We start from the raw sequence: 141510 nt of genomic DNA, 5'->3' as shown, positions 1-141510 counted from the left end.
TTTGTGGATATTGTTCTTCTGAACTTGGGAAGGTGGCAAAGGAAGGAATGGGGTAGGTTGAACGTTAGCCAGGTGGTACTGGTGGACCCCAGGCTCAGATGGCAGCCCTTTGCAGTTGTATGTATCCCTTGCTGTGTGGCAATCCCTCAACCATTCCAAAGGAAGGGGCTCTGGAATAATGGGTCCCAGTAATGTGTCATAGTCTGGGGCTGGGGGGGGATTACCATGTTTACCAAATGTTTGGCAATAAAATTGATGTATGATGATAATTTTTGAAATTTTATTTTAAGACTTGACTAAAATGACAAAATGTTTTTAAATTCACATCTCTTTCTTGGGGAAAAGAGGGTGTGCTGCTGTCTTGGTTAGACTCAAATGCTTTGGTAACATCTTTAGCAGAACCAAGTAGAAGAAGGTGTGGGAGAACCACTGTTCTGGGGTGCTCTGGTAATGCAGGATGTGGTACCTGGCAGGAATTCTGAGATATGCAGCCATCTCTGCTATGGCCCCATGGGCATGAGGAAGAGGGTCTGGGACAAGCCCAACCCAGGAGAGCGCTGATGGGCTCACTGTGGGAACCGATGTTGGACCAGGAAGGAGAGAGGTGGGTGTGCATTAGCATTGCTTCATCCTCAACAAATGACATTCTCTGATGAGGCACAGAAAATGCCCCCGTCTCCTTCCCTGCCCCCCAACCCTGCACACAGTTGCATGGAGGTTAGCTGCAGGACTGGATCTGCAGAAGTCCATTCCCCACTCTGGATGTACATCAATGCACAGAGGTGCTGAACAGGCCTCCTGGCCCATGCTGGCCCACACTGTGCATCGGGAAGTGAGGACCACAGCTGAGGCGAGCTGCTAGGAGCTCTCCTGCATTTGTCACCTTTCTTCTGCCCTTGGATACCCTAGAGGGAGGCCCCAGTGGACCTTAGAGGCCTCCTGAGCCTTCATCAAAATCATAGAGTAGGCAGAGCATGCCTCCCAAGAACATCTGCTTGTTTGAAGAGAACCCACAGGGCGAGCAAAACACATAGCCAAAGGAAAAAATTTGCTAATGTGATTGCAGGGGTAATGATAGCTAACGCATGCTAAGCACTTATACTGGGCAGCTGACTGTTTTTTGGTTTTGGTTTTGGGTTTTTTTTTAAGCACTTAATCCTCACAAGGGCTTTAGGAGGAAAGTACATTAATATTCCCATTTTACAAATGAGAAAACTGAGGCACCGAGTTTAAGTGACTTGCCCAAGGTCACACAGCTAGTGCTGGGCAGAACTGGGCTCGGGGAATTGAGTTTCAGTGGGCTTAACTTCAGCTGATACACATGTCACTTACTAGACCAGCCCTTCCTGACTCTTGAGATTCACAGCAAAAGGATATTAGGAGTGGAGCAGTTTATTGTTTGATCCAGGCTCAGCCAAAAGCTCTGGCCTTACGTTTCGTAGTCTGCCTCGGTTGCCATATGTGGGTCAAGAATTCTGCCTGGGCTCCTACTTCCTGCAGCCACTAAAATAAGTGGAAACAAATGACAGGGAGGGAGGAAAGTGAGCTTCATTGGGAAAGGAAAGGGCTGATTTATGAAGGGTCATTAAAATAAGTAAGAGCATCATTATGTCCAAGAAAGGAGAAAATGCAGTGAGAGTGGAGGAAAAAAGGAAGGGAATCAAAAAAGAGAGAGGCTGGGGCATACTAGGAAGAAGCCAGAGACAAAAATTCAGCTAGGATCTATATCTTGTGAGTCTGAGCACAGCTAAATAAGTCAGTGCCTCAACAGAGGAGCAACAGGCCCACCACTGGAGCCGCCTTAAGGCAACTGAAGCAAGACTCAAGGAGGAGAAAGGAGACAGCAGGTGCCTTAGACACTGATAGTTGCTGTAGGTCCCAGTTCAAAATTGTTCGTAGTCTAGATGTGTCAGATCTACAAAGATAAGGCTAGGCAAGCCATCTCTAAAGGGCTTTCCAAAAGTCGCCAAACTTCTAGCAAAAAGAAAGTACAAGCGATGAAAACATACATCATTTCTTGTGCTGGTGATTAAGCCAGTTAAGAAATCCTTGGAATCCATTCGAAGGTACTTTTGAGATACCCCTTCTCTATGCGGGCCCAGAACAGATATAGTTTCTACCTCAAGTAGCAGAAAAAGTAAACAAAGCTCAAGGCAAAGACAGTATGCTTTGTAACGCTGAGGACACGATAGGTAGCAGTATTTGGAAGGTGAAGAATTGAAACGTACACAGAGCACTAGAATGCAGAATGATTTAGAAGGCAATAGATCATATTTATTAGGCAAGAGAAAATCCATTATTGATTTTCTTTAATGTTCTTATCATCTAATCCCAATGAAAGATGCCAGATTGCCCTGAAGCTTTCAGTTTGGCTGAACAATATGAAACCATTGATATTCAACTGTTTTTTGCCCTGCGAAGCAGCGAACAGCGGGATGACTTGTGCCCTAAATGGGCTGTCTGAAGCTCCTACCAGACTGGAGGTGGGGGCTGTGGGTGTGGGTAGAGGCCCAGATGGCTGGGGCATCCAGGTCTCACGCAGAGAGAGACGTCCCTTAAGGAGCTGGCACAGGCAGGTCAAAGGCAGCCTGCTGGCCTGCATAGGCAAAGGGCAGCTTCTCTGCCTGCAGGAAGCGTAAATTTACATCAGCACGTCTAAATGGGAACCCATTTGGTCTCTCCCCACAGATTGGGCTGCACGGCCCTTCATTTTCTTAAAATCTGCAAACGTTTCTGCAGAGGCTGTGGTCTCCTGGCTGACTGCACGCTCCCAGGAGTCCTACAGGGAGCAAGTTGATCAGCACACTGCTGCCTGCCCAGAATACCAAACAGCACACAGCAGTGCAGGCTCCCAGTCCTCTGCTGCAGCCGACTACCCTGGCACAAGCTCCACCCTCCAAGAGCCCTTTCTCTCCCTCCATTGTCGCTTTTCTACAAGCCCACTTGTTTCCAGGTGGCAGGAATACGTCTGCAATCCAGCAATATATTTCTAAGACCTTCTCCATGACAACGCAGGGCCGTGAGCAGACTGCCAGATCTGAGCAGCCAGAGAACTGCCCTGGGGGCAACAGCATAAAGACAGCACGGGGCAGCTGGGGATGCTAGAAGTCTGCCTTAGCTGTGTTGCAGTTTGGGGTTAACACTCCCCATCTTCTGGGGAAGCAGTGAGCCCGTGTCTCCAGAGGCCCAGCAATGATCATTCATAAACCCTGATGTTAGCACAGAAGCCAAATAGTTCAGGGAAGCTTGGACGTCTTTTCTTCTTGAAAGATCTTTGCAGCAGAACAAGAAGAGAGAAATGCAGCAAAGAAGGACCTGGGTTTTTTTAATGGGCTGCCAGTGTTTTGTGATTGTACAAATTCTTTATATACCTCAAGTGCCATCCAGATGGTATGTCTCACAGATGTCGCCTCCCCACACCTGCCCAAATCACCCCTAGCCCCAGACAATCTCACAGTGGACAGAGCCTAAGAACCAGAATCTCTACTTGCCCTCCCCAGTATTGAATGACATTAACCTTGGGGCAGAATGCCAGGCACAGCAGAGATGGCTCCTCGAGACCCAGCATCCACAAAGAAGCTTCCTAGGAGCTTGTTGTTGGGAGTATGGAGGTCATCAAACAAGGGAGAAAGCCAGAGGAGCAAGGGAGGGACATATCTGTGAGTTGGAAACAGGGGTGAAGACAGAAGCCAAACCAGATGGCACTGATTCTCCTTTTTACAAAATTATGCAGTGGTGAAAACTGTAGTCAGACAACCTGGCTTTCAGATCACCTTGAGCAAATTATATAATTTCCCTGAGCCTCAGTTTCCTCATCTGTAAAGTAGAGACAGTAATGGTACCTACCTCACAGGTGGTCGTAAGAACTAAATGAGATAAAAAGTGAAGAGAGAAGAGCACAGTGCCTGGCACGTTATATGAGTGCAATAAATAGCTTTTATGATTAATCTCATCATTATTTTTTTTAAGTAGGAGCTTCTAAAAGATGAGCTCTGTTGAAACAGAGGTAACCATGAGCTGAACTATTTCTCTTAACCTCACTCTCAGGGAGAAAGTGCTAGAAGGGATACAGAGAGACTGGCTGGAGGTGTCCATGTTCAACCCAAATTGTCTACCCTAACAGCCCATTAGGGTGGGATCATGGACCCTCAACTAACTTCCTGAGGTTTCTCCCCCAAAGCTCAATTAAGGCAGTTCTCTTGCCAATTCACAGACAAAATTAAGTCAAAGCATAAAACTGCTTTAATTTTAGATTCCCACCCCCACCGTGAGGTTTTTCTTAAGACTTTGGTGTGTGCTTCTGGATATCTAAACTAGAATGTAGAGTAAAATGGCAACCATTTATAACCAACGTATAGTGAGTATTTTTTTTCTTTTATGGTATGCAGGCCTCTCACTGTTGTGGCCTCTCCCATTGCGGAGCACAGGCTCCGGATGCGCAGGCTCAGCGGCCATGGCACACGGGCCCAGCCGCTCCGCGGCATGTGGGATCCTCCCGGACCGGGGCACGAACCCGTGTCCCCTGCATCGGCAGGTGGACTCTCAACCACTGCGCCACCAGGGAAGCCGGTGAGTATTTTTAAATTTAGGACCACAAAGATTCATGACTTCCACATGATTTGTCACCTGAACATATTTAGGTAAGGTGAACATGAACTTTGGAACAGTGACCTTGCATCAACATTAGCTTATGTGAACTAATCCCAGACCCTAGGGGATTCCCCTGCTTGATGACTTATTTGAGGGTGGCCTCCCCTCCGACCCCTCCTCACCCTGTGCTCCACTAGGGAGGAAATCTGAGCATGGCCCATCAGGGGCTGAGCCCTAGGAAGCTCAGCCCTTTGAATCCCTCCACAAACATGTGCGATTCTGGCTCAAACACCAGGAACAATTAAACCACCATCATCTCCTTGTCATGGTCAAGGACAAGTCTGAGACAAATGTGGGGTCTGAATGCCCCGCTCTGAGGCAGTACTCCCCTTCTTCTCAAAAGCTCTTTTTTAGGCTAAAAAGAGTTTGCTCTGGGGAAAACTCAACCCCTTAAAGACTCGCTTATACCCCAGGCTGGGGCTCACTAGACCCACGGAGCCGTCAGGAAAGCTGACATTATTTCTGAGCCTCCTGGGCTGCAGGATCACAATAGTGCATGTTTGGAAGTTTGGGAATGTGAATGATGCTGTGCGTCTGGTCCCCAAAGCCAAGGCTGATGGACAGTGAGGCAGGCCAACTGTGCTCTTCCGAACGCTCAGGTCGCAATTAAAGCCGCTGTCCACGCAAAGCACCCCAAAGAAAGTCTGGCAAAAGAGAAGGAAGCACTAATAAAAAGCAGCAGGATGGGGCTTCCCCGGTGGCGCAGTGGCTGAGAGTCCGCCTGCCGATGCAGGGGACATGGGTTCGTGACACGGTCAGGGAAGATCCCATGTGCCGCAGAGCGGCTGGGCCCGTGAGCCATGGCCGCTGAGCCTGCGCATCCAGAGCCTGTGCTCCACAACAGGAGAGGCCACAACAGCGAGAGGCTCGTGTACCGCAAAAAAAAAAAAAAAAAAAAAAAAAAAAAAAAAAAAAAAAGCAGCATCTAACTGCTGCCAAGACTAGTGCTCTCGGGAACTGTCTTCAAGGAAATGCTGGTGGGAGGCCAGAGCCCCAGCTTTCAGAGTCAGCCTCCAAGGCCTTGGTCCATTGGATGGTGCATAGTTCCCTCCATACAGTGACCAGAGAAATCCACCAGGGCTGCCCTGCCCCAGATTTGTAAACAGACCTCCATGGCTGTCTATCAATTGAAAACAAATTACAAAAGAGCTTACATACCTTTTCCAATTAAATTTGATGTATGGACTTTTCCCCTTTTTACCAAGAGACTATTTTTGCCCAGGTTTTCAAGGCAAAAATAATCTAGTGAGACCTAATCAAAATACTCCTAGGTCTCACATTAGGGTGGAGCTTTCCTGATAACAGGGGTCTTATGGTAATGTACCCCATGGACTGGGGTCCAGCACTGGGCTGCACTTAGCCCATAGTTAACAAGCTCCCTGGGGAGCACTTCTCTCCGGAGCCTAGACTGGCTGACTGGAGGTGGAAGAAAGCTCTGGGTGTGTTTGGAGGAAGGGAGAGAAGAGTGGAGATTGTTTTTCAGGTTTTGCTTGGGATTAAGCAGTGGACGTGTTTAAGATCCCTTTAGGCAAGAACCAAGGCAGTGTGCAAGTGAGTGGCTCTACCATGGATCTGATCAACATTCACTTAATTCTGACTGTATTCCAGATCCTGAGAACAGAGGGCAGGTGAGAGCGTGGTCCCTGCCTTACAGCTCTGCCAGTCAGGTAGGGCTGCAAACAAGCCAATAAGTTTTTACAAGACCCTGTGAGGTGTATGCTCCAGTGAGGACACGGGTGAGAGCTCACAGGAAGTGCTGGTCCTGGGAGCAACAGAGACAGCTTCCTAGAGAAGTGATGTCTAAGCTGAGACTGGAGGGATGAGTAGAAGGCTGAGAAGAGGCTTGTTTTTCTCTTGCATGATATTCCATAGGCAGGCAGATGGTCCAGACTGGGTAGACAGCCCACAGCACGAGGTCGTCCAGGGCCTGGCTTCCTTCTATCTTACTTTGTCATCTTCTATGGCATTTTCCTCGCTTGCATAATCAAAGCTAACTCACCAACACTGCTTCCATATTCCAGGGAAAGAGAGAACGTGGAAGACAAACAATTTCCTCTTGTGGGAGTTGCATGCGTCACATTTGCTTCCATCTCACTGGCCAGAAATTAGTCATATGGTCACTTTTTGGCTACAAAAGAGGCTGGAGAATATAATCTCTGGCTAATTTGCCATGTCTCAAGCTAAAACTAAGAGGGAAAAAGGGGAGAATGGACACGAGTGGACAATTAGAAGTCTTTGTCACAGTGGGAGAGAGAATGGTCTATGCATGTTTGCCCTTGTCAAGGGCAAGAGGTAAAAGAGAGTACAGTGGACTTGGGGAGGAATGTGCCATACACTATACTAAGTACATTATCTACATGATTTCATTTAAACCTCATAATCCTACAAATAAAAAGTTTACCATTTTAATTTTAAAGAAGAGGAAAGTGAAGGTCAGAGAGGTTGGGTGATTTTCCCAAGGTCACACAGCTGTACAGGTGAAGCCAAGATATTGATCTAGGTCCACCCAGCTCCAGACCTGCTGGTCTCTCCATGAGGCTACAGTGCCTCTCTGTGAAGCCACTTGGCAGGTAGAGGAGGCTATGGGAGACTCCAGGAGTCACTGGCTGAATGAATGGTGCCAGTGGTGGGGCACTGCAAGGAATGAGTGAAGACTAGGAGGCAGGGAGGGGACTGGCAACAGTCAGCAAGTGAATCCAGGAAGGCACATCTGATAAAGCCAACTGTGTCTGAGTCTAAGAGAATCAGTGTTTAGATTCTGCTTTGAGATCAAGTTATCCCTAGTAGTTGAATTCTAGAATCTCAAGGCACTCAGATATAAGGATCTTGTTCCTCAAACTGATCAACAGGATAGTTTTGAATGATCATCCACAGACGGCTAGTCCTACCCCACTCAAAGCAGGAGCCCCTCCTACAGCATGCCTGGTGGTTGTTCATCATTGGCACCTCAAACACTTTCAGTGCAGGGGAGCTCACCACCTCCAGCCAGTGTCTCTGTCAGAAAACTCTGGGTACCCTGATCCCCTTCTGAATGGTCCAGCTGAGGGGGAGATGGATTCTACACAGCTGTAGAGGTTGGGTGAGGCCCAGCTATCTGCTGGTGCATTTAATCCATCAATCCACTGATTGAAGAGTTCAGGGAGTCCAAGGCCAAAGTTATGTGAATCTCTACACAAGACATTTCTCTTCACTATGCTTGTCCTAGGGCCTTAGGAGACAGAGACCCTGGACTATCTGATTTGATGGCTTTTCTGACCTCCATGAATGTTAGGCATGTTCATTAATCCTTTTACCCGTAGCCTCACAATCACAACCTTGAAGAAAAATCACTTTGAAATTTGCAACAGATTTGGCCTATGAATAATTCAGCATGGCTCTCGACTCAGGGGAAGTATTCAGTTTCTGAAGCTTCTTAACCTACAGGAGACAGTAGATAGGATGCTGCAGGGATGCATCTGCTTAGATTTGAGTGAATGGATGGGAGGAAGGATGGAGGGAAGGAAGGATAAAAGGAAGGAGGACAGGGAGGGTGGGAGGGAGTGAAGGGGGAAGGGAAGTCAGGTATAAAACAAATTTCCTTCTTCAAGCAGTCTTAGAGTCTCCCAAGGACTTCAGCTCATGTTGGGGAGCAGGCACTGGGGGAAGAATTGTGGTCAGGCTGTGGTGCCAGGCCAACCTGCCTCGAGAGCAGCTACAGGAGAGCAGCCATTGAGTGTGGAGCTTGTCCACCATGGAACCAAACTTGAACCCAGGTAGGAACCCGGCACCAGCATGCAGAGCTCCTCCCTGGAATGCCAAAGCCTGTGGGACCATCCCCCATACTCCTATTTTGTCTTGGCTTTGTCTCCAGACTAGAAGAGATAGAAGGAAAGAGATGGGGACTTGGCTGAGTTTCAGCCCCGGTTCTACTTTTCATGGCAGTGGGACCTCAGGCGGGTCACTACTGTGTGCTGTCATCAGGGTAACTTTATCTGGCTAAGGATGACCGTATCTGGCCAGAGACCCTCCCACTTCCATCACAGGTGTGGTCTCAGCTTACTATCTTGGAATTCTTTTGCTTTTTAAATAAATGCATTTTTTGTTTGTTTGTTTGCGGTACATGGGCCCCTCACTGTTGTGGCCTCTCCCATTGCGTTGCACAGGCTCCGGACGCACAGGCTCAGCGGCCATGGCTCACGGGCCCAGCTGCTCCGTGGCATGTGGGATCTTCCCGGACCAGGGCACGAACCCGTGTCCCCTGCATCAGCAGGCGGACTCTCAACCACTGCGCCACCAGGGAAGCCCAATAAATGCATTTTTTACTGTTCACCTCCCACTCCAAGGAGGTGAAGTGGATAGAATTTTTTTTTTAAATGCTATCCTATCACAGGTCAAACAAATGCAAACTCTTTACTACTGAAGCTCATTTGCCCTGGTGGACCAGGTTGCCCCATGTAAGGGACTCCCTAATGCAGGCTGAGGGCTCACTTAAGAAGCCTATTTTTTTCTCCTGTATCCCCAAACTACTTAACACTCCCATAGAAAGGAAAGGTGAGTCCCAGGAAAAGCATGCCAAGGAAAAGTGAGCAAGAATTTCTGTCCAAGATCCAGACAGAGCAGGTCCAATCCACACACCTCAGGCTCACTCAGGGAGGGAAGTCCCCAGGCATGGAGAAGAGCCCAAGGAGACATCCTTCCCCATCTTGTGGGCCTAGAGTGATGTCTCCTTCCCCAGGCCCTGGATCACCCCTGATATCATCCTGTTCCTTGGGGATGGGAGGAGAGGGTGGGCAGGGCTAAGAAGAGTGAGATTTCAAGCTTCTCTTGAAGCCAGCAGTCTCTGATCTCTGTTTCTTCATCTTTAAAATGGAAATTGTAGGGCTTCCCTGGTGGCACAGTGGTTGAGAGTCCGCCTGCCGATGCAGGGGACACGGGTTCGTGCCCCGGTCCGGGAGGATCCCACATGCCGCGGAGTGGCTGGGCCCGTGAGCCATGGCCACTGAGCCTGCGTGTCTGGAGCCTGTGCTCCGCAACGGGAGAGGCCACAACAGTGAGAGGCCCACGTACCGCAAAAAAAAAAAAAAAAAGGAAATTGTAAAAGCACCAGCCCTGTTTCTTCATGGGCTGAGGCAATGGAGGGGAAGGTATCAATAGTGAGAAGCCTCACAATACTGGCTCTCATTGTGGGGCTGCCGGTCCCCATTTCAGGAAGCCCTCGCTGGACTGGAGATAGACAACAAGCATACTCTGGCTGCAGCAGGTTCCTTGGAGGGACGCACACTGTGTATGAAATATAGTCCCTGCCTGCAAGTTGCCTAAATGCTTGTCGGGAACAGAACATACTCCTGCAATACCCTGAGGAACCACCCTGCGATGGTAGACCACGTGGTGCAGGTTCTTTGCTGCCGATTGATGGTTGTATGAGTTAGCATGCTTGTTCTAGCACCTGAGTCCCATGGCCTCCCTCCAATCGGGCTCCTGGCATCCTCCACACCTTGGTGGAGTCACCAGGATTCCCAGCCTGGTCCTTTACTCAGTAGTTCCAAAACCCTTTCAGACACTAATGCACCCTGGGAAAGAGGTTCACGTCAGCCTGGTCCAGATGTCAGTGCATTGTTTACAATGGAAAAGCAACCCCGCATTTGCACAGAGCCCACATCCTTCCGAGAAGGCATACATCCACGTAAGGGACCCAGCGAGAGACCGGAAATTTTCCTCATAAAAAGAGTGAAACCAGAGGGTACTGGGCAGCCTCATGAGGCGTCATCTATTACTCCATCACAGTCGCATGGTGACTGCATCCTACGCCCTTCTCATCCACTGTCTCTTTCTCGCTGGGTGTCTTGGGAAGCCTCACTCTCCCAACAGTCCATTGCCTCTTTTTTTTCTGGCCTCCATGAACCGTTCTGCCAAGAAAATAAGTTAAATCACAGTTTATCTGGCGCTGTTCGCACATTGGACATGGACCTCCTTAGTAAGACTCACGGTGAACCAAACCTCCAAGAACTGCCCCACCCTCCCAGGCTGCCAGCCCCAGGGAACAGCAGTTCCTTCTGTGATTGGCCGCACTGCAGCACTGCAGTCACTGTCTGAAGGACCAACTCTATTTTTTTTTTTTTTAAAGGGCTCACTGGGTGGGGATGCACCTCTGATTGTCTCAGCTCTTGTAACTCTTTTTTTTTTTTTTTGAAGATGTTGGGGGTAGGAGTTTATTTATTTATTTATTTATTTATGGCTGTGTTGGGTCTTCATTTCTGTGCGAGGGCTTTCTCTAGTTGTGGCAATCGGGAGCCACTCTTCACCGCGGCGCGCGGGCCTCTCACTATCGTGGCCTCTCTTGTTGCGGAGCACAGGCTCCAGACACGCAGGCTCAGTAGTTGTGGCTCACGGGCCTAGTTGCTCCGTGGCATGTGGGATCCTCCCAGACCAGGGCTCGAACCCGTGTCCCCTGCATTAGCAGGCAGATTCTCAACCACTGCGCCACCAGGGAAGCCCCCCAACTCTATTTTTCAGGAGAGACTTCATCCCCACAGCCAAGGAACTTAGTAGCAAACAATCTCTTAGGCCCTGATTCTCAACATTTTTAATCTCATAGTCCACAAAGATTCAAGCAAGCTTTACTACTATCTGTGGTTTGAAGGACAAAATGATGGATGATGACAATGACAATGACAATGTTTAAATTCTATTAGAATATTGGGTGTATTTTCAAACTCTGCTGCCCCCAGTCCACATGCTGAGGTTCCCTTCTACCCCCACACATTGTTGTAAATTAGTGTTTGGGGGTCACCTCTTCAAATGGACCTTCTCACTTGTGCTGCAGGAATGAATTCTACAAGCGTTGGGAGTGCCAGGCTCTATGCTGGTATCGCCAGCCTGTTTGTGGGTGGACGGGGGGCGGGGAGAGGCAGAGATTCAGATGGAATAGCACAAAATTCAATAGTGGAAGAGTGTTGGTGTCTTTTTTCTCTGTGTTGGAGTTCTGAGAGTGGATCTGGGGGTGCGGTGTGTCATCTCACGGAATGTAGGAAGATCTTTTCAGCTGTAGAAGGAAGGATAAGGACCCTCTGCAGGGAGCCGAGAGAATACTGGAGAAGGCTGTCTGGTGCACCTGGCTGGACCGGGCGGTGCCGCGAACAGAGAGGTAAGGGTTGGGTGGGGTGACCCAAGACAAATAAAAACCCCTCTCCTCGGTTCCTTTCACACCGTTGAAAAGGTGACTCAACCTGGCCACTCCTGGGCTCCGCCTCTACAGTCTATGCAAAGAGAGGCTTTCCCCCAGTTTCCTGTGGAGGACCTAATGGTCTCTTTCCTGCGGTGCTGGGAGGGCAGGTGGAGCATCTCTGAGAGTTCTCTCATTATTAATTATCCCATGAAGCCTCCAAGGCTTTGTCTCTGCTGTGAGTGAGAAAAATGAGCCGTGAGCATCCCCAACGCTGTGTGAGTCATGGGGAAGAGTGCGGCTATTTTCCCATGGGTTGTTTTTCTGGGTGGAGCCACACTCCTGTACCAGTGTGCACTGTGGGGAGCGGGGAAGGCTGACTGCCGCTCATCTGGCCCGAGTAGGTGAGAAGATAAGGTCCTCAGGTGCCACAGCAGTAGCCACGGGGAGGAGAGAAGCCAGGGAGCGGGGTTGGGTGAGGCTGCCAAGGGGGCGCACAGGGAGGGGCAGTGGCAGCAACGCCCCTCATGGAGTGGATCAAAATGGGGCACGGTGGTAGGAGACCCTCCCAGGTGTTCCTTCTTCTCCTGGAGGCTGGAAATCAGTGGAGGATCAAAGTAAAAACTTTCAACTCTCATCTCAGATTTTCATGCATTTTTTTTAAGGTTGGAGATTTGCAAGCATTGAAAAACTCTAGGCCATGGCATAATAATCTTAGAGGATAGGCTGGGATGCAACCTTGTAAGGAGGTTAACACTGGTGAGATTGGGAACCTTTCCCTGGGAACCTACAGGAAGTGGTCTCTAGTTCTCTGTCTCCCCTTTGTCCTCTCCTGGAATGCTGGTTCTGAGCATATCAGCCTTGTTCTCAGTCTTTCTGGCAGGTTCCTCCTCTTGTTGGGGTGCCCCAGGGTCAAACCTTTGTCCTGACCTTCACTCACTCCCTTGATGATCTCACCTAGTTTCACGGTTTTAAATACCATCAGGATGGGCTGACTCCCAAATTTATGTCTCCATCCCAGCCTCTCTCCCAATACCAGGCTTAAATATCCAATTACCTTCCTGATACATCCACTTGGATATCTAGCAGACATCTCACATTCAATATATCTAACATGGGAACACCTGATCCTTTCCCCTAAACCTCCTCTACCTGCAGCCTTCCACATCTTAACTAATGGTGACTCCATTCTTCCCACTGCCCAAGCCAAAATCTTGGCGTCATCTTGACTCCTTTTCCTTTCCCACTCCATATCCAATTTGTTAGGAAATCCTGTGGATTTTCCCTTCCAAATAGATACAGAATCTGACCGCTTCTCACTGCCTCCATTCTCATCATCCTGGTCCAAGCCACTGTCATTCCTTATCTGGATTTCTGTAAGCGCATCCTAACAGGTCTTCCTGTTTCTACATGGTCTAGTCTCAATACAGTACCGCGTGGTCATTTAAAACGTAAGTCTGATCATGCCGCCCCTCAGCTCAACCTCCTGAGATGGCTCCCATCTCTCTCCCAGGAAAAGCCAAAGTTCTCACATGGTGCACAAGGCCCTGCATGATCTGGTCCTGTCACTCCTCTAACTTCACCTCCTACTGCTACTGTCCCCTTGCTCACCCCACTCTGTCCACACTGGCCTCCTTGCGATTTCTCTAACACCTGGACACATTCCCACCCCAGGCTCTTTGCAACAGCCATTCTGTTGCCTGGAATGCTTCCCCCAAGATATTCCAATTCCCTCACCACCTTCAATCCCATCTCCAAATTTCGCCTTCTCAGTAAGGCTTGTTTTGGACTGAACTGTGTCCCCCACCCTGCCCCTGAATTCATATGTTGAAGCCTTAACCCCCAATGTGATGGTATTTAGAGATAAAGCCTAAAAAACAGGCAATAAAGATTAAGTGACATGATGAGGGTGGGGCCTTAATCCAATAGGGCTGGTGTCCTTTTAAAAAGAGGAAGAGACACCAGAGCTCTCTTTCCTTGCACACACAAAGAGGTCACGTAAGCACACAGAGAGATGGCGGCCACCTACAAGGAGAAAGAAGAGGCCTCAGAATGAAACCTAACTTGCCTGCACCTTGATCATGGACTTCCCAGGGTCCGGAGCTGTGAGAAATAAATTTCTGTTGTTTAAGCCACCTGATCTGTGGCATTCTGTTATGGCAGCCCTAGCAGACTGACCCTGTTTCTCTATTACTATTGCAGGCTGCCCACCCTTCCCTCCTGGGGCTCCCAAACTCCCTTACCTTGTTCTACTTGTCCCATTTACCATAGCCCTTAGTGCCTTTTAATAAATTATATAACTTATTTTTTTCTTATATTTACTGTTTACTCTCTGTCTCCCCTGCTAGAGCATAAGCTCCACGAGGGCAGGAATTTTTGTCTGTTTGGTTTACCAGTGTATCCAAGTGTCTGGAACAGTGCCTAGTGAAACCGAAACTGTACAACTCAGATTGCACAGATTGGACTTGAACCCATGGCAGGAACTCGGACCCAGCCAAAACCCAGATTGGGACTTGAACCCATGGTCTTCTAAGGAATTTTTTTATATATATATAAATTTATTTATTTATTACTTTTGGCTGTGTTAGGTCTTCGTTGCTGTGCGCGGGCTTTCTCTAGTTGCGGCGAGCGGGGGCTACTCTTGTTGTGGTGCGCGGGCTTCTCATCGCGGTGGCTTCTCTTGTTGCGGAGCACAGGCTCTAGGTGTGCAGGCTTCAGTAGTTGTGGCACGCGGGCTTCAGCAGTTGTGGCTCGTGGGCTCTAGAGTGCAGGATCAGTAGTTGTGGCGCACGGGCTTAGTTGCTCCATGGCATGTGGGATCTTCCCGGACCAGGGCTCCAACCCGTGTCCCCTGCACTGGCAGGCAGATTCTTAACCACTGTGCCACCAGGGAAGCCCAACCCATGGTCTTTTAACTGAGATTATACACCTGGTCTCAGGACTTAATGAAGCTCAGGTTCTTGATGTCTCATCACAGAAAGAATTCAGTGAGAGACAAAGTGCTAAGTAAGAAGTGGATTTATTTAGAGAGAAACACACTCCACAGACAGAGTGTGGGCCATCTCAGAAGGTGAGAGCGGCACCTGGGTGTGGGGTTGTCAGTTTTTATAGGGGCGGGTAATTTCATAGGCTAATGAGTGGGAGGAATATCCCAGCTATTTCGGGGAAGGGGTGGGGATTTCCAAGAATTGGGCCATCGCCCACATTTTGACCTTTAGCAGTCAGCCTTGGAACTGTCATGGCACCTGTGGGTGTGTCATTTAGCTTGCTCAAGGTCTAGTAGAAGTCGATCATCCACCATCTTGGGCCTAGTTGGTTCTAACCAGTTTATGTCATGTCCTCAGGCTAGGTCATTCGTTTAAAGGTTGTGCCCTGCCCCCTTCCCTCCTGTATCACTAGTGCATAAGGGATATTCACCAAGTCTTGTCAAATGAAGGGATGAGTCACCCTTTTTGAAGGTGCAAAAGAAACCAAGGAACCAAGGAGAGGGTTTTTTATGTATCTTGGGTTTGCTTGTCTCTAAAGGGAAAGCAGCCCAACCTGGCCGGGGTGGGGTGCAGGGCGGGGGGGGCGTGGAGGGGGGGGCACGTGCGCAGATGTGCTGGGCAGGTGTGGCTGTGGCCTCCAGCACCCAGAGAGACAAATGAGGCTCAGAAGGCTCAAGCACGGCCACTTGGCTGGTGCTCTCCTAGACTGAGAGTCATGCAGATGGGAGGAGCTGTCACCCACTTTGTTTAAAGAAGGAGCCAACATTCTCCAGTGGAAGCAGGAAGACAGTCCAAGCACACAGCATGTGCAAAGGCACCAAGGCATGAAGCCATCTGGGAATACAGATTTGCAAGGAGTGTGAGTGGAAGAGAGTGAAAGCAAAGCAGAGAGTCCAGGGAAGACGAGGTCATGAGGACAAGGAATGTCAGGTTCAGGCACTTGAGCTTTATTCTGTCAGCAATCAGGGACCACTATAGGACTTAAGGCAGAGAAGCAGCCTGATGGGATTTACTTGCTAGAAAGATCACTTGGGTAATAGCTTGACTGCACTGCACTCCCTGTGTGCAGAACACGAGTCTTTGTTAACCGATAACAGGCAAAGCTACCGCCAAGCCTCCCTTGCAACCTCAGGGAGGGAAACCTAAACCCCACTCCAACCCCCTCTACTCAGAGTGAGACAACCCAAATAGCTGGGCTCTGTCTTTCTTTGGCTCTTAGCAAGAGAGGGACTTATCTATAGGCAAATACCATTCAAAACACTCCAGTCTCAGTCTTTTCCTTAAAACACTCCCATCAGGCTGTTGCCATGACAACCATTGCTGACCCAGCCTTCAGGAAGCTATTGGAGTCCCGAGAGGATGTGGTCCTGCTGCTGCCGTGGCTCATCAATTCCTCAACAATGCTCGCCCAGTGATGCAACAGTCCCGCTGGCTACAGTTCACACACACACCCACAGCCCTCCCACTCCTCTGCATCTGTCCTGTGCACATATTCTTCCCACTCACCTCTGTACTGGTGGATTTCCTGACCAATCACAGATCCAATTCTCCCCACCTACAGCAATGATTCAGCCAAGAGGTGGGCATATGACCTGCATTGCAAGACCAATTCATTCCTTGGGGTGAGTACAGGGAACCTCAAAAAAGGAGCTCCCCTTCCTCTAGGGTGCCAAGCTGGGGCTGGCAGCAGCCATGCCCTCTCCCAGATGTTGCAGCGGGAAAGCGAAGTCAACACACAAATAGAAGCAAAGATAAGCAGAAAAGAGAACCAACATCCCCGTGGCAGAGTCTCCAGTTCTAGGCCCTAAGCCCTGGTTCCTGTCACTCATGCTTTGATTGAGTCCTTCCCAGCCTCCAAAGCCAATATGTTCTGTCACAGGAACCAGAATTTTCCCGGACGGGTCCTCCCTCTTTCCAAGTGAATTCTTCTCAGTCACCACCCATCCACCTCTTTCCCCATTCTGAAGAAACCCCCTCCCTCTCTGTGCCTTCATTTGCATAGCTCTACAGTGGAGACAATTCATCTTGTTCCCAACCTCCCTTCATTCTAAGAACTGTTAACGGAACAAGAGGAGACAGAAAAGGCTTGGAAGGCTCGGAAACTCAGGAATATGTCACAGGATTCAGGAAATGACAGAAATGGTTCATGCTGAAGAGAGGTGGAGAGACAGAAACGGCCCAAGCCTGCCAAGCTGGCCTGAGCGGGGTGACAAAACTGTGGGCCCGGCACTGGGCGTGTGGGCTGCTCCTGGCATCCCAGCCACTGCCAGGCTGCTGCCCGCAAAGAAGGCATCCTGTTGCCACACAGGGTGAGAGGACAGCACGGCCTGCAGCTTTCCTCACCTTCCCAAGGATGTCCTGCTAACATTAGGCTTCAGTTCCTCAGCCCTGACCCAGAGGCTTTACCCTGAATACCAAAGGGAACAAGTTCCTCTGTGTGTGTGAGAGTGTGTGAAGGACAGTGAGAGACTTTCAAACAAGCAGCATAGAAATGCTGAATCCGAGGCAGAGAGCATGAGCAAGACCATCACGATTCACTCAAGCAGCGTTCACGTGGTCCCTCCTAAGTGCGGAGGTGGACCTCTCACCTCAACACAATACCTGTTTGCAAAGGTTTACAGTTCCCAAAGGTCTCCCTTACTTCAGCTCTCTGGATCCTCTGAACAACCTCTGAGGTAGTAAGGGCAGACATTACAGCTACAGTTACTAGTGAGGAACGTACACTGACAACGGAGGAATCCAGCGCCTAGAAACGTTAAGTAATTTGCCCAAGTCACACAACTTATAATTGGTGAAACCTCAACTCTGCCACGGGACTCCATTGGTCTGTTCTACATCCTGGAAGCTGGAGCCCTGTGTCCCGAGACACTAGCGTATACGTCACTGAGCAAGCGAAACTTTCCCCTCCAGCCCTCTGGGCAGGCAGAGTGGTGGTATGGGCAGTGCTAAGTGACGGGGCTTCACAGACATGCCAGAAAAACATCTGCCCCAAAATAGCTCAAGTAGAGATCCATGGTTTAGGGTAAGCACCACAGCCTCCATTAACCCCATCAGCTTATAGCTGGTTACCCATGGGGCTAATATTCTGAGTCATGGACCCCTTCCTCTTTGAAAATGGGTCTGATATTCAGGACCAGCATCCCCAGACAGAATGTGGTAGGATTAGCGGTTGGTGTTTTGTTTTGTCTCCTTTGGGGAGGCTCTGAGCTGCTGGGACTTTCCCTGACCTCCACAATGTCGCTTACAGTGAGGGGTACCGACCGCTGGCTGCTCATCGGCATCCACATTCACCTTTTTCCCGGTGCTCAGCCAGGCTACGTTTCCCAGACTCCCCTGCAGGGGAATGTAGCCATGTGATAGTTTCAGCCAATTAAATGAGGACAGAGGTGCTCTGAGCCATTTCCAGGCCCAATGAAAAGGCGTTAGGAATGGCTGGAGACTATGACACCAGGGTAACTTTGGAAGCCTTGGGTTGATAGTGAAAAATTGGCTGCTATGCGGTTTCCTGAGTGACATATATAGCAGTCTCCACAGTCAACCTGCACAAACAACCAGGCTTTGTCTCTTGTTCGCTGTCATCTCCCCAGCACCAGAGCAGGGCTTGGCACATAGTACGTATCATCCAACATAAGACATCATTAGATATAGGGCACACCATTATTCTATGTACCACTAAGAAATAAAGGGTGGGGACTTCCCTAGTGGTGCAGTGGGTAAGAATCCACCTGCTAATGCAGGGGACACGAATTTGATCCCTGGTCTGGGAAGATCCCATGTGCTACCGAGCAACTAAGCCCGTGTGCCACAACTACTGAGCCCACGTGCCTAGAGCCCGTGCTCCACAACAAGAGAAACCACCGCAACGAGAAGCCCGCACACCGTAACAAAGAGTAGCCCCTGCTCACTGCTGCAACTAGAGAACGCCCGCGCACAGCAACGAAGACCCAATGCAGCCAAAAATAAATAAATAAATAAATAAATAAAAGAAATAAAGGGTGTTGTCAAACTATGACACTATACTTGCACTTGGAATTTTTTAAATTAAATTTATTTATTTGGTTGCACGGGTCTTAGTTGTGACATGCAAACTCTTAGTTGCAGCACGTATGTGGGATCTAGTTCCCTGACCAGGGATGGAACCCAGGCCCCCTGCGTGAGGAGCGTGGAGTCTTAACCACTGCGCCACCAGGGAAGTCCCCCAGAATTTTTATTTTACACTTATTGAAAGAGCTTTTTTAGATTTGGTTAGTCATAGGTTTTCATCAGATATCACTCTTGTGCATAATAAAATGGGAAATAGAAGTGAAATAAGTGAGCTAAGGCATTTCTAGAACTTCTCATCCCAAATCTGACTCCTCTCTCTTTGACTAAGAGTGACAATGACCACATTTTTTTCACACAATGCCATCTTCTGAAGCATCAAGAGTGTCAGTGATGCAGCATTTCTCAGAAGAATCCGTAGGGCTTCCCTGGTGGTGCAGTGGTTGAGAGTCCGCCTGCCGATGCAGGGGACATGGGTTTGTGCCCCGGTCCGGGAAGATCCCACATGCCGCGCAGTGGCTGGGCCTGTGAGCCATGGCTGCTGAGCCTGCGCATCTGGAGCCTGGGCTCCGCAATGGGAGAGGCCACAACAGTGAGAGGCCTGCGTACCACAAAAAAAAAAAAAAAAAAGAATCCGTAAAAGAAGTGTCATAGGTGCTGGGCTCTTAAGCAGGTTTTACAGTTGTGTGGATCAGCTCTATCTCAAGCACTGCCAAACAAGTCTGATTCACCAGCCCCCCGGCAACCATCTGATTCTTATCTGTTAAGTGCACCTACATGAGTATTTCGGGATTTTTTTTTCACCAAACTGTTGATGCGCATTCAGCACATTTTGATGCTGGGACTTCTGATGCCTGCAAAGGCAAGGACACCCTCATCAAGACTGCTGTACGGCCAGCAGCAATCAAAAGCTGCCATCGAATTAAGATACATCCCAATTTCAGAGATTTTGAGTTGGGGTGAGTGTGTCATAGAATTATAAGAATATGATTGTAGACTCTCAATAAATATTTGTTGAATGAATGAGTAGATGAATTCTAGTAGATGACTGAAAAAATGCCTTGACTTTCTTAGGAAAAGGTCTTCAGACTTTGGGATCACACAACAAGTCTGATAAAGCTAAGGTGATTATCCTCCTTTTTTGCAAATAACAGAAAACCCAAGCAAAATGACCTAAACTAAAGGAAAGATACATCAGCTCACATAACAAGGAGTCCTGAAATAGGCAGATCTAGTGTCAGTTAACTCAGCGACAACTCAGCAGGGACCAAGGCTCCTTGCCATCTTTCCGCTCAGTTACCCTAGGCACGCTGGCTTGGGCCTCAGGTCAGCTACCCCCACGGTCACAAGTTGGCTGCCTTAGTTCTAGGTGTCATATCCAGACATGAAATGTCCAGTGGAGGAAAAGGGACTGTATCTTCATTATGACTCTCTTTGAAAGTGAGAAAACCTGTCCCCCAGCAGACTTCTCATCTCATTGGTCAGCCTGGCCCACACCTAAAGCAGTCTCCAGCAGAGAAGTGGGGTCACCAGAATTCAAGAAGGATGTTTTTAAATTTTTTTAATTTTATGATGGAGTATAGTTGATCAACAATGTCATGTTAGTTTCAGGTGAACAGCAAAGTGATTCAGTTATACATATACAAGTATCTATTCCTTTTTCAAATTCTTTTCCCATTTAGGTTATTACAGAATATTGATCAGAGTTCCCTGTGCTATGCAGTAGGTCCTTGTTGGCTATCTTTCTTTTTTTTTAATAAATTTATTTATTTATTTTTGGCTGCTTTGGGTCTTCGTTGCTGCGCGCCTGCTTTCTCTAGCTGCGGTGAGCGGGGGCTACTCTTCGTTGCGGTGCGTGGGCTTCTCATTGCGGTGGCTTCTCTTGTTGTGGAGCACAGACTTTAGGCACGTGGGCTTCAGTAGTAGCTCTCAGGCTTAGCTGCTCCACGGCATATGGGATCTTCCCGGACCAGGGCTTGAACCCGTGTCCCCTGCATTGGCAGGCGGATTCTTAACCACTGCACCACCAGGGAAGTCCCAGATATCTATTTTGAATATAGCAATGTGTACATGTCAATCCCAAACTCTAAATCTATCCCTCTCCCACAAGAAGGATTTTGAGAGCATCTAATTTCACATCCTCATTTAATCAAGGGGAGGTCAGATGGCTTGCCCCTCTCTCAGGATTAATCACTGGCTTTACAGGAACACAGGGGCCTCTAGATTCCCAGCCCAGGGCCTTCCCATTGGCTGCTTACTCCCACCCTGAGAGGATTCTTCTGTTCCGGAGGACACTGGGCTGGGGAGGGGGAAGGGCAAAGGAAGGTGAGGGTCAGGAGACTGCTAGCCTGGAAGTGGTTGGAGACAGCAACAAAAGGCCTTGTTGCTTTGCAAAGCCCTTAGGATGAGAAGCTCTGACCCTCAGGACCTCCTATACTGGACTAGCCAGACTTTCAGAAAGGAAGAGTTCTAGGGAGACTGTCAGTTCCCAAGCCCCTGAATCAATCCCTTAAGAACCCTTGATAGAAAATATCTGTGTGGAGACTCTGGGCCTGGAACATAGAGGAGCTCAGTATATTTGTTGAAGGAAGGAAGGGAGGGAGGAAGCTCACTGAAAATAATTTACATGTAACAATTTACACATAATATTTTACATACTAATATTCCACATTAATATTTACATATGCTGGAAAGAACACTGGCCATGAACTCAGATACCTGAAACTCCACTTAGAAGCTGTGTGACCTCGGGGATCATTTTTCTGTAAATCAAGGAGAGGGATGTTGTGAGGACAAAAAAGAGAAATCAGTGTGAAAGTGCATGGTTCACAATAGACCGAATACATGTTGGCTGTAGCAGAGACTTTTGTTTCATGTCTCAAAGGGGAGAACAGCTGGGAGACGCACACCAATAATGCGGAACCTCGGCCTTGTCACAAAGCCCTCCCTTTTCTTTGAGAGCCTCAGTTCACTTTCCCACTGGAATCTGCTGGCCCAGCTCAGAGCATGCTGCCATCTGCTGGGGAGAATGAGGAGGTGAACACCAAAGCATCCCTTGACACGAAGCCACCACAAGGAGCAACCTGGAAAAAGGGAAGCATAGGGACCCAACTTCTGCTCAGCTGTGACTCTCTTACCCTTTAAGAAGGGCAGGGCCCTCACCCCTGGACAGCAATTTATAAGAAAAATAAGATGTCTACCCATTTTTCTTTTTAAAAGTAAGTGATAGGATATTATTCAACCTTAAAAGGGAAGAAAATTCCTACACATGCTACAACATGGATGAATCTTGAGGACATTATGCTAAGTGAAATCAGCCATCACAAAAAAGACAAATATTGTACGATTTGACTTACACGAGGTAACTAAAGTCGTCACATTCATAGAAACAGGAAGTAGAATGGTGGTTACCAGAGGCCGGTGGGGAGGGGAAATGGAGAGTTGTTTAATGGGTGTAGAGGACTTCCCTGGTGGTCCAGTGATTAAGACTCCAGGCTTCTGCTGCGGGGGGCACAGGTTCGATCCCTGGTCAGGGAACTAAGATCCCACATACTGCATGGCACAGCCAAAAAAAATGTTCATTGCAGCTCTGTTTACAATAGCCCGGAGGTGGAAACAACCTAAGTGTCCAACATCGGATGAATGGATAAAGAAGATGTGGCACATATATACAATGGAATATTACTCAGCCATAAAAAGAAACGAAACTGAGCTATTTGTAATGAGGTGGATGGACCTAGAGTCTGTCATACAGAGTGAAGTAAGTCAGAAAGAGAAAGACAGATATCGTATGCTAACACATATATATGGAATTTAAGGAAAAAAAATGTCATGAAGAACCTAGGAGTAAGACAGGAATAAAGACACAGACCTACTAGAGAATGGACTTGAGGATATGGGGAGGGGGAAGGGTAAGCTGTGACAAAGCGAGAGATTGGCATGGACATATATACACTACCAAACGTAAGGTAGATAGCTAGTGGGAAGCAGCCACATAGCACAGGGAGATCAGCTCGGTGCTTTGTGACCGCCTGGAGGCGTGGGATAGGGAGGGTGGGAGGGAGATGCAAGAGGGAGGGGATATGGGGATATATGTATATGTATAGCTGATTAGCTTTGTTATAAAGCAGAAACTAACACACCATCGTAAAGCAATTATACTCCAATAAAGATGTAAAAAAAAAAAGAATGAAAGAAAAGGGGGTGTAGAGTTTCAGTTTTGCAAGATGAAGAGTTCTGGAGATTCGTTGTACAACAATGTGAATATACTTAACACTATTGAACTATACACTTAAAATGGTTAAAATAGTAACTTATATATATATATATATATACATGCTTTTTAATTAATGAATTTATTTTTGGCTGCATGTGTCTTCGTTGCTGCGTGCGGGCTTCTCATTGCAGTGGCTTCTCTTGTTGCGGAGCAAGGGCTGTAGGCGCACAGGCTTCAGTAGTTGTGGCTCACGGGCTCTAGAGTGCAGGCTCAGTAGTTGTGGCGCACGGGCTTAGTTGCTCCACGGCATGTGGGATCTTCCCAGACCAGGGATCGAACCCGTGTTCCCTGCACTGGGAGGCAGATTCTTAATCACTGCGCCACTAAGGAAGTCCCCAAAATGGAAACTTTTACGTTATGTATATTTTACCACAATTAAAAAAAAACAGTAAGTGACAGGGATAATAAGCCCATAGTAGGTGCTTGACTTCATGCAATAGAATCATAATAAATATTTGTTGAAGGAAGATGGGAAGAAGTGATGCCGACAGGTGATATCAGATGCCAGGGTGAACATGAGAATGGACATCTTCCCTTTCCCAGAACAGCCTTCCAAGTGACCTTCTCCTTGGGGTGATAAATCAGTTATCCTTCCTGCTCTCATCTCAACCCTAAACTTTCCTCTTCTCATCCCTTCTGACAAGAGCATGGCTCCAAGTTCAACCTAAGCTGGAACGTCATCCCTGAGAAATGTATCTTCCTGGTCAGTGCTGTCGGTGGCAGCCATGTCTTTGTTGATTCCATGGCTGCGAGTTCTCAGATCATAGAACTTAAAAACTGCAAGGGCACTGAGCAGCCTCGTGGGATTTAAGAGATTTATGTCCTATCTAATAAAAATATATAAGTAAAAAAAACATTTAAAACAGTGGCTTGGGCTTCCCTGGTGGCGCAGTGGTTGAGAGTCTGCCTGCCGATGCAGGGGACACGGGTTCGTGCCCCGGTCCAGGATGATCACACATGCCGCGGAGCGGCTGGGCCCGTGAGCCGTGGCCGCTGAGCCTGCGCGTCCGGAGCAACGGGAGAGGCCACAACAGTGAGAGGCCCGCGTACTGCAAACAAAAAACAAAAAACAAACAAAGAAACAAACAAAAAAACCCAGTGGCTTATCAAAAGCTCCAGAACAGGAAGCAGTGAGACAACACTAACCAGCCCCACCCCCTGGGGAGCAGCAGGCAGAGTGTGGGACATGTTCCTCCCCTCAGCGCCTTGTGATGGGGTCACTGCTCTGCAAGAGGAAAGGCTCTCCTGTGGTCAGTGTCACTCCAAGGCGCATCGGTCCTAGTTTTTGCCAGGATAACAGGGCAGGTTGAGTCTGTTCATAGCAGGACTCTTGGCCCAGAGGTAGGTGTCAGATCCTCCAGGGCAAGCAAGGCAGAGAACCTGAGCCCCAAACGCACTGGCTGGCTCTGCAACTGCCCAGACAGCTCCTGGAGCCCCTGTGGCCGAGCACTGGCCTTTGAGCAGCCCTGACTCACAGCAACTTCGCTGCCTGATTGTCAAGGGTCGCACAGAGGGAAAGCCAAAGGACACACAGAATGCTGGACTGCATTGAAACATTTGGTAGCAGTTGCAGGTAGAATTCATCACAAGGGGATGGAGTTTATTAAGACCCTCCCGCCCCCAGGATTTCTGGGCTTGGAGTGCTTCCTGAACTTCCCCTGAACAAATTTAACCGAGCGGGATGGAGAGGGAAGCTCATTTCTGGGCCAGAGGAGTTGGTAGCAATGAGTGGAAGCCCAAGTCTAGGGACGAGAAGGGGAGATGGGATGTGCAAAGAGTCAGGAGGACCAAACCTGGGGCGCTACACCGCACCCATCCACAGCCACGTGGATGTTTGAACAACCAGTTTCTCCCAGTTGCTTTGGATGTCTGGGACCACTCCGGACCTCTATTTCTAAGTGGCAAGAACAAAAGGATACCACTGTACCCTTTCCCAAAGCCTTGCAAAGGACACCCCTTCACCTCTGCTCCCAGGTGTGGGATGAGATAAGAGAAGTCAGCATCTTTCCCCCCCAAGAGTCAAAGCCATAGGGTTTCTGATCTTGGAGAGCCCTTGCTGCATCCTGGGGGTCTGAGTGGCTTCATCCTGGCTTAACGCAGAAGTACAAGGGTCCCCAGGGACTGCTGGCCTTTATCCGAGGCCTCCTTTGTTTGATGGGTTTAATAACTACCTTCCAATTAGACCAAATCTGACGCACCCTGGGCTCGAGCAAGTTTCAGTTTCACCTTCATCATTCACTGTAGGCTCCAAATCTCACGTGGATGGTACCCAAGCACCCACAGGCTGCCCAGGTCATGCTGGGCTGGGTGAGATAGGATGGATGGGAGCAAGAATCACATCCCTCCAGAGACAAATATAGGCAGTGGATCCTTCCCAGGGGCTGGGACCTGGAGAGTAGATCAGAACACAAGTGTTTTACACTTTACAGATCTCTTGCCTCACCCATTAACATTTCACTGGAGAAAAGCACTAAAGCTAAGATGACCATGGAAATACCATCCAAACTGGGACCCTTGTAATAGCAAAAAGGGGAGTCATTAATAATTCTGCTGGGAAACAACATATAAAGGGCTACGATATAGATCATCCATTCCCCAGTGAAGGAACAGATCAAATAGGAGGAGAACCCAGTCATCAGCATTTCTCTCCCTCCCTCATGTGATTACAAAACAAAAGCATAAACCTCTCCTCATCAGAGCCGGTAGAACTGTCAGTTTCCAATAGGGACACTAGAACTAGCAAGCCATCAAACTAGGTACCCTTTGCCTGCCTGAGGCTATTCCCGTGGGAGCAGTCAGCTCTGTCCCTTTTGGTCCGTGCTCAGATCAGAAGAAAATCTGGCTGGTAGTCCTTGTTACAAGGGGACAGCCAGGACCTCAGGGCGGGAACACAGATTTTTCAGTTAATTATTAAGAAGCCACTGCCTGGAGGTGCAGCGATGGGGAGTACTTCCTCATAGGCAGGGAAACGTGTGTGCAAATGAGCACAAGCAGGCAATTCCCTAATTCCACATTCAGCCTGCAGGGGGCAACATCTCTCTAGCAATGACCACAGTGCAAGCGACGCTGCAGGAAACACTTTTAATCGGCCAAGGAATAGGGTTTTGTTTCTGTAAAAAATCAGATCCATATATTTCCAGTAAGTAATTTTCACCCCTACATATTTTCACATAGAGATGTTACTCTTTTTCTATTTACAGTGCTAGGTACAGAGTAAGTTTTTAACAAAATTAATACTTATGGATTGATCAGTTGGTTGAAGATAACACAGGCTTGCCTGAGGCGTGGAAAGTACAGGGTGAGATAGGAGGAAAGAAATTAGAGACTGGCGAATGTGCATGAGAAAGCACTTTCCTCTCTGGTTAATAGCTTGCCCAGGCCAGGAAGTGCTTTTGAAAATTTCGGAAAGATCTCTCTCCAAGAACAAACCATTATTAATTTAATTCTTTAGAAACAGAAAATAAAATAGTAATCTTGGTTTCTAAAGCTTCCTCATTTTAAAGTCCATCCTACATACATGTTAGATCAATGAGTTCCAGGTTTATGCAGGTTTCTACACGTTTAAAGCTTTTACATTTAGACTCATGCCTTTCAGATGCATTGATTCTGAAGCACCTCCACCCCTATTCCCACCTAGGCTCGTAAGAGACTGGCTGAGGTCATCCAAGTCCACCCACCGCTGAGAAGGGACTGATGAGGTTCATTTCACCAGGCAGTCCTGACCGCAGAGCAGGGCAGCCTGCCTGGCCTTGGCTGGCCCAGCCGTAGACACGCCCATGTTTTGAGTCAGTAACATTCCTTTTCCCACAGAACAGGCTGCAGGCCCCTGCCCTGCAGCCATCTGTCCACCTCTCAGACTGGGCTCCACTGTCCAAGCAGCAGAGAATCAGCACCTTTAATACGACCCGTGCCCCTGAGCACCCTGACCCCAGGGAGACGCCTTTACTGGAGAGACCAACAGACTCAGGCAGTTTCGGAGGGAAGGCCTGGAGGGAGAGGAGCCAGACAGACAGTCTGTCCATGGGTGAGGGACACACAGTCCTTAGCACCCTGGAGGGCAGTGCCTCCCACAAAAGCTGCGAACAGATGTTTCAGCTTCGCCTCTGATGACCCTGGGCCAATGAATGGCTCCCCCATCTTCCAGGGCTCGTGGTCACATTGTTTCACTGGGTAAAGCCTCTGCAGGAGAGGAGGCAGCAAGGTGACCGAAGGAGGGGCAGCTGGGAGGGAGACCTCTGGGGTCCCCTAGCCCAGCAGGGCCGAGGCAGCCAGAGGGAGCAGCCTCCCTGCCTGGCCAGGAGTCGATAATGCAGGAGTCGGCTGCCTTCTTCCACTCCCTGACTTGCTGCCTGTTCTCTGGCAGAGACCTCAGTTTCGCTGCTGGCCACAGCTCCCTCCCGCCCAGGGCCCTCGGTACACGCACAGGAGGAATGTCAGGGCCACATCTCCCCAGGAGGGCGCGGAGGCTGCAGGTGGGCGAGTCCCCCTGAGGAGGTCAGGGAGCAGGTGGCCCCACAGCCAGGGCCCGGCCCCAGGAACGGTGTGTCTGGCGAGGGTGGTAGGCCACCGGCCCAGAAGCGGCTGTGCCAGCTCCCTTTCTTCCTGCCCCGCGGTGTGGTCAAAGAGGGGCCTTGACCGAGGGACGCCTGTGGATCTCAGAAGCAAAGAGGGTTGGGAAGCCCTGGGAAGCAAGGGTCAAGGTGGGGAGGGCGGCAGAGCCACGGAGAAGTACAGCAGGCACGGCAGAAGGTGGTGGTGGGCCCCGCCCAGCCCACTCCCCGGCCAGAGAAGTCTCTCGGTGCCGCCAGGCCCCATCCTTGCTTCACCATGACAACCAGGCGGCACCCAGCTTGGCCTGACCTGACGCAAGGGTAGGGTCTGGGGTGAGGGTGAGGGAGGTGGCGCCCCTGTCCTTTGCGGGTGAGGCTGGCCCCCACGTGGAGCGCTGGCAGAGAGGAGCCGCGTGGAGTCGGGCCTCCTCCTCCCCCTCCCTCCTGCCCCCAGTGAGGAAGGACCTGGGCGGCGGGGAGGGGCGCCCATCACTTTCCCGCCGGCGGAAGCGCAGAGGGGGCTCCAGGCTGGGTCGCCATGATGTGGTAGATGGATTCGCGGAAGCGCTGGTCCCGGCTGAGCCGCTTGGCCACCTCCTTCAGCTCCTCCATGTTGTTGGCTTCCAGCTGGGAGGTCATGAAGGACTGGGACGGCTTCACTGGGGATACGGTGGCCCCACGGGGCGGCCGTGAACAGCCCTCCCTCCACTGGGGCACAGCCCTGGCCCCAACCCCAGCTCCCCTCCCTCGCACCCCATCCTCCAGCCCCTCCGGGTCCATGGGCTTCCATGACCCTGGGAGAAGCCCAAGGCTGGGGGAGCCGGGCTCGGGCCACACTCAGGGCTGGGCCAGCCCCTCTCCCTCCCCGGCCTGCCCTCTTCCTGCCTGGTCACCGACAGCCCGGGACCGCCCCACCCCCCAGGGCCCGGGGAAAGCCACACCCACCGTCATTCCAGGAGGTGCTGGACCTGCGCCGGTGGAAGCGGCAGCTCTTGATGCGGCGAGTGGCCGCCTTGTGGAGGTACACGGAGTTCTTCATGATGACCGGCATCTTGGCCTCCAGCTCCGCATTCCGGATGCACTCTTCAAAGAACCCTGCGGCCGCAGTTCCACTGCACCCTCCCCTCCTGCCCGCCCCTCCCCTCCCCAGGATCCTGGTGGGGTGGAGAGGGAAATACGTTGACCCCCATCCCTTGGGAGACCTGAGTCACCTGCCAAAGGGGGCAGAACTTCAGGCTTTCCCCCCACCCCGGATCCAAGAGCCAAAGGCAGCCACGCCCAGGAGGTGCCCATCAACACCTATGGGTCACCTAGTGCACACCAGGCCTGAGTGGCGCTCCGGCCCCAGGCCGGGCTCCGCAGGGCCTGGACGGCTGGGCAGAGCTCGAGGGCTGGGCTGGCGGTGGGGGCAGGGCTTACTCTTCAGGTGGCTCACGTCAGCCCGCATCCTCTCCTCTTTCTGCTTGTTCCGCACCTTGGAGTTGAGCCCCTGTTCCAGGCTCCGCAAGGCCCCCTCTGCCTCCCGCAGACGCCTCTCCAGGTCCATGCGGACCTTCACCTCAGCCTGAGGGGGAGAGGCAAAGAGAGGGAAATGGGTCCTGGAGGGGCAGCTACCATCCCTTGGAGGCCTTGCCTGATCACCCCTGGCTCAGCGGGCTTTCTCGCCTCCAGACTGGGATGGAAGTTACTGCATCCTGCTTCTTGTCTTACGCCCTCCACCCGATGGCCGGGACTCAGCCCCTGCACGGGACAGGTGTCTCCAATGATGCCCCGCCGCAGGTCAGGCGCAGGTCAGGCTTGTGGTGGCCGCACTGCCTGCACCTGGCTGGTCAGATTGGCAGGGCTCATTCAGGAAGTTGCCCGGTGAGGGCAGGGATGTGAGGGAAGGGTCTCCAGGTGAGGGAAGTAAGCCTCCAGGTGAGGGGAGGGCTCCGAGCACCACGCGCCCCCAGCGGCCCAGCACCTTGAGCTCGCGCTCAGCCTGCAGCTTCTCCGCCGTCAGCTCCTGCAGCGAGTTCTGCAGCGCCTGGGACTGGCTGGAATAGAACTCCCGCTCCTCTTCCAGGGCCCGCGAGCGTTCCTCGTTCTCCTTCATCCTGCCCCGGGAAGAGGTGCTCACTCAGGGCCCACTCACCAACGGGGCTTCCAGTGGGAGGGCGGCCCCTCGTAGGGACCTGGCTGGAGAAAGCCTGAGACCCTGCTTTGTGAGCCCCAGAACTGGCTGGGTCCTGTCTCCCAGGTGGTGATGGGGGTAATGTGGTCAGTGAGGGGAGTCCTGGGTCCATGTCTTGCTAGTTCTGTGAGCTCGGGGAGGTCCTCCAACCCCTCCAAGGCTCAGTTTCCTCATCTGTAAAAAGGGGCTGAGAGGTGGCCTCCCTGGTGGCGCAGTGATTGGGGGTCCGCCTGCCAGTGCAGGGGACGTGGGTTCCTGCCCCGGTCCGGGAAGATCCCACATGCCGCGGAGCGGCTGAGCCCGTGAGCCATGGCCGCTGGGCCTGCGCGTCCGGAGCCTGTGCTCCACAACGGGAGAGGCCACAGCAGTGAGAGGCCCGTGTACCGCAAGGGGAAGGAAAGGAAAGAAGGAAAAAGGAAAAAAGAGGGGGAAAAAAAGGGAAAGAAGAAGAAAGAAAAAAAGGGGGGGGCTGAGAGGACTTGCCCAGCCTGTCACAGAGCTCTGTTAGACAGGCCTAATGACTGTCTGTATGGGTCACACCATTGCAAGAGGCAATTATCAAGTCTGCTTAGGATAGTGAAAGATTGCTTCCCATTTGCCTGGTGGGGAAACTGAGTCCTAGCCAAAAGGAAGTGAGTGACCCATTTGATCGAGGACAACTAGAACCCAAGAGCCCAGGTGTCCAGTTCACGGAGAGTTACCTCTATGGACTCAGGGGTTTAGGGCTCCCTCACCGCTTCTCCGCCAGGAGCTTCTCCTCTAAGAGCTGCTGCATCTTCTCCTCTATCTGCCTCAGGTTGCTATGGAGACCCCCACTGGGAGGGGGCTGCTCGCTCTGATTGGCCAGTGTCTGCAGCTGGTTCTCATTCTCCTCCAGCATTTCCAGGGTTTTCTTCTTCTCTATGGAGAGTTCCTGGCATGGAGGGAGGGAAGAAGAGAAAGAGGCTAAGTCAGGTTCTCCGCCATGGCTGCCCTCACCTGGATTTCAATTCCGGGAAGTGAGGCCCTCCTCACTCAGTCCTCTGAGGGACACCTGAAATGTCTTCATTCTTCCCTGAGGTAAAAGGCCAGCGAGAATCTCCTTCCTCCCACTGAGGCAAGGCTACTCCTCCATCGAGGAAGTCAGGGAGGAGCCCAGCTCGTGGCACTGGACGTGGACGGGCCACCTACTACAATGGGGACCCAAGGCTCAAGGGCATCATGAGCTTCTAGGGTCCTTGTTCCTCCAGGAACAAGTGAGGGAGTGTGCTGGGCTTGTGTGAAGAACACCCAACAAGAACCAGCCCAAGAGCAGACTTAGACATTCTCCCCACTTATCAGACTGGGATCTTGCACTACTCAGAAATTCTGGAGTTGAAACTACCCATGAGAACGACCTCCTGTGGTAAGACAGGGAAAGATAAACAAAGAAAGGCACCACAAAGCCGCAGTCAGTCAAGGGGGAATAGAAACCTTGCAATCTGCAAGGCAGTTCATGAATCTGGTAACCATCACGGATCTCCCACGACATGCCAGGCTCACTCGAGGTGCTGGGCTTGGAGAGAACTTAAGATGCAATCTAGTGAAGCTCACTGTTTGGAAAACACAACCTCATGTGTCAAGTGCATGAACAGATGTACAAAGTGCCGTGGGGACCCAGAGCTCAGAGCAAATCCCTCCTTCGAAGAGTCAGGGAAGCTTGACTACGGTGATATTTGAGCTGAGCTTTAGAAGGATGAAAGTGTTCTCTAGGCAGAGAAGAGGTAAGAGCACGTTCTGGGGGGAAGGAGCAGCGTGGGCAAAGGTGTGGGGGATGGAGGTCACGGCTTCCTCGGGGCACATGTGTTCAGTGGTTTGAAGCAGACGTGGGGATGTCATTGTGCCGGGTGTGGAGGGACAGCAGAGGGAGAGGAGACAGGAGGGTAGCAGAGGCTGGGGCCAGAGTGTGCACCTGGACGCCCTGCTAAAGAGTTGGCACCTTGTCCTTGACACATGCCCCCTCCTCCTCCTCCCTCGCTGTTTCTGTATCAAGTGGAGGTGATCTGGCAGTGGATTTCCCCTCATGCTCAATTTCACCGGGGAACAGCTAAGTGAATGAGCCGCAAGAAGGAAGTGGTGGGTGGCCGTGCAGCCCACCCTAATCGATCCTCCATCGAGTATAAAAATATAAGCACTGGGGCTTCCCTGGTGGTGCAGTGGTTGAGAGTCCACCTGCCGATGCAGGGGACACGGGTTCGTGCCCCGGTCCGGGAAGATCTCACATGCCGCGGAGCGGCTGGGCCCGTGAGCCATGGCTGCTGAGCCTGCGCGTCCGGAGCCTGTGCTCCGCAACGGGAGAGGCCACAGCAGTGAGAGGCCCGCGTACAGAAAAAAAAAAAAAAAAAAAAAAAAAAATATATATATATATATATATATATATATATATATATATATATATATATATATATATATATATATATAGCACTGAAGAAGGTGGACTTCCTAAGGCCACGGTCATAGCCAGGGCAAACTTGAATTTGCCCTTCTGGGTCCTGCTTTGAGCCTCAAGTGTCAGCTGGGGTTCCCAATGGTCCACAGAGAAGAAACCCTTTAGATCAGCTCCCCTTTGTGGCCCGTTTCCCTTGCAGATAACTCTCTGGGGCAACACTGTTGGAAAAAACTGTATCACGTGGCCCAACCATGGCTCCCTCCAGGCAGCCAGCCCGCCAGTGGCCCCTCACCTCCAGCATCTGCTGTAAGGACTCCGTGAGGTGCCTCAGCTCCTTTTTCTCTTGCTCCACACCCCTGAGGCATCTTGCAGTCAGTTCTAGCTCCCTGCAGGGACAGAGGGCTGGGTATGGCAGTGCCCACCCCTCCCAGGCCCCTTTGTGGCTTCTGCTTCACAGAAGCCTATACGGCTTCCCTATACAGCTCAGAGGGCTCTTTGGAAGGCCAGCCCCTCACATGGCTGGGTGCTGCCAGCAGCTGGAGGAGCCCAGGGCTGAACGGAGGAGATCCCGGCCAAGCGGGGCTGAAGTCACTTGCTCCAGGTGTACATGAATCTGTCAAAATAAATCCAGGGCCACCCCAAGGGCAAAGAGGGGTACTGGAGAAACAAAGGCCTCACCCTGTCTTCCCTGGACAGCCCTTGCTACAATCTGCTCACTCTGACATGGGACATGGCTGAGGCCCTTCTCTGGGGTGACAAACTCCTTGCTGCTGTCTTAACAAGCCTGGGTCCCCTTGGGCCTTTACACCCGTTTTCCCTTCCTCCTGCTTGTGATGCCTTTTCCTTCTCCTACCCATTTTCCAACCCCTACCACCCTTCAAGGTCCAGCACAATCTAACCTCTGTTGAAGCCCACAGGGATCACACATATATCTTAATTTCTATAAAACAGGGGCCTGTGCTATGCCCTTGAGCACCTGTTTGTACATTATTGTAAACATTGTTGATGTCTCCTGGGTGTGAGTCTGGTTTTCCCAACCAGATCCTCAAGGGAGAGAGGGCTTATCTTCCATTCCAGGGTCTGGCACAATTCTGGAAGTGAGCAGGTGCTTGGCTATTGGTTGATGAGAGTCTCTGAGCTTCTCCCTCCCCAAAACACATGTCTAATAACTTTCTTTTTTTTTTTTTTTTTTGTGGTACGCGGGCCTCTCACTGTTGTGGCCTCTCCCGTTGCGGAGCACAGGCTCCAGACGCGCAGGTTCAGTGGCCATGGCTCACGGGCCCAGCCGCTCCGCGGCATGTGGGATCTTCCCGAACCGGGGCACGAACCCGCGTCCGCTGCATCGGCAGGCAGACTCTCAACCACTGCGCCACCAGGGAAGCCCCTAATGACTTTCTTTTATAAAGTTGTTTCAAGAACACTCTTTCTGGGCTATCACTGATAATCAGTAGTGATGATGGTGCTGGTGATGATGATGATGGCGATGATGATGGTGATGGTGACAACAACCAGCACCATCAACAGTAACCAGAGCAGTTGTCTCCAAATTCACGGAGAGGCTACATAGAATGACTTGGAGGGACTTCCCTGGTGACGCAGTGGTTAAGAATGCGCCTGTCAATGCAGGGGACACGGGTTTGATCCCTGGTCCGGGAAGACCCCACATGCCGTGGAGCACCTAAGCCCGTGTTCCTCCACAAGAGAAGCCACCGCAATGAGAAGCCCGTGCACCGCAATGAAGAGTAGCCTCCCCTCGCCACAACTAGAGAAAGCCCGCAAGCAGCAATGAATAACCAACGCAGAAAAAAAAAAAAGGAAAAGAAAAAGTAATGACCTGGAGAACTTTAAAGTACAGTAAGTCCCCTACACACGAACCTTCAAGTTGCAAACTTTCAAAGATGTGAACATGCATTCGCATGTCCAATCACATAAGTTAGTTTACGTGTCTGGTGTATATTGTCACGTGCGTGCATCCTCTACAAATGGTTGTGCTTTTGTGTACTTTACTGTACAGTACTGTATAGAGTACAGAGTACAGTATCTTTATCTCAAGCCCAGGAAAGAGCTACTACCCACACATCACTGGATCGTTTTTTCAAGAGGGTAGATAGAACTGAATCCAGCAAGGAACCAGAACCTGTGCCATCAACGTCAGGCGTGAGTGAAATTGCAGCTTGTCTCCTATTGCTGACGATCCTTCAGCTCTACCATCTCCCACCTCCTCTCCCTCCTCCAGTCAGTAACTCTTCGTGCCTGTTCACTCGATGCCAGCCCCTGCATGCCAGCTGTTGTACTGTACTACTGTACTTTTCAAGGTACTATGCTGTAAGACTGAAAAAGTTTTCTTTATTTTTTGTGTTTGTTTTTTATGTATTATTTGTGTGAAAAGTATCATAAACCTATTACAGTACAGTACTATACAGCCGATTGGGTCAGTTGGGGACCTAGGCTAAATCTGTTGGACTTACAAATTGGACTTAGGAACAAGCTCTTGGAACGGAACTCGTTCATGTGTAGGGGACTTACTGTATAGATTTCTGGGTCCTACTTTCAGCAGATTCTAATCCTCTTAGATGATTATAATATGCAACTGGGTTTGCAAACCATACACAGACTAAAGATCCCAAGGGACAGACATCATTAGCCAGAATGTGAAGAGACTGTGCAGGAAAGACAGGGAATGTTGGGGATTTTGGCCAAGGGCACCTCCAGACCAGCCTGACCTGTCTGCCCCGGGTAAGGGAGGTTTGCCCGAGGCAGGAGGGGGTCGTTGCTCATGGGGATTTCTGATTGCACCTGCCCATGCCTCATGCTCCAGGGTGCAGAAGTGGCCCATCGGTGTGGGGTCTGCAGCTTTTTCTGGGCACGCCCCAAGGCCCAGAGCATTGGGAGGACAGATCCAAACCAAGTCATCAAGCAGTGAGGATCTCCTGGGGGGAGGCCTCTCCAGCCTAACGGGAAACATGGGTCCTATGTGTCCTAGCCTGGGTGCACCTTGTCCCCGCCCCCTGCCTCCAGGCACGACCACCACCTCTTTTTTTGTGTGTGTGTGGTACACGGGCCTCTCACTGTTCTGGCCTCTCCCGTTGCAGAGCACAGGCTCCGGACGTGCAGGCTCAGCGGCCATGGCTCACAGGCCCAGCCGCTCCGCGGCATGTGGGATCTTCCCGGACCGGGGCACGAACCCGTGTCCCCTGCATCGGCAGGCTGACTCTCAACCACTGCGCCACCAGGGAAGCCCCACCACCACCTCTTGATCTGCTCCTGTTCCATCTTCAGCTCCTGTACCACCTCCTCAAACTGCTGCTTCTCGGCCTCCAGCACCTGATTCAGGCGCTCAAGCTCCTAAAGAGAATCAGAGAGGAAGAAAAGAGTCACAGGCAGCAAAGGGCTCCTGAGGTCAGGAAGCCCCCCTATAACCCAGGGTACCCTCTGGGGTTCAGCACAGTCTGCACCAGACTTGGAACTAAGCCCTGAGGAGCCCTGGTCCCGTTCAGTGACACACAGTCTCAACGAAACCGAGATCTGTGATGAACTGGGCTCACTTAAAACACACTTAGAATATATAGACATACGTGTGTGTGTGTGTATAGAAATGAATTACTTTGCTGTACACCTGAAACTAACACAACATTGTAAATCAACCATACTACAATAAAAATTTCAAAAATAAATAAATAAAAAATAAAACAAAACAAGAACACACTTAGCATGCTGAGCTAGGGTTTAGAAAGGATCCCAACATCATTTCCTGCGACAGGATGTGATGATAATTCTAGATGTCTGCTCCACTGGGCAACTCCAGTCACTCACACCCTAAGGCGTGTTGGCTGGCCCCCAAGCCCTGGAGGGAAACGTGTGTGTGTATATTTCCATTAAAGATCCCTGGAGTGGCATCTGTTAGAAGCAGCAAAGGAAAGCTATTCCCAATCCTAAAGTCAGAGAGTAAAGCCTTTTTCCTCAAGGCATCCGGGAAACAATGAGCACAGGTGGCTGCAGCCTCCCCTGGACTCACCCCCAAGGGAACAGTATAGCCAGAAAGCCCAGGACAAGCTGGCCCAGGGAACCAGACCAGTCCCTTCAGGATTGCCGGCAAGCTCAAGTGTTTTCCCAGCAAGCAGGTGCCCCCAAGGGGTTCCGTTTTCCTGGGGTTCAGTGGCAGGTGGTATTGAGGGGTGCACTTCAAACGAAGGGTGGTTAGAAGCATTTTGTGACAACTGTTTCGTTCTTCCACATTTTACGCTGTGGGAGGATATTATTTCTAGATCCACTTTCTCTCTCATCTTCTAGCTCCAAATTACACCCTCATTCTTCACCCAGGGGCTTTGTTCTCAAGGATAATGGAAACCCCACCAGGGAGTGGGGCTGCCTGTAGGGAGAAGTTGCCCTTGGCTTTGAGGAGAATCAGAGAAGGAATAAAACCCGAAGAAAAGGGAAGAGTCCGATTAGTGACCCTGAGGTCACTAAAACTACTGTTTTCAAAGAATGTTCAATGACATGGAAAACTGCTGAAGGTACAGTGTTAATGAAGGTAAAATGAAAGGTATCATGAAAAAGGCCATAAAACTGAATATCTGATGTGATCCTATTATGTTTAAGATATATATAAGAATTTTATATAGGAAAAAAGACCAAGGAAAAACACCAAGAAGTTGACAGTAGGGGCTTCCCTGGTGGTGCAGTGGTTAGGAATCCACCTGTCAATGCAGGGGACACAGGTTTGAGCCCTGGTCCAGGAAGATCGCACATGCTGCGGAGCAACTAAGCCCGTGTGCCACAACTATTGAGCCTGCGCTCTGGAGCCCGCGAGCCACAACTACTGAGCCTGCGCTCTAGAGCCCACGAGCCACAACTACTGAGCCTGCGCTCTGGAGCCCACGAGCCACAACTACTGAAGCCCGCAGGCCTAGAGCCCGTGCTCCGCAACAAGAGAAGCCACCACAGTGAGAAGCCCGCGCACCGCAACAAAGAGCAGCCCCCGCTCGACGCAACTAGAGAAAGCCCGTGTGCAGCAACGAAGACCCAACACAGCCAAAACTAAATAAATAAAATAAATTTAAAAAAAAGTTGACAGTAATTACCGATCAGTTGTGGGGTTAAGGATAAAATATGTTTTCTTCTTCATGTTTTCCAAATTTTCTACAAAGAGCACGATTTCTACCATTAGGGGTTAAAGTTCTATATTAAAAAGGAAAAAGAAAGAAAATCTCCTTCCTGGTTGCTCCCTTCCTTTCCACCTTCCATTTCATCTGGATGATTCTTAAATGAAGCTGATGCCCAGGTGGAGCCTAAGAATGCTGACTGGAGTGGAACACACAACCTGTAAAGCTGAAGCAGCCAGAACTTTCTGTTCATGCAGCCCAAGACAGCATAAGTGTTTGAGGCACCGCTGCCATGACTGAGGTCAGCTAAGAACCCCTGCAGCTGAAGACTTTCTCCACCACATCATGCTTGTGCTTCTGACTCTTGCACCTGACTTAAGTTGCCAAAATATGAGGTTGGAAAGAAGGCACTAGACGGCAAATTCCAGCTCCATGGAAGGAAGAGCTTCCAAATAGTGGAGCATTAATGCAAAGGATACCTCCGGAGGTAGTGAGCTGCCCATGCCAGAATCAGCATCAGCATCCACCAGGGAGGTCGGCAGAGAGCCTCACCTTGAAAGGGGCCGTCCTTTCCAGCTCCGAGAGTCTGAGTTCTGACTGGGAGCACCCCGCATGGCAGGAACCCTGCCTGACTTGGCCCTGGGCATTTCTGATTTCCCATGTGCCTGCCCACATGCAAGGCTGAGCTCTCACAGTTCAATCAGAAAAGGGAATGTAGGCAGGCTGCCCTCCTCCAGGGGATAAGAGTGATGATAAGGGAGCCAGGGACACCTGAGGGACCTGCACCCAAGGAACGGCATTGTCTTCTGACCCCAGGGCAGAAGAGCCTAGGATGGCTCCCTTTGAACTCTCAGCTCGTACCCCAAGAGCTCCCCGCCCTTTCTGCCAAGTGGAGGATGTCAGAGCTGCACCATCACACAATGCATATCTGCACAGGCCTTACCGGTCCGCAAAGCGCTCCCTGGCTTATATTTCACTGAGCCCCTCAGCAACCTGGGAGCTAGCCAGGCACAGCCATTGCTCTTACTGGAGCATCACAGAGCCGAATTTGTCCAAGGTCACACAGTCAGTGATAGACTGGTACCAGACCCTGAGTCTCCTTTTAAACCAGACTGCCTCTTGGAGACCAGAGAATCTTCAACTTCTCACTGGGCCATTGAACCAAATGCCTTTCTAAGTGGCCCAAGCAAGGTACTCCCAGACCATCTCTGTGACCTGGAGTGGAGATGGGAAAGCTGAAGGGGGCAGGTGGATCCATAATATAGATGAACAAGTTAAGGAAGGAAAACCCTTGACAGAATGACTCAGTGAGTTCTATTCCCAATCTAGAGCACACAGCTGACACTGGAATGAGAACCTGAGCACATCCTCTCCCTCCTGCCAGCCCAGAGCAGCCTTCACCAAGGTGGACCCAAGCTGGACCCAAGTGAGTCTTGCTCACATTTTGTACCCCAAACCCAGGAAGTTCACAGCTGGCAGGTCTCCTTCCTTCAGCATGCTATGACTTTAAGCAATGTCTGTGAGCAGTGGGTCTCTGCTGGCCTCATTTCCTGGCTAAAGACCTAGATAGAGTGTCTAAATTTTCCTCGGGCTGACTGCCGTCCCAGATTTAGTCTCTCTGATGGATAAGTCTGTCTCTCTCTGCCAGCGGCTGTGTCTGTCACTCCATCCCATCCCCTGGCTTCCTAAATTACCTGCTTTTAAGTTGCTGACAATCCACCAGAAGTCTCACTTTTCAAAATGTACAGAACTGTATGAAGATAATGCCAACATTCTAATGTGGGAAGAACCCAGATGACAGCCCGGACCCAGAGGCCCACACACCGCTGGGGGGGAGAAGGCTCAAAGCCGTCGTGATGCCAATCCTCAGATCCATGCAATCCTAATACAAATCCTCAACAGATTTTCTTTTCTGTTTGTTTGGGTTTGGGTTTTTTGTTTGTATGTTTGTTTTTGTAATTGACAAAATGATACTGAAGTCCAGCTGGAAGAAAAATTGGGCAAGAATATCTGATACATTTTTGGAAGAAGAAAAAGGAGGGTGGATTGTCCTACTGGATTAAAATCAAGATGTAATGTAAAATTATAAGAATCAAAAATATTCATTCATCGAGTCATTCTACAACATTTATCATGTACCCATCCTGGGCCAGGTGTGCTCTGCCAGGCCCCGGGAGAGTTTGGGGTGCTACAGAGCCATGATGCTTCTTGACTGTCGGGCCCGTTTCCGAGCCCAGTGACGGGGGGTTTGGAAAGGGTGAGGAGTTTGGAAGAGTCAAGTCAGAGAGGCAGGCACTGAGCCCAGGCTGATGGGCCAAGCCCTGGACTTGCCTGGGAGAGACAAGGAACAGGCACCAGGCAAAGAGAAGTGGACCAAATCAGGCCCTTCCTCTGCAGGCACCTCAGGGTATGCCACTCTGGGGCTTGGGGCTCAGGCAGTTCAAGTGCAGGATGGGCTAATTAATGATCGTAACACTAACAAACGTAGATGTTCATTAAGCACATACTATGTGCTAAGCGCTTTCTATGTAACACCTCACGGAATCCTCAAAACATCCCTGATAAGATGGGTTCTATTATTATCCCCGTTTTTCACATGAGACTATTAATGTTCAGAGAGGTTAGGTAACTTGCCCAAGGTCACACAGCCAGAAGCAGTGAAGGTCCAATCCAGACACAGGCAGCCTGACTCCAAGTCAGCATCGCTAACCACTACCCTACCCTGCCCTTCAGGGGTGGTCATGATTTCTCAGAACAGGCAAGGCCCAGTGCTGCATGGAGATCCCAAACGGCATGGACTTCAGCTGCCCCCGTCTTCAAATGAGGCAAGGGTCTCCTTCATACCACAGCCTGCCCCCAGCCAATGCTTGGCCTCCTTAGAACTTGTATGTTGACATTTAGAGGATGAAGGAACCTCTGATATCATCCAACCCAACCACCTTTATGGTGCCAGAAGCCCCGCTATGGATGAGAAAGGCCACCGCAGCCTCCTGTGAATATCACCAGTGACAAGCAGCTCATGACCTCCTGACACAGCTTATAAAATTTTTGAATGGCTCTTTCTCTAGAAAGTGATCACCCACCCTTTTTATTTTCCTCCCCCGGGACTGGCAAGGAGAAATACACTTCTTGCCAAGAAGCAACAGCAAGTCCCAAGCACTGTCATCTCATTGGCCTCCCTGCTCTGCCCGTCTGATTTCCCAGCAAGTTGTCTGGGTGCCCATCTCCCCTACACCACTCCCTCATGCCAGGAACACAAGTCGTCAGTACACTGTGGCTGTGAAAGGGCCCACCGAGCGGGAGGCGGCGGGGAGCAGCCTCGATGTGCCCCTACCTCTCTCTGCTCCCTCTGAAGGCAGAGTTCTTCAGTCTCTTCCATCAGTTTGTCTGCCAAAGCAAGCACACACACTGTCACGAAAAGCTCACTCCAGATCCAGTCCTGAGGGGTCAGTGCCTGCGATCACCTCCATCACCCCCAGCTCCTCCCAAGGAAGAGGTCGGCACTGCCGTGCCCAGGCCAGACAGAGGGGGTGGGGCAGCTCCTGGGGATGGAAGCTCCATGCTGGCCCAAGCTGCTACACTCCTTTCCCGGCACTGTCCCTGCTTTGTGCATTCATAAGACAATGGCAGCTCATCTTTGGAAGCTCAGGTGGATCTCTGCACCCCGGGGGTGCTGTTAGCCTCTGTGCTGGTGTCTGGCTAGTGAGGCAGGGCAGGTCCTGGGGGCAGAGGGTGTCTGGAGCAGGCAGAGGGGAACCAGTGCTGGGGCCCCACTTGTCTAAGCAGGGGAGAGGGTCCCAGGCAAAGGACCGACCTCCCAGGCTCACCTTCTTCTTTCTCAAACAGAGCATGCCTACCAGCCAGTCAGGAACACAGGGGCCTAGAACCTTAAAGTGGGCTGGGGGTCAGAACTGGGACCAAGTCCAGACCTTTGGGGCCCTGGGCAGGATAACATCAATTCCATTAGTGGGACCCTTACTGCATGCCTGACACAAGGGCTTCCAGGCATTTTCTTATTTAATCTGATCCTCACACCACCTCTAAAAGCTAGGAACAAAAATGTCTCCATTTAAAAAAAAAAAAGTCTCCATTTTAAGGATGAGGAAACTGAAACTTAAGCTGAGCTGCCTAAAGATACACACAGCTGATGGATAAATGACAAAGCTGGGTCCAGAGGCCAGGCCCCTAACCACCAGACTCTCCTGCCTCCTGTCATGCTGGCCCAGAGGACATGTATCACGTCATAGAGCCCTCCAGGCTCCGAGCCAGTCTCTGGCTCCTCATAGCCTGCTAAGCCCCACCCAAGACACGCTCTCTCCATCCTGCATCAAGCCCTGGGCTGCAGCCCCCGGCCCTGAAGTGCTACCGTCAGGGAGCCTCAGTTTCCAGCCCATCCCTCAGCCAACCTAAATACTCCTGCTTCTCCTTGGCCAGCTGCAGCCCCTGGGCCTCTAGGCTTTTGATCATGGCTTCTCCCAGCTGGGCATTCTTCCAAGTCCTGGGGAGGGAGGGCAGATGGGACAGGAGAGAAGAGGAAGAAACACAGAATCGTTAAAACAGAAGGGTGGAGGAGAAAGAGAGTGTGCATGGTGTGTACTCGCCATTCTTTCTCCTCCAGAATCCCAGCTCGCATTCACCTCGGCACCTGCGGCTCTGGGCACGCCACCAGCATTGATCAGTTACAGTCCCCGGAGGCTGGCCCAGGCTGCAAAGTGGGCCACCGTGGGCTGGGCCAACAGAACTTTGGGAGCAGGGAAGAGATTGCTTCCTGGGCTGCTTTCTACACCATTGAATGCCTACCACCTGGCACAAGGCCTGGCACGGGGCAGGCACTCAGCATTATTTGTGGAACTAAAAGCACGACCCAGCATGAAATAGGCAGGTGCTGGGACAGGGGTTTGTGCGCAAATGGATAACGCTGGGCTGGAGGTTTCTGTGATCTGGACTCTGATGTACAAAGCACCAGCTCTGGTCTGAGCTAGGGTTAATTATGGGCCTGGGGAGATGAGACGGGTGTCGGGAGGCAGCCAAATCCTCCTAGTGATGCTGGGTTTGCTCCTGAGAGTTGGAGACAAACGGTGCCCACATCTGCCACCTGTGACGCTAGACAAGCAAACTCACTTTGCTCAAAGCTTACTTAGGAGACCCCCCAAAGATGCTCGAAACCTGGTCTGTCTCCTCTCCCCACAATAACCAGCTCCCACAGCCCTGTCCTCCCCACCCTGCCCTCTGCTAGGGTGCTCAGTGCCCACCGGGATCCCAGCAGAGAGGCAGGGAGATCAGGGTCGGCACAGCCCACACACTTTCCCCTTCTGGACCCTCAGGCTGACCCCTCCTGCCCGTGCACACTTACACCTTCCCAGACTCCTGCAGCATCTCTAGCCACTGGGTCTGCTCAAACTCCGACTCGGCAGCCAGCAAGATGTTCCCCTGCCAGGAAGAGGAGCCATGGTTGTGCCTGAGAGGAGGCCACCTTGAGGACCATGGAGGCCACGGCCAGGCCTCTGCAGGCCCTGATCTGCTCTCCCATCCGACATCCCCAAGTCACTGACACTCTTCCCAGGCCAGCCCACTGGAGGGGTTGCCCCTAGGGAGCCCGGGGTCCCAGAGAAGCTGCTCTGCCCTTGCTGAGCCCAGGCCAAGGGGAGAGCCTTACTCACGTGGAAATCCTGGTGGGAGATTTTCATGGCGTAGGGCATGCTGGGCTCTTCCTTAGCCTCCACCAGGCAGCCCCCCAGAGGGATGACACCCTGAGAAAGAATCAGAAGAGGCACCCACACCCCCACACCCCCGCCCAGCCCAGGTCACTCAAGGCCTCTGGGATCCCTCAGCCACAGTCAGGTGTTGCCCAGGGCCCGAGAGGAAGTCAGACCAGAACTTTCCCAGAAGGGGCACTGGAGGGCGGGGACCCAGGCCAGGAGGGGGCCAGGGTGGCTTGTGCCCCCAGAAGGACTTGTTTTCCAGATGCCCTGTTAGACCAGAGCAGGACAACAGATGGTACCCTACCCCTCAGGGGATACCAGCCCCCGTTGTCCCCACTGGGCCCTCCCCCGCTGTGGCCCTGGGGAGAGGGCTCCTCACCTTAGGATGTATATTGAAGTATTTGTTGGTTTCAAAGCTCTTTTTTTCACTCTCAGAGTAGTAAAGAAGAAAGCTCTCTTTGATGATGAAAAACCTATAGCAGGTGGTGGGGAAGGAGGGGCAACCAGGAGAGAAGGGGTGAGGTTTCTCGGGACGACAAGAGTGACCTTGAGGGGCCCACGCTCCCATGGGGAGCCCCTGGGGACACCAGCTCAGACTCATCCTCACCAACTCATGTGCCACATCCGGGCAAAGGCCTCAGCTGGTCAGTCACCCACCATCAGGCAGCCCAACACTTGCACCAGTGGAAGTGGGCACAAGAGGCCTTCAGTGGCTTCCACAACTGGCTCCTCCAGCCCCGAGCCGCCACACAGGGGGTATCTGTGGTCCTTCCCCTCAGGTACCTTCAGCCCCGTGAGCCATCATCTTGGTCCCTTAGGGTCTATCCCAGGAGAGGCAGAAGGAGGGCAAGAAGACACAGGATCCCAAGGTGGGTCTTTTGACAAGTGGTCCTGAAGACTGGCAATCAAATGGGGTGTGGGTACCAGGCTGGTGAGGCCAGGCCTGCCGCCTACATGTGACACCTGCATTGCCTCTGGGCTTAGTTGCTCCACAGCCTCCTTCTGGGATGTGGGTCTAACTTAGGATCTCTGGGCCCTTGGTGCTTTCTGACTTTGATGCCCACAGGTGGAGCACTGGACCCACCCTAGGGACTCTCACAGACCTCGTGCTTGGAGCTGACTAGGATAAGACACCAGGTGCCCTCCAGGGGAAGATCCAATTGGAGCTGAGAGCCCCAAGGCTCTGGGACACTCAGAGTGGCTGGCTTCTTCCTCCCAGGGCCCCTGCTAATGTCACTGTTGGAGCCATGGGACTTAGGGGAGCCAGAAACAGCGCTCAGATGAGCTCATGACAGCCAACAGCGCGACTCTCCCCGGCTCTGTGTTCAGTGACACTGTATTGGTAGCTGATATCAGTCATACTGTATTTACACCATGAAAATCATCAAATGCTACAAATCAGTGCTGCACACCCCCGCCCCAAGAGAGCCAGTTGTTAAATATTTATCAGCACAGCACTGGTTGGACACACCCTCTTGGGAGGGGCTTGAAAAGTTGCTGGCGAATCTCTGAAGGTGCCACCAGCCCTGAGACCCTTCCTGAGGCCACGGCTACAGCGGGAGGGTCGCTGGCATGGCTGACAGCTGCCGTCTCACCTCCCCTAGGGAAGGAGCTCAGCTCTGTCCTCTGCTGTGCGCCTTACCCCAACCACGTTCTTTATCTGCACCGACCCTCTCTGCCCAGCCAGATACTGAGGGGAGCTGCGGACCTCAGAGGTGACATCCTGCTAATGCCAACTCTTCCCCCAGTGGAGGAAGAACACACGAATACCACCCTCTGCCCAACTGCAGGCACCTCCTGGGCCCCCCAGCGCCTGACCCCTGCCCACCTTCTTGGCCTTCCCACCACTCCTGCCGTTCAGCCTCTCTGCTCGAGGCGAGCACTGAGCTCACTGCCTACTGCCTGACTATGTTTTGCATGATCCTGCAAAGGAGGCTGTGCAGCTCTCCCAGGAGTGCCCACTGGTTGAACCGGCCTCACCCTTGGTGACCAGCCCAGCCCACACTGCCGTCGGAGTTCCTCCTGCACTTGCTGACTGGCCATGCGCTTGGCACTTAGCTCCACAGCCACACCCCGTGTGCTCATCTTGTCTGGAGGGGGCACTGGGCTCCTAGAGGGTGGGCCATGGTCCCTCAGTCCTGTGGGACGAGAGAGATGTCCCCAGAGAGTTGCAAGGGAAATTAAGAACACAGACCTGCCACTTCTCAGCTGCGGGGCCTTGGGCAAGTAAGCTCACCTCTCTGAGCGTCAGTGTATTCACCTGTAGGATGAGGGTGAGAACACCGACCTCGTCTGGTTATTGTGAGGATCAAGTGAGATTGTGCTCAGCACTCGGCCAATCCACAGAAGACCCGGGACAGGGCTGAGTGACGCATTCCCATGGTCCCATTACCCACAGGAAAATGGGAGGCAGCCACCTGCTGGGGACCCTTCTCCTCCCTTTTCAATGGCTTCTGAAATACTGCTATGGACTGAACTGTGTTCCCCCAGATTCATATGTTGAAGCCCCCAATGTGACTGTATCTGGAGATAGGGTCTCTGGGTGGTAATTAAGGTTAAATGAGGTCAAGAAGTAGGGCCATAATCCAACATGCCTGTGGCCTTCCAGGAGGAAGCATCTGCTCTCCCACTCTGCCACTTGAGAACAAAGTGAGAAGGCAGCCGTCTGCAAGCCAGGAAGAGGGTCCTTACCAGAACCTGCCTATGTCAGCACCTGATCTCAGACTTCCAGCCTCCAAGAACAGCGAGAAAATAAATTTCTGTTGTTTAGCAGAAGGGTTTAACAGTTCAGCTGTTTACTCAGTCTGTGGCATTTGCCTGAGCTAAGATAAATACCTTCGTGCCTTCCTGATACTTCTGGAGCACCCTCCTCACTCAGAGCAAAGCACTGTGTCAGGGATGGGTGCAGGTGGCAGGCAGGTCACTAGACACACGGGCAGGGAGAGAATGGGACTCTGGAGGCAAACAATCTCCATCCCCCAAGCCACAGCCTCAAGCAAGCTCCCAGCCTCACTGAGTCTTTCCTTCAAAGCTCCTCTATTAAAAAAAAAAAAAAAAAAAAAAAAAAAAAAAAGCTCCTCTATAAAATGAGGGTGCAGATATCTGTCTCTTGGGGCTGCTATGAAGATACATTCATTGATTCAGCAAAGAATCTCTGCACTCCCACCTATGCCAGGCAATGTTCTGGGTGTTGGGGATAGAGTTGTGGACAAGATACATGCAAATCTGTCCCCATAGAGCTTATACTTGAGTGAGTGTGTGTAGTGGGAAGGCAGATGGTAAACAAGTAAGAAGGAAATGCCATGTACTAGATGTCGATAAATGCTACGGAGGAAAATAAAACAGGGTAAGTGACAGGGTGAGGGGTGAGTCGGGGAGGTTTTGATATTAAACAGAATGGTCAGGAAGAGCCTGAAGGTAGTATTTGCTCAGAGGTTAGTGTTCCAGGCAGAGGAAGTGCAGGTGCAAAGGCCCTGGGGTCAGAAGTGTGCCTGGTTCTGGAAGGAACTGCGGCTGCAGCATGGCTGCAGCAGAGGGAGCCAGGTAGAAAGTAGACTGTGTAAGAGCCTGTTGGCTACTGTAATAACATTAATGATAAAGCTACTGTTTACTTAGCACTTATCCCAAGCCATGCCTTATTCCAAGCAGTTACTTCTGTTAATTCATTTAATATTCACTATTATCCTATGAGGCAGGTGTCTGCACTTCTATGGGCAGAAATGAAGGTGACACAACCTGCTGAAAGTCAGACTGCTAGTTGTTAGAGGCTGGTTTTTCCTCTCAGAGGGACAGCCACCGAGGGTTTTGAGAGGGGTGACATGATCTAACTCACACTGCAAAAGGTTCCGCCTGGCTGCTGGGCTGAGAACAGATTGTTGGCGGGGAGTGTCGGGGAGTGGGGGAGCCACAGGGATCCATTAGTGGCCACAAGAGGGGCAAGAAAGGATCCGGTGGATAAAAGCACATAAAGTCCTCTGCATTTGTCTGCCACACAGGATGTGTCCCCAGATGTCACAGCCCTCCTCCCCTTGACCTCTGAAGGAGGGCACAGAGAGGCAGGGGAAGACGGATGTCCAGGGTAGCCTTTGTTCCACGCCAGCCAGACTTCAGCAGGCCTCAGGGCCCCCATGGCTGCAGGGGTTGTGAAGGGCTCATGCGCCATGCATGCCAAGACTGGCCCTGTGGCAGCTGCTCTCGGTTTGGTTTGGGTAGGGGTGAGGGTCACAGGGAGGGGAGCCGGCACGGACCTGGAGGAGGAGGGCGACTCCCTGGCTGGCAAGGAAGAGGATGGCCCAAGAAAGGGCATATCTGGCAAGCACACTTTGAGGACCCAAAGGGCTGGCTTTGCTTATAACGCCACCTCAGTGCCTGCCCGCTGCTCCAGCTGATGACTCTCAACTTCACCTCAGCAGGTGGGAGCCCAGGGCCTGAGTGCCCCTGCACAGAAAGACACTTCCTCTTCCTGTCCCTTTCTCCAAAGTCCCCTTACTCCCAGGCCTCTCATTCTGACTGCAAGCCAGTGGCCGCCTCCTTCTGGGTCCTGCAGAGTTGGGCTGGCTGAGTAAGGGTCGGAGATAGTCACTAATTACTTAGCTGTTCTCATGTACTGGCCTCCATGCAGAACGTATGTATCAGTATTTGATCCATGTAACAATCCTGGAAGGTAGGGCTTTTTGTTCCCATTTTACAGATGAGGAAACTGAGGCTTAGAGGTGAAGTAACACATGCAAGGTCACACAGCCAGGGCAGAGGTGGAGCTGGGACTGGAACCCAAAGACAACAGCCCCTGCTTCTACACCCACACCACACTGTCTTGGGAGCTGCTCTGGTCTTCGTGCCAGCACCTGGGCAGGAAACAGATGGGCCAAAGGCAGTAGGTGTTAAGGCTGGGGTAGCCAAGGGTCAGAGCTCTGCCACTTACCAGCAATGTGACCAGGGCAAGTCCCCTGATCTCTCTAGGTCTCAGGTCCCCCAAAGTAACTTGAGGATAATAATAGTACATACATCTCTTAGGGTTGTCGGGATAATGAAATGAGTTTGTTCACATAAAGACTTCAAACATTGTGAGACACATGGTAAATATTCCTTAAGTGTTTACTTTTATTACTACTATTTTATTTATTAATATTAGGTTCAATGTCTGCCACAGCCTCCCCTGACCTCCTTTCCCATTTGTGCTCACAAAAGCTCCTACTAGCGGGAGCTCTTGGCTCCAGCCCAGCTGGCCAGCTCGCTGTCCTCCAAACACACAGCACTTTCCTGCATTTGCCCCTCCCTCCTGTCCAAGGCCCACCCTTCTATCCAGGCCAACTTCAGTCCTGGGCGAAGCTTTGTCTCCAGCCCTAGCCCTCAGGGCCTCCCTGTCCAGCCCACTGTGCTGTGGTGAAGCCCAGAGAGTGTGCGTGAGTCTGTGGCTGGGGGGTCAGTGTCTACCCTGGCAGCCTCTTCTCTCTGGTTTTAAAGAATTTAAGTATTTTCACCTCTAGATTAAGGAGCATTTATGAGGTACCAAGACACTCATTTTACTAAGTGTTTTATTGACATTATCTCATTTAAATCTCTCATAACAATTCTAAGAGATGGGGGTGTCTGTTTTTCCATTTCACTGGTGAGGAAACTGAGGCACAGAAAGATTCAGCAACTGGCAAAGGGCAAACTGGGAACTCAGCTCTGTCTGCCTGTTACTCAACCAGGTTCATTTGCCTGACGCGCAGCAAGCCAAATGCTGAGAGGCTGAGGTTTGCAGCAGAGAAAGGGGCATAAGTGCAGTGGCCGGTAGCTCCTGTTATGTATATATTAATACTACATTGGAAGTTAAAACCTACTGAGAGAAAATTAGACAACTTGGCTCCAACAAGGGTCATCACGAGAACCTGGATTCGATCTCTTGGGCAATATCTTCTTATGGATCCCATCAGGAATAAGGTCGATATTTGAGGGATTACTTAAACCGTCATTTTTTGTGTGCCTGCTAGGACTTATACTCCTTCTTGCTAAAGCTCTGTACTTGCTCTTTGCCACGCATCCTTAAGCCCCAAGTTCTAATCCATACGATGATCATTCAACATAAAGACCCAGACCACCACCCCACCCCACCCCTGCCAAAAAAAAAAAAAAAAAAGAAAGAAAAGACCCAGACCCAAAGCCTTGGTCCCATATTTGCAATCAAGTTCAAAACAACTCCATTCCTCAGATCCTCTGTAGGCCTTCGCCCCTTAACAGCAGAAAGTAGGCCTCTTCCCTCAAGACTGAGGAATTGGATCAAAAGATAGGGGAGGACATGGGGCTTCCCTGGTGGTTCAGGGGTTGAGAATCCGCCTGCCAATGCAGGGGACACGGGTTCAAGCCCTGGTCTGGGAGGATCCCACATGCCGCGGAGCAACTGGGCCCGTGAGCCACAACTACTGAGCCTGTGCGTCTGGAGCCTGTGCTCCGCAACAAGAGAGGCCGTGATAGTGAGAGGCTCGCGCACCGTGAAGAGTGGCCCCCGCTTGCCGCAACTAGAGAAAGCCCTCGCAGAGACACGAAGACCCAACACAGCCAAAAATAAATAAATTAATTAATTAAAAAAAAAAAAGATAGGGGAGGACTGAAACTGTGCCCCATAGGGTTAAAAATCCATAACAGAAACTGGTGACTAACAGAAACTCCTGAGCTTGTCTTACAGAACTGCAGATAAGGGAACGGCTTCTTTAAAACCCCTCTGCTTGTAACACAACGAAACCTACTGAAACCAGAGGGACCCAACCCGGAGGATCAAGTCTGCACAGAATAGACTCCCTTGCCCCATAGGTGACCTTTTGACGTCACAGCCCCAAATTCCCCCACGGTTCATACCAAACTCACCCGGAATTTGCACATGCGTCCCATGATGAAGTCTGTAACTCAGATACGCCTGCGCAGAACACCAATTTCCTCACCTCCTTCCCTCCAATCACCTCTCCCCAAGCCTCAGACCACCCTGTTTGTTTATACCATAAATACCCCAAGCTCCTTGCCTTCGGGGAGACAAATTTGAGATTTATTCTCCCGTCTCCTCACTTGCCTGCCTTGTGAATAAAACTTGCCTCTGCTGTAAACCTGGGTGGCTCAGTGCTTGGCTTGCTGTGCGTCAGGCAAACAAACCTGGTTGGGTAACATGCTGACAGAGCTCAGGTTCTCAGCTGCTGTGCTCTCTGACGCCTGGCCCCCTCATCACTGCACTTGTCTCTCCTCATCGCTTCAGACCTGGCATTGTTGTTTGCCTTCTTAGAGCTTCTCTCTGCAAAGTGACTGTAAGCTCCTGGCCGGCTCAGGTCAGAGAGCGTGAATGAATCACCTGGTACAGCCTGGGCCCAGGGGCTTGATGATTTCCTGCCCTCAGGGAGCAAATGCAGGAGCAAGAGTTGTATAAATCAATAATGTGAGAACTACTCAATGCTTCTCAAGCTCCTCGTTTGTGCCAGGCACTGTTTTAGTAACACCAGAATGTTTGTTAACTACTCATTCCTCACCGTGAGCTAGATGAGGTAAGTGGAGAACAGAGAGGTTAAGTAACATGCCCCAGGTTACACAGCTGGTAAGTGGGGAGCTGGGATTACTACAAAGCACCAGGGTACCCCGTGACATTGTAAGTTTGTATGAGACACCAGAAGAGTACAGACCAGTGAGGAACAAATGGTTTGGGTGTCCAGCCAAGGGAGTGGCAAGTGAGAGGAGGTGACAACTGAGCAGGGTTTGGAAGCATGAATAGGAGTATCTGGGAAACTGAGGGGAAGAGGAAAGGGGAGATGCATTCCAGACAGAAGGAACAGCAGATGCAACGAATAGTGTGTTCGAGGTTATCGGAATATGTCTGGCATTACTGGCAGGTAAGTGCCAAAGGGGTGGGCAGTGGTGTGGGGGGAGGGAGAGTAGGGGGTGAGTCAAGGTCAAAGAGAGAAGTGGGGACCAGACCAGGGTGGGGCGTGTGGTCCTTGTGAGAAGGTGGGGCTGCTTCTTGCAGATGAAGGGAGCTGCCAGTGGGTTTCAAACAGGGCACTTGTGAGGTCAAATTGCAGTTGTAGACATGGAGATGGTGGCTTTGAGGGCTCCACACCCGGGCAAAGGCGCAGATTAGAGTTATTGGTTATAACAGAGCTATTGGTTATTGCTGATAAGCATCAGCAGGGCTTGTTGAATAGACAAGAGTGGGGAGAGCAGAGTCTGGGATGACATGAGGGCCAGGACACTAGCTTAGGTGACAGGGTGGACACAGGTGCAGTCCAAGCTGAACTAGGGAACCTTCCTAAGCTATGCCTCCACCTTTACTCCCCTCCTCAGTGCTCTGAAGGTGACAAGGGCTCAAGCAGAGCTTGATAGCTAACATAGGCCTCACAGTTGATCCAGCTGGAATTGAGGCGAAAAATGTTACTTAGACCCACAGGTACCTTCTAGGCTGGGTGGGTCCTGGCAAAGAAAGGCCCATCTACTCTGCCGAGCTCCTTAATGTTTGGAGATGCAAAAGCCAAGTGTGGGCGTACAGGCTGGAAAGGGCTTTGCATCACAGAGTGAGAGAAACTTGGAGTTGGGGGAAATCCTGGAGGGCGGTGGGGAGGAGGGGTGATGGGAGAATGCAGAGGAGAGAGGATGCAGGGAAGATGCAAGAGCCCCGGTCCTACAGGGTCAAGAGATAGCAGTGAACAATCCCAGCTCTGATGGTAGTGAGATGCGGTGCCTGGAAAGCTCGAGAAACTAGGGAGCTGACCCTCAACTGGGTGCTTGCACCTCTGGGATTTAAATGTCTCCTTCACCCTGCTCTTTGCCAAACCTTCCCCTCAGCACAGTCTACTAGACCCCCAAAGACCTTGCGTGGAGGCTGGTGCATCTGTGTGGCAGGGGGGATGGGCGCGAAGACGGAGGAACAAGCCGGGGCCCATATCTGCTAGTGCAACAAGAAGCATCTACACTGGGCAGCCAATTCATCCACAAACAAGGAAACAAAGAGTTTAGAGCCCCTCGGGGATTAGCAGAAACCCTGTGCAGGCTTTACACTTCCTCAAGTCTTCCTGTGGGATGAGACCCTGGGCCAGACGTCTCACTGTCAAGAGGGCAGCCAGAGCCCAGCGGACACGCGAGCTGCCCATGGGTTACATTTCACGGGAAGGCGGGATACGCAGCCTGGCTGCCCCTTCTTCCCTGGGCACAAACGTCCAGAACAGAACCAGCACACAGGCTCCCCCATCCCTGAGCCCCTCAGGCACTGAGAACGGGGGTGTGGGGTTTGAAGCCAGGTAAACCCTAGAGCCAGGGAAGGACAGCTTATCAGAGGTGTCCCTTTCAGAAGCGGCAGAAGGAAGGTAGAAATGACACAGGCCTCAGCGCGTGTCCCTTTTCATTCTTTCCGGGTGGCCTTGTATGCTCAGGGGAGGCTCATCCTGGCCTCTGCCACTTGCCTGGCTTTAGGTCTGAGATGACAGGACAGGAGGAATCCTCCTGCCTGTGAAGTACTGATACATGGGTGATGACAAGTTAGGGTATATGCAGAGATCATCAAGTCCAAGGGGCTCCAAAAAATGTGAGCGGGATTCTTCAAACAACATAGTAAAGACGAGCTTACTAGGTCAAGCAGGTAACAGGGCGGAGGCACTGGGTGAAGTGGGAGGGGGCCTTGGAGCCCCGCCTTCTCTCCCCACCCCCGTGCGGTGGAGTCGAGGCACTTGTAGAATCACCATGGAACAGAGTTTAAAAGCCACAATTTGATCCATTTCCATTCTGTGGATGAGACACTGCCAGCCAGTGAGATGTGACACAGCCATGCCTCAGCCTGAGTCATGCGGCTGGTCACCGGCAGAGCTGGGACTGGAACTCAGAGGTTCTGCCTCTAAGCATGGGTTCACCTGCCACCAACGGCCACAGCTGCTCTCAAGAGAAACGGCTTTATATTTCCAAGTCTTGGACATAAGGAAGTTGAATTGCCTGAAAGGGTTCTGGCCCCCATTTTCAAACAGGCCATCAACAGCCTCTAATGCCAGCTCCTTGGGAGTGCGGGGAGAGGAAGAAGTGTGTCTTGTTTGCACAACCGACTCATTTAACTTTGGTGCAGGCGAATCATCACAGGACCGCAGTGAAGCCTGAAATAATGGGTGTTAATTTCTTCTTACAGCTGTGCTGCGATCCGGAGAGTGTACCCATCTCCTTAAGCTAAGGACTCCGTGTAACCTCGATGTCACCACCTCCGAACGGGCAGCGTGCGATGGACAGAGGGATCTGGGGAGGTCCCTCAGCTGCCACCTAGCCACTGCCTACCACCAAATGCTGTCCTTCTAAAAGAAGTTTGGAGAACACAAGTTGATTATAAAAAGAGGGGCCTGCAGGCACCCTCCGGCTGGGATAGAACAAGCAGAAATGCTGCAGCTGTGCTGGGGGGACACCTCCCAGTCAGCTGTGAGAAACGCTACATGAGCCAGACAGTGAGACCAAATCCCAGTGTCACTAGCGTGAGGCAGAGCCTAATGCATGGAGGTGATACACAAGCTCTTCCCCTGAGCCCTTTGGGACAGCTCAGTATCACAGTGTCACCTTTAGGAAGCGGTGCTCAGAGCCAAAGAGGAAACTCCCGGACCCAAATCTCTGTGTGAAGAAAGTCTCCCCAGGTCTTTTTGGTATGACGACCACCAACTGCACAGATCATCTTTCCACACCTGCGCAGGTTGTGGCTTGAGATTTGGGAAATTAGGCCGCTGTCTCCATGGTTTCCCTGGCACTTAGTGGACACCGTGAGTCTCAGCTCCCTGAGGCAGGACCCACCGATGTTCCACAAGGGTGAGCTGCTGCTGGGCTGGGCTCAGGGCCCACTGGTCACCTTACACCTGGGGGGCTGGGGGAGGAGGGACGGGAGTGTAGACACTCCTGCTGCAGGAAGGAAGGGGCTGGGCCCGCCTCATCAGGGGCTCCAGCCTTGGGAGGTGCTGGGAGGGATTTGGGAGAGGGACTGGAATGCCGGGGAAAGTAAGAAGCCCAGAGAGAGAGCTGGCCTGTCTGCTGGACCAGCCGTACCACGGGGCTGACACCAGCCAAGGCAGAGATGCTCCACTCCCTTCCTCCTTGTCTCTGAGCACCCGCATCTCCACTGCTCACAGGTTAGGGGGAGGACAGACTCGTCCACCTTGCCCTCTAGACACCTCTTCCAGATCCTCTTATCTCTGCTAAGGAATGCTTTTGATTCCTTTCTCTTTTTGTTGTTCATGGGAAAAAAGCTGACCCTTCAGCTCAAAGGCACCTTCCCACCCCGGGAAGGGCAGGACTGCTGGGGCACCAGGAGCTGGAGGCACAGCCCTGAAACAGACCCTGAGCGGAAGAGGTTTTACAGAACCCAGCTGGCCACAGCCGCTCCCATCCTGCCCGTTCGTTATTTATGTGGCTCGGGAGCCTTTCCAGGGCCCCTCTTCTTAGCTGTCACTCTCCCAGGGCATCGATCGCCCTAATGGCAAGGCAGTGGCGGGCCTGAGCTGCCCGTTCCCAGGCCTTCCTGCGGCTGCTAATTAGCTGGAGTCCAAAGACTCCACTTCACAAATGGGGAACTGGGACCCAGGGGCCCCTGCTGGGCATTGAAAGGGAGCTAAGCTTAGTATCATGCCTCCCCCATCCCAGACCCTCTCTGGCTGGCTGGTGCTGATCCAAGGCTAAATCGTGTGTGTGTGTGTGTGTGTGTGTGTGTGTGTGTGTGTGTCTGGTGTGTGTGTGTGTCTGGTGTGTTCCCAGAACTGTGAACATGCACAGAGGCCTAGAGTGGGCAGGGGGAATGTTAGTTCTTTCCTGAGTCCCAGGGGAAGGGGAGTCTTTTCACAGCGGCGACTCCAGAATTCCCACAAAGGAAGGGAACAGAAGTGACAGTCTCCTTGGAAGGGGGCTGGAGGGCTGGACTTTGCAGGGCATGTACGCTGTTCTGACTTGGATTGGACGGTTTCTGAGTGGCTGTAGGGGTTACTGGTGGAGATTCTTGGGGTGGGGGCACTACAGCTCTCCAAGGCCCCCTTGGCTCCATCACTGTGCTTTTAGCTGGAGCTTTTGTCCCCAACACCTCCCAGCCCTGGAATCAAGTGTAGCTGCAGGGGCCAGGTCCCCACACCTGTGGGTGGGGGGGCCCAGGGGACAGAACCTGAGGGTTGCAGACCCCTAGCATTTACTAGGGATGCAATCAGGTGAAAATGCCTGGAAAGAGATATCTTGGATGTCCGGAGGTAATACCAAGGACAGCAGCCAGACCCAGTGGAGGAGTGTGGGCTGCCTGGAGCAGCTGAGGTAGAAGTGGTGATGGGGCACTCTGCTAATGGTTCTTAAAGTTATAAGCAGCCTTCCCACCACCACTCGGGCGCCCTGGTAGAGACAAGCTAGCTCCTGGCACTTGGGAACTGCAGCTCAGACAGCACAGCCCTGGAAACCCCTCACAAGATGCTCACCACGTTGCCCCAGGCCTCCATCCAGGGGATCAGAGATAAGCTGAACTTTGGAGGAACTCAAGGAGCCTACATCCCATTAAACCCCAGAGTGAAATCCAGCAGAACTAACAGGGTTTCGCAAAAGTATGCGAAACCAGGTATGTAAAATGTGAAACACCATCTACAGCTCTGTTTGTTCTGTGGTCTTGCAGACGTATTAAATTATTCATCAAAACAGAACATCAGAACCAACCACTACCATGTCTCCGTGAACTGTGTTCCTGGGAACATATGAAGCCCCCCCTGCTCAGGGGCAGATTCATAGTGTGGGTTGGGAAGGGGCATCTAGACACAATCCTAGTTTCCTGGGCAGGATCATGCCTCCAGGGAGGGGCCAATCAGGGTCTCAGTTCACTAGGCCATTCCATAGCAAACCTCAGAACTGAGATGGACTTGAAGGTGAAAGCTGTCCAGAAGGTGTCCCATTGCTCCTGAAACCAGCATTGGGAGCTTCCTGCAAATTCAGGGCTGTGAACTCCCCCTTCCTCCAATACCTTCCAGGCTCATTTATGAGTGGAAAGCAGCTACTGATGTCTGGGGAGTGTGGCCCCTGAGTTGGGACCAGGAAGCTGATGCTGAAAGACCCAGGCTGCTCTGACCTTCCCAACCACCCCTTCCAAGGGATCCATCCTTCTAACAGGACCAGTCCATCCTTTCCCCCACTTTCCTCAGTCTCTGCCCCATCTCCCTTGAAATATATGCATTTCAAGGGACAGTTGGAGGGGTTCCCAGCATCACTCCTCCAGGGGTGGGCACAGAGCCTTCTAGGCCCTTCTTCCTTCTCCTGGCCGGTGCCTTTCAGAAGCTCTCTCAGTGTATGTACCAGTTGGGGGTAGGCGGGAGTGGGGGGTGGGATGTAGGACACCCATGTCCCACCTTCAGCGCACTTTCAGAAGCCTGGAGCAGGGGAGATGTGAAGATGATGGAACGGCAGTGGGGCTCCCAGGAGGCTATCTTTGGCTGGAGACAGGGCTTCTTCCTCCGCAGCAGAGTATGGCCCAATCTGACCCAGCTGGGCTCCTACCACGGCCACGACCTCTTCAGCCCACATCCACTCTCCCCAACCCGACTTAAATCCATTCCGCAGAGAACTCAGCGGTCCCACCCCAGCTCGACCAGCCTCCGGCAGAGATGACCCAGCCCAGGCTGGGATCCACATCTTCCAGGAGGAGCCAGCGTAGAGTGAAATGGGGCGAGGCCAAGGTCACAAAAGAACGCAGAGGTAGGACGGTAATGAAGGGTTTGGTAGGGGGTCCTTCGGCCCTGGCTCCCTCCCACGGCGGTCCTCACCGGGCGCGGTAGGGGCACTCACCGTCGGGACCACTTGGCTGACGGCCTCCCGAAGGGCCGCTTCCACAGCACACCATAGAGCTGCACTTTGGTGCTGATGTCCAGCGCGTCCGAGTCAGCCTGCTCCAGAGACGGCGAGGGCGACACCGAGTTGGACTTGGACGTGAACATCCTGCTTCAGCGGGGCTGCCCCAGCCGGGCCCACCCGCTCCCCGGGGCCGGCACGGATGCGGGGCTCCGGGCGAGGGCGGGCGCGGCGGGCGGCTGCGGGGCAGCGGCGGCGGCGGGCGCCTCCGGGCGCCGTCGGGGCGCGTCGCAGCCGGCGGAGGCGCGGGGCGGCCCCGACCGAGAGCTGCAACGCGCGGGGCCCGGAGCGCCGCGGCAACTGGCGAGGGGCGCGCAGCCTGCGACTCGGGGTCGGGGCTGCGCCGGGCCAGGCGGGAACTCGGCGGGGAGGGAGGCTCAGCCTCCAGCCAGCAGCATCGCCCACCCCCCTCCCTGAGACAGCCCCAATTCTGGTGGCCCCGATTGGCTGGGAGGGGCAGGTGAGCTGGCTGGAGGCCGGCCGCGAGCGCCAATCAGTGCGGGCGCCGGCGGGAGGGCCGGGCTCCGTGCGTCCGGAAGGTCCCGGCGGGTCGCCCGGCCCCGAGACGAGGCCCCAGCACTTCCCCACCCCCACCCCGCGTACCCATTTCTCCCCCTGGGTTCCCTCTCGGTTGCAGCGCCCACATCGAAACCGGGAACACGTCTGCTTTGTGATGGGCTTGGAGTCACTGCTGCAGATCCCTACTCGCTCTGGGTGGGGGAGAGCAGATGATCGGGCTTGGAATCCCAGCTCAGTCCTTACATGACTCCGTGAAGCTGCGGTGAGCCTCAGTTTTCTCTCCTGTAGAGCGGAGACGCCTGTACCTTCTCGGGCAGGGCGGGGGCCAGGTAAGACTTCAGCCAGTGCCCGAGCGCCCGCCCCGAGAGGAGGCTCCATCGGGGCTGTCAGCCCCTCCCCGCCTGCTCTGCTGGGTCTCACTTTGGACCACCGCTGCCGCGCCCGGATCGGATTTCTTTTCCCAGAACTTGGCTGCCTGCGTCGGCATTTGGCACTCAATGCCAATCCCGAGCGGTCAGTGCAGCTACTGTCCGTGATTTATCTGCACGCCTGGCCCGTGCTCCCTGGGGCCTGGCGCTCCATCCACTTCCGCTCCTCTCGGCGCCTCTAGATGACCGTCTCACTTTCCGGCGGGTGCAGACGTCTGTCCTGCCCCTGGGGACCGCCCGCGGAGAGGCTCTGTTAGCATCGCTGCGTGCAGGCACCGCTCCAAAGGCAGGGAAGTGATTCTGCTCGGAGAGGCAGCCGGCTGGACCACGCTGCAGTCATCCTACTTTTGGCCGCGGAGTTGCAGGCCATCTCAGGACAGTCAGGATTCTTCCGCACGCTTGGGAAAACCACTTACCCCCTCAGGGGCTCTGATGCCTCAGCTGTAAGATAAAGACGTCAGATTGGAGCAGAAGTTTGCAAACAGGTAGCCCGAGTGCCAAATCACTTTATAGATAGACGTTATTAATTTGCAAAAGTAAAAAAATTGAGGTATAATTAAAATATGACAAAATGCACAGATCTCAGGTATTTATTTGATGAAGTTAATTTGATGAATGTATACACCAAGTCACCAGCACCCAAAGCAAGATGCAGAACATTTCCATCGCCCCAGAAAGTTCCCTTATGCTCCTGCTGGCCAACTTCCCTTCCTCACTCCGACCCAGGCAAACCACTTTCAGATTCTTATCAACATTGGCACGCCTTTTTGAAAGTTAAAAATTTTAATGTCTAAAATGGCATTCTCTACAGAGCAACCATCCCCTGTAGTCCTTTGCTAGGCCTGCTTCGCTCATTATTACCTGCCTGGCTTCTCCTTTCAGGCATTTGAGTTTGTGATCCTCACTAGATGCTCCTCCAAGGCCTTCCCAGACCTAACACGTTATGAGTCTAGTTAAGAAGGGGCTTAATAAAGGGCTTCCACACCCTGGCACCCTTCCCCTAACCAAGTCTTGGGTTCCCAAGCCCAGGCAACATCCTCTTGTTTCTCACTGTCCAAAGGGGCCCATCTGAATTCCCTTGTGCCCCTCGTGGCTCATGTTTCCCTGCAGAACATCTCAGGCACAGCTTTAACACAGGGTTCAGAGCCTGGGTCCACCAGGTGGGAAGAGACAGGACTAGGAAGATGATGAGAGCCCATGGAGAGTGTACAAAGTGGACATTTCACACTTTGGGAGGTTATTTTTGACACATGTTTTCTTGCTTGGAAAACTTCCCACTTTAGGAGTTTTGTTTTTTTCCAGATGGAAGCTAGAAAACTTGGGTCACAAGCTTGTGGTGTGGAGTTCACTGGTTGGGGCACCAGGACAGGACTAAGTTGTAGGTGACAAACATGGGGAAAGAGAATGCACTGCCACCAGTTTCTCAAGGATAAGTACCGGAGGCATCTGACTTGCTTTGGGGGTCAGCTGTGGCGGTTAGGTTGCGTGCCCAACGCAGCGAGCAGCATTTGACTGGCCGCACGGACAGTCACAGGCAGGTGGGCTCCTGGCAGCACACACATGGCAGCATCAACAGCCTCCCCATCAGGCTGCTTCTGCCGCATGGTTCTGGATAGCATTCCTGGAAGCTTCACCCCAGGTCAGCCCCTGGTTCTTTAGCCCTGCCAACGTCCTTTTAATAAATTAATTCCTCTTCTGTTTAATCAGGTCAGTACCAGTTTAGCTGCTTGTGATGAAGGACTGGGGATGAGCCATAGGTGGGAGAAACGCAGGATGCCTGGAATCATTTTTAAGGGAGTCCTTCCCAAGGAGAAGGGCTGGGTGAGCCCAGATGGTTCCTGGGAAAGAACCATCTTCATTCTGTTTCTTCTGTGGAAGAAATAGAGCACAAGTTCCTTCAGCAGCAAAGAGAAAGCAATCTTTGCCCATTCCCTCTGCAGACAGGACATCCAAACAGACCTTAGCGACTGGTAGTTAAGGAGAGGTGGCAAGACTGCCCTGAGACAAACAGCATGAGTTTGATGGTCCACTAGGTCCTTAAGTGGCTTCTGCTTCCCTCAACTCACCAGTCCAGATCATGCTAAGTCAGCCTTGGGAGACGCCGTTTCTGCTTCCATTCTCTGCTCCAGCTGGTGGGAGTGCTGAATGCCTGGCAGATAGTTCTTCAGAAGACAAAACAAGCCGGGTGCCAATGCACTGCCCCAGCCCAAGTGTGGGCCAGGGCTGCCCAATCTTATCGGGAAGTAAGTCGGGGTGGAAACTCAGGGACCTAGTGCTCTACAGGCTCAAGTACAGAGATGATGTTCTGAATACGTGATTTACAGCTTATCTATTTCATTTCATTTTTGAAACAGCCCCGATGAGGTGTGTGTTACTTTTAGTTTTCCAGATGAAAAAATGAAGTTCAAAAAAGTTGTCTAGGGCTTCCCTGGTGGCGCAGTGGTTGAGAATCCACCTGCCAATGCAGGGGACACGGGTTCGTGCCCCAGTCCGGGAAGATCCCACATGCCGCGGAGCGGCTGGGCCCGTGAGCCATGGCTGCTGAGCCTGTGCGTCCGGAGCCTGTGCTCCACAACGGGAGAGGCCACAACAGTGAGAGGCCCGCGTGCCACACACACACACACACACACACAAAAGTTGTCTACCTAAGGTCACCCAGCTAGTCATTTCCTGGAACATGATAGACCCTCAGATACGTGTTGAATGAGGGAAAGGCAGGATGGAGATACTTGATTTGGTCTGAATCCTAAGCCCATACCTGTCACACCGCAGCACACTGCCGAGTGAGGTGCAGTCTGGGAAAGTGCTGGACCTTTCTTTCAGTCTCTCCCCTTTTTTTCTAGTAATTTCTCTCAATTGCCAACTCACCTAAGGCTCCAAGTTCCCGCAGAATTGAAGAGAAAACTCCTCTTACACTGTGAAATTCCAGCCTCTCAGCTGTGTTCAGGGATAGACTCCTAATAATGAACACACATTTTCTGATAGTTTTTATTTTCTCACCAGCTTTCCTGAGATATGATTGACAAATAAAAATTGTATACATTTAGTATACAATATGATTTTTAAAAGATGTACAATATGATAGTTTAATATACATATGCATTGGGAAATGCTTACCACAATCAAGTTAGTTAATACATCCATCACCTCACAGAGTTACTGTTTTTGTGTGTGTGTGGTGGTGAGAACACTTAAGATCTACTCTGTTGGAAACAGACTCACAGACATAGAGAACAGACTTATGGTTGCCAAGGGGGCAGGGGGATGAGAGAGGGATGGAATGGGAGTTGGAGTTTGGGATTAGCAGATGCAAACTATTATATGTAGGATGTGTAAACAACAAGGTCCTACTGTATAGCCCAGGGAACTATATTCAATATCCTGTGATAAACCATAATGGAAAAGAATATGAAAAAGAATATACATATATGTATAACTGAATCACTTTGCTGTACAGCAGAAATTAACACAACATTGTAAATCAACTATACGTCAATAAAATAAATTTTAAAAAAAAGATCTACTCTGTTGGCAAATTTCAAGTATACAATACAGTATTATTATTATTTTTTTTTTTTTTTTTTGCGGTACGCGGGCCTCTCACTGCTGTGGCCTCTCCCGCTGCGGAGCACAGGCTCCGGACGCACAGGCTCAGCGGCCATGGCTCACGGGCCCAGCCGCTCCACGGCATGCGGGATCCTCCCGGACTGGGGCACGAACCCGCGTCCCCTGCATCGGCAGGCGGACTCCCAACCACTGCGCCACCAGGGAAGCCCTACAATACAGTATTATTAAGTGTATATTATATCTCCAGGACTTATTCATCTTATAACTGAAAGTTTCTACCCTTTGACCAACATCTCCCCTTTCTCCCACTTTCCAGCCCCTGGCAACCACTGTTCTACTGTCTGGTCCTATGAATTTGACTCTTAGATTCCACAGATAAGTGAAATCGTACAGTATTTGTCTTTCTGTGTCTGACTTATTTCACTTAGCATAATGTCCTCCAGGTTCATCCACGTTGCTGCAAATGGCAGAATTTCCTTCTTTTTTATGGTAAAATAATATTCCAGTGTGTGTGTGTATATGAAATGTTCTTTTTCCATTCAGCCATCAACAGACACTTTCAGTTGTTTCCATATCTTGGCTATTGTAAATAATGCTGCAATGAACATGGGAATGCAGATAGCTCTTTAATACACTGATTTCATTTCCTTTGGATATATATTCCAGAAGTGGAAATGCTGGATCATATGGTAGTTTATTTTTAATTTTTTTTTTTTTTTTTTTTTTGCGGTACGCCGGCCTCTCGCTGTTGTGACCTCTCCCGTTGCGGAGCACAGGCTCCAGATGCGCAGGCTCAGCGACCATGGCTCACGGGCCCATACGCTCCACGGCATGTGGGATCTTCCCGGACCGGGGCACGAACCCGTGTCCCCCGCATCGGCAGGCGGACTCTCAACCTCTGCGCCACCAGGGAAGCCCCCCATTTTTTAATCAGGTTGCTTTTTTGCTATTGAGTTGTATGAGTTCCTTACATATTTTGGATGTTAACCCTTTATCAGATAAATGGTTTGCAAATCGTTTCTCCCATTCCTTAGTTTCGTTTTGTTTTGTTTCCATTTTGTTGATTGTTTCCTTTACTGTGAAAAAGAACATACATTTTCATAATGTTGCTTTTATCCACAATGTGCAGGCTCATGTGATGGTCACCATTGTTCCATGAAACAGGTATTAGCATGGCTGTTGTATATGACCAGCCCATGGTAGTTAAATGTGTGAGAACTGCCAGGGATCCAGCTCTCTGATCTTACACTTCAGCCAGAGCGAGCCAGGCACAGAGTCTTACTTAACCCACTCCAGCCACGGATGGGCAGGAAGACATTCTCAGACAGGAAACAGTGACAAGGGTCTCCCTGGAGTCACATCCTGATTGGGCCTCAAAAGCTCCCAGCAACTTGGACAAAAGTAGCTCTTCCCATAGTGCCATCTCCTCAGCCCCCAGCCCTCTCTGACCCTGACCCCACCCTCAGGCAAGCAGGCCAGGCTGATGCCAAGTGAAGGACCCAGGAACACTTCTACTCCAGGTTCCCTGAGCTGTCCCGGTGCCCGTGTCAGTCTGATGGCTGGGCCCAGCACAAATATGCCTATAGGGCCAAGAAGCAGAAGAAACAGCAAAGATCTGGGCTCCAGGCCAGGCCTTGCTATAGTATCAAATCTCTTCCATAGAAGCTCTTTTCCTCCTCCAATCCTAATTCCATCATTCAGGCTCCTGTCCTGGATTCCACAGGGTATGGACCCAATTCAGCTGAAACTACACTCTCCTCTTGGTTCCTGTGGACCTTTGCCCATCCTTCCATCCTAGCTCGTGTCTGTCTGCCTTGTTTGGAGTTTTTCTCTCTGTGTATGTCCCTTCCAGACTGTGAGCTCCTTGAAGAGAGGGTCCAGGGCGTGTAGTAGGCGCTCAGCAAATGCTTACTGAACTGATTTGTCTTCACTTGGCCCCTGTTCAGACGCCACAGTTTCTTGTTTCAATTTGCCACCTGAGTGGAGACTGACTTCTCAGGCCCTCAGCTGACCCTCATCTACAAAACAGAATCTGTGGGGTGGCTGAGAATGGCCATGAAACAATCTTTAGATGGCAGGCTTGTCGCCTGCTTTTAGCGTTAAAGTGGGTTTAATTCCAGGTTCTGCCATCAGCTGTGTGAACTGAGGACAATCACTGGACTTCTCTGGGCTTCCCAGCTTGCTTCATGTAGTCAGTCCTCTTCCACCTGTACCACTGAAAAGCCTTTTCAAATGGCTCCCCACCTACAGCAGGATCCCCAAAGGAATCTCAGCTTGTCACCCTCACTCACATGATCTTCTCAAGACTCAAAGGTGATCCTATGAGCCTCCTGTTTAAAACCCTTGAATGGGTCTCCATTCCTTCAACTTCAGCTGCCAGCTCCTGACCTTTGACTAACACCCTCCACAATCTGGTCCCAACTTATTGTCAGGGTCACCCCTTGTCACCTTATCCCACATTCTCTGCTCCAGCCACACCAGTTCTAATATTCTGAGGAGCTACCATGCTCTTTCACATCTTCTTTTCACTTGTTCTCTCAGTCTAGAATGTTTTTCTTAACTACCCCAACTCCTACTTCAAGATTCAGCTCAAATGACTCTTCTTTTGTGAAGCCCTTTCTGATGCCACCCCTTCTGAGGACGGAAACACTTACCTCTTTTTGTCGAATTGTATTCCACTTTGACTGCATTTCCTATGACCAGGGGTAGGTCTCAGACGCCAATACTAAGGGGCAGGGCTTGGCTGCCCGCAGGGGAACCCGAGGGGGAAGGGAGGGGGGTACATGGCACCACGGGGTAAGGTCAAAGCCAGCAGCCGAAGGACGAAGGGGATGGGGGGCCAAAGGAGAGCACGTGTGGGCCCCGGGCAATTCCCCATTCTAAACGTCTTGAGACCGAGAGGCCACTGCACTAGGGTTCTGTTCTCGTCAGCAGGGTCAGCCTCTTGCTAGGCTTCTACCCTCTCCGCCAAACAACTGCTCACACTCAAGGTTGCCAATGTGATGTGTTTCTGGGGGTGGCCAAGGATCTCCTGCCCTGCCAGCCTTTTCACTGCACTGACGCGGGCTCTTGGTACCCTACGGCATTGCTGAGGACAGCACGCTGCTCAGAAACACTGAAGGTACAAAGGGCTCCCCCTCGTGGTTGATATGTGGATTCAAATGTAAACATTAATTTGGCTTCTAAGAACAAGTATTGATTATAATATTTTATTAGGGGACGGGGGACGGTGTTCAGTCTGACCAAAAGGCCCATAGCCATTTGTTGTCACAATCTCACACACTCCCAGAACGCCTGAAGGAGAGCCAGGATGCTGGTTCCTCCTCCAGAACAGAGCCAGCAGTTCATGGGACCAGGTGCCAGGGGCTTGGGTACCAGTGGTAGCTCCATCTTGACTCAATGAAAAGACCTTGGGCAAGTTACTTTGAAACGTTTGTGACTTCATATATATCATATATGATATTTGATATAGGAAGGGCCCCTTCATGTATCAAAAGGGGTCCTTCCAACTCTCAGCATCACGTCATCCTTGGACTCTTTCTTCTAGGTCCAATAGCATGTTCTTTTCTGATTTCTCAAAGTACTGAGCAGGGGAAAGGCAGAGACAGAAGAGGAGAAGATAACACAGGTTCTACTCACATTCCCAGTCCCACCCCACCGTCAGCGCAGGGGAAGACCCATTTCACACAGGGGCTGGAGGGGTGGAGGAAACAAGAGGTGGAGGGTGGAGGCTCTGGTGAGACAGTGGTAACAAAAGAAGATGGTAGGCAGGACACTTCCTGATCCAGGGCAAGTCCCCTTAAGTAAACCAGAGAGTTGGGGAGGGAGAAGCGAAGAGAGAAGGAAGATGGGGCACCCCTCCCAGGCCGGGTCAGGTCCTCTGAATATAACTAACACCGATGTTCAAAGTGGAAGGAGGGAGTCCTTGGGCCCCAGCCAGGAAGTGGGGAAGACAAGCAGGGATGAGGGAGGGAAAGTCACCAAGCCCCACCTTGAGGTACCAGCAGAGCCACCAGAGTGCAGACTTCTACCTCCACAAGTCATCGTGTTGTGACAGGAGCTGAGGCCAGCCAGACTGCACCCGGGAGTGGCAGTTGAGGCAGGAATTACAAAGACCCTGGCTGGGCCCAATTACCTGTAGGATTTCAAATCTGGAAGCTTCGAAGTCATCTAGGGAGCCAGCATGTCTTGTACACCAGCTCTCACCTCCCCTGTCCTCCAGCCGTGGCACCTCCTAGGCGGAGTCCATCTTCTTGTGCCACCAGGCCTCTGCCCTCGTGGGTCCTCTCTTTCCCACCTTCACTAGCTCATTCTGCTCGGCCTTTGAGTTCAGCACAGGTGCTATCTCCCTCTGATGTTCTCCCTGAAGCCCACCCTGGATTCCTTGCCCCCAGGTGTTCTCTGAGCGCCCAGCATTGCCAGCTGTTTCCTTGTTCCAATGCCTCACTGAAGCATGAGCTCTTTAAGGACTGGAACTGACCCTTATTGCCTTCTGTACACTCAGCTCTGAGGAGTGCCTGGTCCATAGGAAGGGACCCTGTTAACCCTGCTGAATGAAGAGGTGGGTTAGTGGAGGAGAGGTGGGGGGTTCAGTCTACTTCCTGTTCCACCCACCGGAGAATATGCTATCTATACCCTCCTGCACCTGACAGCCCTTGAAGTATCTGGTGATGGTTATCAAATTCTGTCCCCAAGAGCATTCCAGACATAAGTAAACAATCCAGTTCCTTCTACACCGCCTCCAAGGCCCTGGCTTCCCATCCCCTCTCCACTGGGCTCCCTCCTCTGACGGCTCTAGAATTTGTCAGGATCCCTTTATGAATGAGGCAACCAGATTGGGACACATGCTTTCACTCACATCCTTATCCAAAATTTACAGAAATGGGCAATGGCTATTATCATTGCAACAGAAATCAGTAGCTAAGCCAGAAAGGAGAAGCAGGTTTTCTGATCCCTAAATCAGTCACATAGTACCTTACTAACATTAGTTAGTACTGGATTAGTAACCTGAACCCAGTTAATTGCCCACCTATATGCTCAGTCTCCTGCCCTGACTCCCCGCCCCTTTGCTAACTCCCAAGCAGCCCTGGCTTCAGTGTGAGACAAAGGCGGAGCTACACATAAGGCCAGCAGCTGATTCTGCCACGAATCAGGGCAGAAGCTGGTGGGGGAAAAGGAGGGGAGAGGGCTTCCCTGGTGGCGCAGTGGTTGAGAGTCTGCCTGCCGATGCAGGGGACACGGGTTCGTGCCCCGGTCTGGGAAGATCCCACATGCCGCGGAGCAACTGGGCCCGTGAGCCAAAATTACTGAGCCTGCGCGTCTGGAGCCTGTGCTCCGCAACAAGAGAGGCCGCGATAGTGAGAGGCCCGCGCACCGCGATGAAGAGTGGCCCCCGCTCTCCACAACTAGAGAAAGCCCTCACACAGAAACGAAGACCCAACACAGCCAAAAATAAATAAATAGATAAAGCAAACTGTCAACAAGTAAAAATAAACACTATTATATTAAAAAAAAAAAAAAAAAAGGAGGGGAGAGCACAGATCGGGAAAAAAGTGCCCCCTCAGGGCAGACCAATTCATTTAACAACATATTTTTTGAGAACCTAGCTCCCTGGAGCTTATATTTCAGCAGGGAAGAGGGACAAAGCAAAGACATATATTATAAAGCAGATTAAAAGGTGCTCAGTGCTACAAAAAAGAAATAGGGCATGGGCTTCCCTGGTGGCGCAGTGGTTGAGAGTCCGCCTGCCGATGCAGGGGATGCGGGTTCATGCCCCGGTCCGGGAAGATCCCACGTGCCGCGGAGCGGCTGGGCCCGTGAGCCATGGCCACTGAGCCTGCGCATCCGGAGCCTGTGCTCCGCAACGGGAGAGGCCCGCGTACTGCAAAAAAAAAAGCAGGGTAAAGAACACTGGGGCGGGGGTGAGATTACAGTTTTAAATACGGTGGTCACAGGAGGCCTAACTGAAGGAGACTCTGGACCAAGACCTGGAGGAGGTGAGGGAGCTGGAGGAGGGGCGTTCTCGACACGGGGCGACCAGAGTGGGACACAAAGGCTCATTTCCTACATCATAAAAACTACACTGCAGGATGCAGCTCTAGCTTGTAAGAATTAGAAATTAAACAGAATAAGGATTGTTGGCTATTTTGGCTAAAACTGTATATAGACACATATGTATATATAGATAGATAGATAGATCTATCTATATACATTTTGATCTCAGGGCAGTAGGATGAAAGGGCTGTTACATAATAATGCTGGCTTCTGAAGATTTCACAACCACTGCTTAAGGCAAAAGAGGGATGAGGCACTTCACCTGAAAGCTTCCATAAGAGATGGCAGGAATCATAAATACCATGTCCTTTTGGCCTATTTTCTTACTTATGAGGAAAGGTTTTCAGGCAACATGTAACACTCTGGGCAGCATCTTTGTAACTAGCTGTAGCACACGTGATACATATAGAAAGTCAGCACAAAGTAGACCAGTAATAATGAAATCTAATGAATAAACATAAGCTATACATTTAAATGATACATTGCTATACAGAGCATTTATCGGTATATCAGTTAAAAAATGAGATCTAGTACTAAAGTCTACAGAGGGAGAAAACACTTATAAAATTCACAAATTGCACTTCTATTGAAATCTCTATTTCCAGAGTCAGTTGTTCATAGCGTCTACATACTCATATTAGTAACTGTGCCCTTTGAAATGCACCCACTGTGACTGGGATCTATTGGCCTGCTTCTCTTTTCTGGGATTAGATGGCTACCTTCATAAATAATATTTGCTAACAACAATGGCCATGGAAAAAGACTGTCAATAAATGGCTATCTTTTGTGGCAGATGGTGTATTGAGTGCTTAATCTCCCCTCCTCCTTTCCCTCTCTCCTTCCCTAAAGGATGTACATATAGACACATCTTTCCACTGCCCCTCAAAACTTTTCATTACCTTTTCTGATGTCCGAATGTGGGTCCAGTCTGGTCATCAAACAGAAAAAGAAAACTGCCGAGAGGATAAGTAATGAACCACTCACATAAGGTATGCACTAATAAAAATTTAATATCATAAAATAAATCAGAAAACAGCAAAAACATTTTTTTAAACCATTCACAATTAAAGTGGAAAGAGACAAAATTATAAGGCAGCCATCTATGGAATGATTTCATGTTTACAAAGGATCCAGAAAAGGGGACATTTAAAATCACTGTTCAGGCTACTGAACCAGGGGAACTGCAGTGTTGTCCCACGAGACTTCCAACTTGGTAGATGATGCTATGAGAAAACAGATCAAAGCCAATCTCCTTGTGTTAGGCTGGGCATATCTAGAAAATTCCTAATGGTTGTCTAGCCCTTTCATGCAAGTCATACATTTCCCTCAGGTCTCCTCAGGTGAATCCAGATGTCTCAGGTACAAAGGAGCTACGTCACTGGTTTTAATTTCATAGCATCTCCAACAGTGCTCTTGGGGTTATGTGGACCATGTTGTATTGAGCAGAAGTTTTGTAATGTAAGGAAGGTACCCCTGTGGAACACCTATAGAGTTCTTGCCTTGCCCTACAGCAGTTTTGGATGAATCTGGTCATTATTCTCAGTCTCCCAAGGGGCTCGGGGGCCCCATAGACAGGAACGTTCTTTGGGGGCTTGTGCTGTTGACATACATACAATTCCCATGTTCAGTACCTAGCTACCATGTGTCTGAGAGGCTGGCATGTCCTCCGAGTTCTAATCCTTGAAAAAGAGAAAAACCAGGCAGTGACACTTAGAGATAGGCCGGTAAAAAACACAATTACGTTTTCTCCTTTCTACAAAGAACTGACCACTCAAAACAGCCACCTCTCTCATTTTTCTAATGATTCAAAATACAGGAACAGACTTGGCTGTTTTGAATAGGGAAATAAAGAGGTGATGAGGGGAAGAGAGAACAACATAGCCTCTGTAGGTGGTACTGTTTCCAACTCTCTACACTCCAGTGCAGTACCTTTGCCTAAAAAATGAAATCTGGCAATAGCATGCACAGGAAAGCCATCAGACCTGGAACATCGCTACTTTGGGGATATGGGAACTGACAAGCAATTCACTGGCGAACAAGTGATGGGAATGCATCAGTAGTGTTTTTCAACTTAATTTGCCATTTAAGAGAGCACTTGAGATCTGAAGAAAGTCTATCCCTACCGAGGAAAGGGAGTCAAATTGCAATTCAGATGAACTTTGGTTATGAGGAAGGAAGGGCTGTGCTTTTCATCATCAACTGCATCTCTTTGGTAGCCAATAATGCCATCTGTAATCACGGCAGCAACTTAAGTATCGCCAAGGTTTTCAAATGTGTGAGAGCATTAAGGCATCCACATCGAAGGAGGCAGTTTTAAACAAGAGGAAAATGGAACTGAAATGTGCCAATAAGTGACCATCAGTGTGACCTCTCCTGGGACGCTGCCCACCATGAGCAAGTTCTTCCCCCTGTGAAGGAGGCCTCTGCCACGCTGCTCAGTTCCTTGCTGCCTGGAGATGCACTTGAGACCTGTAAGATTAGTATGGCTATTTCTGCCTGCTGACCAGGAGGGAAATAAGTGGTTCTGAGGCAGCAGCTTTAAAATCTGGGAAAGCCCATAGCTCTTGAGAGCTGATAGGCGGTGAAAAGTTTGCTTGTTAATGTGAGGTCCAGAGGGGAAGGCAAATTTGGAAGTTAGATGGTCTGATCCTTGCCAGAGTTCAAGGCCCTACCCAGCAAAATATTCTAGCCAAACTTTTAAGTGTGATGGCAAGGCACTGCTGAAAGAGGCTTTGGCCAGCAGAACAAGTTTCTGATCATTGCACACAACAATATGATAGAAAGTGCCACTATCCAAACTGAACCAGACACTAAAATGAGCTATTTACTTAACTAAGTAAATTTCCAGGGAGAATCAAGGCAACCATGTTATTTTGAAGGACCTCTCCTAAGTCAGAGTTGTTATCAGGAAAGTCACTTAGACTTTCATTCTGTACCTTCTGTTGGTTTTAATGTTGTACACAATGGCTGCCAGCCACTATCCAGAACCAGATACTGTTTATGCTACTTTGGTCTACAGCCAGCAGAGGGCTCTCAAGTTCTTTTTCCCCAGCTGCTGACCCAGTAACAAATCTAGGAAGGAAATAAAGATATCCTGGGCATGCTGGCTTACGTGTCATATAAAATGTTTTACAAACTCCTAAATCCAATGCCCTGATGAAAATAGTCTTGGTTCCCCCTTTCTGTAACGTGTTTTGAAATGGTACAGAAAATCAAAATAAATTAACAATATATCATATACTTATTTGATAACACAAGGTTTACAGGGATTTTGGCAAATATGGAAAAAATATCCTAGTCTGCTTAATACTTTTACTATCTCAATTGTTTAAATTACCAGAATATTAGCGATTGTGTCATCTCACATATGAGGAAGTGATATTTTAAGGGCTTAATAAAGCTGCATTTGACACAAAGGTAACTTCACTGAAAGGAATAAAGAACAGACACGAGACTATCTTCATCATCACAGTTCAAGAAGTGGTTGTCCTGATGAGAGAACTCAACTCACAAATAATAACATCACCACCAGCAGTAAGCAGCAAATTGTAGCGAGGAAGGGCTGGAGGGAAAAGTTACGAGAAAAGCATGGAAAAGATGAAGAGACAAAAGACATGATTTTAATAAGCTTTAAATCAACAGGCAAACACTTCCCATTTATGATACATCTTGACTTTCTTCACTGCTACAGGTGCTTATGTGATGCTGACCTAGCAGTCCCCAAGGGGCACCAAGTATTTTGCCAGAGGGACTGCTGGTCTGCTAAGATAAATACTTAAAGAGACAAAAAAAGGACAACATAGGTTTTGGTAATCTTACTTTTAAAAAGGTTACTACAAAGATGTCAGTAACTATCCGAATTCACTTATAATTGAACACCCTTTAATTTCCAAAGATACTTTGGGATCTGACTGTTCCTGAAGGAAAGCCTATGCCTAAGGAAAGCCTACCTACTAGAACCTGGCCCTTCTATAAAGAATGTGCTGTACAGGCAGCTACTCTACACAAAGAACTTGAAAAGAAATGTTTTATAAAACACGTTACCTCTTTAAAAGCTAGTCCACCTCTGTTGCTCCATTTGATGGAATGGCAGGCTCTCTTTAAAGAGACAAGTGCAGAAGGAGGTGTTTAAAAGACTCTCCAGACATACCCTCTTCAGTGGATCTCTCTCTCAAGTATAAAGTCAGCTTTCAATGTGTCTTGCCATCCATTTCCTGACTCTAGCCCCAAATGAACTACTTATCTTTAGCATCTAAGACAGTGGGCATTATGACCTTCATTCAAGGCATAGATGTGGCATAGATGCTAAAGCACCAGTCTTACATGGCGAGAACCATGTTAAAAATCAATGGTTAAAGTGGCAGAGCCTCGAAACTAAGAAAGAGATTTAGCTTAATTACAGAACACTGTACTTTTCATAATTATTTCATTATGAGTATGAAGGTCTCCACTTTTCCTTAAAACTAAATTCCATCTTCCCTGAGAATAGGGTTAAGGGAAACAACAAAACTCAAAATGCCAAGGGCCCTTGAAAAGACAACACAACGGAATGTCTGTATCCTTCGCAGTGTGTTGTTTCTACTCGAAAAGCTTTCCATTACTCCAGGTTTTCATCTCACCTCCCTCCAGAATCTTTAGGGTTACGGGTGGAGATGGGCAAGGCGAGACAAGAGACTGAGGAAGTGAGCAGCTGTCACGTGCCGGCGGTTCTCACTGGATGGAAAACGGCCATGGCCTGAGGCTGGACCCTCAACAGTCAGTGCTGGTGTCCTACTGACAGAGCGAGCGGGATGAGGCAGCCCAGAACCAGGGCTGCTACCTCCAGGCGGCTGAGGCCTCTCCCTCCAGCGGGGTCGGGTTTGTGGCTGTGCCCCATTCCGCCCACCTCAGGGAGGACATGCACCGTGGCAACATAAAGAAATGTCCCAGCAGAGAAAAGCATGGCCACTCCAGTGGCATTGACCTCTGAAAGGGCTTCTTTACTGCTCTGTGAAGTAAGATAAAGAGAGAAGAAAAATTAAGTCAAGTAAAATCCAGAGGCAGGAAGAAGTCCCAATTAAAAAATACCCAATATTCATAACTCGTGTTATCTGGGGCACCGGGGACATCCTGAGATCAGAACGATCTTGCTGTTTATGGAAAGCTTCCAAATAAGGGTTTAAGACTATTGGTGATGTACACAATTACTTTTTCAAACAAACTTCAAGTCTGGTTGAACACGTTTGGCCTATATTATTAAGACGGAATCAACAGCATTAATGCAGATATCAAAGTTCAGACATTCATTCATTTATTCTACTAATATTAACAAATATGCCATATGCACCAGGCTCTAGGCCAGTGCCTGAGATACAGTGGAAATCGAGACACAGTACTTGCCCTCACAGAGCCTAGAAATATCTCAAAAGCTAATCTTTATACAATTCATTTCAATTTTTTTTTTTTTGTGGTACGCGGGCCTCTCACTGTTGTGGCCTCTCCCATTGTGGAGCACAGGCTCCGGACACGCAGGCTCAGCGGCCATGGCTCACGGGCCTAGCCGCTCCGCGGCATGTGGGATCTTGCCGGACCAGGCACAAACCTGCGTCCCCTGCATCGGCAGGCGGACTCTCAACCACTGCGCCACCAGGGAAGCCCTCATTTCAATTTTTTTAATGAAAAATTGACCTACTAAGATAATTAATTGAAAATTTAAGAACATGCCATAAATGTAATATGTAACTCCATGCCTCCAAAATTATCATACCTTCCTCTCAAAAGTTCTAAAAACTTATATTGATCAATGCAGTAATAAATAGGGTAATATTTATTTATTTAGACTGCACTGGGTCTTAGTTGCAGCATGCAAGATCTTTTAGTCGCGGCATGCATGCAGGATCTAGTCCCCCGACCAGGGATCGACCCCGGGCCCCCTGCCTTGCCAGCGTGGAGTCTTACTCACTGGACCACCAGAGGAAGTCCCAATAGGGTAATATTTAAAAGGGAACCATGTATTGCTCATTGACTAAAAGAAGATAAAGCTCCCAGTCAGGTGTTAGCAATCCAGATCAACTAACCCTTGATTAACAGGAACTTAACCATTCTTTAACCATCTCATTTCTCATATGTTCCTTTCAATACAAATTTTACTATGTCAAATACGAATTGAATGACGCTCAGAAGAATCAGTGACCTTCAGAGACAGTGGGGGAAAGTGGTTTCCAGGAACTAGCCCTGAGTTGGTTTGGTTCTAAGATTTTCCTCCTGTTGCCTGCCAATTGATATTTAAGTAAAATGGGTAAGGCTGCTGCTAAGAACTGCAGCCCTAGTGGACAAAATTATAAAGCATGGAAAGGTCCAACTGGAGCAACAGAGCAGAATGCCCGGGCTCTGAGGTGACAAGCGACACATGCCACTTCAGGTCTGGAGCTACACTGAGTGCAATGACGAAGACCTGGGTACTTAACATGCAGTGATATGAGAGCTAGGAGTAGAAGAATCTGAGTCTTAGCTGAATACAGAGATCTCTGCTCATCCCTTACTGCTCTCAAAGCTGCTGCAAGCTTGTCCCTCACACTTCCTGTGCCTACTGAAACATTAAATACATTGTTGTGACTTACTATGTATCTGTCAAATAAAATTAGCATGTCTGATAAGGTTTAAGTTGTATTATTTTAAAGATCATATATTTGTGCAAGTATTTTTGGAACTGATGGGGAAGAAGTTTTCGAATTAAATGAATAAGAAAATGCTCCAAATTTATGAAGAGGATTGACTTGGAATTAAGATGTACACTTTGTACAGGTTTTTAATTCGAATTTTATCTTTAGTTTGAGGGGGCAACTTAACTGAAAAATTCAATATAAGAGACTATACCTTCTAGTAGATCACAAAGAATTAGATACTTGTCTAGATAAGCTAGGAATGAGTCAGACTTACCTTACTTAGTCCTAAGTATGTCACCATGGACATAACTGGTGCTGCCAGTGCAAAGACCAGTAAGTGCTTTCTGATTCGATTCCGCTCGAGGCCTGCATGCATTAAGAAGGAAACCAGCCCAAAAGCAGCTGGTGCCTGGAAAAGAAAAACTATCCCTTATTACTCTGGAAGTTTGGATTGCTTCTACATTATGAAGTACATATCATTTGACTGAATTCTCATACAAGAAAACTAGGCACAATAGTAAGTCTGGGCTTTGCCTTTTAGGAATTAATGTTCTAAGCTAGAAAATATCCCATTTGTGTGTGTGTGTGCATGTGTGTGTCTGTGTAATAGTTAAGAAAAGAGTATAAAGAAAGGAAGAATATTTATAAACAAAAATTACTATGAAATGTAGAAATCTGTAGAGGACTTAAAAGTTTGTGTACATGACCATAAAAAAATAAAACCCCTTCAAGTATAAGGTTAAGAAAATGGTAGCAAAAGACCCAGCTATGAACAGATCTATTCAATTCTCTAAAATGAACAGCAATTACGAAAATAACTAAAAAAACTTTCCATTCCAGAAAAACATAATGACCAAAGAGAAATTTTAATTATAAATGTAGTCAATACCAAATCTTACACCAAAATTTTGCTTACCTTATGTAGCATTATTGCCACAAACACAATTAACTGGACACTAGTTTGTGAAGTAGAAGCTGCTGCTCCCAAAGCAACACCATCAGCTGAATTTGGAAAAAGTGAAACATAAAACACTATAACTATAAATAACAACTATAATAGTGTGGTGAGTGACTGTGTGGGCTTTAGAGTTAGACAGAGCTGGACTGGACTCTGGGACGGTTACTTAACCTTTCTGAACCTTAGCCTTCTCATTTCTACAATGGGTTCAATAAAGTATGTATTCCTAGGGTTTTCATGAGGTAACGTATGTGAAGAGCTTAGCATAGGTGCTATTCAATATTCAATTTGTCAGTTATTGTTGCTGTTGTTGGAAAAGTATGATGCTCAAAAATCTACTGATTAATCAATCAAACTGTAATAACAGAAATATCAAAGAATTTCAAAGGAGGCATCTCTGCATCTTGCAGATGAAAAACCAAAATAAAGACACCGCAACGTGGCATAGATGATTTATACGTAATGAGTAAATAGTGGTTGAAATCGATGAATTTTTTTGTTAGAAAAGCATGTTTTACTAGAAAGTCCAGATAACAGTGTGTCACCTTTCACATGCTTTTGTCATTTACAGAGCCCTAATACTGGGACTAGTTCTGGTTATGATTCTAAGGCATGCCCTGTCAGCAATGCTGAGACTTCGACACTCTACAGCCTACCTCTGCCTCACCTGGCACTTGGGAAGATACCCAGCACCAGGGCTACTGAGTACAAAAGTGAGCAGGCTCTTATGCAGATGAGATCCTACGGCAGAGGTCAGCAAACTTTTTGTTAAAGGGATAGATAGGAAGTATTTTAGCCTTCGTGAATCATTTGGTCTCTTGCAACTACTCAACTCTACCATTGTGTGAAAGCAGCCACAGATAAAACGTAAACAAGTGGCCATGGCTGTGTTCCAATACAACTTTACTATGGACACTGAAATTTGAATTTCATGTATTTTTCATGTGCCACGAATTATTTTCATCCATTAAGAAATACAGAACCATTCTTATTGCAACCCCAACACTGAGTACGCCAGGGCTCATGCTTCTGTTGGAGGACTTCATTAAGCAACCCTGTCCCCAAAGGCCAGCCCTAGAGTATTTCATGTGGATGGTCCCTGTGTGACAGAAAAGAAAGGGGTTCCACTGCAATCTGACCCTACCTGCAGCATGGACGACCAGACCCAGTGTGGTGGTGATTTTGGAATTGCTAGGCCTTGCTGTTTCTGGATCTGAAGTAAAAATAAGCAAGTCAGCCATGAAGCAACGTGAAACAGAAACTATTAGAACATTCACCTGCAGGTGGAAGAAGTCTTTGAAAGCTCTTAAAGTAGAAGATTATTATTTTCCTCACTATTGTCTTTTTTCTTCTGCTTCAAACACTTGGAAGTTTCCCCTGTCCTGAAGAGGTGGGGAGGTGGAAACTCTTCATTTGACCCAGGCTTCCCTGAACAGACAAGACGTCACCCCAAACAGCCTCATACCTCTTAACGCTTCACCTCCCCAAGGAAAGTGCTCTGTGGCGTCTGACCACCTCTCTAGACCAACCTCATTGTCATTGCCTACCCCCTCACCCTCCCCAGCCTCCCGCAACTTTATCTGTAATCTAACATCAAAATGTCGTTCACATTTGCCTTTCTCCATTTTATTGCCACCATCCTAACCTAAGTTTTCATCAGCTCAAACCTAAATTAGCAGTAGGCTCCCATCTGGTTGTCTCCCCTTACTCTCACTTCTCCCTAACCTAATTCATCTTACACATCCTTGTCGGATTCATCTTTCTGAATCACCACCCTTGTGATGGGTCAGTTAAGAATCTGCTGCTTTTCAAATTCAGTCCAAACTGCTCTATTAAGTAGGTCTTGAGCCCTCTATCAACTGGTATCATCCTTTTTTAAAAAAATAAATTTATTTATTTATTTTTGGCTGCATTGGGTCTTTGTTGCTGCTCACGGGCTTTCTCTAGTTGCGAGAGTGGGGACTACTCTTCATTGCAGTGCACAGGCTTCTCACTGTGGTGGCTTCTCTTTGTTGCAGAGCACAGGCTCTAGGCACGCGGGTTTCAGTAGTTGTGGCTTGCAGGCTCAGTAGTTGTGGCTCGCAGGCTCTAGAGCGCAGGCTCAGTAGCTGTGGCGCACGGGCTTCGTTGCTTCATGGTATGTGGGATCTTCCCAGACCAGGGCTCAAACCCGTGTCCCCTGCATTGGCAGGCAGATTCTTAACCACTGCGCTACCAGGGAAGTCCTCAACTGGTATCATCTTATTTCTTACTTAGACGTCTAATCCAGTTAAACCAGTTTCTGTAACACCCTCTAACAAAACTGTCTCATTCTCCTTTCCCCAAATCTCCTCACCCTTAATTCTTGGCATGTACTAAATTGCTCAGCTCATCAATCCAAAACCAAGACGTTGTTCAAAGTCTTAATTCTAGGACCGCTTACTCTGAGAAAGAATCAAAGATTAATTCCAGCTTAGAACAACTCTCCCCTTGCCTAGAAATGTACAGCGCCATGCACAGTCTCTACATGCTACTTCAAGGTTTCTTCTGTATTCCACCTTAGATATACAAAACTGTTTTCACTTAAATATGTCCCTCCCAATTGACTGTGAACTACACAGAATTAAATTTTATACTTCTTTCCATTTTTTTATTTGTCCTATAGAATGTAGCATAGCACTAGTCACCCAACAGTTGCTTAATAAATCCTCGTTGGAGATTTTTAAAAGTATTTATCTATATTACAGGTATTGTAAGAAATATATAAACAAGTAAATAATGTCCAAACAATGTAAAGTTCAAAGACACGGACATCGGGCTTCCCTGGTGGCGCAGTGGTTGAGAATCTGCCTGCCAATGCAGGGGACACGGGTTCGAGCCCTGGTCTAGGAAGATCCCACATGCCACGGAGCAACTACGCCCGTGAGCCACAATTACTGAGCCTGCGCGTCTGGAGCCTGTGTTCCGCAACAAGAGAGGCCGCGATAGTGAGAGGCCTGCGCACCGCGATGAAGAGTGGCCCCCGCTTGCCACAACTAGAGAAAGCCCTCGCACAGAAACAAAGACCCAACACAGCCATAAATAAATAAATAAAAATTTTAAAAAAACAAACAAAAAGACAAAGACATGGACATCAAAATGCCAGGTGAAATGACAGATGGACATTATAGTCAAGTAAATTGCAAGGAATTTAATCCTTTGAGGGGTCTAGCCCACTGAAGGAATGGTTTACAATGGAAAAAGCATGCACAAGTAAAGTATCTTTATCTCTTTACTAAAAAAATTTATCTTCTAATTAAAACACTGCAAGAAGGGAAGCTAAAGCCCCTCATCACTCTGAGACAACACATATTTCAATATCACCCCAAACTGGGAAGAACGATCATATTACACTGTGTGACAAGCTGGTTTTGGCTTTTCTTTACACAGTCTTGTGGTCTAATTATAAGTAGCATCTTAAAAAAAATTAGAGGTTTTAAAATTAAAACACAATTTCTATAAATCTATAGGAAAAGACTCTGCTTCAGAGTAAATTTAATAAACAAATTAACTTTTACTGATAATAATACATAAAACCCTGCAGGTAATAGGTAAAGCGAAGTCATCAGATACATGAAAACCAGCAAAAACAGTGACCTCTGAGACAAAACAGGAGGAAAAATAAACACATACTACATTTAATTCTTTGTATGGGGCTACAGGACACTAATGCGCCTATAAATGCATTTTAAATTTAAACTGACAAGAATTGCAAGAAAAATGTCATAAAGGCCACTTTGGACAACTATGTAATATAGCTGGAGTCAGATTCCATCCAACAGAGGGTGCTTCTCATTTGCTGTTTGGAATAAAGCACATAAGTAAAACCTTTTACTCCAAAATCAATTTCCTAAAATAAGACTTGGTTAGTTAAAAAAAAATCAATTTCCTAAAATAAGACTTGGTTAGTTTAAAAAAAAAGTTGCAAGAATAGTTCAAAAAGCAATCATTTACCCTTTTCTCAGAATGACTAACTGCCCAACATCTTGCCCCATTTGCTTTATCATTTGGGCTTATGCTCTCTTGTTCTCTATCTACACTACACAAATACACATATCTGTGTATATCTTTTTTTCTGTACCATTTAAGAGTAAATTGCATACATCGTAACTCTTTATACTTAGATACTTCAGTGTGTATTTCTGATGATAAAGGATATTTTCTTACATAATCACAGTAAAGTTATCAACTTCAGTAAATTTAACATTGATATTTTTTTCTACTCTCTCTTGCATATTCTAATTTGTCAATTACCCAAGAATGTCTTTCAGGGCATTTTTCCTTTTCCAGGAAGGATCCAGCCTAAGATCATATGTTGCACCTAGTTATATCTCTTTAGTCTCCTTTAATCTGAGACATTTTCTCTGCCTTTGACTTTTGTGACATTGATATCTCTGAAGAATACATTTCCTTCCCTGCACCTTTCTTGTTTTTTAACAGCGTGGTCCTTCCTTTTGGATTTGTCTGATGTGTCCTTAGATGATGCATGCTTGGATGGAATACTACATAGGTGATGCTCCTCAGGCTATCACATCTAGAAGCACAGGATGTACATCTGCTGCTCACTGGTGGTGTGAATTCTGGATTATATATTGGATATTGTAAATGTTATCTTGTGGATACTATGGATTCTATTATATTCCTCCAAAGAGTGTTGATTTTTTTTACTTTGCTTTGCATAACTTGATTTGGCTCAAACTGCAAACTCTGTCTTCTGGGCAGCTGCCTAAATCTCTGTTTAGTTCTTTTATGTTTAGCTGAGCTGTCTAGAGTCTGCCCAAGAAAGCATGGTTCAGGGCTTAGCCAGAGACTTGGGCAGTTTATACATAGAATTTGGGGCTGAGTTTCCCTGTCTCTCTCCTTCCTAAGATTCTCCCCTCACTTTCCAGGGGCTGGGTACCTTGAACTCTGTCCTCTAGTTCCTTAGGCCAGAAAGACTGTGTCTTCTATCAGTTAGTTACCCCACAGGCACTGACTACTAAAAGCAGTAAAAATAGGAACTAAAAGTAGTAAAAATAGGTTCCAAGTGTAGACTCCCTTCCAGAATTTGCCTCCTTTAGGTCACTCACTCTCCAGTGTCTTCAGATAATGGTTTTCAAAATTCTGTCCAAAGTTTACAGTTATCTGTACAGAGGCTGGTCTGGTAGGAACATTCTGCCCACACTGAAAGCAGAATACCAGTGACATTAATTTTGATCATCTGATCAAGGTATTGTCCGATTTCTTCATTTAGTTACTTTTTTTCCCTTGCAACTAATAAGCAAATCAAAATATACCCCCTAGATTTAACATTCATTGATGATTCTGGCCTGAGCCAATTTTTACTACGAAGGTTGCAAAGATGACTGTCCAACTCCAACTGCTTCCACATTTACCAACTGGCATTTAGCACTCTGCTGGAAGCAAATGCCCTCCCTTCTCCTTTTATCTTTCTCCCATGTGCATGTGCCCACTGATTCCCATTTTTTCAATGATTTACGCTTTATTGCTGTTCTTAATTATCTTGGTGCACAAACTGTCTGAGATCTGGCCAAGGGAAGCCCCTTCAAGCTGGTTCCTATATCCTGTGACATGTTTCCATCTTCTTTGAGCACTAGATGTTCCAAGCTCATTTTATCCTTACCCTGTCCTGTCCTAGAATCAGCCATTTCTCTGAAGAGCCCTGATGTGCTCATTGCTAGTGGGGTGTCTTTACTTCTAGGCCCTCTCTGCACACAGAACTAAAACATACATACATGTATACATAGACACACATGTATATGTACACATACACATACAAGTTTTAGAAATCATGATTCCAATAGCTCCGATTCCAACCCACCCCTGTAGGGGTTCTTTCTTGCTTTCCCTCATTCCCTATTTGCATGTCCCTTCTTCCTCAGTGAGGACTCTGGCTCCACCAACAGCAACACATTTACTCATTTGCTCAATCTTGTAACATATCTAAACTAGTTTCAGAACTGTTTTGCCCACACCATTACAAAAAGCAAAGCCTACTAAAAAGAATTCAGTACTGTTTACGCTTCTTCCCCAACTCTACTCACCACTAAAGGTATATAGTAAAATACTACATTCATAAGTTACTTGAATTAGTTTTTTCTACATCCCCTTCAGTGTAACTGTGTTATTCATTTGAAGTATAGTTCATCTGTTTCAGTTAGCTCCCCCATCCTTTGTTGATTTCATTTGATACTTTGAATATGGAAAATATTAACATATTTCCCAAAGTCAAAACTATATCAAAAAGGCATGCCCGGGGAAGTGTCATGCCCTCCCAAAACCCTTCTACCTTACCCCACCTATGCCCTCACTCCTACAAGTAATCAACTTTGTTTTCTAGCTGATCCTTTTTATGTTTCTTTTTTGTAAAGATAAGCAAACATATACACGTATACTTGTTTCCCCTTCTTTTTTACACAAAACATATGATGTATAATAACTTATTTTTGCTTTTTTTTTCCCACATAACAGTATTTCCTGGAAATCTCTCCATATTGGTTCACAGAGATCTGATTCCTTATTCTATTTCATGGCTACATAGAACTCCATTACATGGACACACCACACTACACTCAACCAATCTGCATGACTGGACATTGAAGTGTTTTTACAATGATAAACAATGCTGCACTGATTAGTCTTGTGCATATGTATTTTCATATTGGAGCCGATTCATCAGAACAGATTCCTAGAAGTGGGATTTGGGGGTTGAAGGGTAAATTCTCCACTACAGGGGCTGCACACCCACAGCAATAGATGAGAGTGTCTGTTTCGTCACAGCTTTGCCAACAGAGTATACTGCCAAGGTTTTGAATTTTTGCCTATCTGACAGGTGAGAAATGGCATCTCAGTGGAATTTTGATTTGCAGTCTTCTTATTTTAAGTGCAAGGAACATCTTTTCAGATGTTTAAAGACCATTTTTATATCTTTTTATGAACTATTTGTTCATGTCTTTTGCCTGCTTTTCTACAGATTTTTTGGTAGACCAGGGATTGTTAACCTGGAGTCTAATAGGAGAACACAGGGAGAATGCAGGGGGTGTCTGTGACCTTAACTTAAAAAAAAAATGTATTTTTACTTGTACTAACCTCTAACTGAACTTTAGCATTTCCTTTAATTATAAATATAGACAATAAACCACAAGTAATAGTAGCACTACCTTTACCAATAGAAATGAGATAATTTCATATTATTTTATAGTTATAAGATATCATCATATTATCACTTTCAGTCATCACTACTTTATTTATTTATTATTATTATTTTTATAGATACAGATTTCACTATATTTAAAACTCAGTACTTGGGAAGGCCCTTATAATGTCCTTTACGCTGCAAACTATATAAAGGAAAATTTTAACTGCATAAATGAGTTTAACGTATTTATGCTGTAGAACAAAATGAAGCAAACTTAAACATTTATCACTCTCTTTCATCACTACTTTAAATTAAGGGCTTATAGAAGTGCTGCCACGTTGCAGCAGCAACGAAGACAGTCTTCCTGTTTGTAGATGCTCATGTGACGGAGCTGTGCAACTAACAGGCAACTCTACACCTAACAGTCATCAGCCACAAAACAGTAGAAGTCATGGGATCTCTTGCTGGTGACCAAGATATCTATGCTGCTTTCTAGCAGTTCCTATCTGCAAAATTCTCTGTCAAGGTATTTGAAAAGAAATATCTGTAAACCTTATGTCCATTATAACCCTTTCAAATGTATTTATATCAAAAAAGTTTATTTATATCACGATGGCATCAAAGTTGTATCATGGATCAGAATCCTTTTTTATTTAATATAAACCATATCAAAGATATTGATCTAACCAAAGTTGAATTCATTGATCTCAAGACAAAGAAGTTAATATGACTGGAATTAACTTTAAAGGTCTTGGAGAATTCTAGTTGTCCTTGAAAGAAGCTTATCTTTCCCTGGAAAGCAAGCTACAAATGTGTTCAAGTATATTTGTAATAAAATATCTTTGTGAATCAGGCTCTTTTACACTAGTAACCATCAAAACAAGAACCCAAATCAACTGGATGTTCAACTTGACACTCTGTTGCCTTGTTAAAGTCCATCTCAGAATTTAATGTTCTTAGTCAAGCTACTCAACAATAGCTGTTATACTGATGTCTTAAACAATTAAATTTAACTCTAACTTGCTTATGATTTAAATATATTATCTCATTCTTTAATGTGCCAATAAAGAAGCCATACATTACTATATCACAAATTTGTTTTAATGTTTTAGTAACTATATTAAATTGATTTTCTCTGTAATCCTTACTGTGCTTTATGCATTTTAAAACATTATTCCAATAAAAGGTCCACAGGCTTTAGACTGCTGAAAGGCTCCATGGCACAAAAAGGGTTAAGAACTTCTGCCCTAGACCTCCATCAAGTAAGCTTTAAAATAACCAGGGTAATAATCCAATAAACACTCCCTGTGCCACATGTCACAACCCACTAGCTTTCTCAAATGAATGAAATGTTCACTAGAACCTGAGAAAGTTTTAGCACTAAATAAGACCACTGATACATATTGAATTATTCAATCATTTGTGATCGCCTAAAATGCAAATGTTTTGCACTGCCCAGAAAACCTTGGAGCTACTTACCATCAGTAGAATGCACATGGGAGCTGCCAATCTGGTCCACCAGCAACATGAAAACAAAGCCCAGTACGAGGGAAACACCGATGTAGGCATGCAGCTGTGTGTGGTCATGGCTGTGCTCATGTTCATGGGCAACCGGTATTTCTGCTTTGTCTGATGCAATCACATTCTGTGTTTGACTCGCTTGGTGGTGTTTCCCTAGAGCAGAATGAACCGTAAAGAGAAAATGTGTTTTCCCCCTCAAAACATCTTCACGTAGAAGCTTCCATTCTTTTGTATTTCAAGCTCTACAGATTTTTACTGCAAAGACATTCACTTCCTGTATTATAATCTAGCCAATCATAAACTCCCTTAACTTAAAGTTCATGATGAAAAAATTCCCAAGGGTCCTCTGCTTTTGGCATGAAGAGCTTTTAACTGCCTATTATTCCCAAAACCTAGGAAGTGGAAGCAAATCACCAGGCAAGAAAGCAGTCATATTCCCAAGGGATATCATCCCCAAATCTTCCTTTCGGGCTAGAGAAATTCACACCAATCTCACCAGAAACTACAGTAAGGTTTATTTTGATGAAAATAGGCAAATGAAGAAAAGTAACAGTGAAAATAATTACAATCAAATTTATCTAGTTTTACACTTAGGTTGATATAAAAATTGCAAATAAAGGGCAAACTGAGTATAAAACACTTTTAGCTTTAAAAATCTCAGGGGACAATCACTAATTAGAAACCAAAAGGGCAGAGAGGTTTAAAAGAGACATTTCCTTCTAGAAAGATGATTGTTCTACAAATATGATTGTTCTAGAAATATGATTGTTGGGATGCTCTGAATTACAGTAAATGATACCTGGCTAAGTAATACTGCTAGTTTATTATACTCACGTATTTGACACTCAAAACATAAACACTTCAAGGCCAGAATCCTAATCTTTGCTGTGTTTCATAAATACAGGCTAACATACTAAACACATTTATTGTTTATAATTAGATTAAGCATTTTAATCTTTGACCAAATAAATTACGTAAGTCTGTTGCAATATTTTAGGGCCTGCCTTAATTCTTTAAAAGTCATTTTTGAGAAGCACAAAGCACATACTATCTTAAGATAATAAAAAACTCATGTATTTTTCTAATTCTTGAAAGATTTTTTGTTTACACAGCTTTTTCTTTTTTTTAACCTTTTTTAAAAATGTGGTAAAATACACATTACATAAAATTTACTTACCATTTTAACCATTTTTAAGCATACAATTCTGTGGCTTTAAGTACACTCACATCATTCTACAGCCATCATCCATCTCTAAAACTTTTTCATCTTCTCAAAGTAATTTTTTAATCTTAAGATTTTTTTCCCTAATAGTGATTTCATTTACTTGTTTTAAAATGTCTAAATCTCTCTCTCTCTCTTTTTTTTTAAAATCAACTTTATTGAGGTATAACTCACAAATGTAAAAACTCTAGTAACTACCACCAAGGTCAAGATATGGAGCAGTAGTTTAAAATATCAGAAAAGTTCTCTTGTGCGTCCCTGGAGTCAATATGTCACTCTTGGTCCCAAGCAGGCACTGAAGAGCTTTTTGTCCCCAGAGTTTTCCCTGATCTAGGATTTCATATAAATGGAATTATGCAATATATACTCTTTTGCATAAGGATTCTTTTGTTCAGCATAACATTTTGAGATTTATCTAAGCTTTGCATGTAGTTTGGTCCTCTTTTTTGTTGAGTAGTGTTCCATTGTATGGACATATCACAACCTGTTTATCCATTCAGCTGTTGATAGACATTTAGGTAATTTCCAATTTTGGTCCATTATAAATAAAGCTGCTATGAGCATTCAGGTACAAGTCTTTCTGTGGATACACATTTTCTTTTCCCTTGGGTAAATTCCTAGGATCAGAACTGATGGGTGTATGTATGTTTAACGTTATAAAATAAACCTGTCAAACTGTTTTCCGAAGTGGTTGTACCATTTTACATATCCAACAGCAATGTCTGAGAGTACTAGTTGCTCCATTCCATTGTCAACATTTGATATTGTGAGGCTTTAAATTTTTAACCATTTTTACATAGGTGATCATGTCACCTGCAAACAGATAGTTTTACTTCTTGCCAATCTTTATGCCTTTTCTTTCTTTTTCTGGCCTTACTTCAGACTAGCGTCTGGCCAAGACCCCAAGTACAATGTTAAGTACAAGTGGTTGAGAGGAGACAGCCATGTTTTGTTCCCAGTGTTAGGCATCTTACCTGTAGGTTTTTCAAATATACCCTTTCTCAGTAAAGAAGTTCTCTCCTAGTTTGCTGAGAATTAGGAGTTTAATTTTGTCAAATGTTTATGCTTTTCTGTACCTGTTAAGGATGATCAAATGGTTTTTCTACTTTATTCGATTAAGATAATAAATTAAAATGGTTTTTGGATATTAATCCAACCCCTGATTTGCATTCCTAGGATAGACTCCAATTGGTCAAAATGTATTATCCTGTCTATATATTGCTGTATTCAATTTGCTAATGTTTGATAAAGCACTGTGCCATCTACATTCATGAGGGATATCTGTCTGCAATATTTTTTCTTGTAACATCTCTGTTTGAGTTACACTGGCATCTTAAAATGAGACGGAGTGCTCCTCCAAGAGATAGGCAGAAAAAAACTTCCTCCAGCCCCAAAATTTCCATTTTATTAATTTAAACAAGTTCTACAAGTATCAGCAGTTAATTTTTTTTGGGGGGGGGAACATTTTTATTAGTTTCTGCTTTATAACAAAGTGAATCAGTCATACATATACATCTGTTCCCATATCCCTTCCCTCTTGAGCAGTTAATGTTAATGGTGCTAATGTTAAGCAGTTTTTGAAATTGCTGACATGAGACTCATGACAATGTTTTTTAAATTTTTAAGGACATGATCCCTAGTAAAAAATAAATTTTACATCATGATCTAGTAAACATACACATAGATGAAAAACTAAATAAAAAGTTGCAAAAAATAATACTTATCCTTACAATGGTTACAATGCACTATTCTATTTCTTCATCTGTCTTGTCCCTCCTTTGTGCTCTTCTTAAATGCCAGTCACAAGTCCAACTTACTAAATTTATTTCAAGATCCAGAGTTGCTACCTTCAGTTTGGAAGCACTGCTAGAGGTAAAGAGAGACTTTCAGAGGAAGAAATGGATGATTTTGGAATAAAAGGTATTTCCTGGAAATCAGAAGCCTATGCTGCAGTGATCAATTAAAGAGAACTGAACACTAGACAGGTCTAGGAGGAAAAGGTGGGCAGACAGAATGTGCCTGCCCTGTCCTTAATGCAAGCAAAATTACTGTTAGCAGTAAGGATTTTAAGCCAGAGAACTTACTGAAAGCTCAGAGATGAAAAATAATTAAGTTTATGAGAGAAGCAGTCTAAGAATTGTGATCAGTAGTGTTGGACAATTAAAATGTAGCCTCATGGTAAAAGGAGGGTGCTCAGTTTGTGAAAAATCATTGAGCTATATACTGCCAATATGTGTACTTTCTTGTGTGTATGACATATACTTTTTTGTATGCGATATTTCAATAAAAAATTAATAAACTCAAAATGCAGTACCCTGATGACCAATACTGAGATGGCAGAACTCATTACTTTTCAAGTAGGTCTTTGTGCGCTGGGAGAATAGCTTAGCATGGCCTCAAGAATGTAAAATAAACAAACAAAGTAAAACACTTGACTTTCTCTAAAGACAAGGCAATTTTTGGTATGCTTCTGTTTTAATATACAAAACCAATTCTTCATATTTATAGGTGTAAAGAAACTACATATGTGAAGTCAGTCATAGAATTTTGGTAACTACAATTTTCAACACTATGTAGAAAGATGCTATTGGAAAGGATTTGAATGATTATGTTTTCATAAGGTACCCACTAAATATTTAACAAAATGGGCTCCTGTCTCTGCCTTTGCTTAGACTCTGCAGGAGTTAATGAATCCATGGGCCTTCCATGCTGCTTCTCCTGGATAACACCTTGTCTTTCAGGACTCAGCTCCTAAGTCCCTTCCTCCTTGAGGTTTTCTGTGTCCTCCTCTAGTCATGTATACACAGCACAGTAGTACGTGTCTACCACAGGTTTTATATCACTATACCATAATTCAGACAGCGGCAAACTGCAGGACAAAGGCTCATGCCTAGCTCTGTAAATAAAATTTGCACTGGAACACAGCCATGCTCATTTGTTCATGGATTGTCTGTGGTTGTTTTCATGCTATGACAGCAGAGTTGAGTAACTGCAACAGAAACCATATGGCCCCCAAAGCCTAAAATATTTACTATCTGGCCCTTTACAGAAAAAGTTTGCCAACCCCTGCTGTCACTGACTGTTAATTTATTCATTTTCCATCAGCTGTGAATTCTTGAAGGCAGGGGCTATATTGTATATCTATGAACGGATAACAATCAACATAAGGCCATAAATTGAGTAGATACTCAACAAATTGATGTTGAAGGCAAAAAAATGGCCTTCACTTCTGTATTTTTTTAATGTGGCATTTCATCTCAAAAGTTATGCAATTAATTACTTCCTAAGCAAAAAGATTTTTTTTAATGGAAATAAAATACAATCTTTTAGTTGTATGTCTTTTGTTTTTTCCGCGGTACGTGGGATCTTCCCGGACCGGGGCACGAATCCGTCTCCCCTGCATCGGCAGGTGGACTCTCAACCACTGCGCCACCAGGGAAGCCCTAGTTGTATGTTTTAAGATAATTATGCACATGCTTCTTTATAAATCCAGACTTAACAGGTAACAGATGTACATGCTAAATTAGGTGAAAGGTTATGCTAAAGCGAGCTTAGGTACAAAGGTGGGTTAACATCTTATTAAAGGGTGTTAATCATAATATTATTTGTGAACAGTTGCATAATAATTTTTAAAGATAATTACTTTTCGGGTGTCCATAGTTCTGAAACTAAATGTCGAGCCTAATTACAACTTTCAAAGGGTGGCCAAAATTATTTCCCTTTATAAGGTATAACTATATCAGAATTCTTAAATTTAGATGAGTATAAGATCCTTCTATATCTTATCCTAACAATGCTTTCTTTATCTAAATAATTTTGGAACTCTTGGTACGGCATTCAGAGTCAAGTTCACGAATCACAATAAAACTGTCATACTTTCTAGTATCACCAGCTTTTGATCTAAAATAATATTGAATAAACAGGTCACCTATCTTATCAAACAGACTGGCATTGAATAAGTTGTATATTTCACCAAACCTAAACTACTTTCAAGGAAAATTCTGCTGCCACTGATGATTCTCATCCAAGTGTGCTGCATACTCTGGAGGTAAATTAAAGAAAGAGCTCCAACATTTTTTGAGCATTCACTGATACAAGTACATAATTTCCTGACGTTCCCATTTTGAAGGCGTTAACACCTAATTTTATGTAAAATTGTGGCAAATAAGTAAAATGTCAGCAACATTATTTTATATATATATATATGTTATACATATATGTTCACATACATATATATATGGCTTGAAATAAGTGTGCTGTTGATTGAAGCTTTCCATAAAAGACCTGAATACTTATACTTAAGTGGAATTTAACTTTATATAAAAACATGAAATATTTACTGGATTATATACAATGAATGGTAGGCATTATTGGTTTTATTTGCAAGCATTAGCCAAAACAAAACAAAAAAAACTTTTTAAAGTGAGTGATAATCCCATGATCTTATTAGTCCATAAACAGATTAGTAATGGGATCCAGATATTCAGTATTAACACATCCATCCTTCCTTCTACTCTAGGACATGAAACTCAACCTAGCAAAAACTGAGATATCAAAACCCAGCTATTTACTACTTACAATAGCCAAGACATGGAAACAACCTACATGTCCATCAACAGATGAATGGATAAAGAAGATGTAGTGTATATATACAATGGAATACTACTCAGCCATAAAAAAGAATGAAATAATGCCATTTGTAGCAACATGGATGACCTAGAGAGTATCATACTAAGTGAAGTGAGTCAGAAAGAGAAAGACAAATATCAATACCATATGATATCACTTACATGTGGAATCTAAAATATGACACCAATGAACTTATCTACGAAACAGAAACAGACTCACAGACATAGAGAACAGACTTGTGGTTGCCAAGGGAGAGGGAGGTGGGCAAGGGATGGATTGGGAGTTTGGGATTAGCAGATGCAAACTGTTATATATAGAATGGATAAACAACAAGGTCCTACTGTACAGCACAGGGAACTACATTCAGTATCCTATAATAAACTATAATGGAAAAGAATATGGAAAAGAATGTATATATATGTATAACAAAATCACTTTGCCGCACAGCAGAAATTAACATCACATTGTAAATCAACTATACTTCAATAAAATAAAAAAAATTTTTAAAACCAAGCTATTTAATTAAAATACATTATGTTGTGGACATGTGTTACTCATTCTCAAAAGAACTTTCAGGTTGTCATCGTTGTGTCTGTTTTACTCAGGGCACTGGTTGCTAATTCATTAGCTGAGACATGTTCCACATCACATTCCCCACTGCAGAGTATATAAACCCAGTATTATCATTGGATATTGCTCATCAGACATATATTTCTCATGCCACTAACAGAGTGTTCAGCAAATCATTATGGGCTTAATTCTTTCCCTAGATATTCATATAGGAATCCTTCCAGTAAGTTCCATCAGTATAGTATGTAGCCTTTCTATGACACAGACACATACGTTAAATTAAATATAATAGAATCAATTTACCCTTTGAACAGATTTGTTGGAACTCCTTCTTCAGATTAACATGTACAAAGGACAAAGCATTCTAAGAATCAAACCTTCAGGTAATTTGGGTTTTTTGTTGGTTTTTTTTTTGAGGTGATCCCCAGTTTTGATTTTTATATTTTGGGCCTTTACTGGTTGTTTTAAATTTCTTAACTTCTACTCACACCTTATAACCTTCACAGATTTTTACTATATACTTTTCTTTTTCTGGCAAAGACAGACAGTTCTTTACACTTGACGTGTTTTCAGTAATAGGGTGGCGTAGCTCTTAATAATGATGCATTCTGTTTCTGATGTAAAACAGAAAACTGACCATAGTCAAATGTATAAAGCTGACGTTTTAAAGGGATGTTAGTGAATCTTTTATCAAAATAGTACGTGTTTCTGAAAGACAAGAATCTCATTACAAGGTAGGAAACTTAGATTTCTTTAGCAGATAAACAGTGTTTTGGTAATGTGAAATTCCTTACAAAGTCCACTATGTAGCAGAGTGTCATTAAAAGTGTAGGCTTCACAGAAACTAACACACCATTGTAAAGCAATTAGACTCCAAAAAAGATGTTAAAAAAAAAAAAAAAAAAACTGTAGTCTTCAGAGTAAGACAGCCTGTGTTCAAATCCTGGTCCTGACGCTTACTGGCTGAGTTCCTGGGGCAAATTATTTAACCTCTTTGTGGCTCAAAAGCCTCATCTACAAAATAGTACCCACCTCAGAGGGTTGCTGTGATGATCAGGCAATATATTCACACAATACCTGGTATGTGGTTAAGTGCCCACTGAATGTTTAGGAACACAGTTGCACATTAAATGGAATTAATTTGGGAGATTTATTTTTAAACATCTTATATGAAACAGTTGGCCTGATTATCTGGTCAGATACAATACTGAACAATAAAACAATGCTGGGGGGGAAGGGAGAGGAAGGGGCAAGGAAAAAGCAGAGACTAGACATTTTAGCAGACAGAATAAGAGGTAGATGAGATAGGTTGTATTAGTCCAGGATCATCCATGTTTCAGAATCCTGAAAGTAAAGTATAACAAGAGCCTTAAAGAGCTCCATTTTTATTAATGAATGGTAGGATAAAAGTTAATTAAATATAATAGCAGATTTAACCCTCTACTTTAAATGTAGAGCAAAATGACAGAGAAAGCCATAAAATGTTCACTGTATCTCTCTAAAGAATCTGACACACGGCATTCTTGGAGAAATATGTGGGATAATCTATACTGAACCATTTCTGACCACAACAGTTTCAATGATCATCCAGTTATGAGCACATCACATTTATATTTAGGTCTTTGACCAACAGTCTGCCTTCCTAAACATATCAATTCTCATGTTCCAAAGAATTATGGTAGTTTCAAACATTAGCTCCACAGTAAACAAGCACTGCAGTACTCAATAAACTATGTTCTCAAAACTTCTGTTTCTATAGAAAGATGGTTTTCTCACATGAACACTGATAATCATCTAGGCCAGTGATTTTAGAGCTATAAATACAGAAGAGTATGTGAGAGGTTCCTTTTTACATTAATTCCTATTTAATAATGCTTATTAAAGTGTCAGAGCACTTAGTTAACATGGTACACTGAGCTCTGAAAAAATGTTAATTATCATAATTATAAGGTTCACAGAAGAACTGAACCATAGGCTGTAGTTACATGTAAATAACCTCCTTTTTCAAAGTTTGGAGAAAAGTTGGTTTGACGTACAATAAAGAAAGAGTGGAAAAGGGTGGAGGGAGAAAAAGATAAAGTAGCAGAAACTAAAGTGATGTGACTTATCAGTATAGAGAGAGATGAGGAAAATTTGGAGATAGCTTAGTCTAAAACTAACATCACGGTCGAGCTACCTCAAAATTTAATAAAGTGGAATATTAACATTTTACTTTTTAAAAAGAATGATGGGGACTTCTGTTGCTGGCCAAGGTGGAGTAAACCCACTATAGTCTCAACCACACACTGATCACGACAAAAACTCTGGACAAAACACACAAAATGCAACTACCTGAAGACTATAAAGAGTAAACAATAGCAAGAGGAGAGAGGGCAGCAAAAACGTCAAAAGAAACCCTGCCCTTCTAGCAGAGGACCAGGAAGAGGGACTGCTGAGAGGTGTTGGTGTGGAGGGAAGCCCTCCCCCCTTTTTTTTCCTTTTACCCTCCCTCTCTTTTCTTTTGCAGCCCTGCCTTGAAGGCAGCCCCAGCTGCAGAACTTCATGGCAGTAACAACAGCAGTTAAAACTCCAAGAAATACACCATCTTTCTGGCCACAGTATCTAGGAAAAGGGCCCCACTGGTCTGAAGAGTATGGGGGGAAAACAGGTTATTCTGTTCTCTCTTTTCTCCTGCCACTTTGCCCTGACAGCAGCTCAAGTTACATGGAGCTTATCAAATTTCTAAATATTAGAATATCGGAAATTGACATTTTTAAAGTAACATTTACAATTGCACAAAAATATGAAATATTTAGGTATAAATCTAACAAAATATTTTCAGATCTGTATGCTAAAAACTACAATACTGATGAAAGAAATCAAAGAAGACCTAAATAAATGGAGAGATATATTGTGTTCATGGATTGGAAGGCACAATATTCTTAAAATGTCAATTCTCCCCAAATTAATCTATAGACTCAATTCGATATCAATCAGGATCCCAGCATGATTTTTTTTGAAGATACTGACAAGCTGACTCTAAATTTTTATAGAAAGGCAAAGGAACTAGTTTAACCAAAACAAATTTGAAAAATAAGAACAAAGTTAGAAGGACTTCACAATCTAATTTCAAAATCTGCTATAAAGATATAGTCATCAAGACAAATGTAGTATTGGCAAAGGATAGACAAATAGATCAATGGAACAGAACAGAGAATCCAGAAATAAACCAACACAAACATGGTCAATTGATTTTTAACAAAGGTGCAAAGACAATTCAATAGAGATAGTCTTTTCAACAAATAGTGTTGGAACTATTGGACATCCATCCATATGCAAAAAATGAAGGACTTCCCTGGTGGTGCAGTAGTTAAGAATCTGCCTGCCAATGCAGGGGACATGGGTTTGAGCCCTGGCCCAGGAAGATCCCACATGCCACAGAGCAACTAAGCCTGTGCGCCACAACTACTGAGCCTGTGCGCTCTAGAGCTCACGAGCCACAACTGCTGAAGCCCGGGCACCTAGAGCCCATGCTCCTCAATAAGAGAAGCCACCTCAATGAGAAGCCTGTGCACCGCAACAGAGTAGCCCTTGCTCACGCAACTAGAGAAAGCCCGCGTGCAGCAACAAAGACCCAATGCAGCCAAAAATAAAAAATATAAATAAATAAATAAATTTATTTTTAAAAAATGAACCTTTACATTGTGTTCAAAATTAACTCAAAATGGATCATAGACCTAAGTATAAAACCTCAAATTATAAAACTTCTAGAGGAAAACAAAAGAGAAAATCTTTGTGAACTTGGGTTTAGCAAAATGTTTTTAAATATCACACCAAAAGCACAATTCATGAAAGAAAGAACTGATAAATTCACTTCATCAAAATTAAAAACTACTCTGTGAAAGATACTGTTAAGAGAATGAAGCCACAGACTAGGAGAAAATATTTGCAAATCACATATCTCAGTAAAGGACTTGTATCCAGAATATATGAAGAACTCTCCAAACTCAGTAATAAGAAAACTCAATTTAAAATATGGACAAATGATTGGATACCATCAAAGAAGATACAGCAATGGCAATCAAGCACATGAAAAGATCTTCAACGTCATTTGCCATTAGGAAATTGCAAATTAAAACCACATTGAGATACCACTATCCACCTAATAGAGTGACTAATGAAAAGATGTTCAACATCATTTGCCATTAGGAAATTGCAAATCAAAACCACATTGAGGGGACTTCCCTGGTGGCGCAGTGGTTAAGAATCCGCCTGCCAATGCAGGGGACACGGGTTCGAGCCCTGGTCCGGGAGGATCCCACATGCCGCGGAGCAACTAAGCCCGTGTGCCACAGCTACTGAGCCTGCGTTCTACAGCCCGCAAGCCACAACTACTGAGCCCACGTGCCACAACTACTGAAGGCTGCACGCCCTAGAGCCCGTGCTCCACAACAAGAGAAGCCACCGCAATGAGAAGCCTGCTCACCGCAACGAAGAGTAGCCCCCGCTCACTGCAACTAGAGAAAGTCCGCGTGCAGCAACGAAGACCCAATGCAGCCAAAAATAAATAAATTAAAAAACAAACAAAAAAACCACATTGAGATACCACTACCCACCTATTAGAGTGACTAAAATAAAAAACTAAAACAAAATAGACAATATCAAGTGTTGGGAAGGAAATCAACTGGAACTCTCACACATTACTGAGGGGAATACAAAATGGTACAGACACTTTGGAAACAAGTTTGGCAATTTCTTATGAAGGTAAACACACACTTACCATATAACCCGCAATTCCACCTGTCAAAAGAAATAAGAATGCATGTTCGCACAAAGACCTGTACACTAATGTTTATAGTGACTTTACTGATAATCACCAACACTGGAAACAACCCATATGTCTTTCAACTGGTGAAGGAATAAACAAACTATGGTTCATCCAAACAATGGCACACTACTAAGAAATAAAAGGGTACAAACCGTTGATACACAGAACAACATGATGACTCTCAACCTCATTATGCTAACTGAAAGAAGTCAGACCCAAAGACTACAAGATTACATGTATATGACACTCAGAAAAGGCAAAACTATAGAGAGAGAGAAGAGATCAGAGGTTGCCCAAGGTTGGGGGAAAGGTGTGACTACAAAAGGGGATGAGGGTGATAGGACTGTTCTGCATTTTGACTTTATGCATTTGGCAAAATGCAGTCATTCACGCCAAAAAGAGTGAATGTAAAATATATAAATGAAAATAATTTTTAAAGTTTATTTTTTTCTTTTTTTTTTGGCAAGGCTGGGCGGCTTGTGGGATCTTAGTTCCCCAACCAGGGATCAAACCCACAACCCCTGCAGTGAAAGCACGGAGTCTTAACCACTGGACCGCCAGGGAAGTCCCTTAAAAGATTTTTTAATGATGGCTTAGGGCAGGAGAATAATCTTTGGTGAAAAGGTTAAAGAGACCAGAATGTTTATTTTTTAAAAAACAGGTTTATACAGCACATCCATTTTCAAATGAATCCATAAAATTATTTTAGGACAAAACCAGGAAAACTATTAAAATAAAGGAAAGCAACCCAACACATAGTAGCTACATTTAACTTTAAAACTATACCTGAAATGTGGTATGTAAATTATCTTATAAACTGTTATTAAAAAACAAACAAACAAAAACTAAACCTGAAGCAGTTCTTTCCTCTACCCCAGTGATTCCCAAACTTGTCTAATAAGAATCATTTGACAACTTGTTAAAATTAGACATTCCCAGGTCCCTTCCCTGGAAATTCTGATTCAGTAGTCTAGGTTGGGGGCCAGGAAAATATATTTTTTAAATGCACCCCTCCCTCAAGGAACTTTTATTATCAGACAAGTTTAGGAAATAACTGCCACCCATAATTCTTAGCACAAAGACAAGCAAAACAAATTTTAATTGTCTATTTAATCACAGTCTGAATGTTTCCTAGGATATCAGGATAGTAATGATCACATCCAGAAAAATTCAAGATGATCCGCTAGAATATGAAAGGACTTTAAATCTCATATTCCAAAATTTTCTATTTAAGGAGTGTGTTTTATAATGTACAGAGTAAATCAGTACAATAGCACATGTATATCTTTTTTCCCAACAGAATATATGATCAAAAAAGGGTGAAAACCACTGCTCTAAGGCTCCTGATTTATTATTTTTTTCCCCTAATGCTGACCAATCCTCAGCTTCTGTCCTATTTTGCAATAAAACCTCCACAATCCTCACTCTTTACCATTATGCTCATATTCATACCCTAGGCATAAGAGCATCATCAATCTGGATAAAAGACACAGTTCTTTTCCTCTACTGAGACCTGAAAGACTATTTATTACACTGTAACTAGTAAGAAATTTGGAAGGTGTTTACCTCTTTATACTATTCTTAAAGTCCAACAGACTCTTGGCATTTGAAGATTCAGTTCACCAATTTAACATTTGTGGTTTCAGTTCTTCACAGATATCTGTGAAGTTTCATGACAAGTAGGAATCTGATTTTGCTGAATCACAAATTTGAATCAAGTATGCCTTCCAGCTGGTGTGAAGGACCAAATCATTTAGCAGACGAGTGAACCAAGCTGACACTCCTCAGCATTTTCTCTTATACAGCTATACTGTTCTCTGATTGTCAGGAAAGGTCTCTTTAATTTTTTAGTTATCCTTTACTACAGAGGTCCTCACTAAAAAGTTTACTACAAAGGGTCTTTGAATCCAAATGTGTTTATCTATATATTTTTTTCAATTAAAAAACACTAAAAATACAATTATTATCATGTAGGATCTTGGAAGTTTTTGCATGGACATTAAAAAATAACTGTCATACTTATAAAGCCTGGAATTCATGCATTATTGCAAATAAATCTTAAGTGGTATTCATGGATTGAGGCATTCAATCACAAACTGCTATTGATGTGTTTATTGTCAAAGATGTCAAAAGATATGTTTTGGCATATATTCTATGGCAAACATGAACTGTGTTCAGAAAAAAATACCACTAAGCTTCTCCTTTCGGCCCTCCACGTCAATAACGTATCTCAAAGGCCTCTCTCTCTTTCTCACCCTCAAGAAAATCTTCATAAAGTGCATGTACTCCTTCAGGCACGATGACAGCAAGGGCAGTTCCACAGAGAAGGCCAGCGCCCAAAACAGTCACCAGCTTTAGTCGCTCCTGGAAAGAAAACATAAGCTGTTGAAAAGATTGATGAATGAACGGGGTAAAGTTTCTGAAGTACCTGCAATGAAGACTGTGAGCTGCTTATCTGTGAGGCCAAAATCTACAATGGCCACTGAACATGAAAAAGCATCAGCTTCATGAATAATAAAGCCAATTAAAACAAGGAGATGCCATTTTTAAGTTTCCCAGATTGGCAATAATGTGGGAAAACTTGTCTACTACCCACAATAGGGAGAAATGAGCATACTTGTCTAACACTGGAAGAAATGTGAATTGCTGCAACCTACCTGGACCCCAATTTGGCAATTTAGATTTAAAGCCTCAAAAATGTGAATTCTTTGATCCGGCGATCTCACTTTTAGAAATTTATCCTAAGAAAGAAAGAACTATGCAAAGATGACCACTGCACATATTAAGAATGCAAACCTGAAAATAACCTAAATGTCCAAGAAAGGAGACTAGCTAATAAACTTTAATGCTGCATCACAATAGCACAAGACTCAGCAATTAAAAATTATGATACAGGGCTTCCCTGGTGGCGCAGTGGTTGAGAGTCCGCCTGCCGATGCAGAGGACACGGGTTCGTGCCCCAGTCCAGGAGGACCCCACATGCCGCGGAGCGGCTGGGCCCGTGAGCCATGGCCGCTGAGCCTGTGCGTCCGGAGCCTGTGCTCCGCAACAGGAGAGGCCACGGCAGTGAGGGGCCCGCGTACCCAAAAAAAAAAAAAATTATGATACAGGTCTATTCATGGATATAGAAAGTCATGATGCACTGTTATGAGGAAAAAGCTGGTGGTCAACAATATGCATTGATAATCTCGTAATTCTTTTGGAAAGGTATACATACAAGTAGAACAAGTATAAATTACACATTAACAAATTTTTTACTTTATAGATTATAAACATAATGTGTAATATATAATTTACAACGCATTTTTTAAATTTTATTTTTAAATTTATTATTTTTCTGCTGTGTTGGGTCTTGGTTGCTGCATGCAGGCTTTCTCTAGTTGCAGCAAGTGGGGGCTACTCTTTGTTGCAGTGCGCGGGCTTCTCATTGCGGTGGCTTCTCTTGTTGCAGAGCATGGGCTCTAGGCGTGTGGGCTTCAGTAGTTGCAGCACGCGGGCTCAGTAGCTGTGGCTCGTGGGCTCTAGAGCGCAGGCTCAGTAGTTGTGGCACACGGGCTTAGTTGCTCCGTGGCATGTGGGATCTTCCCGGACCAGGGCTCGAACCCATGTCCTCTGCATTGGCAGGCGGATTCTTAACCACTGTGCCACCAGGGAAGTCCCTACAACACATTTTTAATTTATCTGCAATGAATATGTATTATTCATACAATGAAAAAACATATTCAGTTTAAATTTATTTATTTATTTATTTTATTTTTGGCTGCGTTGGTCTTCGTTGCTGCACACAGGCTTTCTCTATTTGCAGCGAGTGAGGGCTACTCTTCATTGCGGTGTGCATGCTTCTCATTGCAGTGGCTTCTCTTGTTGCAAAGCATGGGCTCTAGGCGCACGGGCTTCAGTAGTTGTGGCACACAGGCTCAGTAGTTGTGGCTCGCGGGCTCTAGAGCACAGGCTCAGTAGTTGTGGCGCATGGGCTTAGTTGCTCCGTGGCATGTGGGATCTTCCCAGACCAGGGCTCGAACCCGTGTCCCCTGCATTGGCCGGCAGATTGTTAACCACTGCACCACCAGTGAAGTCCCTGTATTCAGTTTGATGCTAAAATGTCCTATAGCTTTTTAAAAAATGCTTGACTAAGATTGACATACTAGAGCTATAGATATTTAATGCATACAACTTTATGTGTTTGGAAATAAGTATACATCTGTGAAACCATCATCACAATCAATGCCATAAATGATCTATGGTTTTAGTCCACTTAATCCCAGTTTTTTCTTTTCACTCAGATTTCTTTAAGAGACAGTATCCTGACATACAAGATATAAAAGATTAAGTTTCAAAATTTCTTGAAGCGGTGATGTACCCTATATGGCTTCTTGAAGTCTTAACAGTATGAAAAATGATCTTTAAAACTACAGGAGGGGGCTTCCCTGGTGGCGCAGTGGTTGAGAGTCCGCCTGCCAATGCAGGGGACACGGGTTTGAGCCCTGGTCCGGGAAGATCCCACATGCCGCAGAGCAACTGGGCCCGTGAGCCACACCTACTGAGCCTGCGCGTCTGGAGCCTGTGCTCCGCAACAAGACAGGCCGCGACAGTGAGAGGCCCGCGCACCGCGATGAAGAGTGGCCCCCGCTTGCCACAACTAGAGAAAGCCCTCGCACAGAAACGAAGACCCAACACAGCCATAAATAAATAAATAAATAAAGCAAAACTGTCAAAAAACTACAGGAGGGTGGACTTCCCTGGTGGCGCAGTGGTTGGGAATCCGCCTGCCAATGCAGGGGACACAGGTTCTAGCCCTGGTCCGGGAAGATCTCACATGCCATGGAGCAACTAAGCCCGTGAGCCACAACTACTGAGGCCCACGCACCTAGAGCCCCTGCTCCGCAACAAGAGAAGACACCGCAATGAGAAGTCCGCACACCACAACGAAGAGTACCCCCTGCTCGCCACAACTAGAGAAAGCCCGTGTGCAGCAACAAAGACCCAACGCAGCCAAAATAAGAAAAAAACAAAAAAAACCCTACAAGCGGGCGTTTATGTTGCTTAGGAAAAAGTTTTAATAATTTAATAGTATATCATGTACTTAACTTTTCTGTTTTAGTTTCTTTTATGAGGTTAGCAAAAATAACAATGGTTTATTAGTTCTGATATACTACTGAACTTGCAACTGTGAAGCTGTGGGAATATATATGTACAAGTACTGCCTCTATAGGAAAATGGGTTTTTAGCTGAAAGGCTGGTTGAAACATTACCCCCTCATTTGGGAACAATGAAGGGATCTATACCTATTGTGTATCTACTGAAAATGGGGGAACTACAGTTGCAATGTCAGCACCAGCTAACACTTGCCCTATAGCCAGAGAGAAATCCCCTTAGCACCTAGGCCAGGTCACCCCTTCATACATTCAGGATAGCCATTAACTACTTATAAACTGAGAGTGTTCTGAATGCATCCAGTGGTCGGGGCACTGGCTTGGGAGGCAGAACTGACTCCATGTTCAAATTAGTTAACAAGTTAGCACCTCAACTCTTCTTATTTTTAATTAATTAATTAATCAATTAATTTTTTGGCTGAGTTGGGTCTTCATTGCTGTGCGCAGGCTTTCTCTAGTTGCAGTGAGCAGGGACTACTCTTTGTTGCGGTGCATGGGCTTCTCATTGCGGTGGCTTCTCCTGTTGGGGAGCACGGGCTCTAGGCGTGCAGGCTTCAGTAGTTGTGGCACGTGGGCTCAGTAGTCGTGGCTTGCTGGTTCTAGAGCACAGGCTCAGTAGTTGTGGCGCACTGGCTTAGTTGCTCCGTGGCATGTGGGATCTCCCTGGACCAGGGCTTGAACCCGTGTCCTCTGCATTGACAGGTGGATTCTTAACCACTGCGCCACCAGGGAAGTCCCTCAACTTTCCTTCTGTAAAATAATATTTCTACATGTCTTGTGAAGATTGAGGAGTCAATAGGAGAAAGTGGCCGAAGCATATTGGAAAAATGACACCAAACAGCTGGTGTTACTATTTTAATGCTCAATACTGAGCTATTCTAAGAGTCTTTGTCTTTTCCAAGTTACTAAACTCACCAACGTACTGCTAATCACAGCATTCATTTGAGACAAACTGTCAGAGCATGGAGAACACAAGATGGAAAAACAGCTCTATTCTGTGTAGAAGGTGACACGGTAATTAGTCTTTTCATCATTCTCTCTAAACAATTCATAAAAGTCACCTTTGTTTAAAAAAATCATGAATGTCAAGTTTTACTGCTAAGGAAGGACAAACATGAGGGTAAAACTGAACTGGACTGAGCATCCATTTCATTTGAAGGCCTTGGTTTCAGAACTCCACAATTCAAACCGATGAATAAATTACTAGGAAAGAAGATTGTCCTGTCAGCATTTTGACTATGCTCTACTCTGGGAAATGGAAATGAAAGATACCCCAGATTTGCAAATTAAGGGAAGATGAGAAGAGAGGAAAGGGATGTATGTACCGAAAAGAGAAAGAGTTAATTGCCCTCAAGAATTACTTGGGTTACCAGTAACCCAAGTTACACCTGTAACCCAGTTACAGGTGTTACTCCCAAGAGCACTCCCCAATAAACTTCCTGCATGCACATCTTCTCAGGGTCTGTTTCCTGGGGAACCCAACCTAAGACACTCACATCATACACAAAAGTTAATTCTTGATGGGTTGTACACCTAAATATAAAACCTAAAACGCAAAAGCTGTTAGAAGATAATGTAGAATATCTTGGCAATCACGGGGTTGGCAAAGATTTCTCAGCAGGGACACAAAAAACACAAGCTATTTTAAGAGAAAAAATTCAACATCAGAATTTTAAATGTTTGCTGATCCATTAAGAAAATGAATAGGCAAGCTGCATACTGGAAGAGAATACCCGCAGTACCTACATCCATAATGGAAATACATATATCTGTGGTAACGCTGCCCACATCAGCCCCCTTCAGGTTGGAGACACCTATTCCCCCAGCTGCTGGGGCTGTTGCCTGCTGATGGCTTGCAGCTGAGTCCCTCTGCGATACTGCCCTTGGGTCAAAGGGAACTGGCTAGCCTCAAGTTATAGTCCCTGCCCCAGGGAAGTCCACATCCAATGACTAGCCCACTTGGTGCTATGTGGAGGGAGGTACAAAGCCTCATCTCCTTGTCTCAATTCAGAATATCTCAGAAGGGCCATCCAGCTTCAGAGCCTTCTGTGGGTTGATCTGAGGCCTCTAGGGCAACTGAACGACAGTTCAACTTCTCCATCTGCTTAATTCTGCTCATTCTTTCACAGGTGTTACTCCCAAGAGCACTCCCCAATAAACTTCCTGCATGCAAATCTTCTCAGAGTCTGTTTTCTGGGGAACCCAACCTAAGACACTGACAAAGTGCTTGTATTTGAAATATAAAGAATGAATACAACTCAGTAAGAGACAAAATTAAAATTAAAAAATAAAACGGGTAAAACACTGAACAGATAATTCACAAAAGATATATGAATGGCCAGAAAGCCCATGAAAAGGTGCTCAATATCATTTAAGGATCATGAAAGTCCAAACTACAGTGAGATACCTCTTCACACCCACTAGAACGGCTAAAATTAAAAAGACTGACAACACTAAATGATGGCAAGGATACAGAGCAACTGGAACTCTCATACATTGTTGGTGAGAGCATAAAATGGTACAACCACTTTGGAAAACTGGTCATCTCCTATAAGGTTAAACCAGCAATTCCACTTTGGGGTATTTACCAAGAGAAATGAAAGCAAATGTCCCCACCAAAATTTGTATAAGAATGCTCATAGAAGCTTTATCCATAATAGTCATAATCTGAATCAGATGTACAGCAATAGCAGAATGGATAAACAAACTGTGGTATACTTACACAATGGAATACTAATCAGTAACAAAAAGGAAAAAATGACTGCTTCATACAGCAACATGAATCCCAAAAACATCACCCCAATGTTTGAAAGGCCTTACACAAAGAGAGCATGTACTGAGTCCATTTATATGAAGTTTAAAAGCAGGCCAAATAAATAAATAAAATAAAAACAAACAAAAAAAATACAAAAAATAAAAATAAAAACTAAAAAAGCAGGCCAAACTATCTATGGCAACAGAAATCAGAACAGCGGCTGCTTCTGGCAGGAGGGTTACACAGTGGCAGAAAAGACTAACTGGAAAATAGCACCAGGTTATTTTTTTAGGATGATGGAAGTGTTCTAAATCTTGATTGGGATGTGAGTTACATTTATATACATTTGTCACATTTCAGTAAACTGTATTAAGATTTGTACCTTTTACTCTATAAAATTATCTGGAGAGTAATTTACTCAGCCAGGACCTCTGAAAGGATTCATTTCAGAACTGTTCAATTTTAACAAGGTGTCTTCATGGCAGTTTTTCGAAACCAAGGTCAGAGGTCTATGAAGAATACCAAAAACCACTTTCAAAATGTTTTCTTGGGGAATTCCCTGGTGGCCTAGTGGTTAGGATTCTGGGCTTTCACTGCCATGGCCTGGGTTCAATCCTTGGTTGGGGAACTGAGATCCTGCAAGCTACATGCTGCGGCCGAAAAAAAATTTCTTTTTTTCTTAATCTAATTTGTCATTCAGATAGTCCTTAAAAATCATTCACCAGGGCTTCCCTGGTGGTGCAGTGGTTGGGAGTCCGCCTGCCGTTGCAGGGGACACGGGTTCGTGCCCCGGTCTGGGAGGATCCCCGTGAGCCATGGCCGCTGAGCCTGCGCGTCCGGAGCCTGTGCTCCGCAATGGGAGAGGCCACAACAGTGAGAGGCCCGCGTACCGCAAAAAAAAAAAAAAAAAAAAAAAATCGTTCACCAGAATTTTATGTAAATAACTGCATGCAGAAACCAGTGGTGTTTACAATTGTGGATCAATTCACAAGGCACTTACCAGGTGCTTCATTATATTCTACACTGGAGTCACATGAAGCACTAGATTGAGACAAGTTTTAAAAGCAGGAGCAGAAGGGTTTTTGAGGCTTGCATACCACAAAATTAAGGTGCTGAAATAGTACCATTTAAGAGAACTGAGGGATACATACCATCCAGAATAACTATGGACACTACAAAAAACAAAAACTTCAAATCTATAAAGAAAGTAAAAAATAATTCTCCTAAAATGCTGCCTTTTAAATTTTAAGTAATTTAAAATAATCTAATATTTTTAGATATTCTTGTTTCCAAGATGAAATTACTTATAATTCCATTCACTTATTTACATGGACCAGATTTCTGAACATTATCTATCACAACAGATTTTATAAGAATTTCCCAAAGGCCCAAGCTAGAAAACAGTCAAATCTCCATGTGTAGCTAATATCATTACAAAAAAATTATGGTAAATCTTTAAAGTACATAGTCATGAAATTACTCTTCTTTGTTAATCATGTATGAACAATTAAATGCTCTCAGCTGAAGGAATGTGAACGGGAGCCTGGTCCAAATTTTTAGAAAGACAGTAAAAATTTTTATTAATCTTTAGACACATACTTTTCAAAGTGTGATACTAGCTACCAAAGGTATCAACATGGAATCCAAGTTTAAGAACCGGAAGAAATTTAAGAAATGATCCTTGCTCTATGAAGATGGAGAATCAAAAGCCAAAAATGAGGGATGATTTGCCCAAGATCACACAGCTAGGCTAGTTAGTGTAGAGGCATGATTAGATGTGACATCGTACTCTGCTGCCCTGTGCATTCCAAGACAATGTCCCTCATATGGCACAAGACATAAATCCATTACATAAAATTTACCTCTAAAAAAAAAGATAAAATCCAATCACACAACCTCTTGAAATAGTGTGTCAGAAAAATCCCTTAGCAACATCAAGAGGAAAACCAAAATTACAATTTGTTATAATTGTTCTCTGTTGACATTTTCTAAAGGTCTGTGGCAAAATGAGAAATAACGACAATGTAATGAGCTTTTCATAACATTTTATTTCTTCATTGTAGAGGACTATTCTTTATTCTAAGATTATGTCCTACATACTCTTTTATGTTAAAATGTTCTTTCTTTTAAGAAATGATGGTGACAATAGTTTTTGGTTTTTAGTGTCCTCATTTGGCAAAATTAAAGCAGGCAATCCTTTATCAATTCTCCTGAATTTCAAATGTATTACTGACCTGTGAAATCCAAAAGCCTGGAAAACCCTGATCTACAACAGTGTAAGCATGAGATCTGTATTACAATACCATAAAAAATGTCAGAAAAAAAAGAATTTGAGAATTTGTAAAAAAGAGATCATTGAGGTAAACTTGAGTAAATCATCTAGCTTTGTAATATTTCCTCTGAGGAGAGGCAGTGAGAGCTAAAATTACTGTATTATGTTTTCAGTCTATTTTGAAATTAAAGCACATTTATTTACCAAATGAAGTTAAACCTCCTATGTTTAACTAAGTTAACTAAATTAAACAAACCGATGTTTGTTCCTGGAACTCCTTACCCCAGAACTTTAAGTTCTATGAAGGCAGAAACTTTTGTTTTTAATTTCCTGCTGAATACTCAGTTTATAGAACAGTATCTGGCACATAACAGATTCTCCCCTAAACACATACTAAGAGAATGAATTAAATGCCCAGCACCATGCAAGGCACTGGGGACTTGGTACCTGCCACACTCCACTGGCCTTTAATATCAACAAATATACGAATGTACTGGAACCTCTTTAGAATACTTGTGCTGGGAAATAGGCCTAGCAAGTCCCTTAAAAGCATAACCATATCTAGAATTTTCAGTGGTTATTTGATTCAGAATTTATCCTTTGGCTCAAGGGGTATTAAAGTACATATAATGAAGAACCATAATAGGATTCCATCACAGTAAATGTGAGGCAATGCTGTCATCTGTCTCATTCATGCAAATACCTTAAATGACAACTGTTTTATTTCCAAGGAGCTCAAAACCTTGTTTCAATCTTCAGCACTGTTTCAAGCGCTGTTCAGTCACTGTTTCAATCTTCAGCAAAGCGATGTAAAGATTATTTATTCTACATAACTTTCATCAGCTTGATAAATGTGTACTAACTTTCTTACAGCAACCTAATTATAGAGGCAACACTTGTGATGAAAAAAAAAGTCAACAGTCAAAAAAATAGGCATAATTGTCAAGGGTTATAGTTTCAATTCTTAAAAAATTTTTTTAACTACCCAAATCATTTTAGACTCAATCTTATTTATTTCAAGCACTTGAGATGTGGCTCCATGTTATTTGTACAGCTGTATTCTTTCACACAACTTCACAACTTGTTATTTAATCTCAAAACTATGTACACGTCAAAGTTAAAATGCTGACATTTTGCTTATGGTTCCCTCCTTTGCTTATGGTAAATCCCTAAAAGGGTGTATTTAAATGAAGAACTACAAATTACAAGTGTTGGTCCAAGATGAAAAGAGTTTCCAAAGCAATAGTTTCTGGTGGAGAAATGAAATATTTGCTCAAGAGAGGCATGAACTGTGCAATACCATTCATTTTATGATATCTCATTTTACAGTTTCACATCTGTAGTCTGACTAAGCCGAAGGATTGACCAGAAGTATTAATTAAAACAACCGTTTGTATTCAATGCCATTAGCTATCAGTGCAGTGCAAAGCTTTGAAATCAGTTTAGTTTTCTTGGCAGACACCAAGGTAGTTAAATGGTTTTTCTTTCCTTGCTCATAGAAGCAGTCAATAAATTGTTTCGTTCAACTAAACACATGCTGATAATTTTAAAAGCTTTTAATACTGAAGATTGTTTATTTCAATCTCCCTTATACCATGTTCATGTTAGTTCTGAAAGCATCAACTATAGCTTCCTAAAAAATCAAAGATGCATCTCATGTTATGAGACTGATCCCTTCAAAGCTCCAGGCACTGAAGAGATGAAATATCATAGGGCATGAAGTAACTCTTGTTCAAGCAACAAAGGCTTTCTTTCTCCATATTCTTACAAATAAGCCTGCTTCAAGGAGATACTTCCTAATGTCAATTTAACTGCTACATTATCTGCTGCTAACTGTCAGTAACAGATAACGAAGAAAACTCAAATATGAACTCAATTCTTCAAGTCCTTACAACTGAGGCAAGATGCCAAAAAGCTTCCTGCCTCTAAGTAGTGGCTCTGTGATACTGAGCAAGTTCAATATCCTTCAGGGCCGCCACTACTAGTGCGATCATGTAGGAGTATGATGTTAGCAAATTTAGCACAGAGTAGTTGTCATTATTACTTATCTTCAGCCTCATCAGGAGCATGCAGTAAATGCTTCTAAGCCCCTCCTCCACAAGAATCACAAAACAAAACCCAGATACTTGGACAGAAGTTCAAGTGAACAATGCTACCACCGTTGCCATTATGCCAGTGGCATATAGGCTTCCCCTTTCCTAATTCATTTGACATACAGGTTAAGAACAAGCAATACTTTATTGATGCCACTTCCTTCAATCTTGGAAAACAAGACTAACTTGTCTTTTTGTATGAATCCTTTCTAAAAATAAAAGGAAATCCCGTAAGATTGTTCGATGTGACTACAAAAACAAACAAAAACCCGTTGATGCATGGGAAAGACCTGGGAAAACACTGGCAATGAAATATTATATTATTAATACATAAGTTTGATTGAACTGAGAAAATTAAAATAATAAACTACATTTTCTCTATCAAATTAGAAAAGTTTTAAAAATTAAAAATGATAGTACTCAGTGTTTGTGAGAACACAGTATCATTTGCATTTGTTGAAAAAAAATGCATTTAAAAAAAAACTGTTGGGCTTCCCTGGTGGCGCAGTGGTCGCGAGTCCGCCTGCCAATGCAGGGGACGTGAGTTCGTGCCCCGGTCCAGGAGGATCCCACATGCCGCGGAGCGGTTGGGCCCGTGAGCCATGGCCGCTGAGCTTGTGCGTCCGGAGCCTGTGCTCCGCAACAGGAGAGGCCACAGCAGTGGGAGGCCCACGCACCACAAAAAAAACACAAAAAAACAAAACAAAAAAAAACACTGTTAATATAGATTGAGAGCCTTCTTGAAGATGTTTATGCTCTTTAATCCTGTCATTCTACCCTTGAGGAAATAATCTGAAATATGGTCATAGCATTAGACACAAAAATATTCATTCAACACTATTATCATAGCAAAAACTTGAAAACAAATTAAATGCATAGTAAGAATTTCTGTATATAAAATAACTGAACGTAATGAAGACATTAAAAAGTGCCTTATAGGGGACTTCCCTGGTGGCGCAGTGGTTAAGAATCTGCCTGCCAAGGCAGGGGACACGGGTTCGAGCCCTGGTCTGGGAAGATCCCACATGCCGTGGAGCAACGAAGCCCATGCACCACAACTATGGAGCCTGCACTCTACAGCCCATGAGCCACAACTACTGAGCCCACGTGCCACAACTACTGAAGCCCGCCACGCCTAGATCCTGTGCTCCACAACAGAGAAGCCACCGCAATGAGAAGTCTGCGCACCGCAACTAAGAGTAGCCCCCACTTGCAGCAACTAGAGAAAGCCTGCACGCATCAACGAAGACCCAGTACAGCCAAAAAAAAAAAGAAAAGTGCCTATAGGGAATTCCCTGGTGGTCCAGTGGTTAGGAGTTGGCACTTCCACTGCCAACGGCCCAGGTTCAATCCCTGGATCCCACAAGCCACGCAGCATGCCCCCCGCCCCAAAAAAGTGCCTAGAACATGTTTTTAATAATAAAGGAAAGTGTTTATAATTACCAGGTAAAAGAAGGGGAAATGTAAATTTATACATATACCACATAATCAACCATATTAAAAATGCAAACAAATAGAAAAAAAAGAATGAAAAGAAACAAAAATGTTACTAGTGATTCTCACTGGACAGTGGGATAATGGAGGATTTTATTTTCCTTTTACACATTATCATACTTTTAAAATTTGCCACAAAGAATCCCTATTATATAGCCAGGCTTAAAAAAATTTTTTTTGTTCATTTAATTAGAGGCTATATATAAACAGTGGCTTTGAACTTAGTAAACCCTGAGGCTCAGTTTCCTCATCTATAAACAGGATAAGAATTCTTCCCTTTCAAGGTTACTGTTAAAATCAGTGCAGAACTTGACACGAGTTGATACTGTAGCTACTGTTATTATTAATTATTATACTGTGGTGGGCTTAGAGAGCACAGTGCCCTTAATATGCACGTAGAGATGTTTTCCCCTTTACCAAGTGGTTCTAAACACGTAGTAACACTTCAAATTACTACAGAACACTTAGGTTTTGTAGTAATTTGAAATGTTTTTCAGTCTCCCCCTTGTTGTCATGCTGTGACTTATTTCCTCTACTTGTTGCCCCACCCCTTCTAGTTTGCTCTTCCTACTTTACAGAGAGCTTAGAAATCAGACAGTCCAGCCCAGAGGATTGAGACTGGCAGTTCAAAACATAGGGGTTTTTTTGTTTTGTTTTGTTTTGTTTTGTTTTTGGCTGTGTTGGGTTTTTGTTACTGCACGCGGGCTTTCTCTAGTTGCAGCGAGCGGGGGCTACACTTCGTTGCAGTGTGCAGGCTTCTCATTGCTGTGGCTTCTCTTGTTGCAGAGCACGGGCTCTAGGCACACGGGCTTCAGTAGTTGCAGCACATGGGCTCAGTAGTTGCGGCACGTGTGCCATAGAGCACAGGCTCAGTAGTTGTGGCACACGGGCTTAGTTGCTCCGTGGCATGCGGGATCTTCCCGGACCAGGGATCGAACCCATGTCCCCTGCATTGGCAGGAAGATTCTTAACCACTGCGCCACCAGGGAAGTCCAAAACACAGGTTTTTTGACCCACACAGCGACGTAATAATATTTGAATTAGTAGCCAAAGTATAAAATTTAGAAGATCCATATAAGAATCCAGATTTCCAACTTCTGAAAAGTAAGAAGATTTGGCAACAGCAGGGCTGGTGGCATCAAATGGCACGTGCTCTTCTGTGCCACAGTTGACCACGGTTCTCACGACTCCCTTAGACTCCCAGGCACTGACACTGGAGGTTAGCTGCCACACATCATGACACTTGGACCATTTTATCTTCCTCCAGGCCTGATTCACTGTTCAGCCTCAATACTTATATGATTTTATGACCCGTTACCTAGCTGTATTAGTCAGGGTTCAATCAAGAAATGGAAATCATAAAGTAATTTGAACCAGAAAAATTTAATACAAAGAGTAACTATAAAAGGGGACTGGAATAATGAGAAATTAACCAGTAAGAAAGAACTCTAAAGAACATAAGAACTGCAGCTAAAAGGAGCGGTGACTACCCAGGACCAAAATAAGATTTGCTCAAAGAAGAGGTCTCATAAGGGTTGAGATCCAAACTCTGCTGGAGAGGGCATGGCTGGGGCTCAATGAACAGCAGTAAACCGTCTGGGACCAATTCCGAGGTATATGTGTGGTGGTGGGGTTTCCCTAGACCAAGCAATGCTTGGACACCAGTAGGGTATCCCACAATTCAGTTCAATTCTAACACTACCCAGAAATAGCATCAGGTCCTACAAGACGGGCCCCCTGCCATTTCAGATGCCAGTTCGAAGTCCAGGTTGTTACCAGTGCTTCTGACCAACTAGCTGTAAATCGGAGGTTCCTTGGGTTCAATTAATTGGCTAGAGTAGCTCACAGAACTCAGAAAAACATTTTACCTACTAGATTACCTGTTTATTATAAAAGAATATAACTCAAGAACAGCCAGATATAAGAGATTCAGAGGCAAGGTATGGGGAAAGGTCACGGAGCTTCCACGCTCACTGAGCACGCAACTCTCCCAGCACCTCCATGTGTTCACCAAACCAGATCTCCAAACCCTATCCTTTGGGGTTTTATGGAGGCTTCATTACATAGGCATGATTGATTAAATCACTGGCCACTGACGATTCATTCAACCTCCATCCCCTTCCCCCTCCCTGGTGGGACTGTTAAGTTCCAACCCTTGGAATCATGTGGTTGGTTCTCCAGGTGACAAGCCCCCATCCTTAGGTTACCTAATGGCTTTCCAAAAGTCACCTAATTGACATAATAAGACACCTTTATGGCTCTTATCATTTAGGAAATTCCAAGGGTTTTAGGAACTCTGTGCCAGGAAAAGGAGGAAAAGCAAATACATACTTCTTATTATAAATCACAATATCACAAGCAGAGAAGTTTCTGTAGTGCCACACTAGTGTTAACTCACTGGAAATCTGTACTCTAGGGTGTTGGGAAAACTGTTCATGGGAAAGTGTATCACCAGAGAGAGAGACTCTCCTATAAAACCACCTAAGATGGGGTTGCCAGTGGGAACTCCTGACTGCTGGGTGCTGGAGAAGCTGTGTGTTCAGCAGGAGTCTGGGGCTTTGAAAGCCACCTGCAGTGCAGAAGCTGGACATTGGTGAGGCTGGCTGTGCTACAACAATCAAGTCACCTAGGAGGCCTGCTGAGCAAGCATGTCAGAACCAAGAGGGAAAACCCCTTCTCCTTACAACTTCTCTCCAGTATCCTCTACTGACAAAGCTTAACATTGTGCCAGCTGGCAAAGGAAAAATATTTGAAGGGCCCACATCCATTTTTGCAGCGTAGCTAATGAAGAGTGAATTTGGAGCTGAGAGGCAATACATTGATAACCGGCACACAAGCTTACTAAAATTACATAAAAATGGGCTTCCCTGGTGGCGCAGTGGTTGAGAGTCCGCCTGCCGATGCAGGGGACATGGGTTCGTGCCCCGGTCCGGGAAGATCCCACATGCCGCGGAGCAGCTGGGCCCGTGAGCCATGGCCACTGAGCCTGCGCGTCCAGAGCCTGTGCTCCGCAATGGGAGAGGCCACAACAGTGAGAGGCCCGCGTACCGCAAAAAATAAATAAATAAATAAATAAATAACATAAAAAGATACACAGGAGCCAAATGAGAGCCAAGAACAGTAGACAGCAAGTAAAATGGTTGCTCTTAAGGCTATCTATTTAGCTAATCAGAGATTTTTCTGGTCCTTTATTTATTTATTTATTTATTTATTTTGCGGTACGCGGGCCTCTCACTGCTGTGGCCTCTCCCGTTGCGGAGCAGAGGCTCCGGACGCGCAGGCTCAGCGGCCATGGCTCACAGGCCGAGCTGCTCCGCGGCATGTGGGATCTTCCCAGACCGGGGCACCAACCCGCATCCCCTGCATCGGCAGGCGGACTCTCAACCACTGCGCCACCAGGGAAGCCCTTTCTGGTCCTTTAGATTGCTGGGGCTTCTGGATGGACAAGTTCTGCATAACAGAGGTGCTATCAATATTCTTTTCCTTCACCTCTATTAATAATAATATTCACTAAGTACTTACTAAGCCAGGCACGTTCAATTATAATCACCTTGCATATATTAACTCATTTAATCCTCACAATAATCCTATAAGGTAGATACTTCTATTATCCCCACTTAGTACAACAGAGGCAGCGAAAGTTCAAGTAATTTGTCCAGGCTCACAAAGCCAGCAAATGGCAGAGCCATGATCTGAACCTACACAGTTTAGCTCCAGAATCTATACTCTTAAGCACCATGCTAAACTGCTTCTCTATAAAACCTAAATACCGTATGCTAACACATATATATGGAATTTAAGGGAAAAAATGTCATGAACAACCTAGGGGTAAGACAGGAATAAAGACACAGACCTACTAGAGAATGGACTTGAGGATATGGGGAGGGGGAAGGGTAAGCTGTGACAAAGCGAGAGAGGGGCATGGACATGTATTCACTACCAAACGTAAGGTAGATAGTTAGTGGGAAGCAGCCGCATAGCATAGGGAGATCAGCTCGGTGCTTTGTGACCACCTGGAGGAGGGGATAGAGAGGGTGGGAGGGAGGGAGACGCAAGAGGGAAGAGATATGGGAACATATGTATATGTATAACTGATTCACTTTGTTATAAAGCAGAAACTAACACACCATTGTAAAGCAATTATACTCCAATAAAGATTAAAAAAAACCTATTTCATTGTTTCATCTTTTGCTTTTAGCACCTGTCTTCTTTCCCCAACTTGCCTTTGTCAAATGCATAAAGAATTAATGAAAGGAACATATACAACAAGGTGCAGAAGCTAGGGTATAATTTTTTGGTTAATAGAAAACTGACCTCCAGATAAATACAGGGTTCACAATCGATTGTTTAATGTAATTATCTAGTAGTTAACCCCAAGACCCTGTCCCTTAAAAATCCATATAATTAGGGCAGAGGAATTTGCAGACCAACTAATACCTGCTTCTACTGCAATGAAGTTAGACATTGAGTATTAGTATTAAAGGAGAATTGAGATTTTTATAATTCCATCATAAGTTTTAAGAAATACCTGTACTCATGGTTAGCATTACTACTTATTACTTGGAATTCCACACTGAGCTACAGAGGCTCTTAAACTTCACTGTCATTCAACAAAGTCTCACATCTAAATTCTTCAATGAGAGGAGAGGTTAAGGCTGTCATACAGAAGCATTCTGAATCCATTTCAGGTCTTCTTCCCTCAAAAAGGATGTCAATTCTTGAAGAGCACACTTTAGAATGACTAAACTATGAAGATATCGAGATATCGAGTGTGAAGTTAATCTTGAATAGTTTAAAATGAGAACTGCTTCAGATTCCAATTTGGCAGGTGCTAATTTAAAGGGCATCTAAGACATATTCAGTCTTTCTTATAGGTTTCAATGGTATTCAGAGATTGTTTACCTCAGTAGTTTTAATTCTGCTATACTGAGTAAGTACAGGCATGAGATGTACTCTGGAAGGTAAAATGTCAGTGATGCAAGATATTCCTAGTTGGAGGAGCTAAAGGTGCTGATTTAGATCCATAATATTTTCATTCCTTCTTTACAATATTCATTAGGAAAGAAAATATCATCTAATGGTCAAGTGCTTTGGACTGGTAATCAAACTGACTTAGTTCAAATCCCACCTCTACCAGGTATGTGATGTCTTCAAGCCTGAGTATCTATCTCATAGTCTCATCCTGAGGATTAAACAAGATAATGCACATCATTGCCTGGTATGTAGAAGGAGCTCAATACGCATTAACTATTATTAATATTATTATGCAGATAAATTTCAATGATGTTTATCCATATAACTTTTTCAGGAAAATAATATTGAATCAGATTGCATCTAGACTTTGATTCAAACTTAGCTTTATCAAGCAAAGATACTTATGAGACAATAACATTATAAGACAATAATCTGAGGGAAGACAAAGTTACTGATTGCTTTCCAGATATGGATAAACTACAGAGAATTCAAAGTTTCAAAGTCTGAAATTTAGAAATGAAATTCCAAACAACTGTAAAATCTATTGTATTACCATAAAAGAATAAAAGGTTAATACACCAGAAAATGCAAAAGTCCTTAAAAATGCAATTTTCTCAAATCTATTTTAAAAATAATCAATTGTCAGAGAAAAAACATACTGAACATATTCGTTCTTTAGACACAAACCTTTGATTTGGTGGTAACTCAAAGAGCCAAAGAGATTTATTATGAATGAGTCAGTTGTTATCATTAGACACAAAATAAGAACTTTAACACATGAAAAACAAAACAAAGCTTAAAATGAGAATAAGTATAATGAAGAAGAGAAAGTTAACTACTAAGAAAAATACTATAAAGCAGGGAGACCAAAGGAAAAGCCCTGGCCTCTCCAAATGAAACATTCATGGTGAACAGGAATGCCAACCCCTGAACAAGACTTTTTGGATTCCAAATTGCTGAGAAGTTTCATGATTTGGGGTGGGTGGGGGGGAGTTTACCCCTTAAAAGAAGTCTGCTCCAAAATAAAAGGTTTAAAAATTATAATTTAGAACAAAGTTATAAAAATGAAAATCTTAAAAAAGTTTTTACAATCAGTACTGAGAATAATCCTCAGTGTTTTTTAAAGTTCTTATTATGTTCCGGATACAGTGTTAAGCCCTGTGCTTATGTTATTTCCTTACAGCCTCACAACAATCCTATAAAGTCATTTAAGAGAAGAGTTGGATGTTAAACAGCTTGCTCAAGCAGTGACACTGATTTTGACCTACACTACCCATCTCAGACAGTTCCTTTTGAAATTAGTGCATTACTAATTACCTTAAAAACTTTACTGAAGTAAGAATAGCACTACTTTCATCTGCATATCTATGGATCTATACTGTTTCAACACATGAAAAATGTGGCATTATAATCCAAACTGGTCTGTAACAAGAAAAGTACAAAATGAGAGAAAGCCTTCAAAAAGTTTTATAGCAATATGATATTTACATTTATAGGAGTAATTGTATGTCTGTTAAATCTCACAGTACTGCATTTGGGCTTGTATTTTGTATGCTTTTATTTTTTAATTATTTGTTTTATTTTTGGCTGTGTTAGGTCTTCGTTGCTGAGCACGGGCTTTCTCTAGTTGCAGCGAGCAGGGGCTACTCTTCGTTGAGGTGCACGGGCTTCTCACTGCGGTGGCTTCTCTTGTTGCGGAGCACGGGCTCTAGGCGTGTGGGCTTTAGTAGTTGTGGCACGCGGGCTCAGCAGTTGTGGCGCACAGGCTTAGCTGCTCTGGGAGTGTGGGATCTTCCCGGACCAGGGCTTGAACCTGTGTCCCCTGCATTGGCAGGCAGATTCTTAACCACTGCGCCACCAGGGAAGCCCTGTATGTCTTTTTTCCACTTCATTTTCTTAGTATTTCATTTCCACAAGTATATTGCTCTGCAATGGAATGGAAGTTAAACAAAAACTGGCATGCACCAGAGAATTTGAGGAGTGCTGCCCTAGAGCTCTGGTGCAAACACTTTGCTTTCCCAGCTCTGTGACAAAGAGGAGACGTGCTCAGGTAAATGACAATCCCCAGACCATCAGTGTAAAATCTCACTCTGGCCATCATTTATATCTGAACTTCATTCCTCAATCAGGGCACCTGATAAGCCAGGTTTATCCTAGGTAATGTTAAGGTGCAGGCTCTCAACCTACTTATGTAGCATTTTCATTTAGAGTCAAAGAAAACTGCTCATTAACAACTGAATCTTAAAACACAATATAGTACTAAACTAGTGTGTCCAACTCTTTTATCCGACAAAACCTCATTTGTGTAAAGCATGTTTTGGCTGCCTTTACAAGTTTAATTTTTCTCCTGCCCATATGCTGAAGAAGAAAGCATCTTGATTATCAGTCACTTATAAATGCATTTGAGAATCAGAGATTTTGTTCCCTTGTTTTAGAAGTCATTTAGGCATAAGGAAGTTACAAAAGCATGAAGAAAGTTGGTTGGGGGGCAAGGCAGTGGAGAAAGTGACAAAAAAATCAATGCCACACAAACCTCTTGATGGTCAGATATGGTAGCTAGACACCACTGCTACAGCAATTTCAGACTACTTGATTTTAACTCATTTCTAAATACTAATCCTGCCATAATTAATGGCTTTATTGATCTTTTATTCCTGCTCTGAGAAATTCTGAAGAAAAAAGTTTTGAATGACAAAGCAGCAGACAGATTAAGAACGTGAATAAAAAGCATATCTTTTCATATAAATGAAAGTGAACTGCAAAATAAAATAGGTTTATTGGTCCTTTTATTTATAATAACTCCAGTCCCCAAGAAAAGCTAGACTCCTTAAAAAGAAAAGATGTTTAGCCAATGTAGGAGTTTGGGGAGCTATTCTCTAAGGGTAGAAACAGTGCTTCCTAGTCTCCATGAATGAAGTTTATTTTTTACACATTTCTCATCTCTCTAGTTTCACAATACATTGATCTATAATAATAGTATAATTTGTCTAGAAAAAAATGCTTAATTCCTAGGAGATAAAAATCACCAATTGAATTCTAAAATGTCTTTAACTAAGTTATACATAACTTTTATTTTTGTCCTAACAGCTCAAAATGCAGTTACTGCTGTAATAATGAACAGATATTATGAATGATGATTTATAGCATTTCAAGACCTGTATCTGGAAAAAGACCATTCGATCATCCATTTAGAAAGTCATAAGTGACAATATCATATTAATTATCTTTATTAATAGCCTAGTTAATTATACCACTCACGTACACATTTCCTTCAGTGAGAAAAGAAGATAGCGTGTACCTGCATATTGCAAAAATCACTCAAGACAGTTTGAGAAAATACTGAAACTGGAAAAGGTCTAAGAATTTTATAGAAATAAAAAGTTCTATCAGTTCTTCATTTGAATTAATTATAATTCTTGATAAATGTTATCTCAATAAGTTTTTAAATATACAAACCAACTTAAACTTCACAAATGTCAGCCCTAATAATATCAACTCAATTCTACTGTAGTTATAAGAAAATATGATTTATGCCAGAGGAGAGATAGCAGGCTCACAAAGGACTGGGCAGGCAGGTAGCCCAAATGAGTGAAGTAGGCTTCACAACCAAGAAGGACCATGACAATCTACCACTATTCAGCTCTAGCCAACTGTTACCTTGAGGAATAAAGACAAAAACCAATAACAATAAAATTAACATTCTGCTAATCTAATAAAGTGGGCTAGATTTGGTACATGGGCTACCAGTTTGCTACCTCTGCCACAAGGGACAGAGTGGCTAAGAACTGCTCTCAGTCAGAAAAACCGAGACTGAAAAAACAGCTGTGACTCTAACACACTTGATGAACTCATCCAAGTTACATTATCTAAGTGTCAGTCTCCTCATCTGTACCTCACTGGGTTTTTTAAATGAAATTAGGTAATGTATATGTTCAAAAAATTGTAGCTCAATGTTATCATTAGATGCTGAAAGGAACGGATAAAAAAAAGGAAACGGAAAAGGAGCAGCGGCAATTCAAGTCCCCCTTCTATCTGGCTGTGGGCTTTATTTCTCAAACTCATAATGCCTAGTTCCGCGTTCTTTCTCACCCACAGGTTATTTTCTTTACCAGCAATAAATGCCTCCTCTTCCCTCAGGTTTCCTCAAGGCCTACCTCACACCTCACCTATACCGTTCCTTTATATCAATACTGCAAGCCATTCTCCACTCCCCTTTTCTCTGAAAGCACTTTCAGGACTGGCAGTGAAACTATCTTACTGATGAACCCCAAGGTATACTCAAGAAATCCTGAATGTAGTAGTTTTTCTCCCTCAATCTTTGAGCGCTATGCATGTTGTGAACTCCTTATGACAACCTGAAGAGCCTATCTGCACTTTCATTGAACAATGCTTTCATCATTCTTCCCTGTTAATGTTTGTTCAAGTAATGATAAAGAATCAAAGAAATTAAACAAAATGTCAAACCAAATTAACAAAAAATTCATTTCTAAACAAACATTTGAAAACAACTTCAAAATCCCATTCAATGGTCTCCTTCTTTAAAAGGAAAAGTGACTTAAGAACAATCTAATTTAGTGTTTTTCTTACTTCATTCTTATTACAGGTATCCAAAAAAATACCTTTCCCCAAAAAGCTATGCTTGACTTTCTCAAAAAGAGAAGTTATATTGATTTCATCTCATATGGACAAACAACATTCTCCATTTATATTTTGATTGCAATCTAGAATCTTGATTCTTTGGAACTTCTGGGTATCAAAAGAATAGTATGGTGCCTCTCTCCCGTAAAATGCAGAGTCCCAAATTTTGGTATGCAATTTCAGCGAGTTCAGAGTATTCCAGAATCTTCAGTGGATCCACCCACCCCCGTTAAGAACTCTAGTGATGAAGAGGAGGTTTGTTTCTATTATTACATGTTATGCATCTTTCGAAAAGATAGTCTTCCTTAATAAGACCTTAAGCTCTGATATTACCTGGGGAAGCAGCTTCCCTTTACAACTGTCACTACTTCCTAGCTGCCATCCTGACAGCTAACAGAAAATTGAGAACTTCTTACCTCCGAGAAATTAACAGCCAAAGGAATGATTCCAGCCACGTAACATCCCACCAACATAGCCAGAGACAGCAGACTAATGGAGATGAAATCATCCATTCTGCCCTCCTTTATTCACCCACCACCAGACTACAAATTCTCGAGGCTTCGAAGGGTGCTTAGGTTCTTAAACGCGTGTGGTTGTTCAAAGACAACAAGTGGACTTTCAGTTCTTTGGTCCTCCCCACCGGCAGATGTGTTCACGAGGCACTTTTCTCTTGAACGTACCCGGAAACAGCCCCTTTTTGCTAATACTAGCACCAGAGAGAACTTTCAGCAATTTTAGGTCCCTGAACGTAAAATTTCCGATACCAGTCACTGGATTCCCGTGGGTTAACAGATGAGAAAAGTCAATGGGAAAATATGCGAGTGAGCGATTTCTTCAGTCGTCGGAATAAGGGTAGCACAATGGGCCTACTTCCTCCACGAACAGCGTTTCAGACGGCAGCAGAGAAGGACGAAAACCCAAGCGAACTTGTTCGTTCTTCCAGCGGCCCTATCTCCCCGGGGCCGCCCCGCCTGTGATCCTCAGGCTGGTCTGGGACCAGCCCACCAATCCCGGCAAACTCTCTTCTGAGTCTAGAATGAGGAAAGGAGTCCTGCAGATTTCTGACGATGGGCCTTACGGGTTCAGCAGCGAAGCTGATACAAAGCTGTCTCTGCCCTATACCCAGTGCTGCCCATGTTACTCCACTCCGCTGGGCCTTGACCCGGAGCCACCGATACTACAGCTGCCATGGCCGCCAAGTGGCACCTCTTCCTTACCCCACTTCCGGATTGCCTCACCACCCCCTCCTTTAGAAGGGTACTTCCGGGTTACAACTGACCTATGCCCCGGGATTCTTATACTGCCGCCATTTTTGAGTGGGGCCATTGAAAGATGACTTGTATCACTCTCTATACCAGTGATCAATTTAGCCGCATGCATAATAACGAGAGTACGGAAGACGGCGTCTTGAAAAAAAATGATTCTTTTTCAAGTTCCGATACATTCCCCGTGGGTCTCGTCGCCCTTTTCCAAGATGGCTGAAACAGAGTCAGTATCTGCTCTAGCTGCCGGAAATATGTTAGTTTCTATGGTCCGAAAGGTTCTTTCGCGGTGGCCTTCTGACGACTTCCGGCGGTTCCTCTCGCGGGGATTGGCTGTTGGCTGCGTTGCGGCTAAACTCGTGTGCGGCAGCGGAGTCGGCGGCGGAGTCGGCAGCGGCGGCAGCGACGGCAGCGAGAGTTTGGCGCGATGGTGAGAAAGGCCTAACCGGCTCCCCGAGCCCCCAGCCTCCAGGGTGGCCCCAGCCCATACATCTTCTCCCCACCCAGTCCAGCGCGAGTATGCTGCTGCTCGGCCCTCCGGCGTGTGGGTCGACCCTTCCCCTTCCCGCCGCGGAGACGCTGGGCCTGGCGGTAGGCCCCGGAGCCAGGGTCCGCCCTGCGGTTGCGCGCCCGCCGGCTGGCTCGGGCAAGGCATGCAGTGCGGAGGATGCGCTTTCTCCCGATTGCTGCTTGGTAGAGGCAGGCGTGGGGAGGCTGCCCTTTCCCTCCAAACTCTCTAGCTTCCTGTGGGAACAATGGCCGAGAGATGTCTGATAATCCTGTCCCAAAGCTGACAGATTGAGTCTACTGCATCCAGCGTGTGGGCCAGGAGGGGTCGTCTTTGCTTTGTAGCGTGCTCTCTCAGCTATTCCCTTTTGTTTTTCTGTGCTCTGCTTTCTTGGAAAAATATGTAATATTTTTCCTCTTCTCTAAGACCTCCAGAGGCCTGGTTTGGTGTGGGGTTTTTTGGGGTTTTTGTTTTGTTTTGTTTTTTTCAGCCCGTAATCCTGTGCTTATCGTTATTTATATTCTGTTGGGGCTGGAGGCTAAAAAGATAGGTTCAGCTGAAGGTCCAGGTTCCTTAGAATCTGACCGGGTTGGTAGTGGAGTGGGTGGGAAGGGTTGTTTGCGGTTTTTTGTTTTTTGCTTGTGTGTGTGTATTTTGTAATCCGCAAAAAGGAGACGCTTACGGGGATTCTGAGGAGTCATGGTTACTTCCACACTTCAATTTTCGTTTTCTGGTTGCTGCAGTTATTAACAGATTATGCAGCTGTCGTTAACAAGGAACTTTTTCAGGTTGTCCTTTTCTGAATTTCAAAGTTTGACCCAATATAATCTCCCAAAGAGGACTAGGAATTAGAAGACTGGGTTTCCAGTTCCTGTTTAGTTATAACTAGCAATGTGACCTTGGGCAAGTCGTTTCATCTCTGAGTTTCCTTCTTACTCTGCCTTTTACTCACTATTTGGTATTGTATTAAAATGCTTATATCAAAAGCTGGGAAAATGACAGCAGTTAATATCAACAACCCATTCTCGTTGAACAAATATCAGTGATAATTATCATTTCAAGTAGAATTAAAAATTGGAATTTGTATTTAAAGTGAACAATTATTGGTTCATAAGTCTTAAGTACTTTTGCTTTACTGAAGATACCAGCTTCAATTTCTTTCTTTTTTTTTTTTTTTTTTGGTAGTTGGGGAGAAGCATTTGAAGCTAAAGAGCCAGTGTTATGTACTGTAGTATTTCTGCAACAGTAGAATGACTATTCTTAGGGTTCATGTTTGTGACACTTTTAAAACGTTAACAAAGCCAGATTAACTATTCATTAGAGTGAATCAAAGCCACTGGTAATCAGAGAGAATAAGGATTTTATTAAGGTAATTCTGCATAAATTTTATTTTTCTGATTTAGGTTTCACAATGTTATCTTCCTATTGTGGCAAATATAAATATATATATGTTTGCCTATATGTACTTACATTTTGTATGTGTATGTCTGTGTGTGTGTATATATATATATGGAACTGGTCATTCCCCTGAGAAAGAGTACCCTAAGGAAGGCCAGGACCAAATCTGTCCAGAAGAAGGAAAAAATTGATAGGGCAAATATATTTGGATTTTTAGTAAAACGAAAGGGTTCCAAAAATGGCTCAAATAAGAAGAAAGTGACCAAAATTGGTTTGAGAGGTATTATGATCTTAAACTGGTGACAGAAAGGCACTGCCACGTAAGAATAATAACCATTTTGACTACAGTTCTGTAAATTTAGTCATTTCTTGTTCTTAATTTTTAAGCCTTGTCTTTGGGCAGTAAGTACTGAAAACAGTAAACTTCGCTTAGATTCACTTTAAGGGTAGATATAAAAAGCATACTGTATAGTCATTTCCAAATCTTTACTCTCTTAAGTGACTTAATCCTTTATTTTGCATTAGAATTAAGAACAAAATTAATATAGTAGCAACTGGTATGGCTAGTGTATGGGGCAGGCCCTTTTGCAGGAATGCTAATGTAGTTTATAAATTAATTTTCTTCTCAACATACTGGTGACTTATAAAAACTTATAAATAACAAGTAATCTAATATACTGCTTTCTTTAGCTTTTACTCACTATTTAAGAAAGGCCTTGATTGTGTTCAGGTCGTTATAGGTGAGAATTAGTTTTCATCTCTTGTCATCAAGTTCTGTTTTATCTCAAATCCTCAAACTTTTAATCAGAATGACTCAGTTCTCGATGGGGAGGGAGGAGTACGATAAATTCCTTTGTTTTTCATATTATGTTCAAAGTACTGTTTTTGGGGTGATTATTCAGAAAGTCTAGGCATCAGCTATTTCAGTTGCAGATTGTTGGTGGTTAAAAATTCTGATCATTTCAAAACAGTTTGGTTCCTGTAATTAGGAGATTTTGTTTGTCTGTTTTTTACCCAAAAATAATAGTACAGCAGAAGAGAAGAGAAAAATATGAATAGTTTGATTTAGGATTGGGTTTACAGTGAGGTTACATCATACTTGAAGTTAATTAATAAGCCTTACACACTTGGCAAAAAATTGGAAGGGGTTGTTCCCTGAACAGACCAGTGTTCTGGAGGCATTTTTGGTTGTCACACCTTGGCCAGGAGAGGGTGGGAGTGCAGGAACTACTGGTATTTAGTGGGAATAGACCAGGGATACTGCTGAACATCCTGCAATGCACAGGACAGCCTCTGCAACCAGGAATCTTCCAGCCCCAAATGTAATAGTGCCAAGGTTGAGAAACCCTAAAATAGACCCACTAACAAAAACATGCTCCCCAGTGAGGGTGAGATGGAAGATAAAAGTCTGTCATCTGCTGTTCTTTAGTCCTATTCACATCTCCTACAATGTGATCCTCTAGCTATTTTGTGTGATTCCAGAGTTTAAAAATACATAGCCCCTTAAGGTGAGTCATCTACTAGGTGAATAATTTAATGGATTTTCTAGGGTAGTGTTAACTATATGTACTAATTTTATATTGACAGTTTATCTTATGCCTTAATGTTTGAGTCTAATCCCTGGATAAGATGTGACTTCACTGTTGTGCTGAAGTTAGAAAAAGAACATAGATTGATGCAGTGCTTGCAGTCATTATAGTGTTTTCCTTTTTCTCTCCTTTCATCAGCCCATATCTGTTTTTATTAGGGACTTAATAGGGCTAGAGCTAGAAAGTGACCAATGGAGATAGAACACCTAAGCAGGTTTATAATCTGGCTAGGAAGATAGGTGCAAAAGAGAAAAAACAGTACAGGGTAGCTTATGCTGAGTACTTGCAGCCAGTAAGTGCAATAAAAGTTTGAGAAAGCACTCATTAAGGACTGGGAGGCTAAGAGAGACCCTACAGAAGGTAATCCAGCTTCTGGTGCTACACTTGGGCAAAGGCATAAGTATTGTAGAAGGAGCACCCTGATTAATAGTGTTTTAATAACCAATGATCATTTGTCATGAATGGAGATTCTATCTCATGCTATGAATTTCTCAAATATGAGTTGGAAACTTATATTGAAATCACTTTTCTCTCCACAGTCTCACACCATTTTGCTGGTACAGCCTACCAAGAGGCCAGAAGGCAGGACTTATGCTGACTATGAATCTGTGAACGAATGCATGGAAGGTAAGTTTAAACACTAGTCAAGGGGTAGAAATCTTTGCGTTTGTTTCGGGGGTGGAGGGGTGTTGCGGGGTGGGGGGGGCTGGACTGTAGAGACTCCCCATTCCCACGCTAGAGTCCATGCTGGCTTGTTGACGCTGGCCCAGGGTGAGAGTGGTAAGTACTGCAACTCTCAGGTGTCTTGGGTTTGTTTTTTCCTCCAGATTTCTTGCATTGTTAATTTGAGCAAGAAAAGTAGATATTTAGGACCGTATTTGTTGAATATTTGTAATATATATTATATATACTGTCTTTATCTGTTGCAAATATTACTTTACCTTTTTTTTTTTTTTTTTTTTTACTTTTTTTTTTTTTTTTTTTTTTTTGCGGTACGTGGGCCTCTCACTGTTGTGGCCTCTCCCGTTGAGGAGCACAGGCTCCGGACGCGCAGGCCCAGCGGCCATGGCTCACGGGCCCAGCCGCTCCGCGGCACGTGGGATCCTCCCGGACCGGGGCACGAACTCGTGTCCCCTGCATCGGCAGGCGGACTCTCAACCACTGCGCCACCAGGGAAGCCCCTACTTTACCTTTTTTTAATCAAGCTCATTATATAATGACTTTCCCAAGCCTCTGATTGTTATGTAAATGTTCTGTTATTTGTTATGTTATTTTGTTACTGTGTTATGTAAATATTTTACAGGTATTCCTTATATATATTGTGGTTAAACTCAAGCACTATAGAGTTGTTAAGGCAGGCCCGAGGAACCTAATAGTGCCTACAGGACCTAATGGTCTGCTTATTAAACAAATAAATGTTAAAAGCTGGTCCATCAGAATGTTAAAAAGTAAAAAATTAGCTCAGTGAATAAAGGCAAATGGAACCAAATCAGTATACTTTCGTGTACATTTGATAAGCTGGCACCACCCTGAAGGGAAGTATTAGCCCTCAGTAAACCATTAGATGAGAGCACGTAGATTGGATCATCGCAAATTTGATTCATCTTCACATTTAATCATTATATCAAGTAAACCACCCTGCACCCTGTCTAGCAAATTACACATTCTTCACTTCCTATAAAGATTTTATAGGAAGGTGTTTTTGCTGCTGGCATGTCCCTGAATTTGTTGATTATCTGACGCTAACAGGGTTAGACTTAAAATCTCTTCATTTAAAACCAACAGTGGGTAGACCTGTGGGGGGAAAAAAGCTACTTCTAGTAATTAGAGACAGCTTCTAAGCTTTCCTGATCCTGCCATCAGATTCTGCTCTAGAAGAGCAAGGCTCTTGTTCTTTTCTCAGGTCCCTTCCTCTGCTGATATCCTTACTTGCCATTAAGGTAGACTTTGTACATACACTGTCTTTTTAATGAATACACTTTATTTCTAGAGTAGTTTTAGGTTTAAAGAAAAATTGAACAGGAAGTACAGAGAGTTCCCATATACTTCTCCCTAACCCCAGTTTCCCCTATTAATAAATCTTGCATTGGTATGCTACATTTGTTACAGTTGATGAACCAGTATTGATACATTATTATTAAAGTCCATGGTTTACATTAGAGTTCATTCTTTGTGTTGTGCAGTTCAGTGGGTTTTGCCAAATGCATAATGTCATGTATCTACCATTACAGTATCATATAAAATAGGCTCACTGTCCTAAAAATCCCCTGTGCTCCACCTATTTGTCCCTCTTCACCCCATCCCTGCCGCCTGGCAACCACTGGTCTCCCTGCTGCCTCCATTGTTTTGGCCTCGTCATAGAATTGGAATCATTGCCATATGTAGCCCTTTCAGACTAGCTTTTTTCACTTAGCAGTATGTATTTAAGGTTCTTCCATGTCTTCTTGTGGCTTGATAGCTCTTTTTTTTTCTTTTCTTTTAAAATTAGAAATGGTGGTTTATTTTCCATTTTAAAAGTTAAAATGGAAATACTGGAATCAGTTCTCACATGGTGGTTGCCAAATGGTAATTTTCTTTCTTATTTTTCTTCGTTATAGTAGTTAATATTACTCTGGAATACAGAGCTTTCCCTCCCCGCATCCCTTTTTTAAAATTAATAGATTTAATTTTTTTAGAGTAGTTTCAGGTTTACAGGAAAATTGGTTAGAAAGTACAGTTCTAACACACCCCTGCTTCCTTCCCGCCCCCTCCCAGTTTTCCCTATTATTTATATCCTGTACTAGTTTGATACATTTGTTACAATTGTAGAATCAATACTGATACATTAATAACTAAAGTCTATAGTTTACATTAATGTTTGCTTTGAACATTCTGTGGATTTTGACACGTGTAATGACCATTTACTACCCTAAAAATCCCCTGTGCTCCACCTACTCATCCATCTCTCCCCCCAAACCTCTGGCAACCATTGATCTTTATAATATCTCCATAGTTTCACCTTTTCCAGAATGTTGTATGGTTGGAATTATAATACGTAGCTTTTTCAGATCGGCTCTCTCACCTAGCAATATGCTTTTAAGGTTTCTCCATGCTTTTCGTGGCCTGATAGCTCATTTCACTCATTTCATTTTATTGCTGAATAATAGTCCATTGTATGGATATACCACAGTTTGGTTATCCATCACCTATTAAAGGATATCTTGGTTGCTTCCAAGCTTTGGCAATGAATAAAGCTGCTATAAACATTACTGTGTTGGTTTTTGTGTGGACCTGAGCTTTCAACTCCTTTGGGTAAATACTGAGGAGTATGATTGTTGGATCCTATAGTAAGGCTGTATTTAGCTTTGTAAGAAACTGACAATCTGTCTTCAGATGTGGCTATATCATTTTGCATTCTCACCAGCAGTGAATGAGAGCTCCTGTGGCAGCATTTGGTATTGTCAGTGTTTGGGATTTTTTTGCCATTCTAATAGATGTATAGTGATATCTCATTATTTTAATTTGCAATTTCCTCATGTCGTGATGTTGGGCATCTTTTCATAACGCTTATTTTCCTTCTGTATATCTTCTCTGGTGAGGTATCTGTTCAGATCTTTTGCCCATTTTTTTAAATTGAGTTGTTTGTTTTCTTATTGTTGAATTTTAGGAGTTCTTTGTATATTTTTGATAACAGTCCTTTATCAGATATATGTTTTGCAAAGATTTTCTCCTAGTCTGTGGCGTGTCTTTTCACTTTCTTGATAGTGTCCTTTGACATACAAAAGGTTTAAATTTTGATGAAGTCCAACTTATCTAAGAAGCCGTTGCCTTATCCAAAGTCAAAAAGATTTGTGTCTATATTTTCTTCCAAGGGTTTTATAGTTTTGACTCTTACATTTAAGTCTCTGGGCCATTTTGAGTGAATATTTATATATACATGGTGTGAGATGGGTCCAAGTTCTTTCTTTTGCATGTGAATGTACAGTTGTCCTAGCACCGTTTGTTAATAAAACTACTCTTTGTCCATTGGATTGTCTTGGTCTCCTTGTCGAAAAGCAGTTGACCATAGATGTGAGGGTTTATTTGTGGACTCTTGCTTCTATTCCATTAATCTGTGTGCCTGTCTTTATGCATAAGCAGTACCACACTGTCTTGATTACTGTAGTTTTGTAATAAGTTTTGGAATCAGGAAATGTGAGTCTTCCAACTTTGTTCTTTTTCAATATTGTTGACTATCCTGGACCCCTGTATTTCTGTATCAAATTTAGGATCAGCTTCTCAGTTTCTGCAAAAGTACCTTGGATTTTGATATGGATTGTGTTAAATTTATAGATCATTTGGGGGAGTATGACCATCTTAATATTGAGTCACCCATTCCATGAACATGAGATAGCATTCCATTTATTTAAATCTTTACTTTCAGTGACATTTTACAGTTTTCAGTGCGTGTCTTGTGTCTTTTTTATTAAATTTATTCATAAGAATTCTTTATTGATGCTATTTATTTCATTTTCAGATTATTGTTGGGGTATAGAAATATTGATTTTTGTATATTGATCTTATATCATGCAATCTTTTGCTGCACTCATTTATTAGTTCTAATAGTTTGTGTTTTGTAGTTTCCTTAAGATATTCTGTATGTAAGATCGTGTCATTTGTGAATAGAGATAGGTACACTTCTTCCTTTCCAATCTGAATGCTTGTTATTTCTTTTCCTTGCCAAATCAACCTGACTAGAACCTCCAATACAATGTTGAATAAGAGTGGCAAGAGCAGATATTCTAGTGTTCTTCTCATCTGAGTGGGAAAGCATTCAGTCTTTCACCGCTAAATATGATGGTAACTGTGGGTCAGTGCTACAATGAAATTTCCTTCATTGTGAAAGGTTTTTACTTCCTTTCCATTTCACCCTTTCTGTTCAGGAACTTATGAGTGATGTTTCTGATCACAGTGTGTGTACCAGTACCAATCAAAAACCCTTACTAAGGGACTTCCCTGGTGGCGCAGTGGATAAGACTCCATGTTCCCAGTGCAGGGGACCTGGGTTCGATCCCTGGTCAGGGAACTAAGTGCCACAAGCTGTGCGCGGTACAGCCAAAAAAAAAAAAAAAAAAAAAAGTTTTATTATTAAGGCACAAAATACCAACATTCTGGTGAATTTATAAAATTTTTAAAAATTTGCTAGTGGCAACAGTGAAAGCAAAGGTGATCAACTTACTGTTCTTTTCCCAGCCCAACTTTATAAAAATAAATATGATATTAGCATATAACACCACTCATACCTAAAATTCATACAATTGTAAGATCTTGGTCTTCCCCTCCCTCTTAGGTGTTTGTAAAATGTATGAAGAACATCTGAAGAGAATGAATCCCAACAGCCCCTCTATCACATATGACATCAGTCAGTTATTTGACTTCATTGATGACCTGGCAGACCTCAGCTGCCTTGTGTAAGTATTAGCCACCATATCTCTTAAATTGTAGTTTTCTATTGTTTGTTTGTTTGAGGCAATTTATGGTATTGGGAACTCACTCTGCCTGACACTGATCGTTGTGTTTTGCTTACTATGTATTAATTAATATTTCTTCTGCATGTGGCTCATCAATTAAGTTGTCAACATAAAGCTAAAGGCACAGGAAAATCTTAAGAACTTTGCTAATTGATGCACTTAGTATGCATCAACTTTGAACTGAGAACTTTGTTCCTTAAACTTAATAATCTTTTTCTTAGTTTTTTTTTTTCCCCATTATAGTCTTTATCCTAAAGCAGTTGGCTTTGGATTAAAACTAAGATTATTCTGTTTTCATGACATTATTTTTAGAATGTAAATATATATAGGACTGAAATGGAATTTAATTTTAATTCCACCCAGTGTTAATCAAGTATATTTTGGCATGTTAGAATGAGATTTTTTTTTATAGATGCTTATGTTTTCTATTCTCAGAGGTTTGTCAAATTAAAATTTTTTCCTAATATATTATGCTTGTTATAATTTATTTCAATAATTACTTATCACCACTATTACTAAGGAGCAAGTGAGTCTCCTCAACATTTTTGGACAAGAGCCTGAGTATAAGTACAGCTAATTTTAAAGGAGAAAATGGAAGTACCTTATAATGAGATCTTCAGTCACCAGATGCCTGAATGTTTATTACATGCCAGACACTGTGCTAGAAGAAAAAAATATTTTTCAGTGGTGAAAAACATATAGGTCCTACTCTGAGACACTTCCTGGATCACCACTGGAGCCACGCCTGGACTTGCTGTCTCACCAAAGGTTGCTGGTGAAAATAAGCATTTCCTTGCAATTTTTGAGTTTTGTTTTCTGCATCTCTTCATTGTGTTTCACTTATAGCCATTTCATTTTGCTCACTCAGAACATTCAAGTGATCCAGTTCTGGTCTTTAATGAAATGTGTTTATAATTTTATTATTTTAATATAAAAACTCAGAAAACTGTTGAGGCCAATAGAGCTATATATATTACACTATGTTGGTTTGTAATGACTATAGTTGATCTGTTTATTGCCTGACGCACACAGAAAGAGACACATACATATTCATTTAACAAATATTTATTAAGTGCCAACTATGTACCATGTGTGTTCTAGGCACTGGGGATTGAGCAGTGAATAAATCAGGTTAAAAGGAACCCTGTGAAGCTGCAGAAGAATAAGTGAGAGGGAGAGTAGAGGGAGATGAATTTGGTGGGGCAGAGAGGGTGATATCCTAGAAGCCAACTCAGAAGTATTTCATATTATTGGTAGATCAAATTAATGAGGACTGAGAACTGACTCTTGGTTCCACTCTTGGTGGAAGTGTTTGGTGACTTCCAGAGCAGTTTTGGTAGTGTGACAGGAGTAAAATCTTTATATATTCCAGTGAGTTTAAGTTAATAAGAAGAGAGAAATTGTAGGCAGCCAACACAGACAACTTTATTGAAGAATTTAGCTCAGAAGGAGAGCAGAGAAATGGGGTTATAGCTAGAGAAAGGAATACTTTTTTTTTTCCCTTTAATTTTGTTTTTAAGCTGAGAGAAATAATGGTAAGTTTGCAGGCTGTTGGGATGATATAGTAGAGAGGGGAAAATTGATGGCTTTAGGTAGGATCTTGGACAATACATTAATAGTAAAGTAGGAAGGATGGGCAGATACGGTGGGAAGCTTGGGGAAGTTGTTTTCTAATTGCTTTAGTTACCTCAGGAAAATAGGAAGAAGGACACCATTTGAAATTAAGGATGAGGGAGGAGGTGTCTGAGGCTTGTGAAAAGAGGTAAGAAATTATCCAGGAGGGTGAAGGGATTAGGGAGTGTGTGGTTTAAGAGGTACTTGATAATGAATTTAAAGTTAAATTAATCATGTGATAATAGTTTTTTCCTAGTCACTGTTAACCTGAATGGTTACAGGTAAGTCTCTACAGGTAGAGAATTAGCAGAGATTTTGCTAACAGTTGAGGATGTATGCAAGGGAGTATTAATGCAAGGGACTGAATGACCATGTAGGGGTTGGGTTGGGGTGGGGACAGGTAGGATCAATTAATTACAGGTCACAGTGGGGTCAGAGGATTGTTGAAGGTGGGGTATTGGGAAGTAGTGATCAGAGAACAAGGTGCTTGAAATTGGGAGATTGAAGTTGCTGGTAATGAGAAGGTACAGGGATCTGGCCAAGGAAGGGCAGGAGATGAGATCATTGGAGGAGAGGAGTTCAAGGAACTGAGAGGCCCAGATGTCGGCAGGATCATCTAGTGGATATGAAATCACGAATAATGTGTTTATTTACTTTCTAGAATTTGAGAACAGGGAGCTTTGTTTTTGTTCACTGCTGTATCCCCAGTGCCTAGAATAGTATTTGGCACATAGTTGATATTGAGTAAATATTGGCTGTTAAAATACATGTCATCAGTATAATATGATTTGAGGCATAGCTTTTTAAAATTATTGGTAATCTTCCTTTTCTCTCATTTGCATTACAAAGCTACAGTCGGAAATGATAGGATGGTCTAAATAAAAGTGAAAGAATCTAATATGACGTCTTTCATGCTAAATTTTGCAGTGTCTTATATTCTCAGAAATCTTGGAAATTATTTATCTGATTAAGCTGTGGGTATTTTATTTTATTTTTACACTGTGATGGAGAGTTTTGTTTGTTTTTTGTTTTTGTTTTTTATTATATCTATGTTCTAGGTGTATTTGGTGAAATATTCACACTTGAACTTAAACATTGGATGTTTCAGTTGGAACTTAAAATTTTAACAGAGCTTGTGTGCATATTCTCATTTCATTCTTTAAATGAATTGTTGATTTTATTTTTAAAATTAACAGATGTCTTTCTGATTCTATAAAAATCACTTATTGAGACATTGGGAATCTAATCCTGATGGTTTGGGATGTGGCACTCATTTGCAACAGATGGGGAATTACTTACAACCTTGGGAGGTTATGGTTAAGATCTAACTGGAGTTTTAGGATTAGACATAGCTGAGTTTGAATCCTGGCTCTGTCATTTGCTAGCTCCCTTGGGCAAGTTAGCTTAATACTGCTAAACCTCAGATTGCTAATTTGTAAAGTTTAGATACATCTGCCTCAGAGGACTACTGGTGAGGATGCAGTGCTTACTTAGCACAGCAGTATCAGGTATATGGCAGGAACTCCATTTTTAACTAGGTTGACATCAGGCAGGGTTTTATTTTTAATTACAATGAGTAGGTTGGTTCTTTAAAATTTGCCACAAGTAGAATGATAGTTTCAAATTTCACAAGTGAGTTAAATTGTACTGTTAATGAATAAAGAGGTGTTATGTTGGTTTTTTGACAGTGAAAGTTAAACAGAGTAAAATAGTAGCTTTTATAGGGACATACTACAGGTATGGCATTAGTGATAGAACATAACATTTCTAACTTTGTGCCATTAAATGTAAACCAGAAACTACATCTAGCATGCTAAAATAATTTCTAATACTTGCATTATTAAAGCAAAACAGAGGAAATACATCTTTAATTATATATATTATATACAATTATATATATTACAATAATTATTTAATTATTATAGATAATTCTTTCTAAGCTGTAGTAGTTCAGATAGTATAAAAGAGAGATTAATGGTAATCTATAGTTTTTAATTGTCTGGAAAACTGTAAACTGTAGCTATTTATGTTTCTGTCTCTAATGTTGAACTTTTGGCCTTTGAAAACTTTCAGAATCAAATTTGGATTTAGAACCATTTTGCTCATATGACTTTGTTATTTGAATGTTCCAGAGAAATAAGATTTCCAAAATTGCTTCCAAAGAGGTCACCTATTGCCATGGCATTTCCTATGACAGCACATCCTGCCCCTCTCCTTAATCAGGGATTGTGACTTGGCCTGTTATTCCTCAGACCAAGAATTGAGTTCATTTTTGGTTTGTAATTGTTGTGTACTCGTTGCTTGTATTAAGTTTAAATGGCAAGACATTTTAAATTATTTATTCTTAAACCGGTAGAGGAAGAATGGAATAAATAAGATACTTTGTTGACATAATTAAACCCAAAACAAACTGACCATGCATTAATAGTAAAATTTATTCATGAAGGATTTGTATTTCATATATTTGAAATCAGAGTACACATTTCTTCACAGTTCTGTGATCTGTAAGGTGGGTTTTTTTGTTTTTTGTTCTTTCGGGTTTTTTTTTTCTTTTTTAAATAGGCTTTTTTTAAGATTAAAATAACAGCCTGTTGGCCTTTCGGAAGATGAGGGCTTTTCTTGTTTGCTTAGAGACAGAGGGACATTTTTATCCTTAGTTATTGTAATAAGGAAGGTACTCCTTCCTAATCAGGAAGACAGCTTGATATCAGTGAAGACCCAGCTGATTTCCCTGCTCAGATCCACAGCTTCTGTTCTTGCATAAACCTGCACTTTTATTCTTTTTTGGCCATGCTGTAGGGCATGTGGGATCTTAGTTCCCTGACCAGGGATCAAACCCGCACCCCCTGCATTGGGAGCCTGGAGTCTTAACCACTGGACCGCCAGGGAAGTCCCTAAACCTGCACTTACTGACCATAATAGTAGGCTAAAAGATTTATCTGTACCAACAGCTAGGGATTTTATTAATGTACTTAACATTTAATTGTCTCATTTTCAAGTGTCAGTTAACAGCTATCAACATACAGCTTTCCATAAAGAAGGCATTATTAACTATTTCTTAAGTTGGAAAATAGCATGCAAGTTGATGGATTCTAAAGTGATCTTGGTGGGGGGAATGATCTAAATAAGGCTGTCCCACCCAGATATTGTAGTTCTGAAAAATTCTTTTCCTTTTTTATTTCTGTTCCAGTGTTAATATAAATATTGTAGTCTATTCTGCCCTACCTTGGAGTAGACTAGATTAGCACTTATTTAATTAGGATACATGAGCAGAGGATAGTCAAAGAACACTGGTTTAGATTTTAGAGTATTTCTCATTGTAACAAAAGGACATTAGTAAAAAACCAAATGTTTTGTAAAAGTAGAAAGCTTATGCTTTTTTTCTTTTTTTTTTTTCTTTTTCTTTTGCACGTTACGCGGGCCTCTCACTGTTGTGGCCTCTCCTGTTGCGGAGCACAGGCTCCGGACGCGCAGGCTCAGCGGCCATGGCTCACGGGCCCAGCCGCTCTGCGGCATGTGAGATCTTCCCGGACCGGGGCACGAACCCGTGTCCCCTGCATCAGCAGGCGGACTCTCAACCACTGCGGCACCAGGGAAGCCCGCTTATGCATTTTTTAATAAACCAGATTCTGACCTTACCATTCAGAGGAAGAATATGATAATGGTGAAAAATTCCTACTTTGGAGTTTGTTTTTCTTCAAAAATTGGGTCGTAGGTTTCTAGCTTAGTGGTTCACGGTAAGGACTCTGGTCTGGAGTGTTTAAACTTTCACTCCTTGCCTGAAGTCACTTAGCTAATAAGTTACTGAACTTTTTTGAGCCTTGGTTTCCTCCTTTATTAAAAAAAAGGATAGGGCTTCCCTGGTGGCGCAGTGGTTGAGAGTCCGCCTGCCGATGCAGGGGACACGGGTTCGTGCCCCGGTCTGGGAAGATCCCAGTATGCCGCGGAGCTGCTGGGCCTGTGAGCCATGGCCGCTGAACCTGCACATCTGCTCCGCAACGGGAGAGGCCACAACAGTGAGAGGCCCAAGTACAGCAAAAAAAAAAGGATAATAGTTTTATCTACTCACAATGTTGTAAACAGGATTAAGTGAGTTGATTCAGATGAGTGCCTAAAGCAATACCTAGCAGTTGGCAACTTCTTAATAGGTATTTACTATCATTTGTATTTATATGTATATAATTTTTTGCTGAGAAGCTAAAAACTGAGACTTCTGGGTAAATTGAAACAATAATTGATAAATTAGATATTTCATTTTTCTAGGGCATCCCTAAGGGTTTGTTTGTTTGTTTTAAGGCAAGTTGCATCCTTCGCCTCTCTTGAATGCCATGCAATGTTTCCACCAGATGGTGCACATGACTTTGAAACACTGTGATGTGCCTTGTATTTGTGCAATCTCTGCTTACTTATTGTCTGCTTTTTTTATACTATAGCTTTAGTTTTTTTTAACTCCAAAAAAATGAATTTATTGCTTAACCAGCTAGATTTCAGTTGTAGGTCAGCTGGAATGTTTCTATTTTTTGAGTCCTCTAAAGATACCTTGAGTGATTTGGCTATTAAGTTGATGCCTTGTACTCCCAAAACCCTGGAATCTTATTGGATTTTCATTGCTAATGCTACTCCTTGTACTCCAGACCCTTCCCAGCCTCTAGCATTGTTTATATTAAAAAGCAAATCCTAAAATATTGGATGTATGTAAAAGTATTTCCTTCTGTTAATACTTTTCAGGGAAGAAATCCTTGTGGCAGTAACATGTTAAAGGTTTTTTTTTTTTTTTAAGTTGATTCAAAGTAAATTTAGCAAATTTGAATTAGTGTTCAATTTTTGTTTTTTAATCACTAAAAGAACCATAAAAATAGTAACTATGTAGGAGAAAGAACACATGGTTTCTGGTCATACTTTGTCAAGAAGTAGATGTGTAACATTACACATTTAACTTAAGATCTCTAGGCCTTGGTTTCTTTTTCTGCTGTAAGATGGTACTAGGTGATCTAAACTTCATATCGCTTAAAATTCAACAGTTATGTAATCAGCTCTATTACATTTAAATTAAGTTCATGTATGAACATGTGCACATCTGTGCCATCATTGGGCAGTTATGATTTCAGGTTTTAAAAACATGACAGTAATTGACCATTGTAACTTTGCTTATTACCTTTCTGTTCCTCAGTTACCGAGCTGATACCCAGACATACCAGCCTTATAACAAAGACTGGATTAAAGAGAAGATCTACGTGCTCCTTCGTCGACAGGCCCAACAGGCCGGGAAATAGTTGAGTTTGGAAGCGTTAGGGGGATGGGGGTGGACTTGGAACACAGGTGTGTACAGTGTGCTGTAGTAGAAGTTTTGTATTATAGTAATCCTGTTTCCATTTTGGTACACTCTAGCCAGGATTGAATGTATTAGATGAAATCTGAGGATCTTGTTCAATCTGAAGCCCCCTTTGTCCCCTTCTCTCCACTCCTTTTTTTTTTACTTAAAACATTTTTATGATGATTTAGGTGGAAGTTGGTTTTTGTCAGTTAATGTTGGTTCCAGTCCTTCAGATCTGCTTTATAACATTCACTGTACTAACCTTTCTTCAAATCAGGGTGGGGGTGGTGACGCGGTTTAGTTATGTCCTCAAGACAAAGTCTTAGTGAGAAAAAAATAAATGTCCTTTAGTTATATTTCCCCCTGAGTGATTTTTTTTTTTTTTTTTTTTTTGGTCTCTGAACTGAATTGGATTTTCTTGCCAAAGCATTATCAGTTTCTAAACCAGTAGCCTGCTACACAGTGAATTTGTGCTGAATTTGTTTTGCTGTGGCTTATATGAAGCTAAAGAGCTTTTACCTCACTTTTCCATCCTTGTAAGTGAATCTCAGTTGAATCTCCAAGGTTTGTACCTACTGTTGATGCAAACATTATGAAGCTCTTTCTGGGGACGTAGCTTACCTACAACAGCAGCCAGGTTAATTCTTAGCTTTGGTGATGTACTTCTTCTGGAAGGTCCTTGTGCCTTCTCATAGCCTTCAGCAGTTGAATGCTGATTACCACTCCTGTATAGAAGCTATGAGGGTGAGGGAAAGACCACAGAGAAGTACAAGATAATCTTGGTTTTAGTGTAAAGATTGTGGTCACATTGTGACTTGAACATACACTACATTGTACCTCCAGTCATATATGAAAACATTCCCTGATTCTACTATTATCACACTTCACCAATAGCTAATAATATCTTTATACACTATAAGATTGGCAGTTTTTTTGGAGGCTTCATGACTGGCCTTATATTTCCCTTGTTCCCGCCCTCACTTCCACATTAGAGCTTTAACTGTTTTGTTTTATGCAGAATGAAATTATATGTGTAGCTGTAGTTAATATTTCACTGTGAATCAGCTAATTTTTAAAGCTAAAATGTTCTCAGGAAAAAATATAGATCCAAAAGTAAGTCACATTGGGCTTCCCTGGTGGCACAGTGGTTAAGAATCCACCTGCCAGTGCGGGGGACATGGGTTCGAGCCCTGGTCCAGGAAGATCCCACATGCTGCGTAGCACCTAAGCCCATGTGCCACAACTCTGAAGCCCTCGCACCTAGAGCCCGTGCTCTGCAACAAGAGGAGCCACCGCAATGAGAAGCCCACGCACCTCAGCAAAGAGTAGCCCCCGCTTGCTGCAACTAGATAGAGAAAGCCCACGTGCAGCAACGAAGACCCAACACAGCCAAAAATAAATAAAATTTTTTTAAAAACCCAACAGATTAGACACTGCAGAATAAAAGTGCAATGAACTTGAAGTTAGAGCAATAGGAACTTAAACACTGAAGCATAGAAAGAAATTGGGGGGAAAAAAAAGCTTCAGTGACCTGTAAGATAATAACAAATTGTCTAAAATGTATAATTGAGAGTCTCAGGAAAAAGGAGGATGTGGAGAGAACAAAATGTTGAAGAAATAATGCCAGAAATTTTCAAATTTGATGGCAACTCTAAACTCAGATTCACAAAGCTCAACTAACCCTAAGTATGATAAATAAAATACACACATCATAATTAAATAGCTAAAAACTAGTGATAAAGAAAATCTAAATAAATGCTGGAGTGGGTGTGGAGAAAAGGGAACCCTCTTGCACTGTTGGTGGGAATGTAAATTGATACACCCACTATGGAGAACTGTATGGAGGTTCCTTAAAAAACTAAAAATAGAACTACCATATGACCCAGCTATCCCACTACTGGGCATATACCCTGAGAAAACCATAATTCAAAAAGAGTCATATACCAGTATGTTCATTGCAGCTCTATTTACAATAGCCAGGACATGGAAGCAACCTAAGTGTCCATCGACAGATGAATGGATAAAGAACATGTGGCACATATATACACTGGAATATTACTCAGCCATAAAAAGAAATGAAATTGAGTTATTTATAGTGAGGTGGATGGACCTAGAGTCTGTCATACAGAGTGAAGTAAGAAAGAGAAAAATACCGTATGCTAACACATATATATGGAATCTTAAAAATAAATAAATAAATGGTTCTGATGATCCTAGGGGCAGGATAGGAATAAAGATGCAGACGTAGAGAATGGACTTGAGGACACCGGGAGGGGGAAGGGTAAGCTGGGACGAAGTGAGAGAGTAGCATTGATACATATACACTACCAAATGTAAAATAGATAGCTAGTGGAAAGCAGCTGCATAGCACAGGGAGATCAGCTTGGTTCTTTGTGACCACCTAGAGGGGTGAGACAGGGAGGGTGGGAGGGAGACGCAAGAGGGAGGGGATATGGGGATATATGTATACATATAGCTGATTCACTTTGTTATACAACAGAAACTAACAACAGTGTAAAGCAATTATACTCCAATAAAGATGTTAAAAAAAAAAGACAAAAACAAAATCTTAGCAGCCAGAGGAAAAACGCAGATTGCATACAGAGGAACAAACGTAAGAATGACAGTAGAATTCTCATCCGAAACAATACAAGCCAAAAGAATGGAATGACATTTTTTTGATGCTAAGAGAAAAAACTGTCAACCTAAAATTCTATATTCATTGGACATATTAAAAAAAAAGGCAAAATAAAAGATTCTTCAGACAAACAGAATCTGAGATAATTGGTTGCTAGCAAACTTGTACTACAAGAAATGTTAAAGGAAGTTCCTCAGGCAGAAGGAAAATAAAAACAGCAAGTTGGATCTACACAACAACATGAGAAGCACCAGAAGTGGTAAATATGTGGGCAAATACAATAGACTTTTTTCTCGTTTTTAAATTTTCTAGTAATTTACTGTTTAAAGATGTACTGTGTGTTTGTTAACATCTAGAATTAGATAACAATTGTGTGAAGGACAGTAGGGCAAAATGGAAATACATGCTTGAGAGATTTTTAATACCGACATGAAGTGGTATAATATTTGAAGATGTACTGTGAAAAGTGAAAGATACTGTAAACCTGAGTGCAATCACTTAAAAAAAAAACCCTCAATTCAAAAGAAGGCAGGATAATGTGGAAGCCTGGGGTTGGAGGGGTTGCCATGGTAAAGCTAACTCTCTCACCCACATGCATTTGTTGTGGAGTATCTACTCTGTTCCAGGACACCCAGAAGAAACAACAGGTGGTCAAATAGATAACAAATAGCAAAATGGTAGATTTAGACCCCATCATATTGGTAATTACATTAAATGTAAATGGTCTTAACCTTTAAATTTAAAGATTGGGAATGTCAGACTAGATCAATAAAGCAAGACACAACTATATGCTAAACCCACTTTAAATATAAAAGTATAAGAACAGGTTAAAAGTAAAAAGATGGGGGAAAAATATGCCATGCAAACACTAAGCTTAAGAAACTGACAGATATAGTCAGTATCAGACAAAAGCAGACTTCATAATGAGGAATGTTACCAGGGATAAAGAGGGATGTATAATCATAAAAGGGTAAATTTACCAAGAGACATAATCTTAAATATGCCACTCAATAATGGAACTCAAAATATATGAAGTGAAAAACTTTTCGGGAGATTCTGATGTGCTAGTACTACCTCTCATTCTGAATGTTGCACATACCTCTTGCACCTAAGTCTGCACCTAAAATGCAGATTTACGTCAGTGGACTTTGACATTCTGCATTTTAAACAAACTTCCAGGTGCCCACACGTTGAGAGGCAAGATATCCTACACCACACTGCTTTCCAGGAGATAACATAGGAAAGTGCCTGGTGTGTATTAGATGTACAGTAAATAGTGAATCTGACTAAACATTGTGAAGTACATAATTGACTACAAAAATGAACAAAGAATGATCTTAGTATAGATCTCACCATCTAGTAGAGGGTAGATAAGGGCATAACTTTAGTACAAGAAACAATATAAAATTTTTATGGGAGGGAATTCTAGGGTGGGGGAGGGGAGAGTTAAGGTGACAAGGGATCACAGGTAACAAGCATACTATCAAAAGGCTAACTGAGCTCTGGACTAGACACAAAGGCAAGTGAAAGATGGGCTAAGAGATGAGGGGCTGAGAGACTGAAATCAAGAGGACAGTTAGGAGATGGAGAGGTTGGAAGAAGCTCGATGGTCTGAGGGGAATTTCAGTGAAAGAAAATGTAGAGGATGATAGTTTCTTAGTGATTCACTTTCCTGTCTCCTCCACTACATAGTTTGACTTGTAAGCCTGAGCTAAGAAAGATACTTTACCTTTGGAGAAAATAGTAATTCCTTCAGCTACATTTAGAGGTGCTGTGTCAATTTACCTAGCACACTCCTTTCTGTTTCGTAATTCAGTGCTTCAACAGGATGTTCAGTTTAAGGCATATTGTGAGGAGCTTGGTTTAAAAGCCTCTTCTGTGCCAGAGGTAACTTTATGCTTTTCAAGAGAGTAGGGAGAAGGCTAATGAGAACTGATTACATCACGTAACTGAGATGGGCCCTGTGTCCTTGTCAACAGGTGTTTGAATTTAAGGTCTCTGGATTGTAATTTAAGAGAGATGGGGTAGATCATGGTTTCTTCCTCGGAAGCCTGAGGTTGGAGGGGTTGCCATGGTGATGCTAACTCCTACCTTCACTTACTAGCATTTGTGGTGGAGTATCTACTCTGTTCCAAGACCCACCCAGGCTTGGTCGACTATATTGCCCCCTAGTCTTTGAGGGAAAGCGTATGTTTGAGTCTTTTAGTACTGCTTCAGCATGAACAGTTTGAAGAGCACCAGACAATGCTGGGCCCCTTCTCTCCAAAGTCCTGGCCATTGATTGCAGAGATTGCTTTGTCCTTGACATTGTCCGTGAACACAGAAGCCTGTTAGAAGCATGGTCACCCACTTCCTTTCACCTACAAAGCAATTCCAGAAAGGATTACCTTAATGATCTTCCCAATGATTAAGCAAATCCCAGCGGGAGGGACTTCCCTCGTGGTCCAGCGGGTAAGACTCTACACTCCCGATGCAGGGGGTCCAGGTTCAATCCCAGGTTGAGAAACTAGATCCCACTTGCATGCCACAACAAAAGATTCCGTGTGCCACAACTAAGACCTGGCGCAGCCTAAATTTAAATAGATAAGTAAATAAATAAATAATTTAAAAATCCCAATGGGAAGTGGCCGTTGTCCTGACAGAAGGGGAGTTAGCTTCATTCTCCCTTCAGAGGAGTGTTACTAAAGGATTTGAAGGTACAGGTACTAATGAGGGCAAATGCTCTTCAGCATGAGGTCCTGATACAACGCTAAGGGATTTAAGACGGAAAGCCTTGATACCCCAGTATTTGGTGGCTTCTCTGAGCCAGGCCCTCTGGGTCTATTCAAGTACTTGGATTGAGAAATTACATCTTTCCTTCATGTAAAAGGCTGATGATCACTACTTAAACAGCAGAGCATTTGAGGCCTATGTGACCTGTACATGAACAGTGACCATCTCTGTAATATTGCCCAGTAATTCCTGCAACTGACCATCCTAGATAGGGGGATTCTGCAGTTTGTATAAAAGATTCTGTAGCAGTGCTTCAAGGGACCACCCAACATTGAGCCGGTGTTGGTATCAGCATGGCGCATGCTGTCCTGAGAGCTCATGGCTAGGACGGTCACTCAGGCTCCCCACGTGGACAGATTCTTCGCCCCACTGGGCTCTGACAGCCGCCACCTGGCTACCCTCTGCACAGACCTCTCCCCACTTAGCTCTGATTCCCACCTAGGCCACTCATGGAGAGGCCCCTCTCTCTGCTCTTCCACAAAGATGATTTCGCATGGTAAACACTTATATGACCAGCTGCCCTAATAGCTGTCATGCTGTTTACGTCCCATTTTTAGTGCCATTTTTAGTGTTTAACTTAATCCTCAAGATAAATGTAGAGCTCAGTGAG

At 44.9% G+C, this 141510-nt stretch overlaps 3 protein-coding genes across 6 annotated transcripts; 1 reads left to right on the top strand and 2 right to left on the bottom strand.

The window, feature by feature from the left end:
• Positions 1 to 28134: 28134 nt before the first annotated feature.
• Positions 28135 to 56948, bottom strand: PLEKHD1 (pleckstrin homology and coiled-coil domain containing D1; the record flags this gene model as incomplete). The annotated part of the gene is made up of 13 exons (XM_079699705.1): positions 28135 to 28304; positions 28591 to 28740; positions 29065 to 29209; positions 29609 to 29741; positions 30553 to 30731; positions 32518 to 32611; positions 35476 to 35570; positions 40662 to 40714; positions 41734 to 41825; positions 42681 to 42757; positions 42988 to 43077; positions 43409 to 43502; positions 56800 to 56948. The coding sequence occupies 13 exons, from the start codon at positions 56946 to 56948 to the stop codon at positions 28135 to 28137; spliced, it is 1521 nt and encodes a 506-aa protein (XP_079555831.1).
• Positions 56949 to 71090: 14142 nt separating this feature from the next.
• Positions 71091 to 118834, bottom strand: SLC39A9 (solute carrier family 39 member 9; the record flags this gene model as incomplete). 4 transcript variants are annotated; one of them, XM_079700571.1, is made up of 8 exons in its annotated part: positions 71091 to 71528; positions 72316 to 72417; positions 74349 to 74483; positions 74991 to 75076; positions 76177 to 76245; positions 83668 to 83862; positions 97193 to 97301; positions 118733 to 118828. In XM_079700571.1, the coding sequence occupies 8 exons, from the start codon at positions 118826 to 118828 to the stop codon at positions 71400 to 71402; spliced, it is 921 nt and encodes a 306-aa protein (XP_079556697.1). The 4 variants fall into 4 exon arrangements, with proteins under 4 accessions (XP_079556697.1, XP_079556700.1, XP_079556698.1 ...); XM_079700574.1 differs by lacking the exon at positions 71091 to 71528 and having other exon boundaries at positions 72187 to 72417; positions 118733 to 118834; XM_079700572.1 differs by lacking the exons at positions 71091 to 71528; positions 76177 to 76245 and having other exon boundaries at positions 72187 to 72417.
• A 1076-nt stretch (positions 118835 to 119910) lies between these two features.
• On the top strand, positions 119911 to 135846 carry ERH (ERH mRNA splicing and mitosis factor). Its single transcript, XM_079700697.1, has 4 exons — positions 119911 to 120008; positions 123613 to 123700; positions 128382 to 128502; positions 135347 to 135846. The coding sequence occupies exons 1-4, from the start codon at positions 120006 to 120008 to the stop codon at positions 135447 to 135449; spliced, it is 315 nt and encodes a 104-aa protein (XP_079556823.1). The 5' UTR covers positions 119911 to 120005; the 3' UTR covers positions 135450 to 135846.
• The last annotated feature ends 5664 nt before the right edge of the window (positions 135847 to 141510 follow it).

Source organism: Hyperoodon ampullatus (genome assembly GCF_949752795.1).
Source record: "Hyperoodon ampullatus genome assembly, chromosome: 3".
NCBI lineage: Eukaryota > Metazoa > Chordata > Mammalia > Artiodactyla > Ziphiidae > Hyperoodon > Hyperoodon ampullatus.
Note: the sequence above shows the minus strand (reverse complement) of the source record. Positions and strands in the feature narration are given on the sequence as shown.

Excerpts from the sequence above, each read along its gene's own strand:
- ERH (XM_079700697.1), top strand. Across the intron at positions 123,701-128,381 it reads TGTGAACGAATGCATGGAAG|GTGTTTGTAAAATGTATGAA; the intron begins GTAAGTTTAAAC and ends CCTCCCTCTTAG. Across the intron at positions 128,503-135,346 it reads GCAGACCTCAGCTGCCTTGT|TTACCGAGCTGATACCCAGA; the intron begins GTAAGTATTAGC and ends TCTGTTCCTCAG.